The following is a 144,179-nucleotide window of genomic DNA, read 5'->3' on the forward strand; positions in this document are numbered from 1 at the left end:
TCAAACTGGTATTTTTCAAATAAGTGGACCAAAGTACCTACTGATATTAATAAAAATATTTAAAAGTGCCGAATGTACAATGAAATACTCCGTTGGGAACCGTGGTGGAAACGTTGTTCCTGTAATAGTTTTTTTTTAAAGGAGAACTGGATATGAATTTGGGGGAGCTTTTGCTATTAGAAAATTGTCTCAAAAACATAAGCTTTTTAAAAGTGCTCGAAACCCCTGATGTCAGAATTTTGTGTAATCTTCTGATCCGTTATGTAATCATTTTGCTCCGAATCCGAGCTATAACTGGCTGGTAGACACAAAATGCTGGAGTAACTCAGCGGGACGGGCAGCATCTCTGGAGAGAAGGGATGGGTGACGTTTCGGGTCGAGACCCTTCTTCAGACTGGTGTCAGGGAAGTCTTGTCTATAACTGAATGCATTTGTGTCTTTTCCACCCCGTTTTATGGGCGAGTGCTGACCAAATTATTCGCAGGATTTCTGTGATCTCTCTACTTCTGCGCCTGCAATATTTGTGACTTGTGTCTGTTGCACTTCACTGCGTAATTTCATTCTTATAACGATTTTCTAAAATAATTAAGTTCAAAATCGGTTGTGTGAATATCCCAGGCGCGGGTGCCCAATTGATGCTTGAGATCAAGGCAGTCTCAAAATGCTGGAGTAATTCAGCGGGCCAGGCAGCATCTCTGGTGAAGAGGAACAGGCGACGTTTCGGGTCGAGACCCCTCTTCAGCCTCAAAGAAAGGTCTGTTTGAAGAAGGGTCTGTCTCTTCCCCTCTCAAGAAAAGTCGCAACCCGAAACGTCTCCCATTCCTTTTCTCCAGAGATGCTGCCTGACCCGCTGAGTTACTCCAGCTTTGTGTGTCTATCTTCGGTGTAAACCAGCATCTGCAGTTCCTTCCTACACACGGATCAGAAGTTTACACAAAACTCTGTCATCAGGAGTTTTGAGCACTTCCTAAAAGCTTATGTGTTTGTGACACAATTTTCTACACGCTCGTTGAGTTTCTTGCCTTGACATTGACACACTTCGGATGACCAGGTCCTGCCTATTTCTTCTCATCCCAAGCGCCCACTTGCTCCGGTCTGTCTCCTTCATCCTTTGACTCATCCTGTTCTATCTGCCCGAAGATGTCTCAGCACCGACCCGTCAGTGCCCCTGCCTGCCTGTGCCCCGAATGTCTGCTCTTCCCAAGGGTGTTGGACTCATGCACTTGCCCATCTCTGGCCCCTCAGTGTGACGCCGCCCCCTCGCTATATTACTCAGCACTCACCTTCCCATCCTTGTCAACGCGGAGCTGTTAGAGCCGAGGCTGCTTAGTGCCGGGGATGAGGTTATCGGGGAGCAGCAGCAGCCACGTGTGAACTAACGTCAGTGAGCAGGGACCACGGGCAGGCTGCGGGCGGCCAGTCACGGGCTGGGCTGGGCTGGGCTCTGCTTGCTCCGCTGCCGTGAGGTAAGAGCAAAGGCTCGCTGTCTTTCTCCACAGTCCAGGGGCAGTAACGCCAGCCGCCGATCCCGCCCGCCAGACACTTGCAGAGCCAGTGCAGGCATGGGCATCTGCCACATATGTCATTATGTTTGCAGAGTGATTCTTGCAATGAAACTGTCTGTAAAGCTTTGACAGAAGTTGGGATAAGGGCTGCGGCATGTAAGTTTTTTTTTAGAGACTGCTCCCGTGTACTTTCGGAGAGAGCTGTATTAGTAGGGAGCGAGTGGACGGAATCTGCAATACCATTTACCGGTGCATGAAGGGGAGGCGAAATCGGAAAGTTTACTTGTTGCGAAACGAGCTGGGATTACATTTAACTGATTCTAGTTTAGATACAAAATGCTGGAGTAACTCAGCGGGCCAGGCAGCATCTCTGGAGAGAAGGAATGGGTGACGTTTCGAAGAATCCAGTTTGGTCTTCCAAAATTATAAAAAAAGTCGGCGTGGCTTTCTACCTGTTAATGCCAAATTAAGTACGTGCGGTGTTTGGCGAAGTTAAATTTCGAGGAACACTAATTGCAGGGAAATGGATGGCACAAACCGCTTGTTTCTCTGCCCGCGGGGAAAGGGCCAAGACATCTGCTCTCCACTGCGAGCTGGCCAGCGGCACAGTGCCTCTTCCACCCTCCCATGCCTGTCCCGCTAGTGTGTGTTCGCAGACTGAAGTTTAGCCGAGTACTTTGCCTAAAAGATCCCGCCCGCTTTAAATTGAAACATTAGCAGGGCACAAGCGGTCAAAAACAAACTCGAGACCAAACCAAAGATCCTATGATCTTTGCTCGAGACTAAAGCGTGGTTTTAATTTATTTGCAGTAGTTGAAAGTCAGTTTTAGTGCATTTTAGCGGTAGATGACCGAATGCAATTCGGGATCCTGAAGGAGACCAAACGAATGACTGGAAGTGTTGCAGAAGATAGCACGTACATGCCAACTCCCAACGCTGGAAAAAGTTGAGCAAATATTTCCAAGCAAGTTGATAACTCGGCCTGCCTTCACAATGAACAAAGAATGACCCCGAGAGTGGTGGGGAGAGGAGTGCTAGTGTAGAGTGTGCTTTTAGTTTGAAGTTTGGATATATTTATGCGAGATAAATTGATTCTTATCAGTTCCACCCTTTTGTTGAGGGTGTCTCATTGGTATTAACGTATAAAGCCATTGTCATATTGAAAGTCAATGAATTCCAAATGTTCAGGATCCCAATGGAAATAGTTCTCGGGTAATTTAGATTGGAAAATCATGGCCTGAATGCCGGCTTTATGCCGCTGCTTTAAATTTGGCATTGGTCGGGCTAATCATTCTCTCTGTCTCCTGCAGTTAGACTGAAACGGAAGAAGTAGTCCTTGGACTGATCCTTGGAGTCTTTTATATATTAATCCCTGTGCTCCTGGCCACTGTTGGCCCTCACCTCATCCCATCACTCTCCCAAAGACCTCCCTGGTTCGGGCTGGGTTCAACTGGATTTTCCAATGGGAATGGCCGTGAATAGCTTATTGATGTTATGTTAATGAGGTCTAAGGCTCGATGTTCAGTAAACCATGGGCTGGCTGAAATCTTGAGGATTGCAATCCAGCCCCTTTACTACTTTTCATTTTTGCATTAATTTCTTACCATGTCCTTCCCATCTTTCTTCGCTGGATAAACTGCGAGAGGTTGAAGATAGAGTTTATCTACTAAATGATGTGGTAGGTGAGGGGGTTACATTTAATACAGATTTTGATACGTGTTGTAATTTTCAACTGCTTGAAATCTATTATGAAGATATTTTCCCACCTGTAACATGAGATGATTAGTTGCTGGGGCAGGTAAGAGTGGGTTCAAACAATCCATCTAGGTGTGTAATTTAAAGTTCTTAATTGTTGACTCATTCCAATTTTCAATTTTACCCACAGCTTCTATACAACTCTACTCCCTTGTCAAATCATGATATGCTTGTCCTTAATTTCCATTTGAACGCACAAAAAAATGTTACATCTGTTTCTACTTGATTTTCAATTTCATTGGAAATGTTTACATTGAATGAGATTTGGTTTTCAGACACCACAAGATCGTTGCTTCCCTAAAATACATTAGAACAGTTGCTCCCAGTTTTTAACCTTTCTTTCTTTCTGGTAGTACTTCATTTCTTCCACATTCTGCCAGTAATGGCATGGAACCTCTCCAGTTCTCCACACAATTAACATCTGTCTGTCTCTCTCCTCAAATGCCTATCCCCTTCTTAAAACATCTCTCTGCTCACAACCTCTCTCTTTACTCTCCCAAAAAACCATTCCATCCTCAAAACTTATTTCTCTCCTCTCTATCCTCAAAACAATTCTCTCATAACATTCTTGCTTTGCTCTCTCACTTCTCTTTGATAAAGCTACCAATACTTTCCCTGAAATCCAGACACTCGTTCCTTCATATATCCCTCTTTTTCAGTTTTGTTACTATCCAACTTTTCAACTAAATGAGTTTCACTTGCTGAAGATCTAGCTGGGGCACACCACAGTTCTTCCTTTTATTTCTGCTTTTGGGGGAAGTCTATCTGAAGTTTTACACAGCGTATCTTCTCTTGCATTCTGATTAATGTGCCTACCTAATTTTGAAACCTTTATCGCTGGTATTGTCCCATAATCTTGTGAATATGGGATATACTGCACCGAACATCATGTATGTGCTGTGTATGAGTATGTTTTGTAAATGTAGAAATGGATTGGAAGTAATGTTTTATAAAGCCTGAAAAACAATAATAATTTTTAAATACTTAGAGACTGAAATCACGAGCTAGAAAATTAAAGTTTGCTTGGACATTTATTTGCTTCAAAATCCTAGTCATCAGGTTCCAGTGATTTCAGCATTAGCAGCAATGTATAGTGTGAGCTGTATAATGTAAAACTTTGAATAAATACTTGACAATGCAATAATAATTCAATTGTTACTGAATGTGACACAACATCTGGTTCAGCAAAGATGTTGTTCACGATCGTACCTTTGTTTGCAGGAGAAACAAAAGACTGTTGGTCTTGACCTTGTTTTCCTTTTCACATAAAACATGGTGTTTAGGGAAGTTATGTAGTTATAAGAGATTTTATAAGAATAGAATGTCAATGAGTCATGATGATTGCACTGTTTGGACTTGAGAAATGACAGTAGACTTCAGGTTCTGCCCTTTCACCGCCTACTGGTTCTTCGGTGAGATTGCCTTGTAACTGGCTACATGCAAATTTATTTGCATTGAGGCAGTAAAAAGGTACTGACCCACAAGAGTTGAAACAAATACATATCACAGACCCTACAGTGCGCACTCTCAAATATACCCTGACCCCGAACTTCTTTCAGAAAAATCGTAACATCTGGTTCCTTAAGGCACATAGGGCGGATAGTTTAAAATGAGAGAATATATAATGTATTGGACACAGACTGCTTCAAAATAGCCACGTTGGAATGTTTAAAGTTGATTCAACAGCCAAGCAATGTGTGCTTAAAAATAATTTGTTGAAGGTATTAAATATTGTAAATGATGTTACTTTGCGAGCAATTCAAATGGTGCAACTGTGCAATTACTTTCAGCTGGTAATTTCTGTGCCGTGTGATATAGGACCAAAATGTTTGTTACAAAATAGTACTGCCAAAATTTGACAGGTAGACAGCCAACATTATTAATTTCATATTTATCGAATAGTGGTACACATTTTTTTGTGTTATTTTTCTCGGTTGCTTGCAGTCTCTAATCATACTCTACACGCATGAACCAGGGATAATTGCAGTAAAAACAGATAAGGGTTTCAAACCAGAAAAATAGCTTGTGTCCAATTACTATTTGCAAATTCTCCTGTAAAATATTATAGTGAATGTCGTAAAAAGATGTTAGGACATTTCAAAGCTCTTTAGCTTACAACTGTGGCTCAAGACCATCGGTGGTGATGGTTCAATGCAAAACATTAAACCTCGGAAAGGCACACCTGTGAGGAAGAATTCTTTGAGATGACTATTGATTCCAGCTCTATAATGCAGCATCAGGGGGTGATGTAGTTAGGTGGGATCTTGTTTGTCATCTTCTGATTATAGACAGCAGACCTCCTCAGTAATCACTTGTTTTACACTGCACTTGCAGAGATCTTGCACGAACGTGTCAACCCTCACAAAACTGATGTTTTTAGAATTACCATAGATAATTAGAGGAAATGATGCATGTCTTTGCTCTCTGCTTCAGTTGTCAACAGACAGAGATCGCATCAACACCTATGGAGCAAATTGGAATTTTGTTTGTTAAATAACTAAGGCATAAAGAATTGCATGGAATACTGGGTCCTCTGCAATTTAAATCTCTCTTTAGTATTTCTGGCCGAATTGTCCTATCTATTTTACACCGAGGCAATTCCTGGAGACATAATTAAATTTCCCTAGGATTATTTTGAAGCTGGTAAGAATAATAAGGTGACAGGTTGTCCCCAGCTTACGAATGGTCAACTTGTGTCCAGCCTGTACGTTTGAGCGAATGTTTGATAAGCTGCTGGATGGATTTACCGACTGCTGCAGGGCTGCAGGCAACATCTCTTGACACTTGCTGGAATGTTGCCACATTAAATCCAGGAAGAATACATTCTTGTTAACATGTTAATGTCCATCCTGCAAATCCTATCCAGAATCCAGACCAGCAGCAGTGTATTTTTTTAAAGCAGTCACTAGTATTTAAAACCTCGTCTGCGGTAACATCCTTCAAAGGAATATCATTTTTTAGCGCAAGAGAGGCTCGGGCTAAATTTATTTACATTAGCTTTATTATTAAGAAGGGCGAAACAAGATTTAAAATGTTTCTCCAGGGTACCTATTCCTTTGCAACAACCGATCTCTACAGACATCTTCTGCCATGGGGTAACTCGGTTTGTGGCTACATTTCCAACATGTAAACTGTTCTGGGGGGAATGAGGAAAGGAATTGTTGGTTTCGGGTCGATACCCTGCATCAGGGCTCATTGTCGGCTTATTGACATAGTGCAGAAAATGAAACCGCTTTGCAGATTGGTCAAAGACCAATGGAGAAAGATACATGAAGCTTTGAGTGAATCTTCACCATGTTTGCTGAAGTTTCACAGTTTTTTTTAATCTAAGTTTTCGAGAATTTTTTTTCTCTTGATACATATTATTCCCCCTTCCAGTACTTATTATTCTGCTGAATATTACTGAAAGCTATTTTGTAATTAATAGCAGCATGCAACTGAATGGTCTTTTTTTGTGTGCCCATTTTAGGTTCCCTACAGCTAAGAAATGATGTTACTCCAACTTGTGACTGCAGCCTTGTGCCTGGGTAAGTCAAAGGTTAAAGTACTTGCAGTAGCCCTGTCAACACATGGGAGATTATAGTCTACAAATAGTCCACGAATATTTCTATTCTTGGCTGCTATGTCAACAAAATAAGCAGCTGTGGTAGCAAGGAAACAAGTCTGGCCTGTGATGATATCCACGCTAGTTTGGTATTCATGTGGTCTGCTACAGAACATAGAATTTTATTTTTAGGTGAGTATTTCAAAGTAAATTGTTCATCTTCTCCTTCATTGAAAGGAAAATTGTTCATTTATTTTTCCTCACTACTTTTGGAAGATTACACAAACTTGCTGCACTGTGTAGCAGTGTGATCAATTTATATAATGTGCACCCATTTCAAGAATCAAGAATGTTTTATTGTCATATGTCCCAGATAGAACAATGAAATTGTAACTTGCAGCAGCACCGCTGAATATGTGCACATAGTACACTGCAAACAATATGATAAACAAGAAAAACACTTCAGTGTGGATATATACACACTCACACCTCACACGCACATGTGCACATATACATATTCTCCCATGCTCCCATCCCCTTCTCCCATTCCCCCTTCCCCCATCCTCTTCCACCTATATCCCTTTATCTGTCCTCACATTTCACCTATTTTCTCCTTATCTGCCCCCCCCCCCACCCACCCCCAATCACCTGTATCCACCTATTACTTGCCAGGTTTTGTCTCAGCCTGACCTATTTTCCTTTATCCTTCTTCTACAATCATACCAGATTCCTCTCCAATCCTGAAATAGGGTTCCAACCCAAAAATTACCTTTCCATATCCTACAGAGATACTGCCTGACCTGCTGAGTGACGTTGGCCCTTTGTGCTTTTTCTTTTGTAAACCAGCATGGTTGTTGTGGCGTCAATGGTAGAGTCGAGAGGTCCGCTGACAGCAGGAAGGCCTTGGGTTGTGTTGGTGACCCAAACACAAATACACAAAGGTTATTGATAAATAGAAACATCAGTAAAGCTGCAGGGAAACAGGGCTTGGAGCTACCTACTGTACTGCATCTGGTCACACACCAGGTGGACATTGAAGGAATGGATTTGGTCAGCTAGATGAACATGTGCCACAGAGTGACATGCAGCCATTTAGAAGCATAATGCAGAAGCCTTAACTCCTCACAAAGGACTGTATGTGTGGTTCGAGACACAAGAGACGAGATGCTGGAACCTTGAGCAAAAACCTGTTAAAGGAACTCTGCAGGTCGGGCAGCATCTATGGAAGAAAGTAGGCAGCCAAGGTTAATAATAATAATAATCTTTATTGTCATTGTACAAGACAACAAAATGTTGTTGGAGCAGTCCTCCAGCTGCACAGGAATATCAGTATAAAAATACGTTTAAAAAAGAACGATTAAAAAATTAGACTATAAACATATAGGAGTATGGGCGGGTGTGTGAGAGAGAGAGGGGGGGGGGGAAATCAGTGTGGGAGGGAGATAGAGTTCAGTAGTGTCACAGCTCTATGGTAGAAGCTGTTTTTTAGTCTTGTCGTGCGGGCGCTCAGTGTCCTGTATCGTCTTCCTGAGGGCAGGAGGGTGAAGAGGCAGTGTCCAGGGTGTGTGCTGTCTCTAATGATGCCCTTGACCCTCCGGATGCAGCGGGTCCGGTAGATGTCCTCCAGTCTGGGGAGCTGGGTGCCAGTGATCCTCTCAGCAGTCTTAATGACGCGTTGGGTCAGGACCCTTCTACAGCAGTCCAGAGATGCTTCCTGACCCCCTCTGCTCCTCCAGCAGTTTGGGTTCTGCAGTGTGTGATGGGCCTCTCTCAATAGGGGGAATCATCAACCACATCTTTGAAATAGTCAATGGCAAACTGCCAGATACAGCAAATGTCTGCAGCTCCAGCCTGCTGGATGCCAGATGCATGGAAGGTAATGGCCAACATCTCATTGAGAGCAAATGGCACTGTTGGCCTCATCCTGCACCTGAGGTTGTGACTGGAGCAGATGTTAGATTTTAATGAGAAGCAGTTTCCATGCTGTACCTCATTGAACTGCAATCCTTACTGAGGTACAGCATGAAAACTGCTTCTTGAGCAACTCTGGTGGATGCGGCCTAACACTGGAAACTTTGCCACCTCCCTTTACTCCCCTCACTCCCTCCTCCTCCCCCTCCCCCTTCCTCCTCCTCACAACATCCCCTACCCTGCTTGGTATCTGCACATTCTCCCATTTACACTGCACTGGGAATCTTTACTAATGAACTACTGTCTTGGATAAATTAGCTGTGCAGAAGGCTTTAAGTCAACTCTAAAGCCTCCAGCACTTGGCACACAAGCCGTTGTATACCTTGGCAGCTGTAAAACAATTTTAGCACAATTTAAATACTTCTGGAATCAGAATAGCAACTGGTAACTATCAATCAGCAACCATCTGCAATTAAGTTTGCTACTTTAAACAGCATTGGCAGGATTGGGGTGGGGGAGGGGAGATCCTTTCTGTGCATAAACAAGTTTTGAGCAGTGTCAGGTCAAGAGAGGTCATTAGCGGAAGCACGGAACTCCAATTTGACATTGTTGGCATCGAGTCAGCATTGCATGCTGATTTATTTGATGATCTGCCATTCTGGATACCTCTGGCAGGCATTGACTGCCCTGAACAACATAGCACCAGGTGTGACTTGTGCCACAAGTATGCATGGTTACATTGATCAGCATATTGAAATTCATTTGACACCCATAGCCACCCAAAGCAGGGGCTAGGGAGCCACATGTTGCAGTAATGAAATTCTTTAAATATTTTCCTTTTGAATAAATGCACATTGTAAATTTTGATGTGAAAGGAAGAAAAATATTTTTAAATTCCTGTGTTAGTTGAACACCACCGTTCTAAAATATACACTTTCAGTGATACAACAAGTTTAAAGTAAGATGATGTACAATCTTATGTAAAAAGAAATAAGCAAAAGATTGTGCTTTGATAAGATAATGGCAGGGACGTGCCAGCTTCTGTGGCGTACTGTCATCTCAATTCCCCAACATCTCTCTGTGTGAAGTTGTTGACATGTGGTTAGTCACTTTTCACTTAAGAATTGGCACATGTCAATACAATACAATACAATACAATACCTTTTATTTGTCATTTGAACCTCACATGAGGTTCAAACGAAATTTGGTTTCTGCAGCCATACAAAAAAAGAACCAAGACACACACCAACACAATTCAATTCACATAAACATCCATCACAGTGAGTCTCCTCCTCACTGTGATGGAAGGCAAAACTTAAACATATCTCTCCCCTGCACTCCCCTCTCCCCCCCATGTCAGAGTCAAAGACAGAGTCAAATCCCCCGGCGGGCGATGTTAAATGTCCTGCAGCCATTAAAGCCACGCCAGGCGATGCAAGGCCACGCATCGGGTCTTGGTGTTGGAGCCCCGGCGGGCTCTTGGTGTTGGAGCCCCGGCGGGCGCTCACAAAGTCCCGCGGCCATTCCAAGCCGCGCGGGGCGGTGATGTAGACCCCGCTCCAGGTAATCTTCAACCCCGCAACTCGGGTGGGAGAAGTCGCCGTTGCGGAAGCCCCGAAAAGCGGTCTCCCACCAGGGACCCGCGGGCTCCCGGTATTACTGTCCACAGACCTGCGGTAGGAGCTTCCGAATCTCCGGGTGTTGGGTCACAGCAGCGTTCCACCACAGCTCCACCCGCTCCGGACTCGGTCAGCTCCGTGATGGTGAGTAAATCCGCAGCTCCGCGACTGGAGCCCCAGGTCATTCCTGTTGGAGGCCGCTCCACGTTGCAGCCCCAAAGACAACGGAGACCCGACAAAGAAAAGGTCGGGTCTCCCGTGCAGGGGAAAGACCTTAAAGTTCCCCCACCCCACCCTGAGACTTGTGTCGTGCACGAGACCACAAACTTTGGCAAAGGAGGAAAAATAAAAATGACTTTTTAGTTTTGTCCTACTGCAAACCAAATTTTCTTTCTTTACCTTATCGGTTGCTTGGAGTTTTTTGGATTTAGGCTAATGTTCCCCTTTACAATCTTTCTCTTCTCGAACCTCTTTTATTCTCTTCAACCCTTTTTCCTCTCCTTAATAGTGATTGCATTTCTGAGTTTTATACTCGTATTCTCTTCATTCTGGCATTTTCCCCCATGTATTAGGGTTATCTGCCTGTTAAAGCATTAGGCATTTTGAGTAAGGGCCAAAGTGTAGCTGCTGCATTCTATCCAGACATGCTGCTGGATTGTTTTTCCAATATTTTTTAATTTGTGGTGCCTTTTGCTTTATCCAGGGATTCTATTTTGAAAGGTTTCAGTTATTTCTGACATGTTGAGAGAAAAATAAATGTGCGGCCTTCTCTTTACAATTAATTGCTTGAATCTTCAACACATTGAGCTGAAAAGGTTAGAATGTCTTGTTAAAAAATGGCAACTGGGAAGATCTATGCAGAAGCGCTTGTTAGAGAAAAGTCATGCTGACATTATTGAGCTTGACTTCTCGAGAATATAACGGTAATCAAATTGGCTTTCTCTAATACAATGAGAGCTAAATTTAAAAAAAAAAAGGGCCATTTGTCAATATTGTCAATGTATAGAGATGGTTCCTACAAGGATGGTTTCACAAGAACAAAGGGAGTTAATCTTATTCATTAGCAAGCATGCTCAGTAGAGAAATGGGCTTTTGCATGCCAAATTGGGCAAGTATGGTGCAATTCAATAGGTGATGTCTTCATGGGATATGGGTTTACACCAATTATATAATTGTCCAGCATCAAACAATGTAGAGTTTGGCACAAATCTAATTGGCAGAGTAAAATGGAGCAAACGTTCATTTTAATTTAGAGATACAGCTGGGAAACAGGCCCTTCGGCCCACCGAGTCCGCACCGACCAATCCCTGCACATTAACACCACCCTACACACACTAGGGACAATTTACACATACACCAATCCAAATAACCTACAAACCTGTACGTCTTTGGAATGTGGGAGGAAACCGAAGATCTCAGAAAAAGTCCACGAGGTCACGGGGAGAACATACAAACTCTGTACAGACAGCACTCGTAGTCGGGATCGAACCCGGGATTATGTTAAATATGTTAAATCAGGCATGGAAATCGCTATCAAAACATGGAGGGGACCGGGGGACACTGGCCGTCGTTGGCATGAGATGAGCTGGGTTTAGCGCCGTGGGACGGGGATGGTCCAGTGGTGGTTCGGCAGTGATTACGGCATCGGAGACCCGGGATCGATCCTGGCCACGGATGATACGCAGGTCTCTGGCCAGGGTTGCCGAGATTTTTTCGCTTGACCCGGGCATGCAAATCAAGTTCTGCTCTGATCTTTGCCCCATGGATGTCTCCCTCCTCCTATCCTCAGTCCCACCCCCCTACTTCCGCCTCTGACCGACACTTCCCTCCTCCAATCATCGCGCTGAATTATCATTGGGTCGCCCCGATTGCCTGCTGACCGACGTCTCTCTTGTCCAATCGGTGCCCTCGATTAACAGTCCCACCCCCACTGTCTCGCAGAAAGCAGAGATTTCACCGAGTTTTTAAATCCGGATTACAAAAATGGGGGGGGGGGGGGGGGAGTCGTCCCCCACCTCTCAAAACAGGGGGGAGAAGTGTGTCCCCCCCCTAGCCCCCCGGGATTTCCGCCCCTGTGTTAAACGACTGATCGTTGTATTTTGCTACATGATGCAGGACTGGATTGATTAGAGAAACTCTAAAGTTACACCATTCATTAAAAGGGCAAAATATAATTTAAATGTTAATAGGAGGAGTGTGGCCATTTATTTAAGGTATGTTGGATTACAATGGATGGAAAGTGCACAAGATTCTGGTTAGTCCTCATCTAAACGTCTGCTTTTAACTCTGGGTGTTCTGCCCTGGGAAAGATATATTAGCTTAGATGGAATAGAGCACAGAAGAACTCGAGTGATACCAGGCTAATAAGATTAAGTTACAGGCAGTTGGAATTGCTATGTTTTACTGGGAGAGGTGATTTTATTGAGGAAGGGTTTAGGCTGATGATGTGGGACGATAATATAGATAAAAAGATCTTTCCATCTGACAGTGTAGTCGAGAACAAGCGGATCTGAACTTAGAAACATAGAAACATAGAAAATAGGTGCAGGAGGAAGCCATTCTGCCCTTCGAACCAGCACCGCCATTCATTGTGACCATGGCCGATCGTTCCCTATCAATAACCGTGCCTGCCTTCTCCCCATATCCCTTGACTCCACTAGCCCCTGGAGCTCTATCTAACTTAAAAGTAAAACTTGCTGTTCAGACATGTGGCTAGAGGAAACATACTTTTTAATATTGCCTTTCCCAGAAAAAGTGGTTGTAGCTGGCAAACTTAAAGCAAACCCACTACGGATATTGATTTTGGAGGGCTTTTATATTCACAGAAGTAAGGCAGATAGATGTTAAAAAACATTGATATGTCTTTTTCAAAAAGATGAATGAAATAAAGGTTTAAATGGCTGAACAAACTAATCTTGTTACTTTTAAGAAGAACTGAATGATTCAGTCTATCGGCGATTTAGGTGTTTCATAGTAAGTGTATTTCTTATATTATTGCATAGATGACGGTAGTTTTTGATGAAATGTTTGTTCATTTACTTCATAAAATGATTAGTCAAAGTCTGCAGTTTTCCAAATGGCCTTTGAAATAATGGGAGATTTCCTCAGACCTTCAAGTTGGCAGTGGGTGGGAAGTGTTTATGAAGGAACTGCAGATGCTGGGAAATCGAAGGTAGACAAAAGTGCTGGAGAAACTCAGCCGTTGAGTTTCTCCAGCACTTTTGTCTACAGTGGGTGGGAAGTGTTCACAATCAAGGACAGTCCATGTTTTTGTTTTTGTTGAGTTTTCTTTGCAGGCTTCTGTCAATCTCCTTCTGAGGGTGTGGCAGTTGGTCGGTACATTTTCCCTGAAAGTTTTACATGGCTGTTGTGTGAATGACTATATAAAATATTGATTGATTCTTTTCAATGCATTCACTGGAACACTCACTTGGAATTGATGAAGAAGAAGCAGTAGAAATAAACGCATGACTAACACCCAGGGTTTGTGGTGCGAAATCCAAGGTTTTTGTTATTGAACACTGAAATCTTCGCATTGGAATAACTTGATTCTTTGAGACAACTGGAAGAGTGTTTCTAGTTCAAGCAGCAAAGTAAAACATTTTGACATATTGTGTTCAAGAGTAAGAAAGAAACTTAACAACTCAATTTCCACCACGTTAATCTTGAAAGTTTCAATTGATTGTTTCAAAGATTTATTATCCAAAGAAATATCAAATTATTTTGTAGTGATCCAGAGATTAATAAATTGAATCTATCAGCAAGGCTTTTATCCCCCCATAATGTAAATTCCTGTAATCTAGAATTTAGGGCTAAGGAGATCAAGGGATATGGGGAAAAAGCCGGAATAGGGTACTGATTTTGGATGATCAGCCATGATCATATTGAATGGCAGTGCTGGCTCGAAGGGCCGAAGGGCCTACTCCTGCACCTATTTTCTATGTTTCTATGTTTATTTACTTTGAGGTAAGATTTTGGAACTCGTTTTATAGATGGATAAGTTCGATATATGTTGCACTTTTCTCACTTTTTGTTTTCCTGCATAGATTTCAGTGGATTTTTGGAGAAGGATAAAGAGAGATCTTGTGGTTGAATGAGTGCATGGTTTTGCTCATTTGTTAAATGGGTTGTTGTGAATGGCCAGTGGTGTTTAAGACGTGTTTCTTCCAGAAGGTGCAGTAGTAAAAGAGATTAAATGTGATGAGTTACACAAAGCCACAGGATCAGCATAATGTGTCAATGATGTAAGGATGCTATGAAGCCTATGTTTATGAATTACTGTTCTTATTAACTTATGCCAGTTCAGAAGTTAGAAGTAATTTGGCACTTGGATTAATTTGGTATCTTTGGCTTTTTGGATGGGATGATTCAGACCTAGTGTGTGTCAGAGTTGGTGAAGCAGAGCAGTGCTGTATTTATTGACGTCATTGACATGGTACAATGCAGTAAATGACGCGAATGACCGTTACCTAATGGCATTTGCAGCCAGATGCAATCTGGTGGAAAGGCAACAAATATCCAATGAGAAAACCATTCCTGGAAGGCACTTTGAATATTCATGGTATGCTCCCTGACAGCCACAAATCTTTTGGATTACGTACATTGCACAATGCGTGGCAGTTAAGGACACATAGGGTGTCTAACTGCAACAGTAGTTTCTGCTTTTGAGTGGAGTGTTTCTGGGCATTTCAGAATGATCCAATCTATTGAGTGCACAAAGTCACGTAACTGTTTAAAGTCGTAAGATCAATGGAATGGAATAGTTTATTGTCACATGTGACAAGGCACAGTGAAATTCTTTGCTTGCATACCCAAGGTACAAAAATAACGGCCATCTACGGCGCTGACAAAGTTACAAAGTATGCCGGCTCCTCCTTTGTTCTACCCCACCTTCCCCCCCCCCCCCAACACTACTACATGGGTCCACTCACGCTGGATTCTCCATTGTTATTCCCTCTCCCTCACGGCGGTCCCCACACTCTCATCGACCGCCAACTGCGGGTCGACCCGTGAGGTTTCACCGCCATCGCTGAGATCCCATCACCGCTGCCGAGGTCCTACATCACGTGTCCGCCTCGTCCATCGGTCGGCGTCATCATGGTCCACCGCACCAACCTCTCCACAATGCTGCCGAATCCTCTCCTGAAGCCGACCTAGGCCCTAACAGAAGGCTCCGTCGGACGCTCCGCTGACCTGGGCTCCGACCCGCGAGACGAGGCCCCTCCGACCCGCAAGGCCCCGGCGCCTCGATAAAGGCCTCCAGTCACGTAACCAGTCTGCAGCCGCGGCCCGGCAGGAAGCCTTCAAATGAAGTGGCTGGGAGTGATAACAAAATGGAAACTGAGAGCTGATGTTAACAATTGGGTAAAAACTCAATCAGGATTCTGAATCTTCGGTTTTGCATCAAGTTTAAACTCAGTTCAATCCCAGCAATTTACCACTGCCACTTATTTTCTCCAAGAAATTTGCCTTAGTGTTTCTTCCTTCCACAGATTTTTTCCCTCAATATATTTGCACTGGAACAATAATTTAAATTTCAGTATTGAATGCTATGTCATTCAACATTAATCATGTAATCTCTATTGATTTGTAGTTTACTGAAATCCATGCATATCATAGTAAAGGAAATCGTGCTTCTATATCCAGTGAGATTTAATTAAATTATGTTTCTATGGAGAAAGTATTGCTTGCTTGCTTTGTCTGGTGAATGCTGGCTAGGTTCCAAGTCATTTGATTGCCAAAATGCAGGAGGGAAAAAATGTTAAATCAGAGCTACATTCCACATTCAGATTGGTTCCAAGTTGATGTCATTAATAATGCAGTGATGAGATTCACGTGGACACTGAGATTAGTGCCTGAAGATGCAAACGTCCGAAATATGTAACTCTCTTGTAAAGATAAAAGTTGACATTAGAATGAAATGAGTGTGTCACTTGATGCAGTGGATCGAGTGTGCCACTTTATATTTATGCATCGACTGTAGTCGCGAAGGCGATGGATCAAATGCCCTGGGGAACATGGACTGAGAGGGCCAGGCATCGGATCGTGGGATGAACAAAATTGAGGCAACGACTGCAACGATCCTTTGTTACAGCTGCAGCTGTGACTGTAAAATTGTGCTAAAATGGTGCCTCTTGCATATGGACTCAAGTGGGCAGTTCTGTACTGACCGGGGTATTTATCCATATGCACGAGGATAGTCTTGCTGAGCTGTATGCAAAAAAAATGTATTTCACTTTACCTGGTACGTGACATAAAGAAACCATTGAACGGAGAAAACTTTATCTGACGACTTTTGACTGAAGCCTATCCATTAAACTTATTTATTATAAACATCCATTTTACCTTTTCTGAGAATTAATTCACGTCATATGAAAGAAAGTTGAGGATAAAGTTCAAAGGATAACTCTTCTGACTTGGTGATGACATTTTATATGTAAGCTCATATTTTATTTCTGACGTAAGTGACATTATTTTAAACATGTATTTGGTCATGTGCAATAGCACAGTTACACTCCAATTTATGTTCGTGCCTCACAAAAGTCAATAGCTTAATAGACTAACCAATTCAGGACATTATGGGCTAAAGGGCCTGTTCCTGTGCTGTATTGTTTTGTGTTTAATATGAGCCATGATGCCACATTTGAAAATCAAACATTCATCATTTATCTTAGCCTACTGCACTCAACTCTCACCACCTGTCATAAAGGATCTGTGTGTTCAATGTCAGCTTTACAGTGGATTAGTTACTAATTTACCAGCCATCAGGGACCTTAATGTAAGGAATTGTGTATAGTAAGACACATCTACTGGCATTTAGAAGGCCATTTATATCATCCAACAAAGGACACGGAGTGATGGAATAACTCAGTGGGTCAGGCAGCATCTCTGGAGAACAGGGATAGGTGATGTTTCGAGTTGGGATCCTTTTTCAGAAGAAGGATCCTGACCGGAAATGCCACCTATCCATGTTCCCCAGAGATGCTGCCTGACCCACTGAGTTACTCCACCGCTTTGTATCCATTTTTGTATACCGACATCTCCATTCATCAATTAGGGGGCGCACACGAAAAGGAGGGAAGTTCGGGGAAACAATGAGCACAATACGATTGGCAAAGTTATATTGTTAACGGTTGGGGAAATAAATGCTGATGAGTTTTTCTAACGCTTTCTGTTTTTATTGTAATGGGGGTGGGATTGGGTGAGGACACGACTTTTGTTTGGGTTGGTATTTTGACTGTGTATAGTTCACAATTAACAATTCAAACTTCAGTTCTCTCCTTTCTTTCTTTGCAGGAGTGTCTGTTTCAGTTTCTGCACCTGGTCCAGAAAAAGCCTTTGAGATTCCACCATGGAATTTTACGATGTTTTGCACACTGCAAAAGCAGGGAGCTATTGAAAAACACAGAAGCTGGCAGCCTCGGGAGCACAGGAATTCAAGCAGCCTCCACTCTTCACTTAGCGAGCATATGAGAAATGCAAATATATCATGTTCAAAGGACCAAGATGGCTTTGGTTGCTGCCTCTGGAAAGAACAATGGCCTGTTCAGCTCATCAATGAAGAGAACAGTAAGAATCAATTTCTTGGATTGTTTTGTCATTCGTGGTGCTTTGTGCTCTTAAAGAACCTTAAAAGCGTACAGCTTGTGTAAATACATTAAAATACGTGTACAAAAGTCACTGAGGATTAAGCCAATTGCAGTAAAATTAACTGATAACAGATGTGTATAGCCTTGGATTTATAATATATAATATACTTGAAATTTTAATACACTTGATGGCATCGTTATTAACTGGTGGATTTTGTAAAAGGATAAGTAAATGCTAACAGAGATCGTGAGATAATGATGTTTGCACAGAATTAATTTAAGACAACAAAGCTCGTACTTTTTTATTAAATTAATTTATGGCACTGTACTTTCATTCTCAGAGTGTAAATCGATTCCATTGTAGTTGATAGGAACGTTTTGATCTCTGGCACTCTGTGACCTTTCATAAATATAGACTGCCACCAAATGCTAAAGTTTGCTTGGACAGCCCAATTCTTGTAGACACAGTAGGAATACGGGAGAAAGAGGGGATTGTCAAGGGATAACTCTTAGCATTGGTAATATTCCTTTATCTGAGTGGTGAGATCTTTAGAAACAAGGGGCTGCAGATGCTGGCTTGCAGTAATGAACACAAAGTGCTGGAGTAACTCAACAGGTCCAACAACATCTCTAGAGAACATGGTTGGTGATGTTTTGTGACAAAACTATTCCTCAGTCTTCTGGTTTGAAGAAGGATCCCGACCTGAAATGTCACCTATCCATGTTCTCCAGCGATGCTGCCTGATCTGCTGAGTTACTCCAGCACTTTTTTTGGGTCTTCTTTTGGTGATATCTTTATATTAGTATGATTAGAAATGCATGTCCAACATTAAATATGCTCCTTTTTTCCAGCACCCACGTCCCTAGCTGAATGTAACATAGAAAAATGTAACCTTAAATCTTTGGGTCTGAGTTTAAAATCTGAGATATGTTGGATTATTGTGCTATTTGATTTCATATCATTCTAACTGGAGAGTATGTTTCACGCCTGGCAGCATGGTGTTCTATGACAGGAAAGTAGTATAGAGATTGGCATTGTGGTGGAGGAGGGTTGGGGCTTATGTCACAGAATGGTGTGTAAGGTAGTGGCCAGGTTTGTAGGATTGGGGACATGGGAATGAGGAGACGATAGGGATGGCATGTGCGGAGGATGATGGTGGCACACACCGGGAATAATTGGTGGTGTTGCCTAGCTAAAATGTTGGTGATGTACACAGTGTATGGAAATCTATGTCCATGGACGGGGGGGAGAGAGATGTGGGAGTGCGATTTTCTGAATGAAGTTTTGTTGGGGGATGGATGAGTGTACAGGGTCAGTGACAGGAATTAAACCCCGATGTCCGGCAGAAGCATGAACCATTTTTTCATGGGTTTTGCTTTACTTTTGGACAAGTACACTTTAATACAATGTTATAAACAATTTGTAAAATGGTCTTTAAAAACCTCTCGTTAGGTAGCATGCAGGTCTTGGGGATAGCCAGGTTTGTGATAAGGGCATCAAAATGGATCTGGGCATCTTTGTCATGTAATTACCTGTGTCAGGCATGGCCTCTACTCACTTTGATGAACAGCGCACCTATGAATCAAAATGAGAATGTGTTTCCTGTCTTCCTTATTACATTCAGAAGGGGCTATTGTGTAACTCCAAACTCTGAGGAATGTTGGGATTTAACTTTCTTCCAATTTCCTCAAAGTCCTCTGATCTCCAGGGATACAGCAGATAATCTGACCATACCCCACAAAATCAGGACATGTCCAAAATTGCTGATGCACCAGTCAACAAAGAAACTTACATTTGACACAGGTGTTTAAATTTGACCTTAATCTGGAGATGATAGTGTTGTGTACATTTTATTTTGGACATGCAGTAGAAGTCTCAAGTTTAAGAATGTCCAGCATCCAGCAAATGCTTTGAGTTGCTGAGAAGTAAATTTGCTGCCTGTAACTGTTGTTCAGTGTCTTGCAACCTGATCACCTCCCTTTCAGACTCGGCACCTCTCTTACTGACTTCCATCTCTGGGCCCTGCACTGGGCATTCTGGTCCCTCACTGACATTTTGTAAAATTGTAACTTGTGCCTTTGGGCATGGAGCTTGAGACATATTTGATTTAAGGCCATTGTATGAAAATGTTGACAATCTGTAAGTTACAGCCAAGTGTCATTTACCCAGTGGGTAATGTTTCTCGGAGAAAATGTACAGCTCCTTACCTGCAGACACGCAAGCACGATACGGACGTAGAATGGCATTCAGTGGGTGGCTTTGTGGGTGGCCAACCTGTCCATGTCCTTCTGCAGAGCCCCTGCTTTCCCCCCACTACCTGCCCTGCCATCTATTTTCGTACATCATCGGCAAACCTGGCCACAAAGCCTTTAATCCCCTCATCCAAATCATCAATATACAACGTGAAGAGTAGCGGCCCCAGCACCGACCACTGCGGAACTGCGCTAGCCATGGGCAGCCAACAAGCAAAAGCCACTCTTGGCCTTCTGCCATCCAGCCAACTTGGCAGCCTCATATGTGACACCGTATCAAAGGCTTTCTGAAATTCTAGGTAAACAACATCCACTGCCTTTCGTTTGTCTGTCCTACTACTTAAGGGCCTGTCCCACGAGCATGCAACTGCATGCGGAAGCGCGACCTAACGTGGTCGCTTGAGCCATACGGCCTCGCGGGGCCGGTCCCACTTCGATTGCCGGAGCCCTATGAAGTTGTGCGGAGCTGGTCCCGACATTGCACGGGGCTCCGAAAAGCTGATACTGTCCAAAAATTCCGCGCGGCAACGGCCTGTCGGCCAGCAGCCACATTGAGGCCGTACGCACCACCTAGACGGGCGTGCGCAGCGTCTCGATGCCGTACGCAGCGTCTTGACGCCGTACGCCTAGCACAAACTTCCCGCGGACTTCTCTCGAACTTCACGTCAACTCTTACGGGATCGCTCGACCTCCGCGCGGCCCCCGCTTCCGGTTTGGTCGTGCTCGCCGCATGCAGTCGCATGCTGGCGAGACAGGCCCTGTACGGGGATCACTCAACCTCCGCGCGGCCCCTGCCTCTGGTTTGGTCGCGCTTGCCGCATGCAGTCGCATGCTCGTGGGACAGGCCCTTAACTTCTTCAAAGAACATTGAGCTATTCACATCTATAATTGCCAGTTATTATATATCTGAAACTGTGGGCAAAGCTAAACCCAGTGCTCCAGGTGGGATACAACCAGAGCCCTGTGCAGGTGTACACCTTCCAGTTTTAGAGGTTTACTTTCCATTAGCTTTTTTTGGTCTCTTTCCACTAGCTTTCAGTTATTTCAGTGCATGAACTTCTAAATGTAGATTTCTCTAAAATGAATGCTGCAGTGTCTAAATAGTCTTTGAAGGATTGTAAACCCAGAACTATAACTACTTCAACCCAGCTAAGTTGCAGCTTGGCCCAAGTCTGAAGCAAGTTAATTGTCCAAAATATCTGGTTAGTATTTGAGTAGTACCTTAGTTGTAAAGTTGCTGCTCATTTATTAGAAATGAGAAAATCTTCCTTTAAAAAAAAAAAAGTGCACATATTTAAGGATTAAGCAAACCATTTTCTCATGATACGTGCTGAGCCTCCAGAAATGTGTGGTGCTTTAGATGTTTCCATCTAGTATGTGTTTTGTGGTGAAATTAAGATGATCAATGCAAAATGGATCTATTTGGAATGGAATTATTCAGTTTATTTCCATTTAGTATATTTTATTGTCACGTGTAGCGAGGTACAGTGAAAAGCTTTTTGTTGTGCGCTAGCCACTCAGCGGAAAACTTATACATGATTACAATTGAGCCGACTACAGTGTACAGATGCATGATGAAGGGAATAATGTTTAGTGCAAGGTAAAGTCCAATTAAAGATCAAGTTTGTCTGTCTCCATTAAGGTGGGTAGTAGATCAGGACTGCTGTCTATTTGTTGATAGGATGGTTCAGTTGCCTGATAACAGCTGTGAAGAAGTAGTCCCTGAATCTGGAGGTATGTATTTTCAGACTTCTGAGCCTCTTGCCTGGTGGGACAGGAGAGAAGGCGCAGTGACCAGGGTGAGACTCATTTTTGATTATGCTGGTGGGATGCCGCGTGTGTGAAGTGTAGATGGAGTCAATGGAAGGAGATTTGGTTTGTGTGATAGTCTGGGCAGCATCCACAATTCCCTGCAATTTCCTGAGGTCTTGGATGGAACTATTAATGAGGGAAGCATGTTGCACCATCTCTCAATACTTGAAAGTACTGGACTAATCTGCAAGCTATTTGGAACAAAGCTTTGCTCACGAAAACAGATGGGCACGATTTTTAATGTTTTCTTGCTTTTGACCTGTTCCACATGTGAATTGGTGTTACCAGAAATGAATTCATAGTTGTTCAAAGCGCAAATTACTCAAAGGCAAGAATGACTTCAATCTGGCTAGATGTGTACTGAAGTGGAAAATTAATTTTCATCCTTCTGGCTGATCTATCTCTCCCGTCAAATCCCATTCTCCTGCCTTCTCCCCAACACCTCTAATACCTCTACTAAATCAGAATCTACTTATCTCTGCCATAAAAATATCCACTGACCTGTCCTCCACAGCCTTCTGTGGCAGAATTCCACAGATTCACCACCCTCTGACTAAAGAAATTTCTTCTCATCTCCTTCCTAAAAGACCCGTCCTTTAATTCTGAGGCTATGACCTCTAGTCCTAGACTCTCCCACTAGTGGAAACATCCTCTCCACATCCACTCTATCCAAGCTTTTCACTATTCTGTATGTTTCAGAGGTACCCCCTCATTCTTCTAAACTCCAGCGAGTACAGGCACACTGTACTCATCATAGGTTAACTTACTCTTCTGTGGCTCCACATATGAGATGACCACATTAATCCTTAACCTCTTAGTTACCCTTTTGCTCTTAATATTCTTGTAGGGTCACTTAGGATTCTCGTTTACTTCATCTATAAAAACCTATATCATCTCTTTTTGCACGCCTTTTTGCAATGTCTATTCATCATTATTTTTCATATTTTTAAGGCCATATATTTTTAAATCAAAGATGCCTGCTTTTCATTCTACCATGAAATGTGAAATGAGTTCTAGAATGTAAAACATTCAAGAGCGTTGCAAATACTTTAATTGACATGGGATAATAGGTAGACTCGCTATCATTTTATTCAAACTACAAAACCAACCTTTAATTTAAAAAAGCTGTTTATAACAATAAAAATATTTATTGATTCCTTATAACACCTACTTTAATAAATAGATTAGGAGGAAGAATTGACAAAAATGTCCAGAACATTCTCATTTCTACAACTTGAACTACTGATCAGATTTTTAATTGAAAAAATAACTCGTGTTTATACAGCTGCTTTCATTTCTCATTACATTACAAATCCCTTAAGTAATGAAAAACAGTTGCATTATAGTTATTACGTAGTATAACATATTATATCAATAAATAGTGCATAATATGTTTTGTGATATTGAATGAAGAATAAATGTTAGCAAGGAGAGTGGAAGAACTCTCCCGTTCTTAACATTTTGCCAAGGTGTCTTCTACATCCACTTTAAAGTACCATCTGAAATTATACACTAGATTACGTGTCTATTTCCCTATACTGGTAGTCCTGCTATAACTTCTGAAGAAGGGTCTCAACCCAAATCGTCACCCATTCCTTCTCTCCAGAAATGCTGCCCTGAGTTACTCCAGCATTTTATGTTCTGCTATAACTACCAGTTGTGTTCCTAAGAAGATAGATAGATAGATATAATTTATTTGCCACACAACCAGGGTTGGTGGAAATTTGGGTTGTCAGCAGCAGTACAATAATAAAGAACACACAATAAAACTGTAACACAAACATCCACCACAGCATTCATCACTGTGGTGGAAGGCACAAAAAATTTGGCCAGTCCTCCTCCATTTCCCCCCCGTGTACAGGACCAGAGTCCAGTCAGTCCAGGATCGGCTCTTCCTCACCGGAGACCGCGGCTTTAGATTGTTGTAGGCCGCAGGCCGGCGGTCGAGATTTAAAGTTCCCGCCGCAGCCAGAAGCACCGTAGACTGCAGGGCCGGCGGTCGAAGCTCCCCTCCAGGGGTGATGGTAAGTCCATGCCGCACCCGCGGTAGAAGTTGGCTGCGGGCCGGCAGTGATGGCTTCTTCTTCCCCCGGGTCCCCAACGTGAGATCCCGGGCTGTAGACGCTGCACCAGCTGGAGCTCTGCAGACCGCGGCTTCAAGCTGCGACTTCAGGCTGCCGGCTGCCCCGGGCCAGCGAAACGGAGCGCTCCCCTCCAGCGAGCCCCAGCGAGGGCTCACCCGCTCCACGCCGAGAGTCCACGCTGCGCCCGCCGCTGAAGCCCCGGGCGCGTCTCCGGGAAAGGCCGCGTCGATCCTTGATGTTAGGCCACGGGGGAGGCGACCTGGATAAAGTCGCCTCTCCATGGAGGAGGCGACCAAAGCGGTTTCCCCCTTACCCCCCCCACACCACCCCCCACACAAAACACACGAAGAAACACAAAATACACACTTTAAAACATACTAAAAAATTAAAAAAAGCTGGAAAAACTGACGCGCTGCTGACATGGCTGCACACAGAGGAGCGCCCCCTACAGGACAAGAAGCCTTGTGTTATATAAAATGGTGTTATAAAACTATTGTGCCAATGGGGGAAAGTGGGTTAGGGGCTGGGGAGTTTCAGGCTTGCAATAATAAAGTTATTTTTTTCTGCGGGGTTTTTAAAATCTAAAGGTCTTTTAATAGCTATGTTATTTTTGTGCCGGCAAAGTAAAATACTAATGGTTGCATGTTACATTGTTTAATAGAGTATCATTGCACAAGTGTCCATAGAAGTGATTGTTATCAGTTTCAATGGCCACCTGTGGTTGTAGTAGCAGCAGTGTTCTAAAGAGACAAAGGTGTCTGATTGCTGCTGGGAGGTTATATGAAAAAAAGTTGTTTTCCCCTATATTGGTTAAATCCAAGACACCTATATTTCCGCTTGCCAATTTCCAAAATTATTTTGAAGTGCTTCCCTAGTTCCCAATCAAAACTGTGTTATAACCAATTTGGTCTGTGTAATGCAAATAGTGTTCCCTAATTCATCACTCATGTTATATCCAATCTGTGCATGGAAACACAAGTTATAGCAGAACTAGCTGCAATAGGTTTGAATCTGCAACCTACTCGCTTTAAGATGAGTGCTGCTACAAATGCAAAATGTATACATTGAATTAGGTGTAACCACCAACCATGAAAACACCTAAATATGTGATTCTGATTGTGATCTTGTTTCAACATCTCTGTCTCATTGCCTTTCGGTATTGAACATGTCCAAAGTTTGTGAATATATTAAGTACCAGAACTGAAATGGTTCATTGTAGTAAAGGTTAATTACAGACCGACAAAAATCAGCAAGTGCTTTGGAAATGTTTTCGTGCTCTAAACAGTGGATCAGACTTTAACTATAGATGGCACCATTGCTGCTTTATAACAGATTATTTGCTGCTCAGTGTAACTTGACAATTTAATGTGGCTTGTCGGCAAATATCACCATCTATCTCTAGAACAATCTTAGGCAGGAGGATAATAGTTTATCTGGTTTTAATTTTGGAATGCTAACTTTGCTGAAGTTCTTTCTAATTGAAATATATATATATAAATAAAATGAATCTACTTCAGAATTTGGATCGTTTATCAGTTGAAATGCTGTGAAATTGGGGAAATGTTGAACGATTTATGATTAAAATAACATTTAAACATTTGGAACTTCAATTTTAAGAATGGAACACAATATCGTTAGAGCCATAATTTAAGTGTTACTATTTTGCTACTATGTGGATTTTATCTTGCATTACATTATATTTAATACAATTCTGAATTAATCTTTTTATGTTTTTGGTTAGTATATTGCAGGGTGATTTTTATCTTAAGATTGAAGAGCTGTGTAATACTGTCACTTCATTATGGAAATTCATGGTTGTACCTGTAGTAACATGGTAATGATAATTGTTATGAAACAAAATGTATACAGTTTAATCCTGAGATTATATTTGTATAGCTTAATGTCTACTTCACTACAGAATACTTCTGGGAAAATACTTACTATTCAGTGGGATTGCTCATAAACTCATTAAAATTCCAAAATTCTTTTCAGAATCTCACTCCAAATTTGACTAACAGTAAATTTCTTTGAGACCGCACAACTGTTTATATAAATGCTGGTTGTTTCAACCACGGTAAAAATCAACACCAGAAATGCAACATGCATATCAAAGAAAATGCAACTGAGCTTTTCCTCAATTCCAATGGGTTCACCACTGTTTTTCAGGAAACATAAATCACTGTCGCTCCAGGTAAAACTCCAATCTCACCAGCTAGAACGTCTCATGGACTCCAACAGTTCAAGGCGCTGGGTCATCCACATTACTGCTCTATTGAATCGATCCAGCCTCATAAACGTTTTTTACATAAATGACATTTTGAAATGCGAGTGAACCCCTCAGGTGGGCATTTACTATTAATCCCGAGAGAGACCCCAAGAGGTTGCTTATAGAAACGTACAAAATTCTTAAGGGGTTGGACGGGCTAGATGCAGGAAGATTGTTCCCAATGTTGGGGAAGTCCAGGACAAGGGGTCACAGTTTAAGGATAAATGGGAAATCCTTTAGGACCGAGATGAGAAAAACATTTTTCACACAGAGAGTGGTGAATCTCTGGAATTCTCTGCCACAGAGGGTAGTTGAGGCCAGTTCATTGGCTATATTTAAGAGGGAGTTAGATGTGGCCCTTGTGGCTAAAAGGATCAGGGGGTATGGAGAGAAGGCAGGTACAAGATACTGAGTTGGATGATCAGCCATGATCCTATTGAATGGCGGTGCAGGCTCGAAGGGCCGAATGGCCTACTCCTGCACCTATTTTTTATGTTTCTATGTTCCAAATTGGTGATCCGACTATACACATAACATGTATACAGTATGTATGAGAGGGAGCCCCTGGTGGTGACAGTTGCGAGGAGTGGGTTGATAGGAGGATGACCAGGGTATTGCCTCCAGTGCCTTCAAAGTTGGCTGCAGGAGGTGCCCCCGTGACATAAAAGCGGTCGACAGAGGAGAGGGACGTAAGGTCGTGGGGCTGCAGCAGCCTATGGCTTACCTGGGCATACCTGGATCGGGGGCACTCTGGTACTTCCAACACATGAAGCCGACTGTGGACTGTTTTTCTTCTCTTGTAAAAAGTGCCAAAATATGGCGATGCATTTGTGGTTGTGCAAAAGAATTTCACTGTGTTGTGCATACATGACAATAAAGAACTATTGAACCATATTGATGGCACCATTGCAACTTCATAATAGTTTCTTTGTTGCTCAGAGTAACTTGACTAATGTAGCATGTTGGTAAATTTTAACATCTACGGTACTTCAAGAACCATCTTTGGGAGGAAGAAGGTAGTTTATCTGTTTTGAATTTTGGGGTTTTAACTTAAGAGTCCAGGTTCTTGAAGTGCTGTAGTGCATGAGAGATTCTAGTGGGTGAGATGGGAGCTTTACTTTGAGGGACAATGATTTTCTTTTCCTGAAGAACAGTGGTGAACCAGTTGGAATTTTAATAACATTTTGAGTTGTGTACAGTGGAGTTTATCGTCATATGAACAAATAAGTGAGGGAGACGTACCATGAAAAATCTTGCTTGCATTCTGGTGCAAACTGATGATGCTATCACACACCCAGATACCATGCTGCATCATATGAATTTGACTTCACTTGATCAGCAAACACAAGGTCTTAAAACAAACAAATATCAATCTGTAAACACTCAGTGGCTAAGGAATTATCTGCAGTTAACATTTCAGGCATGGGCTCATTTTCAAACCTGACAGTTTATTTGTGGTTAAAGTGATTTCAGGCCATCTCTGGGAAATGAACACCAGACTTACGCACACCCCTATATATGAACAAGCTCCCATTATATCAATAAATTCAAAATTCTGACAAACATGCATGTGTTTGTTCCTACTAACTGCAGAACTAGTTTACCCTCTCCACTTTTAGCAATTATTCTTTCTAATCAGTCTTGTGTGTTTTTGATGCCATTCATTACAATGTGGTAGAGGTATTGTTACCTTATTGAGTGTATTTTATGGATAATATGGACAAAACTGATGAAGCATGTCTGTAAAAACTGGGACGACCTGTATATTCCTGAGATGATTCTGATAGTTACAGCAGGGGTGAGTAGCACATTAATGAGAGCTGTTTTTTAATGGCCCTATTAATTGAAGGAGGACTGGGTCAATATACAGTATGTCCAGTACTTCCTAAGCCAAGGCCATTAGTGATGAAAGTTGGGATGCTTTGGCTCAACATGAATGATTTTCGATTACTGGGTACTTTTGTACACAAGACCATTGTAGTGTATTAGTTAAATCATCTTGCAAACTCTTTAACATTATTCTTTCATGAACTTGTTTGGTTCTTGGATTTTGTAAGATTTTTATCAATCGTTTATTCTTTTCAGGTATCAGAATGGACATCAGGTGTTGGGCACATGAAGACCTGACACTGTTTATCTGTACATTGAACCCACAAGATTGGAAGATGCACACATTTGCAAAGTACAGAATGAAGCATCGGGACCTGCTGTAAGTAAAAGTACATTCTCGCCGTGACTGCGAGGGTTTCCTCTCACACTCCAAAAACATACAGGTTTTTAGGTTAATTGACTTGGTATAATTGTAAAGTTGTCCCTAGTGCGTGTAGATAGTGTTAATGTGCGGGAATTGTTGGTCGGAGCAGGCTCGGTGGGCCGAAGGGCCTGTTTCCGCGCTGTATCTCTAAAACTAAAAACTAAAACATATTCTTAGTTTTAAAAGTCATCAAGGATCATGTTGTTTGCATATTGAGGTGAGGGTAGATTGGAGTCAGTTGATTGTGATTTTTAATGGAGGTAGTTATAATATTTCTACTAACAATCCACAAAACACTTCTGAGGAAAGAATCTGCTAAATTTTAAATAACATCAACTTTAAAAAAATGAATCTTCCTGGAGGTTTATTTTAGTTAGCGTTGTGCTTCTTTGAAAATCTTTCAGAATGGGTCTGAACACCCTCCCCTCAAGAGGCATTCATGCTTTATTGACCCATCGTCCTATTCCTGTTTTGTTTTTCTAAGAGTGCTGCTTCAGGATGGAGAACAGTTCCACAGCTTCCGACCATCTGCTCGTACATCAGCCAACCATTATTGTTGATCCATGAATGTAACTTCAGAATTGTCTGAGTACAATGAGCTTACAAAAATAAATGATTAGGTTTCAAATAAGAGCCCATGCCAGGACCGTTAACTGCAGCTATTACCCCGTGTGCTGAGTGTTTATGGCTTGGTCTTTGTTTTAAGATGCTGTGTTTGCTGATCTTGAAGAATAAAGGCCTTCTTTGACTTCCCCATTCTGTCCAGGGTTGGGCCTTGAGTTGTACTTTGCTTCTGTTATTTACAGGTATTTTGACCAGAAGGAAAGCAATGTTTCGACTTGCGTTAGTAACTGTCTACAGCAGCATGTAATTAAATGCACCATATCTGCCCTTGATCTGAATCGCAAGTATCTCATTTGGATAGAGCTGATAACCGATTCAGGATCCTTACAGTCACCTATGATGTTAGTAACTCCAATAAATGTAGGTGAGTCTGGAGACAATTATGCTCTCGCAATGTTAAAAGTTATAAACATCTTTGTATTTAATTTCATGAAGCCTGAAATGGAATGCAGAGATAAAATGATACATCCTTTTAAAGACAGTTGATTGTGGGGGAAAAAAGAGTAAGTGAATCAGTTCAAGGAAAGTAACTTGCTTTTTGATTCTGTCTGTTCATTTCTTTTGCATGATTGAACATTTTGGAAGTTGTGAGGTAACTATGAATTTGGATGGAGCACACTTAGGGCAGTAAATGTTTGGGGATTTCACTTAAAATGAGGAGAATAAAATCAATAACTGTTTTTGCAAAAAATACAGTACCTTTGAAAAATATTTAAAGTCAGCCATTCCATATTGCAGCCCAATTATGTGGCATTTCTGGTTAACCAATATAGGGAATATTACACTTCGCTAGATTATTCATGGATCTCCTGCAAGGTAGAGGGAAATTGATGAGGTAAACTCAGTAACATTTTTCCAGTATTATTGTTGGTTGCCGACTGCCACAGCCAACTTCCAGTTCAACTCAAGACGCTTGGTTTAGTGTAGAGTTTGAGATTTCGTAAATTTTTTGGACTTCTATGGATCCAAACACTTTTTCAGTGAATTCATATTCCCAGCTTCCAGGCTCTCGCACATCCCAAGAATTTACAGACGGGAGGTTTGTGTGGAATCAATATTTTAAATATACTGCTGTTGGGCACCTCATAATATTGTTCTTGGGAAGTCGGAGGTTATCCAGCAAAGGTAGGAAAGAACGTATTTTTTGGAGAGTTGTATTTTTTTTTTTTACAAATATTCATATGCCACTGTTTGAACAAACCTTTCAACGGATGAATTGCAGCCTGCAGATGTAACTGGATATTCTTCCCTTGCCCATTCCTTTTCACTCATGGGGCTGGTGGATTGCAAGCAAATCACTAGGTAAACTGGGATCTGGTTGGGAGAGTTGACATTGGCGGCATGGCAACTATAGCTGGAGGAACCCCAGCTTTCCCAAAACAGGGATTTATTCTCCTAGCATGTTGCAGCTGTGCCCACATTAGATAAAGAACATAGAACAGGCCTTTTGGCAAACATAATGCCAAGTTAAACTAATCTCATCTGCCTGCAGGTAATTCAGACCCTTTAATTCACTGGAAATTTATGTTCCAATCTAAAGGCCTCTTCAGGCAGTGGAGGCCAATTCACTGGATGTTTTCAAGAGAGAGTTAGATTTGGCTCTTGGGGCTAATGGTATCAAGGGATATGGGAAAAAAGTAGGAATGGCGTACTAATTTTGGATGATCAGCTATGAACATATTGAATGGCGGTGCTGGCTCGAAGGGCTGAATGGCCCTTCCTGCAACTATTTTCTATGTTAAATGCCACTATCATGCCTGCCTTTACCACCATCCCTGGCAGCACGTTCCTGGTACCTGTGTGTACAAAAAAAGCTTGCCCTGCACATCTTGTTTAAACATTGTCCATTGTTTGACCCAACGGGCTGGCTTCTCATTGCCCCTTCCTTCAAAGCAGCTCTTTCATAATTTTGGCATTTTCTGTCCTCACTCCCATTGCTTCCTTCTACTTCTCGCCAAATGCAGCATTGTCCTTTTTATTGACCAGATATATATTTGCAATCTAAAACTCTGGAATGACTGTTTTCTGATTTTACCTTATGTAACCGAATGAGCTGCCAGCATCACACGGGGAATTAATAAAAAAAAGAGGAAATTAAACTTTAATTTAATCTTGGAACCTCTCAGTCGCACAAAGTGGACTGCAATTGACAAAGTGCTCAGGAAATGCTACAGCTGGCAGGCAGCATACGAAGGAAAATCAAGTCTACCCCAAAATAAATAAATAAATGGATCTGCCTGATGATCCAGTGTTAATGTCTATGACAGCTGTGGTACGCCACAACTACAGAATATTGTGATTTATTGACTTTTTTTCTAATAAAGGTAAAGTTAAGATTTCACAGCATAATGTGGGCCATATATTCCTACTGTTTCTCATTTTCGACTAACCTTAGTATTTGGATTAGTGGAACCTCGGAACCGAGCTCCCTCTGTGTGAGAAAATGTTTCATTAGTGGTGGGGGAACGGAAATACTGAAAGTAGCTAATTTTTTTAATTTGATCTGTGCGCTGGCTCTCTGTGTAATGACAGCTTAATTGTACCAGTGTTTTTTTAACTTTTTATTTTGCAGTTAAGGTAAATCCTCCCATTAATCTACGGACGGAAATGACAGTTGAAGGAATTTTCAACCTTAGCTGGTCAAGCCCAAGTTCTGAACCATACCTGCTCCAGTATGAAGTAAAATACTGCACAGGCATCCCAGAGAGAGTCTGGAAGGTATGGTAGCTTGTTTTGAGAAAAATTAATTTCCCTTTTTCTCTCCCTTCCTGCCGCATGGCATAAATCAAATGGAAGTGGACAAGTTAGCAATTACCCCAAAACCTTTGTGTGCCCAGCTTTGAACAGAGTCTGCTGTTGTCTCATATGTAGTAGCGGACTTCAGCTAAAGGAGTGTGATGTTATTTACAGGTGGAATGATCTCATACTGGTTACTACTGGGAAGCCCAAAGTAGTAGCTCTTGTTGGTCATCCCACTTTGCCCATATCACTGTTGATCTCCTCAGGCCCCATGATCATCCCTACGGCCGATAGCCCCTGACCTAGGTCTGATTGTCTCTCCAATTTTTTACCACATTCTGACCAGAATAATTTACACCTTACTCCAGCCCCAACCCAATCTCCGCCACGACTATTACCCAACACACCCCAATCCCCATCCATTGACCTAATCCCCACACCCCATGCTGACATTGTCCTCACATTCCTATTCTGTGTACAATATGTAAATACTTCTTCTTTTTTTTTTCTTTCCAATCCTTTGACATGTTTCTTCTACATCACTTCAGTGCTCTCTATATATATATATATTTTTAGAGGAAATGAGAAAGGGGAAGATTATCTTAAAATGAACATATTTTAGAGTATTTAAGAAGGAACTGCAGATGCTGGAAAATCGAAGGTACGCAAAACTGCTGGAGAAACTCAGAGGGTGCAACAGCATCTATGGAGCAAAGGAAATAGGCAACGTTTCGGGCTGAAACCCTTCTTCAGACTCAGAGTATATTTAGAGTATATTTGGCATCCAATTCCAGCATCTTTCTGAGTGGGTCTTTAAAAGAAGTTTTGACAAACGGGTATTGGTGCCATGCAGGATTTAACTCCTGCAGAAGCACATATGTAGTCTCGGTTTATTAGTCTGGATGATTTTTATATTATTTGATTAATCATAGATTTTCCACAAAATAAAATGCTCAAATATTATCATTGTTGTAAACACACATGAATATATTAAAGCAGTTTCCGAATGTTTTCTTTTATTCAAATAAATTATTTAATAGCATTATGAAGCTATTTGTAAGCTGTGGTGAGGAACCTATCACGATTAATATCACTGGGAAAATGTATTGGGCTAGTTAATGGGCTGAGGGTGGACTAATTCCATAGATCTGATGGCTTCTTTCTCAAGATGTTAAATAGATGGCTACAACATTAGTGGATCAATTGGTTATCATTGTGCAACGTTCACTAGATTCCTAAAAGGTTTCACCGGACTGGAAAATAGTAGATGCAGCACTCCTGGTGTGGGAAGCAGAGCTAGAGAAGATGGGGTACAAGATACATTTATTTGTCACGTGTACCAATTGGTACAGTGAAATGTGTGGTCGCCATACAGCCATACAATTAATAAAGAGCACATAACACGATAGTCTTAAGGGCCTGTCCCACTAGCATGAGACTGCATGCGGTAAGCACAACCTAATGTGGTCGCTTGAGCCGAACGACCTCACGGGGCCGGTCCCACTTCGATCGCCGGAGCCGTATGGAGTTGTGCGGAGCTGGTCCCGACATCGCGCGGGGCTCCAAAAAACTGACACTGTCCAAAAATTCTGCGCGGCAACGGCCTACCGGCCCTCAGCCGCATTGAGGCCTTACGCACCGCCTCGACGGGCGTGCGCAGAGTCTCGACGCCATACGCAGCGTCTCGATGCCGTACACAGCGTCTTGACGGGGTATGCCTTCGCTCGAACTTCACGTCAACTCGTACGGGATCACTCGACCTCCGCGCGGCCCCCGCTTCCGGTTTGGTCGCGCTTGCCGCATGCAGTCGCATGCTCGTGGGACAGGCCCTTTAACACAGACATCCCTACACAGCGGGATCAAAGTTTCCCACTGTGAGGGAAGGCTCCAAAATTCAGTCATCCTCCTCTATGTCATCCCGTGGAACCACAATATCATTGGTGAAAATACTAAAATCCATTGTAAAGGAAGTGATAACTGCCTCCTTAAAAAAGTGTAATGTAATTAAACAGAGTTACTGTGGTTTTATGAACAGAAATGGTATATGTTAAATTTATTTGAATTTTTTGAATTTATGAACAGCAGGGTAGGTAAAAGAGAACCAACAGATGCAATGTATTAGCATTTTCAAACTTCCCTCAATAGGGCATTGGAAAAACAATACTCCACAAGTAAAGGGCTTGTCGAGTTGGAGATAATGTCTCAAGATAGACATGTTTGGTTAACAAGTAAAAAATGAAGGGTAAGGATAAGGATCCAATTTAAGGTTTTTAAGGTAGTGGGTTGGTTTGGGGATCTCAGCTGATTCCAATCCATGTGAATGATGTAGATGAACTAACTGAGCATAGTCTATTCAAGTCTGCAGTTGAGTCAAAGATGGGAAGGTAAGTTGTGAGGTTATGCAATGTGTCTGCAGAGGGATATAGAAATGTTTAGTGAATGTGCAAAATAGTGGCAGATATAGTACAACGTGGAGAAATGTTTTGTCCACTTTAGTAGGAAGAATAGTTTAATTCGCCCATTGTTTAAGTGCGAGAATATTAAATGTTAGTGTTAATAAAGATTTAGTTGCCTCATACAAGAAACACACAGCATGCAAGTACTCCAACTAATTAAGAAGGCCTTTGGAACAACAGCCTTAATTGCATGTAATTTAGTAACAAGTATAGTTGCATGGAGTTCTGTTTAGATTGCAACTGGAGTACTGCACACAATGTGAAACTCTTCATTCATGCAAGTGGATACTTTCTTTCTGAGTGATACAGTGGCGAATCACAATAGATCCTTGGATGACTGGGGTATCTGATGAGGAAAAATGAAGAGAATGAGTATATCTGGGTTGGGCTCAAAGGAGCAAGATGATGCTAAAATATATGGAATTGGCGCGATGTTTACCCAGGGAAAATGGCTTAAACCATTGTAGGTTGGCCATTTAAAGCTGAAATAAGGAGCAATTTCTTCGGAGGGTTGTGAATCGTAGGACTGCTCAACACGTGAGAACCGTGGATGTTCATGTTCATAAGTTCTAGGGGCAGAATTAGGCCATTCAGCCCATCAAGGCTACTCTGCCGTTCAATCATGGCTGATCTATCTTTCTCTCTCAACCCCATTCTCCTGCCTTCTCCTCATAATCCCTGACACCCGTACTAATCAAGAATCTGTCAATCTTCATCTTAAAAATATCCCTTGACCTGGCCTTCACAGTTGAGTCACTAAGGATGCTTGAGTGTAAGATAGACAATTGAACTGTAAGGGATCCATGGAAATCGAGACCAGGTAGGGGAGTGGGGTGAGATCTGAGATAATTAATTGTGACCATGTTAAAGACTTAGCAGGCTTGATCGTCTCTCTCACCTATCCCTGCTCCTAAATCTAATGTTTTTCTGTTATTAATCCTACGCAATAGATTAAGGATGTCTGGCAAAACTCTTTGATGCTTCACAATTTGGAGAGTGACCTTTCTTATCTTATTGTCATTCGCTGTAAACGTCGCGATGGCCCGGGGTTTTGGAGTGATTGGAGTGAACCTCTGCATGTGAACGTACAGGGTAAGTATCAATTTTCTGCAGCAAATACATAGAAGGCCACATCGGCAGGGAAGCAAGTAGAAGATTTTTTTAAAGTGTTTGGTTCATATGAAATTGTGGAATTGAACTCGAACAAAGATGTGACTGTTCAGATTGCAGTATAAAGTAACTGTTAATATATTACCTGCCTGCTGGTAATATTCTTTTCCTTGAGGACTCAACTCTCTCTTAGTGAAGAATGTCACGTTCATTCCTTGGCCTTGTGATAGTAACAACTTATTCCATGTTGAGGGTTTATCATCTCAAGGGGAACGGAGCTGAGAAAAATATACCTGGATGCTGACAATTGTATTTCTCATGGATGTGCAAAAGTTCATCAGCATCACTGATTACCAAATAGTACAAAGAGACAAAAGGAAGACCTTATTCAATGAATATTTTAATTTATAAACCATATTGCCGGGTTCCTGGCTAAGGAAGGGACACTGGGCACCCTTATATGGGCTTGGTAGGAGGCAAAGTTGGACTCAAAATGAAGTCTCACTAGCTTCCTCTGCTACCACCCAGTAGTGCATTTCACAACTGATACTCACTGGTTTTTAAAAAAAAAAGGCTTTCCTCATGTAACGTTTTGTTCTTTTATCAATCTCCTTCGATCTGGTAAAAAATAGATTTCCCTTAAGTAATTTTTAGTTCCTTTATATCACTCACTTTTTTTTTGCACCTGGAATACTTCCACCCTCAACATATTCACTCTATCTGTTCTGCTGAAACCAAGCTTAGTTTTAAATACCTTCTTCAGATACACTCACATCCTTCCACGCTTCCAAGGAGAGCCTCTCCAGTTTCTCCTGCCTGTCCTCATGATTGAAGTCAATCATCCATGTATTCATTTTAGAAAATCTCAGTGCACTCTCTCACGGTTTTTCATCTTTCCTGTGATTTGGTGGTGCTACAATGTTTAATTGTGGCGGTACAAAAAAACAAATTGTAAAATGGAAGAACCATAACCGTGTTACACAGCCACTTTAGAATTGAAACAGATAGATCCTGAACTGACTGTGCAAAGGTGGAAGGTGCCACCGTTTTAACTTGTGTCAAAAGTTGTGCAATTGTGCTGCAAAACCAAGACACGTCTGCAAAAAATAAACATGTATTTGAGCCAGGATTTCTTTTTGCAGCCTGCTGCTGCCTGACTGATTTAATGTATTCCATAGTTAAAGCCTGACTCTATGAATAACAAGGTTTGTCAACACTTCTACTGCTGTGTATCTTCCTGTGGAAATGGACACATGTGACCTTTATAGTCTTTGATCAGCTGGAAGCTGCTAAGCAACCCTCATTTAATATTCCTGCCACCTGTGTCAGCCGGGGTACAGCCTGGCATGAGGCTGCCTTGAACGCTTAACACTGCTCTGCTATTTTTGGTTGTCTATTAATGCTTGTCAATAGGTAAGCGTTATGAGATCATGAAGCAATAGTGAAAATAATGCAAGTCGAGCAGCTCCTTTAAAGAACGGAATGACTAGTGTCTAGTTTGTAGCTCTAGTCAGATAAAGAGCAACGTACAAAGTGCGAGAGGAACACCAGCATCTGTGGAGGTAAATGGACAAACAACGTTGGGACTCTTCTTCAAATGTCATCTGTTCATTTCCCTCCATAGATGCTGCCTGGCCTGCTGACTTCTTCCAGCACTTTTGTTTTGCTCCAGATTCCAGCATCAGCAGCCTCTGGTGTTTCCAGCTAAATTGCAAGCTGAGTTGGTCGTCTTGCTTCACCCCTGATTCCTCTGACTTTTTCCTGGTATTGGTTCTCCTTTCTGTTGTTTTCCCACTTGGCATTCCCAGTCAGCCCTCGACGCACAATGCACTTTCTTTCAGGAAACCTATGGCTCCTTTTCACAAGATTTGAGGCTCTTGTTTTTGGGCCAACCTGGAAGCTCTCCATGAAAATAGGTAGGTTGAGACTCAGAGAGAAAGAAATCTTAAATGTGATTTAAACCAATTGTGAACAATGGAGATGTAGGCCATTGTAAAATGCCACGTGGAGTAATTTTGAAGCAATTTCAGATCAAATTGTCTGCAAACAGAGTAGTATGATGATAATTATCATTCACTGCCAATTCTCTATCAGAATTTACCAATCCTCTACTAAAGGACCAAACCATGAAAAGTTACAGTGCTTATTGCAGCCTGAATTAGGAGATGAGGAAGTTATGATCCAGTTTGGATTTGTAAGGTTGCTGTACGTTAGTTGTGGTGAAGCGCACTTGCTTCATTAATCCAGGATAATTTGGCTCCTCATATAAACTGCAAAAGTGTCCACACTCCAGTAGACCAGTAAATAAATAATCTTTACAGGATATAAACTAATAATAACTGTAAAATTATCAATACAATTCTAATTCATTAAGTGGTGGTATTTATATCTCCCAGCTAGAAATGCACTAATTCAATTCCTATTATGGGACCTTGAACAGGTAGCGAGGTACCTTCACAATGGGAATGCTGTTCCATCATAGGTGTTGCTTTTAAGGTGAGATGCTAAATCAAGGCCTTGTCTGTCATGAATCTTGAAATAATTAATCTGAAGAAAAGTTGAGGAGCTTCACCTGTTCTGGTCAAAATTCATCCTTTAACCAATACATGATCTGATCAATAAATTCCTTGTTGTGCACATATTTACTGCCATGACAATTTCTGCTTTTTTTTGTAAACTGAAATAATTATTCATTAACTGATGTACAATGTATGTAGACTTTGCAATTGTTATGTGGAGCTGAATGTACTCATTCAAAACATGAGAGATGGTGTAGGATGTTCTAAAAGGGCATACTTGTTACTATCCATGAATGTTTATAATGTGTTTTCCTCTATTTTCTGGAAGTCACGGCAAGTGGAACTTTCTGCCTCTACCCACAGATCTCATCCCTGCCCACACTGAACGCCATCACATTAGGTACTGGAGTGGAAAACCTCTCTCCCTGCCCTCCAATTTACATAGAACTCAACCTGGCACAGGCTGATCTATGCCATGAAAAGGGCTTCCCTGGTAAATCCATAGTTTTCATCCAGTCCTTGCCCCACTGTACTTCCTCTCTTGCATCTGCTCTTTCTCTCCTTGTGTTACCTTTTTCCATCTCTGTCTGCAATTCATTTTGATTCTCTGCCACTCTTTCCAGCTTCTTTGCACTTATGGTTTCACTTTGACACTAGGTGCCTAAACCCCCTGCATCTCCATGCTTAAGGTGGATGTGGATGCACGGAGTCTGGGCATCCATGGTCCATGTGTAGATGGTTCAGGCATCTGTCACCCGCCTCTACTACTTAAAATTCTTCTCCTGTTGTAAAAGCTTTGGTGTTGACACAATTCAATTCTCTGAACAAGAAATGTTGTTGTGGGATCTCATAATGGTCTTAGCAACATTTAAATCTAAAACTTTCCATCGATATTCTGATGATTCTACATTATTGAAGGAATAGAACAGAGAAAGATTACCAGGCTCTGCGTTTAAGTCTATGTTTACTTTAATGGCGAGTGAATTAAATGCTTGTTGTCTATTCTTGCCTTCAATTCAAGTCAATTGGCAGAGGATATCTTTTTTTCCCCATCAGTATTTAATGATGTTATCCCTCAACAAAACCAATGCCTCTGACATGGATGAATCCCTGGTTTATTTTGCAAGGTGCACATGATATCCCAGTTTAAATGAAAAACAAGAGCAATGCGAGCTGCGAACCTGGGCGGCACAGTGCCGCCCGCAGCTTGTAGAGTTGCTCCCTCACAGATGCAGTGACTTGGTTTTATTTCTCTCTGCCAATGCTGTCTGTCTGTAGTTTGCAAGTTGTCACTGTGACTATGTGACTTCCGTGTGTGTGTGTGTGTTGATATGTTAATTTGCCACTGTAAATTACCCCCCTATAAATTACCCCCTGTGATAGAATCTGGGGTGGAACTGAGAGAATAAACTGGGATTAGTGTAAATGGGGCTTGATGGATGGTGTGGACTCAGAACCAAAGTCTCTGTTTCTGTGCTGTATGTGACTCTGATAATTTTCACCAAGATGAAATAACTGCAATCGGTAGGATGGATTTTGCATTTTTATTGAAGCGTGTTGATCTAATTCAATGCAGCTGCTACTTGTCTCAAGGTTCACTTACAGTGATTTTGAAAGTCTTTACATCAATGATGTCAATGTTTTACACGCTCGAACTCCATTGTATCTCTGTCTTCACCAGTGAAGGGAGCTATTTGAGAACAGGATGGATTAATTTAGAATGGGTTACAAGCCTTATGATTGAAGCGGGTGCCACAGTGGAATTCTCAGCAGGGAAGGGAGAGGAGTTACTTCCTTGTATAAATTGAATTTAAATGATTACAAAAATAATGTGTGTGTGTGTATATATGTAGTTTAGTGTAGTTGGGAGATCCAGCGCAGATAGAGGCCATTAGGCCCGCCGAGTCCATGCCGACCAGAGATCCCCGCACACTAACACTATCCTACACAGGAGGGACAATTTACAATTTTACCAAAGCCAAACCTGTACATCTTTGGAGTGTGGGATGAAACCAGAGCTCCCGGAAAAAAACCATGTGGTCACGGAGAGAACGTACAAACTCCGTACGGGCAGCACCCATAGTCACGATCGAACCCGAGTCTCTGGCGCTGCAAGGCAGGAACTCAATCGCTGCGCCACCGTGCCACCGTTTAATATGCAAATATTAAGTAAAATATTTATTTAACTAATTTTGTTTTGGCAGCAATTACATATTACCCATCTCAAGTGCTGGCAACTATTGGCTCGGATGTTACTGTACGGTGCGTTTTCTACAATCAACCCTGACCAATTATAATGTTGTCTGGTGGTTAAACATGAATGAGAAAATTCCCGAAGATCATTATTCTTTAATCAATAATCATGAAACCAGTGTTACTCTCTTCAATGTAACATCAAATGGACAGTCTCAATTCAACATATTGCAGTGTTGCCTTCAAAATGAAGAAAGAAGTATTTGTAACTTTCGCTATGCAGAAATAGTTATATTGGGTAAGATTTTTTTTTAAATCAAGGAGCATGCTATCAGATGGTATAAAATAAATGTTCAGTCTCTTAGATTGTTTTCAATCGACCAATATCATTTTGAGTCCGAAGTACAGTCTGACGAAGGGTCCTGATCCAAAACATCATCTATCCATTTTCTCTAGGGATATGGCCTGACCCGCTTAGTTAGGCCTGCACTTTGTGTCATTTTTTGTAAACAAGCATCTGAATTTCTCTGTTTCTACAGTAATTTTATTCCTCCTTTAAAGAAACAATGCTCCTCCTTGGTAGAATAGAATAAAATGCCTTTTATTGTCATTCAAACAGCTTGGTTTGAACAAAATTGCTTTTTTACTTTCTTAACATTAGAAAAAATCCCAAGACCCACACTTAACACAATTTACACAAACATCCATCACAGTGAATCTCCAACACCTCCTCACTGTGATGGAAGGAAAAGTCTTATCTCCTCCCTTTGTTCTTCTCCCGCGGTCCAGCAGTCCAACTGCAACATTGAGGCGACTGGGGCTCACGATGTTAAAGCCCCTGGAGGGCGATGGTAAGTCCCGCGGCTGTTAAGCCGTGCCGGGCGATGTTACGCCCCGTTCCAAGTCATTTAACCCGCGATTCCAGCGGGAGAAGTAGCCGTTACGGGAGCTCCGAAAAGCGGTCTCCCACCAGGGACCTGCGAGCTCCTGATGTTACCATCCACAGGGCCTGCAGCCGGAGCCTCCGAAGCTCCTAAGTCGGGTCACAGCCGCGTACCACCACAGCTCCTCCCGTTACGACGTCGGCCTGCTCCGTGATGGCAGGTCCGCAGGCTTCGCGACTGGAACCCTCGGGTTGGTCCCGGCCGGAGTCCGTCGCCGGCTCCACGATGTTGAATTGATTGAATTGAATTGAATGCCTTTATTGTCATTCAGACCTTACGGTCTGAACGAAATTTTGTGCCTGCAGTCATACATACAATCATACAATAATAACAACAATAAACACAAATTAACACCACCACAGTGAGTCCTCCAAGCACCTCACTGTGGTGGAGGCAAAAATCTTAGGGCTGCAGTCTCTTCCCTCCTCTTCTCCCTCTGCGCTGAGGCGATTCCCCACCGGGCGATGGTAAATCAGTCCCGCGGCTCACCGAACCCCGCAACGGGCCGGCTCAAACACCGCGGCCCGGGGTGGTCGAAGCTGCCGCCCTCCAGTCCAGCGGACGCAGCCACTGGCCCGCAGCTGAACCCAGGACTCGGGTCAACGCCGTCCCAGCCACCGGAGCACCGTTCCAGCCCCGAGCCGGATCGCCCTCACCTGAGTGCCGTTCCTCCCTCGGGCTGGGCCACTCCGACGGGAGTGCCGTTCCTCCTTCGGGCTGGGCCACTCCGACGGGAGTGCCATTCCTCCCTCGGGCTGGGCCACTCCGACAGGAGTGCCGTTCCACCCTCGAGCTGGGCCACTCCGACGGGAGTGCCGTTCCACCCTCGAGCTGGGCCACTCCGACGGGAGTGCCGTTCCACCCTCGAGCTGGGCCACTCCGACGGGAGTGCCGTTCCTCCCTCGGGCTGGGCCACTCCGACGGGAGTGCCACAGCCCCTCACGGGAGAGTCTCGGCCCCTCGCCAGGCCATCCTCACGGGAGCGCAGTTCCAGCCCCGAGCTGGGCCGCCCTCACGGGAGCGAACCCAGGGCGAGTCCTGACTGGCTCTGCCTCCGGAGTCCCGAGGTCGCCAGCTCCGCCATTAGGCCTCAGCGCACACGGAGGCAGAGAGGGGGGATACGACATAAAAGTCGTATTCCCCCCAAGGGAGAGACAGCAAACCCCGTTTCAACCCCCCAACCCCCCCCCCCCCCACATAAACACAACCTAAAAACCAAAAACACAACTAGACAAAACGGAAAAAAACAACACAAAAAAGTAAAAACAAACGGACTGCAGGCGAGCCGCAGCCGTTCCCAGCGCCGCCACTTCCGGTTAGGCCCAACGACACCGGAGACCCGACAGGGAAAATGTCGGGTTCCCTGTACATGGAATAGATTAAACAGTTTCCCCCACCACCTCCCACATGTACACAGCTGAAAAGATAATTAAGACTAGAATCAAAACACATTTAACGAGGCAAAAATTGAAAAAAAGGCAGACGGACTGCAGTCGAGCCGCTGTCGTTAGGCGCCGCCACACCACTTCTGCTGTGTTACACGTCTAACAATATAAAAAATCATCAGGGCTAATGGGTTGTCTCTACCCAAAATCTCGATCATCCGTTTGCCTCCATCGATGCCACTAGATTTGCTAAGTTCCTCCAGCAGTTTGGTTTTGATCCAGATTCTGCAGTCTCTTGTGCTGTGGAAGGTTGCTCATGGCTGCTGCTCCCCTCCCCAGTCGGGCCTCAGTTATCAGAGGCGGATCTTCTAGTGACAAATTCCGGGAGAAAGTCCCAATGCCAGCCAAGCGCTGGTGAGGTGTGAGAAAGAGGTGCTTCGCCAGTTGATTAAGCCGTGCACAAAAGCTCACATTTGCAAACATTCAACAGCTATAAAAACATTAATCATTAAAACACATAAAAATCTTCAAAATTACAAAGTGTTCAGTTGAAAAAGTTGGATAAAATATTCCGTGAACAGGGGATAGCATGATTAATCAGCATCACTGTTGTTGAGCTGGAAATGGTTGAGAGTTAAAAGTTCCTAAGAGTAAATATTACTAACATTCTGCCGTGGACAAACGACATTGAAGTGACAGCCAAGAAGGTACATCAACACTTTATTTCCTGAGGAAACTGAGTACATTCAGCATGTCTACTACAACTCTTGCAAACATAGAAACAGACAATTGGTGCAGGAATGGGCAATTTGGCCCTTCGAGCCAGCACCGCCATTCAATATGAAAATGGCTGATCACCCAAACTCAGTACCCCGTTCCTGCTTCCTCACCATATTCCTTGATTCCATTAGCCCTAAGAGCAACAGTGTTTCTAACTCTCTCTTGAAAACATCCAGTGAATTGGCCACCACTGCCTTCTGTGGCAGAGAATTCCACTGATTCATAACTCTGGGTGAAAAAGTTTTTCCTCATCTCAGTCCTAAATGGCCTCCCCCTTGTTCTTAAACTGTGACCAACATCGGGAATATTTTTCCTGCATCAAGCCGGTCCAATCCCATAAGAATCCCTTAAGAACTGCTACAGATGCACCATAGATGCACTGGGTAGCATCACAGCTTGGTTTGGGAACAGCTCTGCCCAAGACTGCAAGAAATTCCAGAGAGTTTTGAATCCAGTTCATCACACAAATTAGACTCCCCACCATTGACTAGATCTACATTTCATGGTGCATTGGGAAAGCAGCTAAAATAATTTAACGCCTTCCCCATCTCAGTCATTCTTCTCCTCACTCCCGTCGAACAGAAGGCACAGAAACTTGAAAGTAGATAGTTATGTAAGTGATTTAAAAAAAAGAAATGCGGGAAATATTCAGCAGGTCAGGCAGCATCTGTGGAAAGAGATGTAGGTTCATCATTTTAGCCAAAGACCCATATGAAGGTGCTAATAATTTTTTTTACCCTAAAGCACTAACCCAGTTTCTCACATAAAATATTTCTAAGATTTTCTGTTTTATTACATATTTTCAACATTTTCAATTAAATGAACTGTCATTTAGTGCCGTTTATTGTATACAATTTTAAAATTATTTTCATCCTTAATCCTTTATTTATTTAATTTAATTAATTTTGCTGATTTAATTATGCATAGGATGCAAAATATCATCTTCCCACATCTTTATTAAAATAATGATTTATATCGTTCCTCTACATTTATATTTTTACAGATACAAAAATTAATATTTCATGCGAGACCGATGGTGCATTGGAAAGAATGATCTGCAGATGGCACTCAAGTCTCTGGAAACCAGAAGCAGCCAGCAATTACAAGTTAAAATATTACATGCAAGTATAATGTCTTTATTGTTACTTATGAGCTAGGGTTAGGAATAGGGGGAATAACCTCTGGCTACTCATTGGTGAAGGTGCTATACTGTCAGAATGTGCTTCAAACTTGAATGTGGCATCACAGGTGGATTCCTTTGAAGTACTGTCAGTGGTAGATAGGGCGGTCAAGAAGGCTTTCGGCACATTGCTCTTCATCGGTCAGAGTCTTTTTTTTAAATTTTTATTTATTTATTAGAAGTAGACATATTATAAAATGTAGTTACATATTATAGTAAAAAAACTTTTCATATACATCAGTCATACATTATTAAAATTTTCCATTATCAATTACTTCTGCTTCTAGTGTTTTTATTTTTTATAGAAAGAGGGAAAAAGAGAGGGTAGAAAGTTACAAATAAAAAAGAAAGCAAAAAAAAACACAACAGAAAAACAAGGGAGGTGGAATGGGTTACCTGTAATACATCAATGGAGATAGGTTTGTAGGTTATAAAGTATAGCTTTTCATCTATTCCTGAGTTCAAGTTTTAGTTGGGTCCTCGTGCTGTGCCAATCTATCCCTTCAGATAGTTAATGAATGGAGCCCAAATTTTATGGAAAAGATCTTGTTTGTCCATTAAGACAAGTCTAATTCTTTCTAAGTATAGGGTCTCCGACATTTCCGTAATCCACATTTTAATTGTGGGGGTTGTAGGGCCTTTCCAAAATTGTAATATTAATTTTTTTCCGGTTATTATACTGTAATTGAGGAAATTTCTTTGGTTTGTTGTGAGTGTTAAGCTTTGTTCTGATATTCCAAGTATTATTAATTTTGTGTCTGGGTCCAGTTTTGTATTAATAACTTCTGAAGTTATTTCAAAAATATCAGTCCAGAAATGTTTAAGTTTTATACAGTTTATCGGTCAGAGTCTTGAGTATAGAAGGGAACTGCAGATGCTGGAATATCGAAGGTACACAAAATTGCTGGGGAAACTCAGCGGGTGCAGCAGCATCTATGGAGCAAAGGAAATAGGCGACGTTTCGGGCCGAAACCCTTCTTCAGCTGCAGCAGCATCTATGGAGCGAAGGAAATAGGCGACGTTTCGGGCCGAAACCCTTCTTCAGCTGCAGCAGCATCTATGGAGCGAAGGAAATAGGTGACGTTTCGGGCCGAAACCCTTCTTCAACCTGAAGAAGGGTTTCGGCCCGAAACGTCGCCTATTTCCTTCGCTCCATAGATGCTGCTGCACCCGCTGAGTTTCCCCAGCAATTTTGTGTACCCTCTTGAGTATAGAAGTTGGGAGGTTATGTTGCAGTTGTACGAGACTTGGTGAGGCTACATTTAGAGTATTGTGTTCAGCTTTGGTCACCTTGTTATAGGAAATATGTTGTTCAGCTGGAAAGGGTGCAGAGAAGATTTACGAGGACGTTTCCAGCACTTGAGGCACTGAGCTATATGGAGAGATTGAGCAGGCTAGGACTTTATTCCCCACAACACAGGAGGATTAGGGGTGATCTTATAGAGGTGTAAAAAATCATGAGAGGAATAGATAGGGTAAATGCACAGTCTTTTACCCAGAGTAGGGGAATCAAGAACCAGAGGACATGGGCTTAGGTGAGGGGGAGGGGAAAGATGTAATAAGAACCTAAGGATCAACTTTTTATATGGGACGAACTGCTGAAGGAGGTAGTTTAGGCAGGTACTATCTCAATGTTTAAGAAACATTTAGACAGGTGTTTGGATAGGTTTAGATGGATATGGGTCAAACACAGGCAGGTGGGACTAGTGTAGATGGGACATGTTGGTCAGTATGGACAAATTGGGCCGAAGGACTTGTTTCCACACTATATGACTATGAGACTTGTTCAATATCTTCCATCCACATCCCCTATCAGTTCCACAGCAGGTTCACTCACACAGCAGTCAGTTACATATTTTAAGTTCCCTTTGGTAAACGATTACATTGAGAATGCTTTATGAAAATACAAATTGATGCTCAGTATATTTCATCCCAACATTACTTCCAAAGTAAAAAGTTAATTCCTTATAGTTTTGCCCCATTTCCAGGTTTTGCCATTTAAATGAGTGTCTGAGTGATAGACAATTTGTCATGACATCAGATCTATAAGACCACATACAAAATTGGCTGAATTTGTTCCTGACTTATTTTATATATAAAATATAAAATGGTGTATATATACTATTTCTTAAGACCCAACAGGGAGACTTTAACCGGTCAAATTAGATATCGGTAATGAAAGGATAAAGTAATAACTCCCAGTGTCGTCAGATTTTCTAGCATGTAATATTTATAGATAATAGACAATAGACAATAGGTGCCCTTCGAGCCAGCACTGCCATGCAATGTGATCATGGCTTATCACCCCCAATCAGTACCCCATTCCTGCCATCTCCCCAGTATAAATTTGATTTAGTTATACTTTATGTTTTGTCTTTGATTTTCTTTCCTTTAAAAGTGAAGAGTTTTGGTGTGATAACCTGGAAATTGAAAACAATAGCGTTGATATTCAAGAATGCCGTGTGCTGAGGAATGAATTTGGCCAATGTCACATCAAGCCCATTAACCTCACTTTTGGCCATATCATGTGGATGGAATTCCAATTTCGTGAGACAACATTCAAATCTGCACCAATCTGTGTGATTCCCATGGAAGTAGGTAAGTTCACCTTTACTGATGTCACCAAGGTCTCAGTCCAGGTGATTTAATTTACATTTCTGCTCTGCACAATGATAAAAAAATATGGAAATTCAGCTCCCTCGTCGTGTTTTCAAAAAGCAATCTTTAACTTGTTTGCGAATCTATTGAATATCATTTGAATGCGATGCCAAAGTGCAAGAGGTTCATTTAGAGCAGTGCTTTGTAAACTGGTGAATGGTTCACCCAAGGGTGAATGAAATTATTTTGGAGTGAATGAAGAGTTTATTCAGATATTTATATATTTTTTTCTATACCTAAAAAAGGCATTACCATTAAAGTCTAGTAAGCTCTTATCGGTTTTAATAGCAGTAGAGATGGAAATTTGTTTTGTTTTTCCCTCTCTACCTATGTTTTTCGAATTTCAAAGTAGCAGGATATTTCCCAAATTTACTGTAACATAACATTTTAAGGAAGACCGGACAAGCTAGTGTGATCATAAATTTATAAATGGCAACACTGGAGGATCGCCGGAGGCAACTGTTGAACTGTAACTTTATTTTGTGTAGCAATTTAGCTACCAAAGTTGATATTTGGTGGTTTTGTGAGCATTCGTCGGGGAGAGATTACTGCAGTAATGAAAGCCCGAAAGGGTAGGATGGGGCTGAAGCCCAGTGTTTAGACACTGTAATGGTTTTTTTTATTATCATTCTAATAGAATGATTTTCCAACTCCAGTGGTAATTAAACTTTTTTTTTTCACTGAATTTTCTTTACATTTTTAGGTTGTTCACAAAGTTGAATAAAATAAACACTTAAGAAATGGGTTAATTTATGTTTTTTGCTCATGTGACAGAATTAATTTAAATAAAATATATATAATATATATAAAATTATACACAAGGGAGAATAAGTTGAAAATTTCCACAAAAAAAAAGAAAATTTAGTCGCGGGTGAATTAAATTTTGTGATAAAACACAAGGGTGAATGACACTGAAATAGTTTAAGAAGCACTGATTTAGAGAATGCATTCTTCTGAATAATCACTGTGCCATAGAGTAATATAGCAGGGAAACAGGCATTTTGGCTGAACTTGTTTGTGTTGGCCAATATGCCCCCATCTAAGCTAATCCTATTTACCCATGTTTGACCCATATTCCTCTAAACTTTTCCGATCCATTAAAGTAACTTTTAAATGTTGTTACTGTACTTGCATCAACTTCTTCCTCTGGCAGCTCATTTCATATACCCACCGCCCTCTGGGCAAAAAGAGTTGTCCCTCATGTTCCTATTAAATCTTTCCCCTCTCATCGTAATGTTCTGCTCTCTGATTCTTGAATCCCCTACCCTGGGCAAAAGATTCAGTGCATTCATCCTATTTTTTTTCCCCTCATGATTTTATACACCTCCATAATTTCATAAGATGTAACTGACATGCCAGTATGTACTTGAATTCCTAGATTATTCATCTTTGCAACTCTCTCCAGGCCCATCCTGCCCACTGTGAAGATTCTGTTCTGGTTTGACTTCCCAAAATACATTAAACACCATTAGTCATTTCTCAGTCCACTGGCCCAGCTGATCATGATACTGCCGTAAATCATGATAACTATCATCGCTGTCTACAATTCCACCAATTTTACTACCTAGGATACCATACCCATTAGATTAAACGGGAAATTCCTATCCAGGTAAAAGTCCCTTTCATTGAAGGGGTTCTACATTATTTTGAGCCTGCATGTGATGAAATGGGAGAATTTTTCACCACACAAACATTCTCCCTTTTAATAGTGAATTAATGGACCTAAATGTCACATTCACGTTCATCAGGCTGTTAGCTATAAGGAGTAATTGGGCAAACGGGTTGTTTTCTCTGGAGCGTTGGAGGCTGAAGGTCGACCGGATAGAAGTACAGGTACATAAAGTTATTAGATGCTCAGAGATTTTTGTTTTGCAGGATAGAAATGCCAAATACTGAAGAGCATAGATTTAAAGCGAAGGGGGAAAGTTTAGAAGAGATTTCCAAGGCAAATCTTTTACAGAGAGTGATTGGTGCTTGGAAAGCATTGTCAGGGAAAGTGGTGGAAACAGATATGATAGCAACATTTAAGTCATTTAGACAGATACAAGAAAATGCAGAAATGGGACTGATATGGACAATGGGCAGGTAGGTGGGTTTAGTTTAAATTGGTATAATGGTTAGCACAGACATCGTGGGCCGAAGGGCCTGCTCATTTGCTGTATTGTTCTGTGTTCTATATTCTATCACACCAGCCTGTCCAAAGCGATTGCCAGAGATGTTTCCTTGTAGCTCATTTCATCTCTGACTTATCCACTTGCACAAAGAAACATTTTATTCCAAAAATAAACTTTAATCAGAATAAAAAATGTGCAAAAAAAAACTCCTCAAACACTCTCAGCATCTATGCATTCATTAGTGTCATGCACAGTAATGCTCGCAACTATCCTTAAACAAAACAAAATGTCCTTCCCACTCACATGTGGTTCCCCGGGGTGATATCCCTTCCCTTGTTTGTGGGGTGTCTCCACTGACCTCTGGCCCTCAATGTCCAGCAGCGGAAGGACCTTGAACAATCAAACTTTTTTTTTCAAAAATAAATTTTATTCAGAATAATAAAAGATATATACAAACCAAGACCAGTGCAAAAACTCTTCCAACATTCTCAGCGAGTATACATACATTCATTAGCTTTACTTTCAATAATATTCACAAACTATCCTTATATCCAGCACCCTTGCCATTCATGTGGCCCTCAGAGTGGATATCCTTTTTCGTGTTTGAGGGAACATGATAGCCAGAAATGAACCGGACATCCGCTGTGCTGAGTTCAGCGATAAACCACAAACTTCATGAGCTGGGGGCTGCCAGCTTTGGGTCAGAAATGGCTGGCTTAACAAGTACAGCCCATTCATAATTTATTGTTTATCTTTCTTATTAGCTGAGGAATTTAAAATAGTTACAAGCCTTTGTCAATAGTGAGCCTTCATAAGACTGTCAGGGTCTTGTGGAGCAGGACTTCAAGGATCACCTACTTGTCCCTTGTGACCTGTTTTGCTTCACTAGGGGATTGTGGCTTCAGGAGCTTGTTCCACTCCAGCTCGAGTGGAACTGTAAGTGTGACTGTGAGAATATCACGGGGATTGGTGTGGGTGTGTGATGGCAATGGAAAGATTGTAGCTGGATGCAAGCCACATCAAGCACTGTCTGATCCAATGAATCAGGAAATCTGTACACAACCCACTACACCCATTCATCATGTGACAAGAGAGAAATCCCAGCGTATTTCTCCCCATTTTAAACAGATTATAAGCCATTTTAGATTATAAGAAAAGGTTTCTTATCCTTTCTCCTCTCTCGGCTTCAGTCTTCCTTACTGTTTTCAAAAAAGTGCTACTTCATTTTAATTTGACTGTGTAACCTTAGATATGGAACATAAACTCCATATTATCTAAACACTTAAATAACCATCAGTGTTTCTTTTTCTTTTTCATATTTTTAGTGAAACCTTTGGCACCCTCCAATGTCGAGGCAGAAATCATCTTAAATGGACGTTATTTAAATATCAGCTGGGAAAAGCCATTTCTTCCACCCTATGCACATCTGTTTGAAATTCAGTACTCTGAGGATGGAATCAAGAGTAACTGGAAGGTAGGTTGATCTGCTAAAACTTTGCAAAACTTGCACTAATATAGCGATGACAGCAAGGTGTACTGATTTACATGTGCATACACCAAATTATTGCAATATCTCCTTGTTGTCATATTGTGTCAAGTGAGCAGAATTATAATAGTCATTGAGTCATAGAGTCTTATAGCGTGGAAACAGACCCTTTGACCCAACTTGCGACAGCAGACAAGATGTCCCATCTACACTAGTCCAACCTGCCTGTTTTTGGCCCATATCCTTCTAAACCTGCCCTATCCATGTACCTGTCTAAATGTTTCTTAAACATTGTGATAGCACCTGCCTCAACTACCTTCACTGGCAGCTAGTTCCATACAGCCACCACTCTTTGTGTGAAAAAAGTTACCCCTCAGGTTCCAATTAAATCTTTCCCCTCTCACCTTAAACCTATGTCTTTTGGTTCTCGATTCCACTCCTATGGGCAAGAAGCTCTGTGCATCTACCTGATCTAATGGAAGAGTATTGTACCTTGCCTGCCTTCTACCAACTCATTTCAGAATATCATTATGATATTACATAAGGACGTATAGTGACATGAATAAACCTTCCAGCAGCTTATTGTGCACCTTTGTGTCACACTTTCTCTCTCTGCAGAAAAAATTGATTGGCTCTAATTCACTGCTGATAGATAAATTAGGTGCCAAATTCTGCAAGACACTCACCTGCATTTCTTCACCCTGGCATATCGTCACATACCTATGTTTGCTTTGATCTCTTTTTTAAACATGATTAAATTGAGGTGACGACAAATATAGCTCAGATTTAGTTTTCACAGTTTGGGAAAAGAAGATTGCAGGAAAAAATCTCACTGAGGCACTTGGAGGTTGTGACTCAAAGGTTGATGCAGATTGGAAAGCACAGTTTGCATGGTTGGAAGAACTTGGAACTGCCGTAGAGATACCCTCATTAACATAAACTTTTTTTCAAATAAACACAAGAAAAATAATGATTGCCGGAAAGAAAGAAAAATAGAAAAAAAGACGATCCGTCAGCAACGATATTTGAACTTGTTCAGCTTTCCAACTATATTCAACTAGACCAAGTGGGGGGGGGGGGGGGGGGGGGAAGGATTTTATTAAAAATGTGTACATAAACACGACGAAATTTAATGAGGAGTGGATACTTGGAATGAAAAGTGAAATCTTTACCGAAATGGAAAAAAACTCGGCGTTTCTGGGTCTGACGTTGGCGTAGCAACGAATCAAAGACTGGCAGCCACAAGTCAGGCAGAAACACACACAGTCAGCCAGCCACAGAGTTTTAATATTATATAGCTATAGATACCATGTACAATATTGTGTCATTCTGCAAGCACCTGATTTGACCTGGTTGATGTATGTTTAATACAGTGCTAACAGTGTTTTTGGTTTATAACCATTATTTTGCAACGTGATGGTAAACGTGAACAGGCCTTCTCGCAGTATTTTGAATCTCAGCATGAAATACGATACGATACGATAGAACTTTATTTATCTCAGGAGGGAAATTGATCTGCCAACAGTCATTAAACACAAGATACATGAAACATGAAATTAAAGTGATGAGTGGAAAGGATTGTGGATGTGCAAAGATTGGGGAGGGAGGGAGTCAGTATGATAGTATATGATAGTATACTAAGCACATTGTTTATAAATGCAAATATTTACTTTCTGGAGGGCTGCATAACATATCACAGGAAGTAGTTTTGAGTTTATGTAATAATGTAATTAAAATTCAATTTTCTGCGACAAAATTCCATTTACTTTCCCCCCCCCCCCCCCCCCCCCCGGTTCCTCCTCTGCTGACTCATCGCGGATACTGATTTGTATTCATCAGCTGCCTACTAGTACCGCCTCTGCAGCCCTTGTAAAGACAGAGAGGGTCATTTCAATCTGACCTCACAGGTAGAAAATGCATTACAACTGAAGCCCGTTCTTTTTTTTTCATAGAAGATTTGCAAGATGTAAAGCAAAGGCACTTAAAAGATGTGCTGCTGTTTCCCCCTCAGCCTTGACTATAAGAGCAGCCTCCATTGTACAGTGGTGCTGTGAGGTTAAATGTTGGAGACATTTAGTGGATAACCATACAACGGGGCGAGCCATCATCAGCATTAAAATTAGACGCTACCATGACCAGCATCAACTTGTTCTGTTGTGTACTTTTCCTCATTCCATTAAGCCCTGAGATGGCTCTGACTCAAGCGGGAGGTCAAAGTGTGCATCTAGATTATCAGACATGCATTATATTAAAAGATAGACACAAAAAGCTGGAGTAACTCAGTGGGTCAGCAGCATCCCTGGAGAAAAGGAATAGGTGACGTTTCAGGTCGAGACCCGAAGAGTCAGGGCAAAGGAAGAGAGATATAGACAGTAAATAGAACAAATGAATGAAGGATATGCAAAAAACAATGATTAATCAAGGAAATTGGAGCCCATAGTGGTCCATTGTTAACTGTGGGGCAGGTGATAACGAGTTATACAGACTGTGAAACTCAACAGGACGATAGTGAAAGTAGTGCAACAACTAGGGTGGGGGAGGGACAGAGAGAGAGAGGGGATGCAAAGGCTACTTGGTTAGAGTGATCAATAAACATACTGCTGAATTGTGAGCTGCCCAAGCGAATTATTTTTATTTATTTATTTATTTTAATTTTATTAAAAGCAATGTACATACATCTTAATCATAATATGCAACATATTACATTTCTTGTACAACTTTAAAAAAAAACTTTAACCTATAATAGAAAAAGAGAAAAGGAAAAGAGAAAGGAGAAAAGAGTGAGGATAGTAGTGGAGTGTAGTCCGCAGTAGTTAGCGTTAAGTGAATGATAATGGCTAAGTAGACTGCGTGCTTGAAAATGTGAAAAGAAAAGAAGAAAAAAAGGCCCCACAGAAAAGGGGGGCCTTAAGAAAATAAAAATAAAATATGTAAAGAATCTAAAAAGGTAAGGCTAAGCAAAAAGGAAAGGGAATGTGCCTAAGTCCTGGCGATTCACACCCATCATCACCTAAAATAATTATTTTCCAGGGTTGTGTTGCACCATATTACACCCGTAACAAATCAATGAAAGGTGACCATATTCTTAGGAATTGCTCTTGTTTTCCTGCATACAGCTGCATACAGCGCGTCAATGAAAAAAACCACCATCCTGTACTCGAAATTACTTAGTATAGGCATGTCTCCAAATGAGCCGATTCAACCAAGGGAGGATATATATAGTGTGTGAAAAAAAAAGTTACATCATTTGTGTCACGTGTAGTTCACGATGTTCATTCAAGATTTAACGCGAAAGCTCGGGAGACGGACAAGTCACTCGCACAAATAACAGAAATGCCGAGTACCGTGGGAACTATTTATCTACCCCCGTTATATCGTGCGAGACTCGTGCTGGACCACGACCACTTCACTCTGGTGACATCTTGCGTCAACTCGCCCCGTGAAAAAGCCCCATAAGTCTCATTTCCTCAAGATGTAGTATTTCCGACATATTTGTAATCCACATTTTAAACGTTGGGATTGGAGCGTCTTTCCAGAATTTAAGTATGTCTTTTGCCCAAGCGAATTATGAGGTGCTGTTCCTCCAATTTGCATTTGGCCTCACTCTGACAGTGGAGAAGGCCCAGGACAGAAAGGTTAGTAAGGTCACAACAGAGATCGATAGATCTTTAAATATTAAAACATGCAAGGGAAATGGAACTCGTGCAGTGGTACTGAGGTAAAAGCTCAAGCATTTGCTTGTTGAATGATGGAGCAGACAAAAGGGATACACTCATGCTTGATTTTATTTTACGTGTGCCATGCGCACGTCCATCAATCTTGGACAAGGACTCTCTTATGGCTCTGAGTGGTAACGACTTCAGCATGGGACAATATCATTGATGGGTCCTAGCTGCAGAAAGTACAACCTTTGCGGCTGAATTAGTTTCCTCCCCGTGAAGTGAAGCAGTAACTGTCATTAATGCCATGTACACATTAATAACATGTTTGCTGCTATTCATTTTGGGCTAGAACCACTTAGGTTAGAGATGTGGAAAGAGTGTGGAAACAGGCCCTTCGCCCCACACACTAACACTATCCTTCACACACTAGGGGCAATTTACAATTCTACCAAGCCAATTAACCTACAAACCTGCACGTCTTTGGAGTGTGGTAGGAAACCGGAGATCCCGGCAAAAACCCACGCAGGCCACGGGGAGAACGTACAAACTCCATACAGACAGCACCCGCAGTCAGGATCCAGCCCAGGTCTCTGGCATTGTAAGGCAGCAGCTCTACCCTCTGTGCCACTATGCCGTTTAGAGTGCATCATTGTCTTTATTGGGGCATGGACCCAGGAGGTAAGAACAATTGCCATTCAATGTGGGATCTTATGCTCCAATTAGGCACACACCAACCCAAGCAAAATTGCTGTTTATTGGCATCAAGAACAAACTGTTCAGTAGGTAATGATATATACCATGTAGATCGTCACCGTAGAGAGACATTCCTGAAGAGAAGTGCCTTGGACCAACTATATAAGCAGCTTCTCAGTCAACAATTGTTCAAGCCAAGAATGCAACGGAAGTTGCCAAGAATTCCAAGGTTGCATCACTCACAAGAATGAGTGCAGCTGTATAATGTCCAAACAGCTCTCTTAATGTGTTCAAGAAGGAACTGCAGATGCTGGAAAATCGAAGGTACACAAAAATGCTGGAGAAACAGCAGCAGCATCTATGGAGCGAAGGAAATAGGTGACGTTTCGGGCCAAAACCCTTTTTCAGACTGATAGGGGGTGGGGGAGGGGGAAGGAATGAAAAAGGGGAGGAGGAGGAGCCCGAGGGCGGGGGGATGGGAGGAGACAGCTCGAGGGTTAAGGAAGGGGAGGAGACAGCAAGGGCTAGCAAAATTGGGAGAATTCAATGTTCATGCCCGCAGGGTACCCAGGCGGAATATGAGGTGCTGTTCCTCCAATTTCCGGTGTTGCTCACTCTGGCAATGGAGGAGACCCAGGATAGAGAGGTCGGATTGGGAATGGGCATTTGGGAATGGGAATTTACCATCTCTTAATGTGTCTGGATTCCATACCCACACCCTCAATCTCTGCTACAGATACATTGTGGCTGCAAAAAAAAAATGTTTATATGATGCATGGAAGCAAAATTGTTCCAGCTCCACACCCTGTAATCATTGCCACAAAGAGCAGGACATTCATTGGAGCAATATCCCCTTCAGGAAGGAACTGCAGATGCTGGTTTACGCCGAAGATAAACACAATATGCTGGAGTAACTCATTGGGACAGGCAGCCTCTCTGGATAGTTCAAGTTCAAGTTGCATTTATTGTCAAATGCAACAATTGGTGCAGTGAGATTTGAGTTACCGTACAACCATCCAAATAAAAAGAACACAATACACGATAGAATTTAACATGAACATCCCCCACAGAAAGAATGGGGGACATTTTGGGTCGAGACCCTTCATATCAACCATATTCCTCCCATGTTATATGAGTTTGCACATCAGTTGCTGTTTCTTCATCATTCTGAATAGAAACCCCGGATTTCTTTTAGTTGCATGAGGCTTGTAAATCTTCAGATTTTAGTCTTCAATTCACCATCCAAAAATACATTGAAACGTTGCAGTTGCGCATATGTCTTGTGTTGACAACCTTTTTAAAAAAACATTGTAATTTTCCAGCTAAGTGATTTATGGAGAGCATTTGGATAGATTTCCATCAGTGATATGAAAGAAAATGATTGAGTGGGAGTGAGAACAACAAAATAATCCCATTGAAGAGTTCCTATGATGATATAAACAGAAATAGCAAAGCTTGAGTGGGTTATTTTTATCTGAATCTCTGAGACAACTACTTCTATTGCATTTATTACTACCCACACATTGTGTTTCATAAGATTGGAAATGAAACTATTATGCTGTAGCTAACCCCTGGCTGGAGTGCAAATGATAATGGGTTGGAAAGATATCTTTGTTCAATTTTGCCAACAGTGTGAGTTTGGATGGGGTTACAGCAAATGCAATGCTCGACACACTCTGTTTTAGTTCGGAAGGAGTAGAGGCTTCACATTTCAGTTTCTAAAGCTTATTGATTAAAGCTAACAGGTTCCCGGCAGGTCTTCTAAAGGGTTGTATTGTACAGGCCCTCTCCAGATTACAACAGGGTTCCGTTTCTAACTGTTCATAACCTCAGCAGTTTGTAAGTCAGATATGAACAAAAACATCGTGTGGGAGAGGCTCACAAAAACAGCTATGAGGGGAGGATGGGCAGGCATAGGAAGAGAGGCTTCCAGTGGCCTCACTGGCTCAGTGATCGAGTTGGTGGGATTGGTCAGCGCTACTGTGCCTGCTTGGCTTGCTTGTTGCCACTAGAGGTGGGTGAAGATGTGGGGGAGGTGGGTGAAGAAGGCGCTCGGATATGCCCCATTTCCAGCTGGCGGAAGATGTCTGTGGCTCTGCATGGAAATCTATACAGTTGGTCGCCCAGTCATTCATTTGTACAGGCTGTCCATAAGATGTTGTTAGTAACCTGGGGTGGGCCTGTACAGTCCCTGAGTGTAGCCAGCACCAATTGACCAAAGAATAATCCAATTTTGCAGTGAGCTTGATCAATCGTTCCATCCCCTGATGTAAATCCAAACAAACTCGTGACATGGGCTCTGCATTCATTTTTAACACTGTTCTGAGTCGCTTTTCTCCGTTTTAGATGAGACATTTTGACAAAATGATGGAGAAGGGAGCATGTTGTGGTGGTTGCAGAGTGAAGAACATATCCAGCCAAGGATGTGAAGAATTAGGAAAAGAGGGAGGACAAGAACATGGTGTTTGGATTGAAGGCAGTCAGGAGCTGGGTTCTCACAGTAAGGACCCAGGTTTAATGCTTGAAGCTAGTTGACATATTCAAAACATGGCGTGAATAGATTGAAGATGGTAAAGATCAGATTACCAAGGAAGCGCATGAACGGATTCTCGTCACGCTGCCTCAGCAAGGCCAGCAGCATAATCAAGGACCGGTCTCATCCTGGACACCCCCTCTTCTCCCCTCACCCATCAGGCAAAAGGTACAGAAGTGTGAGAGAGTATGCCTCCAGATTCAGGAACAGTTTATTCCCAGCTGTTAACAGGCAACTGAACCATCCTATCACCAACTAGAGAGCAGTACTGAGATACCATCTTGGTTCTTGGTTTCTTGGTCCTCCAAAATATTCCAAATGGAATTTAAACTGGAGGTGGTGGAGGGAGGACTTAAGCCAGAAAAGGTTATTGGGGAGAAAGAGCTACTTTAAATTTAGTTGCATCTGGTTGGGTAACTATAGTAGGGTGGAGATTATTCCATGCTTTAATTGTGCGGGGGAAGAACGAATTGCTGTACACATCTGTCTTTGTAGCTGGGATCACAAATTGGATCAAATGCCCTCGTCTGCTCCTAATTGGTTTGGGTTTGGTGTAGGTCTTGTAATCTATGTCGAGCTGACCATTTTGTAAAAACAGGTCAAACGGTGAGCTTCACGTCTGTCTTGGAGAGGGTTCCACCCCAGAGAATTCAGAAGTTTGGTGACACTCGCTTCTCTCTCATAGGTGTTAGTAACAAATCGAGCTGCCTGTCTTTGGACACGTTCGATGGAAGAAATGTTTTTATTTGTGTATGGGTCCCATGCTGCAACTGCGTAGTCCAAATGATGTCTAACGAGGGTGAAGTATAGCTTCTCCTTGACAGAAGTTGAACAATGATGAAAGTTGCGCCTCAGAAAATTTAGGACACCTGTTGCTTTCACCGTTGCATGATGAGTCAGACCATTCCAACGCAGATCATTCTGCATTTTGATGCCAAGATACTTGGTTTGTTTCGATTCTTCAAGGGTGGCACCAAGTATATTGTAAGATGTTTCACCTGGTTTCCTCTTTCTGGTGACACACATGGTTTCACATTTGGAAGGGTTGAACTGCATGCCCCATTGTTGTGACCACTCAACCATAGTATCAAGATCCTTTTGGAGAGCATCTTCATCATCAGCTGACTTAATTGGACGGTACAGCAAACAATCATCAGCGAATAGTCTGGTCGTACTTGCGACTTTTTCATGGATGTCATTTATGTAAAGCAAAAATAGATGTGGGCCAAGTACTGTGCCCTGAGGTGTACCACTCAACACTGGATGCCAATTGGAGCTCTTTACGTTCACACACACACGCTGATGACGTTTTGTCAGGAAACTGGAAATCCATGTTTCGTGTTGGAACGAATACCATAGAAGTCAAGCTTCCGAAGCAGTCTCTGGTGTGGGATGACATCAAATGCTTTAGAAAAGTCCAGCACAACTAAATCCGTGATGACGTTACTATCAAGGTGCTTGGCCAGGTCATTTGTCGTCAGGATAAGCTGAGACTCACATGACCTATGTCTCCTAAATGCATGTTGGTTGTCAGCAAGAATGTTATGTTTGCTCACGTGTCGCATCAGATTACTATCAATTAAATGCTCCAGCAGTTTGCAGCAAGTACTTGTTAATGAAACAAGACAGATAATTCGCTGGGTTGGTGGTTGAACCCTTCTTAAATAGAGGAGTGATGTTAACCTTCCTCCAATCCAGCGGAACATCACCTGAGTCAAGCGATTGTTGGAAAATGAACTGCAAAACTGGGGCCAGTTCTTCGGCTGCGATCTTGAGGGCTTGATTCTGTATCTGATCTGGTCCAATTGCTTTTGTGGTATTGATGTTGAGCAATAATTTCTTGACACCTTCAACCTCAATTTTAATAGCAGGCCTATCAGCATATCAGAATATCATCTACCTTAGTGGAGACACTTGGACTATCTTTAACTGGACATTACTGGACTTTATCTTGCACTAAACATTATTCCCGTTATCCTGTATCTGTACACGGTGGATGGCATGATTGTAATCACGAATAGTCTTTCTGCTGACTGGATAGCATGCAACAAAAAAACGTTTTCACTGTACCTCAGTACACGAGACAATGAACCAAATAACAGAAAAAACTAAAACTAAATAGTTACCGGGAAGCTGTACAGCTGAAGTCTGGAGTAGGATCCCGACCCGAAATGTCACCTATCCATGATCTCCAGAGATGCTGCCTGATCCGCTGAGTTACTCCAGCAGTTTGTGTCCTTGTGTGTTGGTGTTACATCTGTTTTATTTAACGTGGAATGTACTGAATTGGTCGGAGACTGGCTTCTGTGATGGTGACAATCTTGTGAGGAGGCTGAAATAGGTCATCCACTCCGCACCTGTGTCTGAGCGTGTTTGTGAATGATTTAGCCTTGCTGTTGGCACTGGCCTGCTGTCCCTTCACCAGTGAAGATCGGATATTATTGGAGCAACCTCCTCCTGATAACTGTCAATATTTCTACCGTAATGTCTGCTATGAACACTATGTAAAAAATAAAATTTATCATTATTATTATGTACCTTTTTTCTTCATCTTGCCTATTAGAGCAAATAGTGTGAGATTTGTATTTCTGATTGTTTTTTGCAATGCTCAAAATACCTCTTTCTCTTTGCAGACTTTATTTTCTGTCAATGAAACATTCGTCACCACTGAAGTAGCTGACCCTTGTGTGATATATATAGCCCGCGTACGTTGTATGAGGTTTGAAGGGCCAGGATACAAAAGCGAATGGAGCAGTTTGATCAATACAAATGTCACAGACGTCCAGGGTATTTTTTTTTTAATCTAATTTTTTAGACAGAAACCAATAACCTCATATAATTCAGTGAAAAAATAGATAAATATCATAAGGTTATATTTGGTACATCAAAATTATTTAAGTTCAAAAAAATATTTTATTTTTCCAAATAAGAAATGTTCAGTTTAATTATCCATTTAATGAGTTCCATGTTGTTTCCTCCATTTATGTTCTCCCCTCTTCCGCCGGCCGTTGCGTCTCATTGGGCATAATTGCAGACCTGTTAAGTAACCCTGCAGATCAGTGGCAGAAATTTGTTTTGTGTCAACTGTTATTTATGGACGAGAAAGACAATTGTAAAAGTGTCATCTTTTTAATTAGAAATGATTCAATGTGCAGGGCAAGTGACTTCAATGTGGGGTGATTAATGATTTCAATGTTTTTTTCCCAAAGTGACTCACTTCACATAGTGGTAACTTTTGCAGCAGCTTATAACTTGATTCAAGCCTTGTTACACTAAGCAGATACGTGGTTGTTAAGGTGGGAAATTCTTGGGCAGTGACTTGGAGGTCAATCCTCATATATCCCTGATGTTAACATCAAAGTTTTTTTTAATGCAGCCAGACCAAAGCAACTGCAGTTAACCCACAATCTCAAGTGAGGACTTATTTAAAACTTAATTTTACATGACGTCCTTCAATGTGACAGTGAATTACTGCTGAAATATTTAGTGCTGTGGCAGGATTCTTGATGCTGCATGTAATGTCTCTGGCTTAACAATAGTAATCAGTGCCATAAAATGGAAAATGGTTTCAGTTGTGGCATTGGTGTAAACCCCTCAAGGCTAAATAATTTGTTTTATTAAATTTGCCCATGATTCATATTGTGCCACAGGCATTCTTTGGAATGGGTAATAAAAAGGCTATGTCTGTGATCTCTGGAGTACATACTTTGGCTTTTGGTCATAAATATAACATAAACTTGTATTTATGAGTGTTGCTGCAACAATGTACCTGAGGTAATATTCTATCTGTCTCTTTAATTTTGCAGATGTCGGCTGCTTAGTGCTTTCTTTGTTTGTTTCTCTTCCTCTTTTTATTTTTTAAATTTCCACACAGAATATTTCAGATTTAATCACTTTGAGTCTTCTACCTTGACATTTCTTTCTGCAGCACCGACCATGGGGCCAGACTGTTGGCGATATATTGACAATGATCCCTTGACCAAGAAGTCAATTATCACTCTGGTGTGGAAGGTAATGAAATTAACTTTAAAAAAAAATATATATATTTTTTTGACAAACAAAATATTTGGTGGTGGTACAGAGAGGTGGAGTCGCACCAGGTAGTGCCATGGTTAGTTAATTCTATTCATTCCATCTCACTAAACGGTTTGTCTTAATCAGTTTGTTTAGAAGGTCATCGTGTGTGCTTCAGGCAGTTCAGATAAAGCGGATAAACTGACCTGGGTCATTGCTTTGAATGTTACAAGGAATCTTACTGTTTTTTAATACCTTTTCTTCATCTGCCCTGGAACATTACCTAAATATGCGCTCTTGGCTGAGAGAGATGGAAGGGAACAGGCAAAAATTGTGAAATAAATGACGATGAACATGCATTGAAACCAACATTTCATCCTTATTTTGCCAATGTTATGATGGCTGATCAGGAGAATTTCCAGAAGATTCCTGGTATCTGTCTGGGAAATCCAGAAACTGTTTTTGTTGCGTTACTCAGTATGTAGGTTTAAAAAAAAATAAAAAAATTAGGCGTTTCATCTGAGTTGCTTTTAAAATGGGTTGATTATCAAATGGTCATTAATTTAGAAAGCTGACTCTGTGAACCTGCCAAAAATGGAGCAATGACAGATGATAAATGTCTCTCAGTAGCGGGGGAGCAGGCACGGTGGCATAGCTAGTAGATCTGCTGCTTCACACCTCCTGCGACCTGGGTTCAATGCTGAGCTCAGCTGCTATCAATGTGTATTTGCACGTTCTCCCTGTGACTGTAATTTCCTCCAACATAAGGTTGGAAGGAGGTGACAAAAAATGTGAAATGGTAGAAGAATTAAAAAATAATGATTAAAAAAATTAAAATCGAAGCCCTGTTTAACCAGAAGCCACAGTGAGCCAGTGTAGGGGAGTGTACACAGTGGTGATGTGTGGAAAGAAACTTGTAAGACAGCACGTGACCTGATTTTGAATATTCTCAAGTTTATGAAGTAGAAAAGGAGATCAAAGACCAATCAGGAGATATATCAAAATTAGGCAACTAAAGCCAGTGTCTTGATGGCAGGTGGACCAAGGCAGAATTGCTTCAGGTGAGGTGGAAATAAGCAAACTTGTGATTTTATGAATGTGGAACCGAAACACTTCTCAGTGTCAGAGAAGACCAAGGTTGCAAATGATCTGATTCCTATTCAGATATTTAGCATTGGGGAGGATGGGACTGATAGTTAAGGAACAGAATTTGTGACAGACCAAATTACTTCTTTCATAGCAAGAAGTTGTCACAGATAAGTAAATAGTGATGCATTATGAAGAAAAGATTTGATCAATTTCCACAAATGAACTATCTTGTTAGCTTTAAGTAGTGTTCTAGTATTGTAATGGTAATTATAAAGAGAATTAATACAATATGAATCTGAACTAATTATGACATATGTTTAAGGTGAAGGGGAAAGGATTTAATAGGAATCTGAGGGTTAACTTTTTCACATAAAGGCTGGTGGATGTATGGAACAAGCTGCCAGAGGAGGTAGTTGAGGCAAGTACTATCCCAACATTTAAGAAACATTTAGACAGGTATATGGATAGGACAGGTTAGGAGGGTATATGGACCAAACGCGGGCAGGTTGGACTAGTGTAGCTGGGACATGTTGGTCGATGTGGGCAAGTTGGGCCGAAGGGCCTGTTTCCACACTGTATCATTCAATGACTATGACTCTCTGACCTATGTTTGTGTTTGCTTTTAATACAGCCTCTGACAAAACGTGAAGCCATGTGCACCGTGAAGGGTTTTACTTTGAAGTATCAATCAAAAGAAAACATTACCTGGCTGGAACATGTTGGAGATGTTACAAGTTACAGCTTTCCTCTGACTAATGAAATTAAAAGTGTCTCTGTGATTGCTTTCAATTCCATTGGTTCTTCTGAAAGGAATTTTAAACTAATCCTATCAAAGGACAGCAGCAAAGGTTGGTGAACTGCAGTTCACTCTATGCTTATTATCTTTATTTACAGGGCTTAATAAGGATTCTGCATAAAATGAAACTCCATGAAACTTATGAATGGATTTATTAACCCTCATCATGAATAACTTTATTAATTGAGTTATGAGAGCTTTGCAATCGTTGTCCATATCATATGTAATTTCAAATCATTTTTTTTATTACAGCAGAACCTGTTCTTGAATCCCTTCATGCCTCCGTAATAAACTCCAGTTGTGTGCTTCTTTCCTGGAGAGTGCTTCCTCTTAACTGCCAGCCAACATCTTTTGTGATCGAATGGAAAAGCCTAGCAAATAAACATGCTGAAGACTTGAAATGGACAAGGGCTTCTGAAAACACCACCAGCGACTGTATTCATGGTAGGTTTTGTTTTTAAATTTGCATTGTTAGAATGGTGGGCCTTGTTCATGCGGTATGGATAACTGAATGTGTAGGAAAGAACTGCAGATGATGGTTTAAATCGAAGGTAGACACAAAATACTGGAGTAACTCAGCGGGACAGGCAGCATCTCTGGAGAGAAGGAATGGGTGACGTTTCGGGTCGAGACCCTTCTTCAGACTGAATCATTGTTACTGTTAAGCACCTTGGCATTTTTATAATTTTTATTAAAGGTACTATATAAATGTCTGCTATTGTAGATAAGGAATTGTATTTTCTATCAGTAATGCTATCAGTAATCGAATGGTCACAAGTTTAGTCAGTTTATTCCATTTGAAGGAGATTCAGAACTGATATTGAACACAATCAGTGCCTTTTTGTCTCATGCTGTTGTGGTTTGGGGAACTCTTGTCGTTCATTGAATCATTGAAGTTTATAGCACAACAGTAGGCCGGTTTGGACAATAAAGGAGCTATTTGGAGCAGTTCCTCTTCTCAGCTCCTGGTTTGTAGACCAGCAGTCTCCAGCATTTTAAGTGATCATCTGAGTCCATTTTAAATGCACTGACTGCTTCCTGCCTCTGCCCCCCCCCCCCCCCCTCCCCCCCCCCCCCCCCCCACTTATCAGCAGGAACTTCCAGAACTCTGTTGTTTTCTGAATGAAAAAAACATATTTCCTCAATCGTCTTCTAGTCCGTCCCTTGTGCAATGTCATAGTGAAGTCTGATCTGGTGTTGTACCAAAGGTGAGGGAAGCAAGAACCTTGTACCAGGGTTGGGGCTTTTTATCCATGGAAGAAAAATTAAGTTTGGAAGAAGATAGCAAGAATGACGAGGAATTGACTGCTTGACTGCAATGATTGAAAATTCAAGGGAACAGATGGAGAGAATGGGATGAAGATTTACCTACAGTGTCATCAGGGAATGATGATCTAGGGAAATTTAAGATTAGTTTCTAAAAGATGTGTCATTTTGCAGAGGCTGAGGCAATTGCTTCTTTATGTCCAACTGGTTCCGAAATTTGCAATTGTCATGACACTATTCTCATTAACCTATGACTCGTGGACATTATCCTCGCAAATGGTTGCATGATGTCAAACATTTTACCTGTAATTTCAAGTCAAGTCAAGTTTATTCGTCACATACACATACGAGATGTGCAGTGAAATGAAAAGTGGCAATGCTCACGGACTTTGTGCAAAAGACAAACAAACAAACAACCAAACAAACTACAAACAGAATCACATATTCTTTTACATATTAAATATTGTGGGCGGAAGGAAAAAGGTTCAGTAAAGTTAGTCCCTGGTGAGATAGGCGTTTACAGTCCGAATGGCCTCTGGGAAGAAACTCCTTCTCAACCTCTCCGTTCTCACAACATGGCAACGGAGGCGTTTGCCCGACCGTAGCAGCTGGAACAGTCCGTTGCAGGAGTGGAAGTGGTCTCCCATGATTTTATTGGCTCTGGAGTTACACCTCCTGATGTATAGTTCCTGCAGGGGGGCGAGTGAAGTTCCCATGGTGCGTTCGGCAGAACGCACTACTGTCTGCAGAGCCTTCTTGTCCTAGCCAGAGCAATTCCCAAACCAGATGGTAATATTGTCGGACAAGATTTCCACAGCCCCTGAGTAGAAGCACTGAAGGATCCTCAGAGACACTCAATTTCCTCAATTGCCTGAGGTGGTAAAGGCGCTGCCTTGCCTTACTCACCAGTGTGGCAGTGTGTGTTGTCCATGTCAGATCCTCTGTGATGTGGACTCCCAGGTATTTAAAACAGCTCACCCTATCCACAGTATCCCCATTTATCCTCAATGGTGTGTACGTCCTCGGATGATGTGCCCTCCTAAAGTCCACGATCAGCTCCTTCGTTTTTTTGATGTCAAGAGGAGGCTGTTGTCCTGACACCAGAGTGCCAGATCAGCCACCTCCTCCCGGTAGGCCTTCTCATCGTTGTCTGAGATCAGGCCCACCACCACAGTGTCATCAGCAAACTTAATTATTGAGTTGGAGCTGAACCTAGCCACACAGTCAGGTGTGAACAGGGAGTATAATAGGGGGCTGAGGACGCAACCCTGGGGCGATCCTGTGCTCAGGGTGATGGACTTCGATGTTTTCCCTCCCATCTTGACTACCTGGGGCCTGGCGGTGAGAAAGTCCAGGGCCCAGGCACACAAGGGGGTGTTGAGCCCTAATTCCAGTAGCTTCCCGGCCAGTCTGGTGGGGACTATCGTGTTGAAGGCTGAACTGAAGTCTATGAACAGCATCCTCACGTAGCCCCCCCCTTCTGGCTGTCCAGATGAGAGAGAGCGGTGTGCAAGACCTGGGAGACCGCATCGTCCGTGGATCTGTTCGGACGGTATGCGAACTGCAACGGGTCCATGTTCCGAGGGAGGAAGGCGCAGATGTGTTTCTTCACGAGCCTCTCAAAGCATTTCATGACTACCGAGGTAAGGGCCATCGGACGGCAGTCATTCAGACAGGCTGGGGAGGCATTTTTTGGTACCGGTACAATGATGGATTTTTTGAAGCAGGCAGGGACCACGGACTTGTCCCGGGAGAGGTTGAATATTGTAGTGAGCACCGGAGCTAGCTGCGTAGCACAGGACTTGAGTACTCGCCCCGAGATGCCATCGGGGCCTGCAGCTTTTCTCGTGTTCACCCGTGTCAGAGCCCTCCTCACGTCATGCTCGGACAGCGAGAATGTGTGCACATTCCTCCCTTCAGCTTCGGCAGCCAGCCCGCTGGCGGTATTGTCGATAGTCGGCAGACCTGGGGTGGTGTTGCCCATCTCGAAACGAGCATAAAAGGAGTTCAGGTCATCAGCTAGGGAGGTGCCGGCACTTGCGGATGAGGGAGGGGTGCTCCGGTAGTTGGTTACAGTCCGTAGCACCTGCCACAGGCATCTGGTGTCCTGCTCCATCTGTAACTCCATCTTGTCTCTGTACCTTCTCTTTGCGTCCTTCACCGCCCTTCGCAGTCGGTAGGACTCTACCTTGTAGACGTCCATGTTTCCTGATGCCAGGCCTGTGTTGTAGGCAGCGGTGCGAGCATTCAAGGCAACACGAACGGACCTGTCTACCCAGGGTTTTTGGTTCGGAAAGGTGCTTACCCTTACCATGGGGACGATATTGTCGGTTATTGTTGCGATGAAGTCCGTGACTGCTTCCGCGAACTCACTGACGTCACTGGAACTTGCTTTGAACATATTCCAGTCAACATCACTCAGTGCATCTTGCAGCATGGCCTCTGACTGGTCGGACCACCGCTTTACGTCCCTCGTCTCTACCGCTTCCCGAACTATCCTCTGTTTATACTCATAGAAAAATGGCAGCGTGGTCCTAGTGGAGGGAGCGAAACGGCCTTGTAGCCCTTCCTGAACGGCGTATAGCAGTGGTCCAATGTTCTCTCCCCCCTGGTGGCACACGTGATGTGTTGGTAGAAGTTAGGCATGACCTTCTTGAGATTTGATTTATTAAAATCTCCAGCCACCACCATAGCCGCATCCGGGTACTTGTTTTGATGTCGACATAGCACATCGTGTAGGGCCGATAGTGCCAAGTCGGTGTCCGCATGCGGTGGAATGTAGACGGCTGTGACGATCATTGAGCCGAACTCCCGGGGAAGGTAGAATGGGCGGCATGAGATCGTCAGGTGCTCCAGGTCCGGCGAGCAGGAACGGGAAAGTATCGTGATATTTCCAGGGTTGCACCAGTTGTTATTGGTCATGAAGCAGACTCCTCCGCCCTTGGATTTCCCAGATGCTTCTGTTCTGTCAGCACGGTGGACAGTGAAGGACTCGGTTGGGCACCAGTTAGAACCATTGCTCACAGCATTCACTGTAAAAATCTGTACCAGTCCCATTGATTAAATCAACCCAGAGATGAAAAGCAGGTTTTATCCCAGCCTCGGGGCAAATGGCTGTTTGCAATCTTATCTGGCTATCTATCTGGCTGCATGCTATGCTCCTGATTAAGGATCTTCTTGCGAGCAGAATCAACTGTGCGACTGTGTGTCTTTTACATAGGCTCGTGGATATACAGGAAATGGAGGGATATAGATCATGTACAGGCGGAGATGATTAACTTGGCTTCATATTCCCCAAGGACAATATGCGCCATGGGACCTGTTCCTATGTTGTAGTGTTCTATGTTCTATATTCTATGTATCTCACAAATGCCATCTACTGATCCCTTTATAACATGGCCCATCTTTAACTTGACCTCAACCCATCAGCTACTCAAACCCTCAACAATATCTTAGTCCTCTCTCGATGTAACTTCTCTCTTTTGGTCCTGTCAGCCAACTCTCCTACCTCCATAAACGTCAGCTCATCCAAAACTATGCTACATATGTCCTAACTTTACGGGCGGCATGATGGTACAGCGGTAGAGCTGCTGCCTTACAGCGCTTGTAGCGCCGGAGAGCCGGGTTCGATCCTGACTACTGGTGCTGTCTTTACGGAGTTTGTACGTTCACCTCGTGACCTGTGTGGGTTTCCTCTCATACTCCAAAGGCGTACAGGTTTGTAGGTTAATTGGCTTGCTATAAAATTGTAAATTGTCCCGAGTGTCTGCAGGATAATGTTAGTGTGCGGGGACAGCTGATCGGTGCGGACTCGGTGGGCCAAAAAAACTAAACTAAACTAAACTTGCAAAGCCTCCAAACTAAAGTTCTGATCTTCATGTTAAAATCTCTTATTGGCTTCTCTGTATGTCTGTACCTGCCGTATCTGTAACTTTCTTCTGCACAACAATATATCGTTCTAGCTCCATCATTTTGTGCTTTCCTCATTCCATTTGTCCAGCATTCGAGCTTCATGCTATGGCATTTTCCCCAGAATCCATCCACCTTCCTCTCCTCCTCCAAAATCTTAATATTTGACCTGTGACTAAGCTTTTGGCAACTTCTCTTTTTTCCCTGAAATTACCTTAGTTAATGTTTCTCGTAGTCGCAATGGAATGAAGCTGTTCTACTTGCCACCATTAGTAACATGTAGGTGGAAAGAATAAATGGTCTGTGAAGACCCTCTGTGGGGGTAAAAGGCCCCTTTTAAATATAAAGCCATTATTTTGTATGATCCGCACTCCCGACAGGTTACGTTCAAATTGATGACAACTTATTGTCCCTATAGCTTTGTGTTCCCCTCAATTCCATTCCCAACCTGATATGGATCGTTATTATTTACAATCACACAGTTTAGCATAGTTAACTACATCTGAAAGAAACACATTTTTTCAACAACAGAATTTACTTGATGCTCTGTAATTGTAGATTCTGTTAAATACCCTTAGCTGTTATGTTAGAAACTGCCAAAAATCATTATCATGACATGGCCCTAATTGAATTCCCCACCATCAATATCCCAGGGATATCTATTGACCAGAAAAGAGATTGGACCTGCCATACACAGCATTGACTCCGAGAGTGGGTCTGTAGCAAGCAACCCACTTCCCCACCATACCACTCCTTCCTACCATCTACAAGTTACTAATCTACAGTAAGAATACATTTTACTTTTTTAGCCAGTGTAGTTTTTGTTGCACACGAGAAACTTGACACCATCTAGAAGAAAGCAGCCCAATTGATAAACATCACATTCTCAACCTACATACGTTCATCCTCTTTGCATCTCTTTACATACTCTTTACATCTACGCTGTCAAAACTACTTGGGTCCTTGTGATTCAATTAACCCCTCTCTTTCTTCTGAACTCCAGTGGGTACAAACCAGGCCTGTTCACCTTTTCTAGGCATTAGTCTGGTAAACTTTCTCTGACCAGCTTCCAAGACATTTAGGGCCATCCTAAATAGTGAGATCAATACTGTTCAGAGCAGTCCATATGTGGTCTCAACTCATATGTGGACTCTATAACTGAAGCATAACCTCATTAGTTTTGTATTCAGTTGCCATTGCAATAAACAATAACATTCTGATAGGTTTCCTGAAAACTTCTAGTACCTACATACAGTCCTTCCCTTTTTTAAACTTTCATGCAGTTGGACACCTATATCCTTCTGCATTCCAGAGTTCTGCAATATTTCAACATTTGGATGAGTTTTTAAAAAAAATTTCCTCGCAAAATGCACAATTGCAACCGTCCCATATTATCTGGGACATCCCGTATATTGGGCTAAATTGGTTTGTCCCATACGGGACTGCCATTATCCCGTATTTAACTGCTCCTACTCTGGTCGAGGGGACTGTCGGGTCAGAGCGTCACGTCCGGCCCCACCTCACCCATCCCGACGTAGTGCAGCAGCAGCGCCGGTCAGCAGTCCGGCCAGCTGTCCAACCTTCGTTTACCGCCGACACCACCATCATGGCCGATCATCGCACGCAAAGTCTGGCGCCCGGGCCAAAACATGGCCCGCCAGCTGGCCCGCCGGCTGGGCTTTCCAACACCCAGGCCAACTCATCATTTACCCAGCCATGGCCGAGTCGGTCAACTCATTGCCGTCGGGAATTTGTCCCTTATTTTGACCTTGTCCCTTATTTGGGAGTGAGAAAGTTGGCAACCCTAGTCCCAACCCGAAACATTGCCTGGCCATTCCCTCCACAGACGCTGCCTGACCAGCATTCCTCCAGCATTTTGTTTTATGCTCAAGTTTCCAGCATCTGCAGTCTCTTCGGTCTCTCTTGCAAAACCCTGGTAGCTTTGTAAGGATATAATGCTAGAAATGCTGACTCATTGAAATTAAATATTATGAAACAGAACTGATTCAAGCCTAATATTGCTTTTTTTTTTTCATTTCACAGACCACTTTTATTTATCTGTTGAGTACCAGCTGACAGTATATCCAATCTTCTCTGAAACGGAAGGACAACCATACAGGATTTATATGACAATTAACAATGAAGGTATTATTTATTATTTTAGTGCAAAGCATTTGATTGATAACACATACTTACAAAGGTGATAATGTAATAAATGTGAATTCCTTCATAAGGTCGGGTACTGTCTGATTCACCACTACTTAAGGGACAGAAGTTTAGGGGTAACATGAGGGGAAACTTCTTTACTCAGAGAGTGGTAGCGGTGTGGAATGAGCTTCCAGTGGAAGTGGTGACGGCAGGTTCGTTGGTATCATTTAAAAATAAATTGGATAGGCATATGGATGAGAAGGGAATGGAGGGTTATGGTATGAGTGCAGGCAGGTGGGACTAAGAGAAAAAAGTTGTTCGGCACGGACTTGTAGGGCCGAGATGGCCTGTTTCCGTGCTGTAATTGTTATATGGTTATATGGTTACCCCATTGAGGACATTGAACTTTGTCCAAGGAACTGATGCACTATAATGCTTTGCAATGCTGAGAACTATGTTCTGCAATCTGTGTCTTCCCCTTTGCTCTATCTATTGTAATTGAGTTTGAACTGATTGTATCTATGCATGGTATATCTGATCTGAAGCTTTTCACTGTACCTTGGTACATGTGACAATAATAAGCCTAAACCAAAATCTTGTGCAAAATAATACAAATTTACTCCATTGGATTCCTTTGCTGTCAGAAAACATTCAAAAAAGAGACAAGAGCCCTTGGGTCTTTTCCTGTTTTTGTGTTATTTTCCAGAACAGCCACGTAATAGCCTAATTTCATCTCCCCCCCCCCCCCCCCCCCCCCTCCGATTCTTCATCATATTTTTCAGTGTGTCATTTCCTCAGGCACATTTCATCTGTGTTGTCAAACTATAATTGTTGAACTTTATAGTACAGACTTTATTTCTGTTAGTCGTTGGTACGTATCTGGTATGATAAATTACACCTTAAGGTGCGGTGTGAGCTGGATACTGGTAGAGTTTCTATCTATTTAAATAGTCATTAAATTGCCTGTGGCAGATTGTGCTTCCTCAGCTGCCGCAGGAAGTACATCCTCTGTTGTGCCTTTTTGACTGTGGAGTCCATGGTAGCCCCCCACTTAAGGTCCTTGGAGATAATGGTTCCCAGGAACTTAAAAGACTCCTCAGATGTGACTGTGGTGTTGTTGATGGTGAGTGGGGTGAGGGGAGGGGGAGCTCTCCTAAAGTCTACAATCAATTCCACTGTCTTAAGAGCATTGAGCTCCAGGTTGTTGCGATGGCACCAGGACGCCAGCTGTGACACTTCTTGTCTGTAGGCCGATTCCTCCCCATCCTGGGTCAGTCCAATCAGGGTTGTGTCGTCCGCAAACTTGAGAAACTTGACAGAGGAGTCAGTGTAGGTACAGTCGTTGGTGTAGAGAGAGTAGAGGAGAGGGGAGAGTACGCAGCCTTGCGGTGCTGCTATGCTGAGAGTTGGTTCTATGCTGAATGGTTTGGTTTCCAGCTGCCCCTCCGCTTCCATCTCTCCCATACACTCTCTATACTCCATTCTTGGGCTGTACATTTATTTATTCTTTATTTTTATTTTCATCCAAGATTTTAATGCTGAGAAACAATATCAATTTGTGACTGGATCTTTATCATGAATTTGCATAGGAAGCTGCTCTGGAAGGTTAGATCACATGGGATCCAAGTAAAGCTAGCTGACTGGGTAGAAAATTGACTTCATGGAAGGAAGCGAAGGGTGATGGTGGAAGGTTGTTTTTCAGATTGGAGGCCTTTGACTAGTGGTGTGCATCAGTGTTCGGTGCTGGGCCAATTGATGTTTGTCATCTATATCATTGATTTATGTCAGGGCCTACAAGGCATGATTAGTAAAATGACACTAAAGTGAGTGGTATAGTAGATAGCGAAGATGGTTATCAAAAATTGCAGCAGGATCTTGATTGGTTGGGCAGGTAGGCTGAGGAATGGTTAATGCAGTTTAATACAGATCAGTGCGAGTAGTTGCATTTTGGGAAGTCAAACCAGGGCAGGATCTACACAGTAAGAAGCCGGGCTCTGGGGAGTGTTGTAGACTGGCGGGTCCTAGGAATGCAGATACATAATTCCTTGAAAGTAGCATCAATGGACAGGTACATGGATAGGATAAGTTTAGAGGGATATGGGCCAAACACAGGCTGTTGGGACAAATGTAGATGGGGCATGTTGGTCGGCCCATGGGCAAGTTGGGCCGAAGGGCCTGTTTCCATGCTGTGTGACTGTGACTCTAATCATTGCCTGAACATTGTCTAGATCTTGCTGCATAAGAAGCAAACATGCTACACAGCTCTGCACATTCACGTCTCACAGTATGTTCTTTCCAGGACCATGTGGGTTTTCTCCGAGATCTTTGGTTTCCTCCCACACTCCAAAGACACACAGGTTTGTTGGTTAATTGGCTTGGTATAAATGTAAATCGTTCCTAGTGTGTGTAGGATAATGTTAATGTGCAGGGATCGCTGGTCGGTGCGGACTAGGTGGGCCGATGGGCCTGTTTCCATGCTGTATCTCTAAACTAAACTAAACTCAGAGCAGCATATTCCAGACAACATTCAGGGAAATAACATTCAGGGACATAAAGTGATAAACAATGATATTCTTCAAAAAAGAGAGAGAGAGAGAGAGAATTGTGGATTAAGCTTTGAATACCAGGAGTGGGTTATTAGTAATGACGATATTCAAAGCTTAATCCGCAATTGACTAGAAATTCAACTGGACCAACTAGACAAATACTGTACTAAAGCTATATGAACAGTGCAGAGGCTATGTATTCTGAGTGTCTCAACCCGTTACACCACAAAGCCTGTCCACCATGTGGAAAGCATAATAAGAGTGTGATGGGAACCTCTGCACTGGTTTGGATAAGCATAGGCATAGCGATAACAACACTCTTAAGTTTGATTTCATCTCGGACTGAATGATGTAGAAAAGCTTTGCTCAGGACATTTTTCTGAGGTGCAGGCAAGGAGCAAGTCTACAGTGATGGTATTTGAGAGAATTGCAGTGTTAGATAGTGAAGAGGTGCAAAGATCATTCATGAACTGGCCGAATGTAAACAGACCACTGGTCAAGATGTGTTTGAGAAGCACGAAAGCTCCTCGGATTCATAAACTGTGCTGGACCAGGAGGGCACTGCCAGCAGATGTAACAACGAAGGATTGATGGCCATTCTTACACAAGCTGAGAAAGCAAAAGGAATGATTTACAAGAATGATTCCTGGAATGAGTGGGTTAGCATATGATGAGCGTTTGACAGCACAGGGCCGCTACTCGCTGGACTTTAGAAAGTTAAGGGGGAACTTCATTGAAACTTACAGAATAATGAAAGACATAGATAGAGTGGATGTGGAAAGGATGTTTCCACGGGTGGGAGAGTCTGGGACCAGAGGTCATAGCCTCAGAGTTTAAGGGCGCTCTTTTAGAAAGGTGAGGAGGAACTTCTTTAGTCAGTGTGTGCAGGATAGTGTTAAAGTGCAGGGATCGCGGGTCGGCAAAGACTCGGTTTGTTTCCACGCTATATCTCTAAACTAAACCCGGTGGTGGCTTCAGTAGTTTGCAATGCCTATTTTCTCATCCATCTATTACAAGGCAGTTCAAACAATCATGGCCCCAGCTACGTCTACATTTATTCATTTATTTCTGTTTGTTTATTTAATTGCTTTTATTTAATTCTCAAATCATCTCTTCTCAGTAGATGGTTGATGTCTGCAGTGTTCTAATCACAAAGAGTTCAGCTTTGGCGTGCAAAGCACCTTAAAAAGGCACCCAACAAAGGCCTATTTTTATTTACAATGTCGTAGCAGCACCAAACGTGGTGAATAAACAGTTGCTTTATTCAGACATTACATGGTTGGTGTACATGCAAGTTTGGTCCACTAACATACCGAGTCATTGCTGCTGCTGCTGCTGCTGAGCGAGGGTGTTGCCTCGAGCTCAGCTACCTGTAAACTCCTGATCTCCAGGTGAGATCTGCTTATGTAACAGGACACTCCCCTTAACCCATGACGTCACGTGACAGCCCTCGTAACCACTGTCAAGGGTTCGACCGCAAGTGGGCTGACTATCAGCTGACGCCTCAGGAACCTCCCCCCCAGAACCGGAGGAAGGATAACGATCAGGCCAACGAAACGTGGCAGCCAAAACTCGTAAATGCACAGGCGAAAAGGATGGAACGCGTAAGCCTTCTACAAGAAGTTGTGCAAGCATGGTCGAGGGCGGCTCCTGCTGTGGGTCGGGGGCATCCCGGCCGTGGGTCGGGACGGTGGGGCCCGCGGGTGCAGTCCACGCTCTGGCTGTGGGCCATCTAGGCCGTATGCCGAGGGGTGCGAGGAGACCAATACAAAAGCCGCAGGATGGACGAGACACAGTCGCATCTCATCGACCAGGAGGGGATCGTGTCCTGAGAAATACGCACCCAGCAATGGCTGTGAGATGTCGGCAACAATGCAAACCAAATAAAATACATCCAAGAAATTAGAATAAACTAATAGCTAAACCCGGCGAGGTCATTACAGTGTAAAAAAAAATGAAAAGAAAAAAAAACTACAGTGAGCAAAGAAGTCCAATAGTGGAAGGAAACTAAAAGTGCAAATTGTGCAATGTCCATGGTGCAGGATGGCTCAGGAATCCAATGTCAGATGAGAAGCTGTGCTGGAAAACTGGAGGTTGCAGTGACACCATCCGACTTAAAGTGTCTCTGTTGCCGGCGGTCAGGCTGCAGTGGCGGCATCCGGCCGGAAGGTGGCACTCTTGACGGCGGTCAGAGAAGGTCGAGCGTTGCTTCCGGCCTGCCGCGGTGGCCATTTTTGCAGTCGCTGCGGCGGCCATGTGGCAGTAGGCAACGGCGGCCATTTTGGAGGCCAGCTGAGGTGGCCAACCGAGGCGATTCCCGGATGCGTGCGGGGCGGCGGGCATCGACGGGCCTCACCCCACTGCTGCAGGTAGGGACTCCACCCACCGTCGCCCCTGTCGTTGGAGACCGGCTGCGCTGACACGCCCTTGGCGGAGGCTGGAAGCTGCTGAGGAATCCGTCGCAGGACCACTGGCTCACGACTGGCCGAGGCTCCACCCCACTGTTGGGCCAACTGCAGCCCGACCGGACAGGTAGCCAATGCCCGGGGATCTTCGGGTCCGCGCTGGTGAGGTGCAAAAGGATGTCTTCGGGCAGCCGCCCCAGGTAGGCCTGCTCTATCGGGAGGCTAGGCCTTGAGCAGCGGCCTGCGGGGTAATGGGCGGGTCTGCTCTCTCCCCGCTCCTGCGGCGGGCGGCAGTGATGCTGGGGGCTGCTAAACTCGCAGCTCCTGCAGCAGCTGGTGGGGGAGCGGCGGCTGGTGGGGGAGCGATGGCTGGTGGGAGAGCGACAGCAGCCACAGCCTCACAGCTCTGGTGGGCAGCAGCTTGTGGGGGAGCGGCGGCAGCCGCGGCTCTCAGCCGTGCGGGAGAGATTAGCAGCCGTCAAACAAGGCCCGGACCGTTCCCATCGACCCGGGTGCCCTGCGGCATACCTTACGGTAGGGCCAGGTTGGCGGCAGCGTCGTTCAGCAGGGCTGGGCTGTCGGCTGCAGACATCAGGTCTCCCGAGGCTGGTGTGTCGGGAGAAATCCCTAATTTGGATCGTCACGTGTCACCAATGTAGCGGCACCAAATGTGGTGAAAAAACAGTTGCTTTATTCAGACATTACATGGTTGGTGTACATGCAAGTTTGGTCCTCTAACATACTAAGTCATTGCTGCTGCTGCTGCTGCTGCTGCTGCTGCTGCTGCTGCTGAGCGAGGGTGTTGCCTCGAGCTCAACTACCTGTAAACTCCTGATCTCCAGGTGAGATCTGCTTATGTAGCAGGACACTCCCCTTAACCCATATATTGACATATATTTACAGAGGAAAGCAAGAGATTTTGGGAGGACCGAATGGTTGAGAAATCAGAGGCGGAAATGATCAGGATGAGTTGAGATGGATCATGTTGATGCAGGGAGGTGATTTCATTTCTTACCTGGATTGAAATTGGTTGTTAAATTCATCTGCTTATATATTGCTTTTCTCATCATTAATGCCTCAAACTGCTTGACTGCCTTAAAATTACTTCTAAAATATCATCAAGAATGTCTGACCTTCCAATTGCTTCATGCCTTAGTCTGAATGTCTACAATAACATCAATATCGTTTTAACTTAATGAATACAAAAGTTCACAATAAGCATATCTAGGATTCACTGGTCCCTGCAATTGCAGAGTGCAGTTAGTGTGTTGCAGGGATTTAAATATATCTTTATAAATATGAAAACATAGAAAATGACGTATGAATACCTTACTGATTTCATCTAGCATTTAAATCACAGTATTGGAATATACAATTTTGTCAATGGTGGTGTGGACCACTGTTCTGAATGTTCTTCACTAATATGCTCAGAAGCATTTGGGAAATAGAAGGAGGCATCAACAAAATTGAAAATTAACAAAAGATCGGAAGAATTGTAGTGTGGGACAAAATTGCCCATTTAGTCACAACATTGTAACCATAGTGACATGATTCATCTCATGGTAAATGAGCAATATTTTCTTTTCTGTGTCAAATCCTTAAAGCGACGAGTCCTTGTAGCAATGTTACAAAATTTTGAGATTTAAAAAATCAAGTCTGTAATTTATCCCATCAGATAAAGCATAAAAAGAAGTTTAATTTGACACCTAATTCACTTTCATATCTCAAGTATTTAAAAAGTTATGGCCATTTTCATACTCGGAAATTAGCATCTTGTTCCCTATTGATTTTCTATGGACATAACAAAAAAGCTGTGATCGTGTGCAGTCAAAAGCCCATAACCTTCTTAAAAATTAAGAGAACTGAATGAAATTTTCAGTTATCGTAGATTGAACCATTCTGAAACAAATATAAAATAATCTTACTTGGATGACCTGAAATTAAAGCATATAATTAGTTAGTTACCCAAGTGTAGCTAATTCCAAACTTCAATTACTAGATCTAAACATCTATCCATTTCTTAATAAATGATTAACATTTTTAAATAGCCTAAGTGTCCAAATAATATTCATAAATAATTCACAATAAAACATGATTTTAAAATCTCATTTACATTAATTTATAGGCCAAATGGAAGGAATTTAGTGTTTAATTGCTGTAAATTAAAGTCCATTTTAAATCAGCTTTCTAGTGGGATCCTGTGAACGCGCTGGTTTAGAACGTTCACATTGCGGTAGATTTGTGCCTCAAATGCCCAGAAAAATACTGCGGAATATAATGGGCCCAAAATGAGCTACTCGCAATATTAAACTTTGTATAAAGGGATCTTAAGAAGCCCTTTTTAATGTAAAAATAAGCAGCCTACCTTCAGTTGTTTGCTCTATGGGAACCTGACGGCTGTCGGTGGTCGCGGGTTTAGAGATTGATTTTTAAACTACTCTAACTATTACACGAGGCCTTTAAAACTAATAATAGCTTTTGCGACGGGGTCTTCCAGCGATTTTTCGTTAATAATTAACTAGGCTGAACATCTTCGATTGGAACAGCCTAGAGAAAATCGCGTTTTAAGCCCGCCCCCCTCTAAACGGCGCCAAAATCGCGCACACGGGCTGGGACAGATTTTCAACGACGCTTCAGGTACGCTTTGCAACATACCTAGTCCTTGTGATTCGTGGAATGGCATTGTGCATTTTATAGTTTTGCATTGCCTGCTTCTATCTTTCTAAATGTTGCTTTTATCAATGTGTGCTCTGCAATAATTCAGACTGCATTCAGTAACAATGTGAGTATTTACTAAAACAACTGTCCTCTTTATTTTTTGTCTCTGAAGTAGCTGACTTATGTTGGGGTCCACTGATCTTAGCAATCTTCTGATACTTCTCTTCATTCATGTGTGGGACTTGTAATGTTATATTGGGTGACACCACAATGCAGGCTTTTCCTTGGAGCCAGAAGTGGATCATTGGTGCTCCACTCACTTTCCGGTTGGAGATCTATCAGAAGCGCAGCATCCGAAGAGTCTTCTCCGTTATTAAGGACCCTTATCACCCATCATACCACATCTTCTCCATTCTGCCATCAGGGAAGAGGTACAGGAGCATCAGCTGCAGAACCAGCAGGATGCTACACAGCTTCTTTCCACAGGCAATAAGACTGGTTAATGGACTGTGTTCCCTCCCCATACATCATACACCAACAACATCTAACCTCGCCCATAATTTGACAGCTAGGCACCTGTCAAAGCAAAGCCACTGTTCGGTCTCAATGTCTATTTTTAGTTCAATTTTTAGGCCTGTTTTAGATATGTTAATTTTAATTTTAAAGCTGTATGTATTTATTCTGTTTTTATTAACTGCACTGACGGGAACTGATTGAGAAACAATTTTTTGTTTCTTCTGTGTATGTAAGTATTCAGTTAAAATGACATTAAAGTAAATACTGAGAAAGTGACTGTAGGTTCTGGAGACTTGAGCAAAAGGTAATCTGCAGGAGGAACTCTGTGTCAGGCAGCATCAGTGAAGGGAAACAGACAGTCTGTGGTTCGGTTCGAGACACTACCTCTGGACTGAGGGACACTCTCGACCCAAAATGTCAATTGTCCTTTTCCCTCCATTGAGTTCCTCCAGCAGAAACTAATTTCATCACCCACCTTGATTAATAAACACTGATGTCAGATGGGGCACTTAGCTGCCACCTTTAGTTAATCATTTAGCTTCAATGTATGCATTAGATTGATCCATAAACCTCTGTGCTGTAAAGGTCAATAATACACTTAGCCAGCCAAACATTAAAGGAACATTTATGCTGATTTTTATGTCATATTAACAACCTACTGTCTTCATTACTCTGAGATAGTGCAGTTTCATAGACTTTTCCCTGTAATTATAAAGAATGACATCCAAATGCTATTTATCTTTCAGGGGAGGTGACAAGAGCCAATAACACTGGAATGCAGAACATTATTTTACCACTTGTATTTTTATCCTCCGTTTTATTGATTGGAACCTTTTTGATATCCAAGCAAAGGTATGTTTGTACATCCTTGTTAAATCATATCAGATTAACATTGAAATGGTTCATTTTCTAATAGTGCTATACAACGTGCTTCAGAGATCACTGTCGCATCCTTGGTTTTTTTTTTCAAAATATCAACTTGAAATGAAATCGTTTTGGAAATTGGAGATTTGTAGCAATCAAAATGAAATGATTATTTATAAGCGCTAGTTTAACTTTAACATAATCTGTGTGGAGTTTGCATGTTCTCCCTGTGACTGCGTGGGTTTTCTTCAGGTGCTCTGGCTTCCTCCCACATCCCAAAGATGTGCAAGTTTGTAGGTTCATTAGTTCCTGTCATCCAGTGTGTAGGATGCAAAAGTTGGATAACATTGAACTAGTGTGAACGAATGATCGATGGTCGGCATGGACTCGGTGAGCTGAAGGGCCTGTTTCCACACTATATCTCTAAACTAAACATATCATGAGGTTCATGCCAGAACTCGTGGCACACTTTGAATTTACACTTTGTGTTGTGTGGCAAGCACAAGAAGATGGTGGAATGAATAGTTCAAGATCAATGCCTACCCTGAAGGGCACAGGCAAATGTGAGTCCGTATTCCTGTCTGTATAACTAGCTTTATTTCTGCACCCTCTCTTGGAATATTATATTGTTCTTTTGACTTGGTGATCAGAACTGTATACTTTACTTTCTCTGTTGCTTATTTAATGATTCAATGTGACCACCATGCTCTTGCATTCTAAACATCAGATACTAAAGGCAAGTTTATCTAATGTCTCCTTAACTGCCTGATCTACCTGACCTATTATTTCATGAATCCCCCCCCCCCCAAATCCTCAACACGTACCACCATACGGTATAACATGTGCACTCGGACCTAGCTTGCCTTCCCAGACATATTATCTCAAAGTGCTCTGGATTCAACTACATTTGCTATTTTTTTTGCCCGTGTTACCTATCTATTCAATATCTTCCTGCAGTCTACAGCTCTTTTCCTCACTGTCTATCTCTCTACTAATGTTGATATTATCACACCATCTCAATCATGATTCAACGTTTAAGGCTGAATCATTGTTAGGAAAACAGACCTGGCCTGAGTTCTGCGATATCGCAACACTACTATATTTCCCTCTTGGTTAAGTTCTTGCCGACCTTTACACTTTGATCTTCACCAGTTGTGTCCACTTCCTTTCCTTCCACTTTCCTTGGAATCCTAAGTTCTAAACTTGCTCATTGTTACCACTTTACTAAATTCAAGTGTTAATCAGACATGGTCTTCAATCAATGATGACTGTTTTTGATCAACCTGCATCTTTGTAAATAAAGTACAAGGGAGGTGATGAGCAGCAGTGAGTGCAGACACTGGCTGAGTCAGATCATATCCCAGTCATGTAAATAAGTCATTCTAATGATGGTTCGGTGGAGTGTTTAAAGTTTGTTTTGAGGTCAAATGTGACACGCGTTATGAACAATTTGACCTACCGATTTCTTCCAATGATGTTCCTTCCACGAATGTCAGGCTGACTGGCCATAACTTCACTATCCCTTTTATTTTTGAACGGCTGTATAACATTAACAGTTTCCCAGTCAAACGACCAGAGGTTTATTAAATAGCAGGAATTTAAGCTATTTGCTTCATTTTAAGAGCCTGGATATGTCTGGATAAAGACATCTTGGTCAAAGAGATAGGTGCAAAGAGGCTTCTTAATGGAGGAAAGGACAATGCCTGGGAAATTTGTGATGTGCATGAGATGAATTGGAGAATGCTGATTTCTCCAAAGTGTTGTGGATCCGGGAGGAAATTATAGATGGAGATGCATGAAGTCATTTAAAATCAAGTTGAGAGATATAGAGTCATACAGCATGGAACGGGACCATCAGCCCAATTTGCCCACAGTGACCAACATACCCCATCTTCACTAGTTCCACCAGCTTGCATTTAGCCCATATCCATTCAAACCTATCGTAACCATGTCCCTCTCCAAATGTTTCTCAAACATTGTGATAGTACCTCAATTACCTTCAAGTTATTATGTCCAATGTACTACTTAAGCAGTTAATCCAGCTCAGCGTGGGTTAGAAGTTAAAATGGTAACAGAGAGGTTGACCACAGACGTGTTAGAAAAGAACAGAGGCACAGATGAGAATTTCAGCAGCAGGTGGCCACTGCAACTTGACCCTCATATGTAGGTGAGTGGTAGAATCGTGGGAGAGCTAATGGGCCTGTCGCACTTAAGCGATTTTTCAAGGTGATAAAGACACACACCGCGATGAACAGGAAGGTTAAGACAGCTAGCACAGTGTACGGTAAGTCCTTTAAAAGTCTGGAGAAGGGGGGAGAATGGGGGAGAAGTACATAGCTGTGAAGTTCGGCGGGCATTTAACTTTACCGGTCGGTTATCCTTGGTTCAGAGAACTCGTGCTTACGTTTTTTCCCCTAATGAGCTAATGAAAGTCAGCAAAGGCGATTAACTAAAACTACCTCGACTACCTATTACTACATGGCGACTACACTACAACTGCACCTACGACTACAGGATTATTGATTTTCTTCATGGCGACCAATTTTTGGTCGCAGACATTTTTTCAACATGTTGAAAAATTTGCGGCGACCATACTGAGGCCGCGACTAGTTCCCAGAATGTGGGAACTCCTCGCGACCATGAAGGAGACTCACCTGAAACCACCAACGAACATGTGGCGATCATGTGGCAAGCGCAGGGTCTCCTGCACTCACCTAAAAAGTTGCTTAAGTGGGCCAGGCCCGTAAGGAAAATGTGCGGAGAATAAAATAAATTTAGTTGATAGTCAACATAGACTTAAGTTGGTTTAAAGGCCTGTTTCTGCACTGCATAACTGTCAATGCTTTAAATATTGAAATAATTGTGATAATTATCAAAAAAAATCAAAATAAGTATTCAGATTGCAATGTACAAGTACATGCAATAATTCTTATGGTTACTTAAAACATTAAAGGTTATTACCAGCCATATAAAGAACACAATTTGATATATCAAAGAATTTTATTACTAATAAAACTATTATTCAGTTGCATATAGCAATTTCTATTCCAGTCATTATTTTGGAACTAATAACCAAGAAAAAAAACTGGATTATCTTCTTTACTGAATTACAAGTATTGATATATAATGATACTGTACCTGTGTACAACCAAATACAGCAAATTAATTTGCATCAATCAAACTTAATATTCAAAAAATGCATTGACTGTGAACGTGTAAAATCAATGTCAAGTACTAAATACCTATATGCTATAATGGTGAAACAATCGATATCTGAAAGGATGTTTTGGCGTTTCCACTGTTCAGAATGATATTCATGCTCTTCAGCAAACTATTTCCTTGCTATTCCAGCATAACTCATAACTATATTTTTGCATTTGTGTGTTTGTTAATGTATAGATTGTTTAAATTAAACAAAGTAATATCACATTAATGGTTAATCTTTTGATGAATCATTTCAATAAATCCCTTCTGATAGAAATTTTCTACCAAATTGAATTGTGAATTTAGTTTCTATGCTTTTTTTTACTGCTGTAGATCCTGAATTTCATCCTAATTAATGAAAGTTTTGCAGCAGAGAGGTAAAAGTGTCCTCCAGTAATTTTGCTGCACTCTTTAAAGTGTCTCTATCAGTGTTGCAGCTTTATTTAATACTTTCAATAACATTAGAATATTTCAAGTTATTAAAGTAATGGATCATCAGCTCCCTTTGCTTTCTATGTTCAGTTTTTTTCTCTAGTTATAGTTAGATGTAAAGCCCTGTCTGTTTTTGCATTTTCTGTGCCTATAATCCAGCTGCTCCCATTTGTTTCTTTGAATGATCTCCAAGTTCATTCTGTCACCACCCCACCATGAGAAGGTCCAAATGGCTTCAAGGCAGGCTTTAGCTGGATATTTTAAGGCACATTTCTGCCACTGCTGGCTAAGTTGTATTAAGACTTGTTATCATTGAAGCATCTTGCTTTCACATTAATAGTTGACATCCAGCATTTTTCTGAAGGTTAGGCTAACAGTCACCACATCATCTGTAAGTAAAGATCCACTGAGGTGCTCAATTCAACAGAAATATTCAATTTCCTGTGCTTGCTCACGTTGGACAAATTGAACAGTTGCATTTGACATGTAATGTTGGACTTTAGTTCAATACTTCTGCATTAAGTATTTAAATACGTGTGTCAGAAATGTGGTGAATTAATAGTTAACATTCTTTACAATTAGAATAAGAAGTCTTGTCTGGAGAGATGTCCCTAACCCTAACAAATGCTCATGGGCTCAAGGAATTAACTTTAAAAAGGTGGGTTTTTAAAGCATTATATTCTTTCATTAATTGTGTGTTTATGAATAATGAATATGAGTATTTAATGAATATGTAAGTCGGAATGCAAAGATTAATGGGTGATCAAATCGAGTGATGGATATTTGAGGGTTGTGCAGTAATTAGTAAGCGTGAAGGTTAAAAGGGAATAAGGGGGGAAGATTGAGGGGGGACCTCATTGAAGTGTACCGAATAGTGAAAGGCTTGGATAGAGTAGATGTGGGGAGGAAGTTCCTACTAGTGGGAGAGCTTTGGACTAGAGGTCATAACCTCAGAATTAAAGGATGTTCCTTTAGGAAGAGGAATTTCTTTAGTCTGTGGAATTCTTTGCCACAGAGGCTATGGAAGCCAAGTCAATGGATATTTTTAAGGCAGAGATAGATAGATTCTTGATTAGTACGGGTATCAAGGAGAAGGCAGGGGAACGGGGTTAGGAGGGAGAGATAGCATAGTAGACTTGATGGGCCAAATGGCCTATTTCTTCTCCTATCACTTACTAATATTGCTAAAAGAAATGCGTTGATGGTGGAGATATTAATGTACACTGGGTTGATAAAATAATTTTATAGTTGAGTTAAGGCTTTATAAATGTACGATAATCAAAACACTGAATTAATTGAAAATGAAAATCTAATGGATGGTTTTATCTAATAAACACCTTGAATATAAACTCATGTGTCACACAAATGTCAGATTAAAACAAGTTCTTGATACTCCTGACCAATTATCTTTAAGCTTTGTAATGTTCTTTCCAAGTGACAAATATCAGATAAATTGCATTTAAAAATCACCTTCCATGCTCTTTAGATGTTCTCCAGTGTTTTGGAACCAATTAATTACTTTTGAAATGCAGTCACCATGGTCAAGTGACAGCAGAAATATATTCAGCAAGGTTCCCCTCAAGATAATGTGATAATATGCTGATCATTTGCTTCACTGATGTGATTGAGGAATTATTAGCCTGGTCACTGGAAAACTCGACTTTCTTGTCAACTAGCATGATGATAAAATCTCTTGAGTCCAGCTGAGAGGACAGAGGGGTGTCCACCATTTTTAATACAGTGGTGTGATTCTCCCCCTGCATTGCTCTGGGTATCAGAGAATAATCTTTATATTAAGATTTCTGGAATAGAATCTGAAACCATAGACTTTTGATTCAGACGCAAGAGTAGTATTAAATATCTGGTGATTAAATAAAATGCCTTTTCTTCAAGCACCAACCAATGAAATCCTCCTAAATGAAAAATGAGGAGCTGTTGGGGAAATAATATTGCTCCTAAATATCTCTAGGTGTTTAGCGTTAACATGAGTGAGCAGTTGACTTCCGAGCACCACATGTTGGTCCCATTCCATAGATTTCTGCATCTCCTGCCTATTGTTGTGCTCAGGGTTTCAACCCTCCATTCTTGTTGAAACAAATACATATCGTTCAATCAAAACTGAATGGAAAAATTGCAACAAAACTGTATTTTTGTTTAAGATTCATTGTACAAGATTGAAAAGCACTCAGCATAAACTATGTTAGGCTAAAGACCACAGATAATTGCATGTCCTTTGTTTTTGTTAGTCAGCTTCTGGGAACACTGGAGAGAGTCGGAAGGAAGCTTGTGGTTTGTTGCAACATTGATGGTACCTCTTTGGACTTGCACAAACTGGAATATCAATGGGACATCCCTCAATATGCCTTCTGAAAAATTGTTTAGTTATTTCTCAGTGCTACATTAACAATGTAAAATAATGATAAAAATAATTTCTAAATGAAGTGCCTGACTGCCGGTGTTAGTATCATTGTTATTATTTTGTTCAATTACACAACACATTTAAAATTTCTTGCTTACTTTATTATTGTCATTCTGTGTCAAATTAACATAAGAGCAGAAAGTGATACTGAAAGATTAATAAAGTATAATACAGCTAATTCTGCTATAATATAGCTAGTTCTGCTATATTCTTTCCATAACACAAATTGGTTATAACATGAGTGATGAATTAAGGAACGCCATTTGCATTATGCAGGTTGAATTGGTTGTAACATGATTTTGATCGTGAACTAGAGAATCACTTAAAAGTTACTTTGGAAATTGAGCAAAGAAAAAGACAAAAAAAATGCTGGAGTAACTCAGTGGGTCAGGCAGCATCTCTGGACGACATGTATAGGTGACATTTCAGGTCAGGACCCTTCTTCATACAGCCTTCAGCAAAAAAAAAAAGCTGCCTTAGATTTAATGTAACCTCCCCACAGTAATTAGATCCCACTGTCTCTTGAGAACACAGTTACTATTTAATGTGGGTGGTCATTGAAATTGACAAGCAATTGCCTCTATTGCCTCTATTGACACTTGTACAACGTACTCCATTAAACAATGTAACACTTACTCTTTAGTATTTTCAGCATGCAATAACAAAAATAAACGTATTACTATTCATAAGTACTTTTGAAAATCTTGCATAAAATAACTTTTTTATTATGGGTCTGAAATTCCCTAGTCCCTAATCCCTTTTACCCGTTGTCTTTAGAACACAATTTTCTATAACACAAGATTTCTTAGGAATGCACTAATTCCATTATAGCAGAATGACTGGTATCTAACCCTACTTGTCACAACTGAATATAATTATCAGTGATGTCATTAGTTGCTATTGAGCTGCTATTTGTAAAACCACTAATATTTGCTATGGATGTCAGGAAAGGTTGTTTTGGATGTATCCCTATCTTACACTTGTGAGCGATCCTAAGACTATATTAAATGTTGTCTTTCTTATTGCAGTCTGATGCTATTGCAAACTTATTTGGGAAACACAATAAAGGTGTTCTGCCTGTTGCCTCACATCTCACGGAATCAGAAATATTTGCTGTGGCGATCATAGAAGAGATTGTACAACTTAATGAAGACAAAAGTATAATTGCCATACATTCTGAAAATGAAGGAGTAACAAAGCAAAATTCAGACACATCTAATATTCAGGTTCTTTGTGAAAGTCATAACTTGAAAACGAAAATGGAATGCGATGTGGAAACCATTTGTGCGCAGTCAAACTCTGATTATTCAAAGGTTGTGATAGATGTGGAGATGGATCTACTTTGCAAAAAACACAAGTGCTCCAGCAACTATTCCGATGAAGGTGTATATTCAGGCAATGAAACTGACACCTCTGGTAATGAAGTTAATAATCTGTGGGAATGTCAAAAACATAGACTCACAGAGCTAATCCAATTTGATGAAACCCAGTCAAGTTCTATTACTTCTTCAGAAGGTTTCTTTGAATCTCTGGAAGAAGAAACCAAAGACTTTTTCAATGGGATTGATGAAGGAGTAGACTTTTGCTATTTGGAACAGAATTCACTTAAGAACACTGAAAAATGTGACACAGGAGGACCCGCTGTCCAAGAGCTGCCACCCCTGGAAAAATGTTTATCTCTCAAGTTTCAGAATCCATCTGAAACGTATTCAATATCTTACCTGGAATCATTGCTGAAATTCAGCCTGAATTCAGATTACCCTCCTCAAAAGCTGCTCAGGTCATATGTGCCTCAGTTTCAAACAAAAACTTCTAAACACTTAAAAACAAGCAATACAGATGACCAAATATCATCTAACCATCTGAAAGGTTTGCCTGCGATTGACTAAGGGTTTGTGTTAGTCATTACTTTCTATGGTTTTGTGTGCTTTAAATCCATTCCAAACCCAGGATGGGTGTGTTCCTGAGTTGCGGCCTCGTGTGTACTGAACACTTCATTCTTGCATCCTTTTATTTCTGTGGCCTAATAACACGGGAAAGATTAGTAAGACAGTGCAATTAATTCATCGAAAGTCACAGAAGAATAAATAAATCAAAAATTATTGCTGGGATATAGGAATGGGCACTACTGGAATTAAGTTCCGCTCTATTGCTTGAAAATCACTAACTGAGGTGCTACAATTTGAAAGCAGTCTGGATTTCAATATGATTACAATGCAGAAGAGAGATGGAAGATGCAAGACGACTACATTTCAGAAGAGGCATTACATCGATGATCAATCAACAGAGAGTAACATTTGTTCAGGAGTTGGAATCTTCAGCTTAAAATCTGTCATAATGTGCTTTGATGATTTATATGGTTGGGCATTACATTGAAACAATCGAGTACAAATCTTGTAAGATTCCATAAGTGCATTTGAATGTACAGAACTCTGAGCTGGCATTGTCAATATACCCTGACACCACTTCTGCCTTAACAATGTGCTATACAAATGGAGGCTCACTATTGATACACCATTACCTTTTCCTTCAATGGATAAATACATTCAAAATATTCATATTACGAATAAATGTTAAGTACTATTAATTGTATTTAATGCCAAATTCAACATTTTTGCTTCAAGGACATTTTTTTTAAATGGCAATGTGAATTTTTTTCTCAGCCTTGATTATACGTGATGGGAACCTTGAGGGCCTTACCCAGCGTCAGCCTGGGCATGGGCTACTTTCCGTGCAGGGGCATATATATTGCCAATAAGATGGTACAAGAGTTGATCAGGAACCTTGAAATGTTAGATGATTTCTACACTTGTTGAATCTGGGCTATCAGAATAAAATCAGCAGGAATTCCTGTAAATATTTCAATGACTTGATAGACAATGTATTTGCAGAAAATAAAGACAGGATTTTTTTGTAAGGTAATTCGAAGAATAGTCGGGCATGAAAATAATCTTTAAATTGCTAACAGTATGTGAAATTGTAGTTCACCAATTGCCAGTGTCCTTAGGAGAGAAGAGAATAGAACATATAAGACAAAAAATGCTGAGTAACTCAGCGGGACAGGCAGCATCTCTGGAGAAGGAATGGGTCTTTTCAGACTGAAGAAGGGTCTTCACCCGAAACGTCACCCATTCCTTCTCTCCAGAGATGCTGCCTGTCCTGCTGAGTTACTCCAGCAATTTTTATGTCTATCTTCGGTGTAAACCAGCATCTGCAGTTCCTTCCTACACATAGGAGAACATATATATGTACTGTATGTACGATAAACAAATACCAGTCAATTGTAGCAAACAAAAAATACAGAAAGAGGGTTCTGTTCTTGTTCATCCTCACACCTCATTTATGCTGCTGCTAGCGAAGTCGTATTCTGCCCACCTGGAACACCCCATGCAGTTTATTTTGGAGATTGTGCATATATTTGTTTGCCTAAATTGTACAGCTCTGGTGCAAGGTGCTATTACAACAGCTGATATAATGACCATTATTTTTCCTCTAATATTAGTTGGGATTGTAACTTGCTTGCACGTGGAAACAGTGTGTTCATCAATGGACTCATGGCAAATTTGCACGGGAGCCATCAGGACATTCTTAAATTCCTAATTCTTACACAATTCTTAAGAAATTCCTAAACATGAGCAGTCAGGAAATTCTTTGCTGAGGTCTGGGATAAGGCCTGGGATATTTTATCAGTTTTCTAATAACTTGATTTTCCTGCAATAATATCTGTTCATTTTAATTTCCTTCTGATTATTAGTAAAATGTTGCTGCTGAAACTGGAGTTACAAATGCCAGATAGATTGGTCCATTATTACTGGTGCAACAGCTTTACAGATCACTGCCAAATACTGCCAAATGACAAACTGCGTGCAATGTTTCTGATTGATGCAGTGAAATAGACCCTCCCTGGTATTTTATCTTCCTCTTCCCTTAGTCAAATACAAGCCACTCGTCCATAACATAGATTAAATAATGTTTTATAAAAAAATATAGGAAATTAGTATTTCCCATTTAAATATACATGGAATTATATTGTTATTAATGTGCCTTTTGCAAAATTATACCATATGAAACAAATATTTACATATGAAATGTTCATGCATTCTTAAAGCTTAAAACATTTATGCGCTAAAGTGTTTACTTTTTTCACTAAATGAGGCTTGCATTTGTTGAAACATAGTAGAGTTTCACTAACATAAAATGCTCTCAGGTATTTTATTTGGAAATGTAAAGATGTCCCTTATATCATGGATTCGAGTGTATTGCATCTTGCAGCTATTTTTATTATATTCAGTGAAAAACATCTTTGTTATGTGTGTGGTGCTAATTGTAATACCTTTCAGCAAATGTGTGTTTATTTGTATTTAATAACCTGTTTGATTCATTGGAACATAAGAAATAAAACCAGAGCTGGGTCATTTGGCCCATTGTGCCCAGTCCACTGTTCAATAAGAAAATGGCTACAGTGATTGAATGAAAAGATTGCAACATTCCTGCATGAACCTCGTGTCCCTTGAATCTCTTACAATCCATTACATTTTTTATAAATGTCAGTTTAAAAAAAAATCAAGTATTTCATCTTTTTCTATTTAGGTGCATGTCACAAGTTAAACTTTATATAAGTTGTCTTTATCAAAATTGTTATTTTGTTTGGAAAATCAGTGAATTGTTTTTATTTTGCATAAGGTGGATAGAGTGGCTTTCTGACCCACATTTAAATAACCAACGTGCCACCATTGTGCTTTTTGTGGAATATGAATTTTTTCTTCCCTGTGTCAGTTTTAATGGCTCACTCTCTGTCCAGCGATGCCTCAAATTTCCAGTAGCTACATCAATGCAAAAGCTTCTTGGCAGCAAGGCTGATGAGCAAAGTAAGGAGTTACTAGTTCCTTTTATTTCTGTTTTAATAAATATTAACAGTCATAAGTTGGAATGTGAATTTCATTATATCTCAGCAAGTTTATTGTCTTCTGGATGAAGACCATAATTATCTTACAGCATTATGTTAGTCTCAAATTATCTTACTCTGAATTGTCAACAGCTCAACTCCATATGCATTGGTCCTTCCATCCTCTCATTGCCTCATTATCTTTATACTGAACAAATGTTATTTTTACATATGAACACTGTCTGCTCAAGGATGCTACAGTGCAGTGTAAATTTTAACATTGAACCAACTTTTAATTTCTTGCAGTAGTGTTCTAGTTTATCCAACCTACCTTTGTGTGGGCCATTTATAATGAACTGTTGCAGGGAGGTTTGTTAGTGCTACTCGGGAGGGTTTAAATTGGAGAGGCAGGGTACTGGGTACGAGAGCAGTAGGTCAGAAATTGGAAGGAGTGATGGGAAAGGAGAGGTTAGGACCAGTAAATCTCAAAGGATGGACCGACTGGGAGAGGTGAAGCAATATCATGAAGCTGATGGGCTAAGGTGTGTTTATTTCAGTCCAAGTATTGCGGGGAAAGCAGATGAACTTGGAGCCTGGATCAGTGCCTGGGACTATTATGTTGCGGCTGTTGTGGAAATGTGGTTGTGAGAGGGGCACAACTGGCAGCTCAATGTTCTGGGATTTGGATGCTTCAGGCGTGATGGGGAGAGAAGGCAAAGAGGTGGAGGGGAATTGGTACCAATCGGGTAGACTGTCACGGCAGCACTCAGAGAGGACATATGGAGGGTTTGTCCTCTGAGGCAAAGTGGGTAGAGTTTGAAAATAAGAAAGGTACAATCATGGGATTGTACCCATGATTGGGTACCCCCCCCCCCCCCCCCCAATAACAAGCAGGAGATAGAGGTACAGACGTTGTCATATTACTGAAAAAATGCTAAAGCAACAGGGTTGTCTTAGTGGGTGACTTTAACTTCCCCACTATTGACTGGGACATGCTCAGTGCCGAGGGTTTAATCAGGGCAGGATTTGTGAGGAGTATCCAAGAGGATTTCTAGATGCAGTCTGTGGATAGTTCAACCCGACGAGGGTACATAATGGATCTTGTGTTGGGAAATGAGCCTGGCCAGGTTACTGGTGTATCAATGGAAAAGCATTTTGGGGATAGTGATCACAGCTCCATATGTTTTGAGATTGTTTTGAATCAGGATAAGGCTGGACCTTGTGGGAAGGCACTAAGTTGGAGTAAGTCAAATTACAACGTTATTAGGCAGGAGTTTGGGATGATACACATGGAGCAATTATTATTGGTTAAGTCCACATCTGACATGAAGGAGTTGTTTAAAAGCCAGTTGATCAAAGTTAAGGACCAGCATGTTCCAGTAGGTAGGAGGGATAAGGATGGTAAAGTAAAGGGAACCTTAGATGACGAAAGAGGTTGTAGATTTGGTCAAGAAAAGGAGTGAATGCAAGGAATGCATTGGGTGGAATCAGGGAAGGTCTTTGAGGAATATAAAGAAAGGAGGAAATAACTCTGGTGGGTGATTTGTTGGGCCAATAGGGGCCACAAAATGGGTTTGATGAGTTACATAGAAACATAGAAATTAGGTGCAGGAGTAGGCCATTCGGCCCTTCGAGCCTGCACCGCCATTCAATATGATCATGGCTGATCATCCAACTCAGTATCCCGTACCTGCCTTCTCTCCATACCCTCTGATCCCCTTAGCCACAAGGGCCACATCTAACTCCCTCTTAAATATAGCCAATGAACTGGCCTCGACTACCCTCTGTGGCAGGGAGTTCCAGAGATTCACCACTCTCTGTGTGAAAAAAGTTCTTCTCATCTCGGTTTTAAAGGATTTCCCCCTTATCCTTAAGCTGTGACCCCTTGTCCTGGACTTCCCCAACATCGGGAGCAATCTTCCTGCATCTAGCCTGTCCAACCCCTTAAGAATTTTGTAAGTTTCTATAAGATCCCCTCTCAATCTCCTAAATTCTAGAGAGTATAAACCAAGTCTATCCAGTCTTTCTTCATAAGACAGTCCTGACATCCCAGGGATCAGTCTGGTGAACCTTCTCTGCACTCCCTCTATGGCAATAATGTCCTTCCTCAGATTTGGAGACCAAAACTGTACGCAATACTCCAGGTGTGGTCTCACCAAGACCCTGTACAACTGCAGTAGAACCTCCCTGCTCCTATACTCAAATCCTTTTGCTATGAAAGCTAACATACCATTCGCTTTCTTCACTGCCTGCTGCACCTGCATGCCCACTTTCAATGACTGGTGTACCATGACACCCAGGTCTCGCTGCATCACCCCTTTTCCTAGTCGGCCACCATTTAGATAATAGTCTGCTTTCCTGTTTTTGCCACCAAAATGGATAACCTCACATTTATCCACATTATACTGCATCTGCCAAACATTTGCCCACTCACCCAGCCTATCCAAGTCACCTTGCAGTCTCCTAGCATCCTCCTCACAGCTAACACTGCCCCCCAGCTTAGTGTCATCCGCAAACTTGGAGATATTGCCTTCAATTCCCTCATCCAGATCATTAATATATATTGTAAATAGCTGGGATCCCAGCACTGAGCCTTGCGGTACCCCACTAGTCACTGCCTGCCATTGTGAAAAGGACCCGTTTACTCCTACTCTTTGCTTCCTGTTTGCCAGCCAGTTCTCTATCCACATCAATACTGAACCCCCAATGCCGTGTGCTTTAAGTTTGTAAACTAATCTCTTATGTGGGACCTTGTCGAAAGCCTTCTGGAAGTCCAGATACACCACATCCACTGGTTCTCCCCTATCCACGCTACTAGTTACATCCTCGAAAAATTCTATAAGATTCGTCAGACATGATTTACCTTTTGTAAATCCATGCTGACTTTGTCCAATGATTTCACCACTTTCCAAATGTGCTGCTATCCCATCTTTAATAATTGACTCTAGCAGTTTCCCCACTACCGATGTTAGACTAACTGGTCTGTAATTCCCCGTTTTCTCTCTCCCTCACTTCTTAAAAAGTGGGGTTATGTTTGCTACCCGCCAATCCTCAGGAACTACTCCAGAATCTAAAGAGTTTTGAAAGATTATTACTAATGCATCCACTATTTCTGGAGCTACTTCCTTAAGTACTCTGGGATGCAGCCTATCTGGCCCTGGGGATTTATCGGCCTTTAATCCATTTAATTTACCCAACACCACTTCCCGGCTAACCTGGATTTCACTCAATTCCTCCAACTCCTTTGACCCGCGGTCCCCTGCTATTTCCGGCAGATTATTTATGTCTTCCTTAGTGAAGACGGAACCAAAGTAGTTATTCAATTGGTCCGCCATATCCTTGTTCCCCATGATCAACTCACCCGTTTCTGACTGCAAGGGACCTACATTTGTTTTAACTAATCTCTTTCTTTTCACATATCTATAAAAACCTTTGCAGTCAGTTTTTATGTTCCCTGCCAGTTTTCTTTCATAATCTATTTTTCCTTTCCTAATTAAGCCCTTTGTCCTCCTCTGCTGGTCTCTGAATTTCTCCCAGTCCTCCGGTATGCTGCTTTTTCTGGCTAATTTGTACGCATCATCCTTCGCTTTGATACTATCCCTGATTTCCCTTGTTATCCACGGATGCACTACCTTCCCTGATTTATTCTTTTGCCAAACTGGGATGAACAATTTTTGTAGTTCATCCATGCAGTCTTTAAATGTCTTCCATTGCATATCCACCGTCAACCCTTTTAGAATTAATTGCCAGTGAATCTTGGCCAATTCACGTCTCATACCCTCAAAGTTACCTTTTTTTAAGTTCAGAACCATTGTTTCTGAATTAACAATGTCACTCTCCATCCTAATGAAGAACTCAACCATATTATGGTCACTCTTGCCCAAGGGGGCACGTACAACAAGACTGCTAACTAACCCTTCCTCATTACTCAATACCCAGTCTAAAATAGCCTGCTCTCTCGTTGGTTCCTCTACATGTTGATTTAGATAACTATCCCGCATACATTCCAAAAAATCCTCTTCCTCAGCACCCCTGCCAATTTGATTCACCCAATCTATATGTAGATTGAAGTCACCCATTATAACGGTTTTGCCTTTGTCGCACGCATTTCTAATTTCCTGTTTGATACCATCTCCAACTTCACTACTACTGTTAGGTGGCCTGTACACAACACCCACCAGCGTTTTCTGCCCCTTAGTGTTTCGCAGCTCTACCCATACCGATTCCACATCCTGCAAACTAATGTCCTTCCTTTCCATTGCGTTTATCTCCTCTCTAATCAGCAACGCTACCCCACCTCCTTTTCCTTTCTCTCTGTCCCTCCTGAATATTGAATATCCCTGGATGTTCAGCTCCCAGCCTTGGTCACCCTGGAGCCATGTCTCCGTGATCCCAACTATATCATAGTCATTAATAGCTATCTGCACATTCAACTCATCCACCTTATTACGAATGCTCCTTGCATTGAGACACAAAGCCTTCAGGCTTGTTTTTACAACATTGCAGTCAGTTTGATGAAAGAAAGTTCTGTCTTTTTATGCTTACATTAAACACAGGAGCGTAACCAGGGAGAAGGTGGGACTGCTCAAGGATAAAGGAGGAAACATATGCCTGGAGTCGCGGGATGTAGGCGAGATTCTCAATGAGCACTTTGCATCTGTTTTCACCAAGGAGAAGAACAGTGAGATCAGTTAACTGCACTAATATGCAAATGTAGTTGGTGATCAAGAAGGAGGAGGTATTGGGGCTCTTAGAGAACATTAAGGTGGTTAAATCCCCCGAGCCTGATGGGATCTATCCCAGGTTATTGAGAGGGGCAGGATTAGAAATTATTGGTGCTTTTCATCTTCTTTAGCCACAGGCAAGGTCATGGAGGACTGGAGAGTAGTTAATGTTATCCCCTAGTTTAAGAAGGGAAGTAGAGAAATTCCAGGGAATTATAAGCTGATGAGCTTCACATCATTGGTAGGGAACCCATTGGAGAGGATTCTTCAGGATAAGATGTTGGTGGTGGTGATGAAGGCAGATATAGTGGCATTTAGGAGATTTTTGTATAGGCATCTGGAAATGCAGAGAATGAAGGGATATGGATTATGTGCAGGCAGATCAGAAGGCTGCAGTAATTCACAGATTCTGATCCCAGCTGTACTGAAATATCTCTCCATGCCTGGAGATGTTTTCCTCTCTGAGCAATTTTCTTTTTTTCCACTTAATGGATTATAGGAAAACCTCATGCTATGAAATAACCACGCTGAGTAGCTGATGATTTTTTTTTAAAGGACTTGCATGCCAACATCCAGGCTAGTACTCTTCCCAGAATATTTAAGATTGCATGTTCTCATAACCTAGCCCTTTTAAGTATCGCAAGAACTACAGTGTATCCCACTGGGCTGGCAGCCTATGTAGACATTCTCAGGCTGCAATTCTTGTATGAAATAACCTCAGCTACTGAGCCCATAATGATCAAGAGCTCCAACACTACCATGGTAGTACCCTTCTCACTATTGATAATTATCTGCTGCGATGTATTCTGATCAAGGCAAGATACACCACAACAACCATCTGAGGCATTGCATTCTACTGCATTCGTCTAAAGTTATAATCCTCAACAAAATTTGATTTTCTGTTTCTAATGATTTACCATCTGATCGGGGTGGGAGATTGCAACCTTCACGTGGTCCGCACTGTTTCAACGAATGCAATCGACCCGGCGTGCACAATCAAATAAGATCAATTAGAACAAGTTGTCCTACAACTTTAGGCTGTGCAGACCATACGGAAGAAGAAGAAGAAGAGGATCATCTGACCCCGACCCCTAGTCTTCCTTTTACTGCCCCATAATTCATTAGTGAATTAGACATAGATTTTAGAGATACAGAGCGGGAAAAGGCTCTTTAGCCTGACGAGTCCACACTGATCAGTGATCAACCCGCACGCTAACACTATCCTGCACACTAGGGACAATTTACAATGTCACTAAAGGCAATTAACCTACAAACTTGTACTTCTTTGGAGCGTGGGAGGAAACCGGAACACCCGGAGAAAACCCATGTGGTCACAGGGAGAATGTACAAACTCCGTACAGACAGCACCCGTACTCAGGATCGAACCCGGGTCTTAGGTGCTGTGAGGGAGCAGGTCTACCACTACGCCACTTGTCCCATCCCAGTGATCCCACAAGCCAAGTCGTAACTTCTTGAATAAGCAATTGTACTCTGTTAAGATCAGCAGTGGCATACTTTCACCAGGGGCGCCGTACGATTGGCAGCCTCGCCAACAGACTTGTCTGTTTTTTTGTTGTCTTTTTTTGGCTATTTTTAGTGTGTTTTAAAAGTTTGTGTAAATGTTCTCTGGTTTGTTTTATGTGGGGGGGGGGGGGGGAGGGGGTCGGGGGAAACTTTTTTTTCAGGCTCTTACCTTGCCGGAAATGTGATTGGTTTCTGGGTCGTTTCTTCGGTCACTCTGCGGCCTAACATCATGGAGCTGGAGGCTCTCCTCGGTACTGACTTTGAGCCTCACTGTGGGGCACGGACTTATCATCGGGGCTGATTCCTTGCCTGGGATCGCTCCAACTGCGGCCTGCGGATTTTACCATCAAGGATTTGCAGTCTCGGGATCACCCCGATGTGGAGGACACGATCGCCGGCTACGGGAGTCAAGATTGTCCCGTCAACGGAGGGCTCGAGGCCCCTGACCGCGGGAGAACAAAGAAGATTGAACTTTTTTTTCACCTTCCATCACAGTAAGGAATGTGGAGGAGTCACTGTGGTGGATGTTTATGTTAAAATGTATTTTGTGGTTTCTGTTGCTTTTTATTTGTATGACTGACTTGGCAAATGAAATTCCTCGTATGTTGCAAAACATACTTGACTAATAAAGTATGATTGTATTTTATTATTGTATTAATACTTAGCCAGTGAACAGAGCAATCTCTAGGTATGTTACAAAACTTACCTTCAGCGGCGCTGCAGTTCTGTCACTGCCTGTGTGCGCGACTTTGGCGTCTGAGAGGCTGGTTTAAAATGCCGTTTTCTCCAGGCTGTTTTAATCGATGTTCGTCAGGCTGTTAAGTTGCTCAAGAAAAATCGCTCCGACATTCGTTCTCTGGAGTTATTTTTAAACTGCGTTGGATAATTTAATTGCTAGAGTAAATTAAAAATCATCTTCTATAGCCGTGAATGACGACAACGGGACGGATCTCACGTAGGGGACAAGGCAAGGTACGCCTTTTATTTTTACATTAAAAAGTGCTTCTTAAGATGCCTTTAATCAAAATTTTAAGTTGCGAGAAGGTGAATTGGGGCCCATCCGAACCGGCAGTATTTGTCCTGCCGACATGGGGTTCAAATTCACTGCAACCACAACGTTCCAAACCATCGTGTTCCACAAAATCCCACTCGCTAGATGATTTAAATGGCCATTAATTTACAGCAATTAAACACTAAATTCCTTCCATTTGGCCTATAAATTCATGACAATGAGATTTTAAAATTATGTTATATTGTGAATTTGTGGGTGAATGTTATTTGGACACTTAGGCTATTTAAAAATGTTAATCTTTTCTTAAGAAATTGATAAATGTTTAGATCTAGTAATTGAATGTTGTAATTAGCTACAATTAGGTAACTAACTAATTATATGCTTTAATTTCAGGTCATCCATGTAAGTTTGTTTCATATTTGTTTCAGAATGCTTCAATCTATAATAACTGAAAATTTCATTCAGGTCTCTTAATTTTTAAGAAAGTTATGGGCTTTTGACTGTCCTTGTTCACAGCTTTTGAGTTAAGTCAATGGAAAAGCAATAGGGAACAGATGCTAATTTCCGAGTATGAAAATGGCCAACTTTTTTAATACTGAAGATATGAAAGTGAATTAGGTGTCAAATTAAACTTATTTTTATGCTTTATCTGATGGGATAAATTGCAGACTTGATTTTTTAAATCTCAAAATTTTGTAACATTGCTAGAATCTCTTCCATTCACACCACACAACCATTACTTGTGCCCACAGGCTCTTCAACTGTCTAGTATGTTACAGATCATCCACCTTCTTTATGATCTGCCTTTGCGAAAAGAAAAGGCCATCCTCTTTTTTTTTTGTGTTACTTGATGAATCGATGTTCTATATGCAAAAATACAGTTCAGTGTGAGAGGAATTTGTACACTTCTTCATTACTGAGGTAGGTTGAGTGCATCAACCATTCTCTCTCAGATGAAGATGTGTACATTTTCTACATCACATGACATACCAAAACGTTAATGATTCTAGTGTATGAAAATCACATTGTATAAGATTCTCCTGAGACCAAGAAAAACAATTCTAAGTTTCAATAAATCATGAATCTTCTCTGCAAAGGCATCAACAATTGTCCCATTTTAAGAACTGGCATGCAGTCCAGCTGATCAGCAGAGGAAGCAACAATGCCTTAGACTTCAGGAGGTTTTGTGAGGTTTACAAGTGGTGGATTCTCTGATCAGCTTCCCTTGTCTTTGTGCCCTCATCCATTTCTCCCAGGTGACATCTGAGTGGAATTACCAAACTTTCCATAAATCTAATTCTATTCAAGTCTTTATGTCTTATTATGTTCTGTTATTTCATAGAGCTGTGGATATTTAGAAGTGAGGAAATTCAAGTTTGAAAATTTACAAATATTTGGAGATTAAGCCAATCAATAGATAGAGGTTTCAAATGGTAAGTAGCAGGCTCAGTCATGAAGGATGGTGTCCAGGGTCCTCAGGCACAAAGCCAGCTTCTGCACCACAATTTATCTTCATTTATCATGTAGGAGGGCATTCAGAATTTCCTCAAGACTTCATTCAATTTACTGCTTGAATAGACACCGAGAACAAACCCTCCACTGCACATACTGTATAATTGCAGTGGCCAATAAACCTCAATTGGAAAAATTAGATAATCCAGTGCAATCTACAAATGAAACCAAAACTCCTCCTTGTCTGTATGGCTTATTTTCCCAGCAGTTTGACATTAACAAAGCCATAAAGGAAAACTAATTTTGAAAAAAGATTCAATCAAGAACAATGTTATGGGTTTTGGTTGAGATACAGTGAAAATCTACATTTTGCATGCTATCCAAACAGATCAGATGTACCATACATAACTACAATCAAGACAAACTCAAGTACAATAGATGGAGCAAAGAGGGAAGATAGAGAGGGCAGAATGTAGTACTCAGCAAAATAGCGCATCAGTTCCATAGACAAAGTTCATTGTCCCCAATGGGATAGAGATGAATCAGATAGTTCCCTAGCTAATGGAATGATCATTTAGAAGCCTGTTAGCAGGGAAATAAGCTGTTCCTGAGTCTGGTGGTGCCTGACAAGATGGAATGATTGGGGTGGGACAAGTCTGTAATTATGTTGGCTGCTTTTCCAAGGCAGTGTGAATTGCAGATGGAGTCATTGATGGGAAGTCTGGTCAATGTGGTGGTCTGGACTACATCAACAACTTGGTGCAATTACTTGCGGTCTGAGGCAGTGCTGTTCCCAAAGCAAGCTTTGAAGCAACCCAACAGTATGCTTTCTAGTGTGCATCTGTAGAAGTTTGTAGGGGTCATTGGAGACATGTTGAATGTCCTCAGTCTCCTCTGGAAGTAGTGTTCCTTTGCTTTCTTGGATGTTGCACCATTCTGTTTAATCCACAACAGATAATTGGTGATATTAATGCCAAGGAACTTGAAGCGTTCAACCATTTACACTTCATCATTGATGTTGATTGGGGCATGTACTTCACCATGCTTCCTGAAGTTGATAACTAGCTCTTTGTCTTGCTGACATTGCGGGAGAGGTTATTTTCCCTGACAGCATGTGACTAAGTTCTCTACCTCTTTCCTGTACTCTATCTTTATCTCATTGTTCATGATTCAGCCATCAACAGTGGTGTCATTTGCAAACTTATAGATGGAGTTAGTGCCGAATTTGGCCATGCAGTCGTGCGTGTATAGAGAGTACAGTAGGCGACTGAGAATGCATCACATTTTTTCTGGCAGCAGGGTTTGGATTTACAATTCTTTTCATGCATGTTGAAGGATCGATGTTTAACAAACTGGTAAAAATGTGTTTGCAGAGGCCTGTCCTGGCCATTAGATTGCTTGCAGCCGACTTGTATAAACATGTTGAAGTTTCTAATGAGAAAATGTAATGGTGTTATCAGTTTGGCTGAGTAAACAGCTAGACAAGTCATCCCATTGTGTGAGAGAAACTGATTCACCACTGAGGTTAATGATTGTTTTAACTATTTTAAAGACGAAGAAATGGAAAATACAAATTATAGCTGTAGCATACTGTTGTTGTGTTGTATTGACTATGTTGAGCTCTACAGCAAACTAAGCAAAAGGTGATTTGATCTGATAATAATTGTGAGTGTTCCAAAGATTTACTGTACATATTTTTCAAAGAAAGCAAATTCTGACCTGACAGTTTTTGAAGATATGGGTTCAAATTTCCTCTGTGGTGTCACCTGCAATAGAGATAGATTTGGAATGGACAATGGGAGCAAAATCAGGCAACTAGAAAGGCTGGTCGAAAGGCTGGTCCTCTCCCACATCAAATCCAGCATCCCTGCCTCACTGGACTCAATTTGCATACAGGGCAAATAGATCAACAGAGGATGCCATCTCTCTGGCTTTTCACACTGTCCTGACTCACCTGGATAGATAGGGCACGTACGTGAGGATGCTCTTCATAGACTATAGCTCTGCATTCAATACGGTCATCCCCACCAAGCTCACCACCAAACTCCACCAGCTAGGCCTCAGCTCGCCGATATGCGATTGGATCCTGAATTTTCTGACGGAGCGACCGCAGGCAGTGAGACTGGGCCCGCACCTGTCCTCCACTATCACCCTGAGCACCGGCACACCACAGGGCTGTGTACTAAGCCCCATGCTCTACTCCCTCTTCACACACGACTGTGTTCCTGCATTCGACACAAACACCATCGTCAAGTTTGCAGACGACACACCGGTGATTGGGCTGATCACCAACGGTGGTGACACAAAATACAGAGCGGAGGTGCGGAACCTGGCGGACTGGTGCGCACGTAACAACTTGTCACTAAACATCTCCAAGACCAAGGAGCTGATTATTGACTTCAGGAGGTCACATAATGGAGAATATGCCCCAATCTCTATCTATGGGGACAGTGTGGAGAGAGTGTCCAGCTTTAAGTTTCTGGGCACTCACATTTCAGAGGACCTCACATGGTCCACCAACACCGCTGCGCTGGTCAAGAAGGCACAGCAACGACTGTTCTTCCTGAGGACATTAAAAAAGACTGGTCTGCCCCAACCGCTGCTGACAACCTTCTACCGCTGCACCACAGAGAGCATATTAACGTATGGCATCTCTGTGTGGTATCTCAGCTGCACGGAGGCGGAGAGGAGAGCTCTTCAGCGCGTCGTCCACAGAGCGCAGAAGATCTTTGGGACACAGCTACCAGCCTTGGAGGGCATCTACCACACACGGTGCCTCAGGAAGGCCCTCAGCATCCATAAAGACTCCTCACACCCTTGTAATGGACTGTTTGAATTACTTCCCTCCGGCAGACGTTACAAGGCCTTCTACGCCCGAACCTCCAGACTCAGGAACAGCTTCATTCCCAGAGCTATAGCGGCTCTGAACCGGCCCTGCTGAGTGTCCCCCATCCCACCTGGACTGTCTCCCTCGGATGGTCACGTAACACAGACGCATCTGCACTTTAGTCAGTTTGAACTGTTTTGACTATTTTACTGTTCTTTTACAAACCATGTTCTCGGGGTATCTAAATCTAAATTTTATTAGTTATTTATGTTATGACATCGGATGGAAGCTGCATACCCAAATCTCGTTGCGCCTCTGTGCAACGACAATAAAAGATATTATTATATTATTATTAGATTTATTCTCCATGTCTGAAGGAACTGCTGATGCTGGTTTACACTGAAGACCGACACAAAATGCTGGAGTAACTCAGCAGGTCAGACTGGAGTCTGGAGAAGGGTCTTGACCAGGAACGTAGCGGTGGTAGAGTTGCTGCCTTACTGCGCCATATACCCGGGTTCGATCCTGCCTACGGGTGCTGTTTGTACAGAGTGTGTACGTTCTCCCTGTGACCGCCTGGTTTTCCCCGGGTGCTCTGGTTTTCACCCACACCATTAATTGGCTTCGGTAAAATTGTAAATTGTCCCAAGTCTGTTGGATCGTGTAAGTATACGAGGAACGCTGGTCGGTGCGGACTCAGTGGGCCGATGGGTCTGTTTTCGTGCTGTATCTCTAAAGTCTAAAGTCACCTATTCCTTTTCACCAGTGAAGCTGCCTGACCCGCTGAGTTACTCCAACATTATGTGTCTATCTTAGATTTATTCTCTCCTCCTTAAACCCCAGCTCTATTCCCAGAAACATTGAATATCTTATAGTGATGACTTGTCCATACTACTTGCTGCGGGAATTCACTCTGGCTCTCCTGACAGCAGTCTACATCCCACCCAAGGCCAACGCTAAGGTTCAATTCGAAGAAGTGCACTCTCACCAATAGCTTTGAAGTGAAGTACCCTGACCTTTACTCATCATAGCCAGGGACTTCAATCAGACCAACCTCACGAGCCTGCTACCAAAATACTGCCAAATCAAAATACACCCTCGACCTCTGCAACACAACCATCAACAATTCATGCCGCTCCATTCCCAGACTGCTCTTTAGTAAATCTGATCACAAGCAGAAACTGAAGCAGGAGGAATCAGTACAGAAAGTCAAATGGCGCTAGTCCGAGGAAACCGATGAGCCTCGTGACAGCATTGAGTCAGTGGACAGGATCGTGCTCAAGGATATGGATAGGACAAGTTTGGAGGGATATGGATCAAACACGGGCAGATGGGACTGGTGTAGCTGGGACATTGTTGGCCAGTGTGAGCAAGTTGGGTCGAAGGGCCTCTTTCCACACTGTATCACTCTATGACTTTATGACTAGGACTCTGCAGCTAACCTAGATGAATATGCCTCTGCTGTTGCAGAATTTATCAGCAAGTGTGTAGGGGACTGTGTACCAAATGAAATGACAGGTGTATTCCCCAATCAGAAGCCATGGATGAATCGTGAGGTCCACTCCCAAGTTGTCAAATGATCCTGAGTACTACAAGAAATCTATTTGCAATCTTCGTAGAGTCATTAAGGATGTCAAGAGGGAATTCCAGACTGTGCTGGCCTGAGACAATGACATGGATACTCGTAGATTGTGACAGGGCCTGCACGCTATAACAGGCCATTAGACTAAGTGGGACCCGTTGGGTCCCTGTCACATCGGAGGCCTGGTCCCCCAACGCAATCCGTTCCCCCCTGTCCTGTGGGCCAGGCTGCAGCGCTCCCTCTCTCCGTGTAACAGTGCGGTGCGTTAGGGCCGCTCCCGGTGTCCACACCCACGGGCAGGAGCTGCTGGAGAGCTGCCCGTCCCGTGACCCGCGGTGTCCCTCGACCCAGCGGGTAGACAGCGGGGCTCGGTGCTGCCCCCCCCACTCCCCATATCTCTCTACCACCCCATCTCCCTCCTCCCCATTTCCCTCATCCTCCAGCGATGCGGCGATGGTGCCAGGAAGGGTATTTAAAACGTAATAACTTTTACAATTTACCATCGATCGGAACTAAACTTGTTGCACTCGCAGCACAGGTGAACTATGAGCAAGCAGGCGAAAAATCGGAGCGCTATCACGTACCGTTTTTGAGCAAATAGAAAAACCACACAAACCGGAAGAGCTCAAGATGAGAGTTTTAGTTATGGATAGAAGATAGAAGATAGAAGGTGGATGGATGGATGGAAAGAACAAATGTGAGCAGTTTTGCTGGTGACAATGGGTCCCTCCCCAATAAATTCAATGCATTCTGTGTCCATTTTGAGCATAAAGTTGGTGGAGGAATGCCACCTGCCCTGTGTGCCAGTCACAGGTGGGCCTGTACCAATGATTAATAAAAAAAATAAGATCAGCCTTCCTGGGAGTTTATCAGTGGAATGCAACATCTGGATTAATCCCTGGCCCCATCCTCAGGACCTGAGTGGATCAGTTAGCACAGCTATTCACTGACACCTTTTTCCTTTCACTGTTCTGAGGTCGTAATGACCTTCAGCTCATAGGCCCATTCTGCAACCTGATGACCAGGACAGGCTTCTGCAAACACATTTTTGCAGTTTTCTAAACAGATCCTTCAACATACAAGAACAGAATTGTAAATTCAAATCTTGCTGCTGAAAAAAATGTGATGCAATCTCAGTCTCCTACTGTACTTGTATGCTCACAACTGCATGGCCAAATTTGGCACTATCTCCATCTATAAGTTTGCAAATGATACCACTGTGGTGGGCAAAATCACGAACAATGACAAGAGAGTACTGGAAGGAGATAGAGAAATTAGCAACAGGGTATCAGGACAATAACCTATCAGTCAATGTCAGCAAGGCGAAGGAGCTAGTTATCGACTTTAGGGAGCATGGTGGAGCACTTGCCCCAATCAGCATCAATGGTGCGGAAGTGGAAATGGTTGACAGCTTCAAGTTCCTTGGCGTTAATATTACCACCAATCTGTCGTGGACCAACCAAATTGATGTGATGGCCAAGAAGGCACAATAATGGCTCTACTCACTGAGGAGAAATCCGGCATGTCTCCAGTCAATCTCCTAAACCTCTACAGATGCATATAGAAAGCATACAGTTGGGTTGCATCACAGCTTGGTTTGAGAACACCTTTGCCCAAGACTGCAGGAGATTGCAGAAAATTGTAGATGTAGCCCAGTCCATCGCATGGACCAAGCTTCCCACATTGGCTCCATCTACACTTCATGTTGCCTTGGAAAAACTGCCAACATAGTCAAAGACTTGTCCCATCCTGGTCATTCCTTAATCTCCCTGCTCCCATACGGCAGGAGGTGTAGAAGCTTGAGAACATGCACCACCGGATTTTGGAATAACTTCTTCCTCTCTGTTATCTTACTTCTGAGTGGTCTTTCCATAAGCTAGGGTACTGTCTAATTCATCTCTACCCCATTGTGGACATTGGATTTTGTCTATGGAACTGATGCATTACAATGCTGAGAACAATATTCTGCACTCTGTATCTTCCCTTTTGTTTTATTTATTGTATTTGAATTTAACGATTGTATTTAAGTATATTATATCCGATCTGTTTGGATAGCAAGCAAATCAAGGCTTCACTGTACCTTGGTACACATGACAATAATAAGCCCAAGTCTAAACCATGCAATCTAGCCTTCCAGAGCAGCATACCATGCAGAACTTTATTCTCAAAACCCATTCTCACCATTACTCTCAGAGGCCATTTACTCTTAGCAGCCTTAATAGTCCATATCCTGCAAATGGTACTGAAGGAGATAGAGCTTCTTACCCTTTTATTCAATATCAAACTCTTGGTATATGCAAATTTCTGACAGATATTGTTTTCATCCTTCAGTAACTTTACAATCTTCCACCATTCTTTCAACGATGCAACATCACTGTGATGTTCTAACCTGTGTACTATTGGTGATGGAAATCCATCCAAGAGCCTGCCTTTAGTACTAGGCCCAGTGTTGAGGCAATCCCAGAGCTGCGGGAAGAAATCCGTTTGACAGGAATACTCCCACAAAGAACAAAATCTTGAATGTTAATTTGTATTAAGTCTGGAATGATTTTACATTGTAGCAAAGTATTTTAAGAAGTTATTCTGATGAGGAAATGAACAGTGAAAATTGATACCATTGCCCGTTATCTGCATCTTGTACTTTGAGGTTAGATTAGCAACACCATCACCCCGTGATTTGGGACCATTCCTGGTAAACTTCCAGGTGGTGCTGTAGTGATACTTTCATTTCCTTCTGATCTTGGAATGAGATTGCACAGGTGTATTCAACTGAGATGATTTTTGCAAACAGTTGTGATTAATAGAAACAATTTTTTGATTATAATTGGTATTTCACACAAAAACTCTCATGCCTGAATGAAGATTTTTTTTTTTTACTGCATTTAAACGTGTTTAAGATAAATGCAGGATCAGATGTCTTATCAACTGCAATGTGTAGTCCTCAATCATGTTGATAATGAATTTGAGAGTTCTTAGACGTAATTAGGCTTTTTTTCCCTTCACTTCAGCCGTAGTTAGATGCATTTTAATTTGTTGCTTCTCGCTGGAATCCCTGGAGTTTATTGCCCACAATGCTGTGAATAAAAATTAGATCTAAAGGAGTCCAGAAATCAGAGAAGGTTTATTTATAATACATACACATTCAGGCACACGATTACAAGATGACAAGTATCAATTTGCATTTAATTACACTGCTAGATAACACATTTCAAGGGCATCAAGAAACTTGAGCAGGAAGATATGAAAATTACTAGGAAGACCAAGCATACTGCAAATGGGATGGGGTAAGAGGATGGGGTTTTGAAACTGGAGCTGAGGAATTTAGTGAGGTGGTTAAGCTATTGGGCCTGTCCCACTTACGCGATTTTTTTCGGCTACTTGCCAGCACCCGTCATAGTCGCAGGTCGTAGAAATTTTTCAACATTGAAAATCCAGCGGCGACCAGAACAAGGTACGATTCTTTGAGCAACTCCGCACGACATGGCGCCAGGGTGTCGCCTGTACAGTCGTGAGTAGTCTCCTCAGTCGCCCAAAGAGTTGTAGCGTCTTTCTGGTCGCCGCTGAATTTTTAACATGTTGAAAATTTTCGGCGACCTGCAACGACCTATGACGGGTGCCGGCAGTCGCCGAAAAAGTTGCATAAGTGGGACAGGCCCATAAGGTACCAATAGAGGAAATAAGTGGAGAGGAACCTAACAGACTGAAGCAGATGATCTGCAGTGGGGTATAGGATCTTTGAAGATCACAGGATAGTAAAATAATTAAAGTTTAAGAATATTTTAAACACAGCTTGTGGATTTAAAACATTGTATGGAGAGGAAGTGGAAATCCATGGGTACAGGTGAGTAGGTTTTGCATAGGTGAGGGAGGAACTACTTGGGAAAAGAAATCAACGTAGACAGGCAGACATTCTGTGAAAATCTAATTCTAGTGACCAAGATCACGATTATTATTCCATCTGCTTAGCCATGATACAAACGCTGGCAGAGAATAAACAGTCCAAGCCAAATTTATGATTTTTACTATCTTGTATTCCATACAAAAGTCATTAATTATGTATGCATTCCTTAAACGCTTATCATCTGTCTCATTATCATAGACCTCCTGTCCCTGTTCTACCTCAGTGGCTGAAGCAGAGTCAGTGAGTCAGGTCGCCGTCTTTAAGTAGAGGAGACTGTCGGTGATTATCGAGTAGGATCCTGAACACTCAGTTCCTACCGAGGTGGCAGGTGGCATTGGCCAACATTTCCACGCAAGGTCAGGCTGGTGAGGGATTGGTGGGTGAGTGAGGAGCGGTGGGTTGCGTAGGAGATGGGATGATGAGGATGAAATAAAAGAGGCTTGGTTGTACTGTGTGCAGTTTGTAAACCAAAAATTGTGGGGAAAGTGGAATGTGGTTTTCTGAAAGATACAATGTGGACCTCTGCCTGTTCCTTTTCAGTTAGTTGTGTTCAATTATGCTCCAGCTAATCCTATAAATGAGTGGGAACAGTGTTGGTAAATTTCAACCAACATGTATGTGTGGTGTTTTGTTATATTTTAATAGCTGACAATGTGTGCTGGCTTTAAGTTGTGGATTTGAGGCTTGCAGCAGGGTTAAATGAGGAATTTACTGCATAAATTTCTCCCAACCTCATATTAGAGATTATTTCTCAGTGAGTGATGGGAGTGTGATGCAGTTGTTAGCGAATAGATTTTTTAAAGCATTCATTGAACCTGACCACCACTGAATTTATAGAGACTCTTATGAAATTCTATGTAGTTTATCAGGGGACTGATGTCCTGACTGATCTCTAGGCCCAGCTCTCCCTTGGCCTTCATACATGTCTAAGCGTGGCAGGAGGCCATGTCCTCTTATACATATAAGACTTCTCCTTTCCACTTCCCCTGCCAAGAATGCCAATGTATGCCAGATGGTGGAGGGCTCTACCCGAGCCGGCTGCCTGCCCCTTTTCCGGGGATACTTCCGTGCCCGGGTGCGGATAGAAAGGGAACACGCCCTGTCTACGGGCACCCTGAGGGAGTTCCGCGACCGCTGGGCACCGAGGGGGGTTGAATGTATCCTGAACAAGGATTGCAATATAGTTGTTTAGCAGTTGCTTAGCATATTTGTTCGTCTTGTATTATGGTGGTGTTTTGCTTTATTGTATTGTAAATACTATTTTAATATTTGAATAAATATTTTTGATTAAAAAAAAAAAATTTTTTAAAAAAGAATGCCAATGTAGCGTGCATTAACATGCTTTGTCATTCTTCAATGTCCCAAGTCAGCATCATTTTTAAAACTATTCAACCTATCTCAGATATAAAGCACTCCCCTCTCATGCGAAACATTCTAGTTTTAAGCAGTGCAGACTACTTCTAAATGACTACCATGCCACTGCTACCTCTCCACCCTGACTTAAGCATCATAACGATAAATAGTCATTATGTTGCTTTCTGATCATCCCTGCATTTGAATGAACAGGAATAGTTTATTCACGCAGGAGTGCCACATCTGCTTTTGAGGTGCATTGAGAATAGGCACTTTAATTTCTATTGCTTTTATTTTTGTATACCTTGTTTCCTAGTGCAGCAAATTGTGTCTCAGTAGAATTGAACAGACTTGAATTTGCATTGTTATCTCATTCAGCGAAATTCTGAAGAAAATAGGTTTCCAGTTGAACAATAATTTAAAGTTAATTGATCAGGTTCTAAACAGGATAAAATAAGCTGAATGATGGCATGAGCTTAATGTAAGTAGACATAGGAGCTGGGGAGAAGGGAATAGATTATATTTTGCATTCCTTGGTTCTTGCGCTTTCACTTCTAAGCCTCTGAAGTAAAGAAAACCAGGAGGTAAAAATTTAATATTTGAGATTAAGCCAATTCAAGAGTTGTATTTATCGAAATTCACAAAAGCCTTAAAAGGCTGAATCAACTAATGCTGGGAGATTCTGGATCAGTACTGCGATTTATTATTAAAACAGTATGTGCAAAGGATTTATAACTTGTTTACCAATCTGGCTCAGATGACATTAAACTCACTCTTAAAAAAAACATAATGTTATACACAGTAAATTTGAACAATATGCAAGCAATGGAAAAGCTGGCACTATAAAACCATATATAAATTATTGTTGCATGTTTTTGCTTGTGATCGCATAAACAAAAAGACATGAAGTGAGGTGATAAAATTACAGCTTTACGTCAGGGAAACTGCCTGAAAGATGGAAAAATGTTGGAACAAACTAAAATTTGAAAAGCTACCAATAATACCAGTGCACAAAAAGAGGGAACAAGATGTAACACAACATACAAAATGAAGAAGAATTTAAGCAAGTGGGGAACATGCTTATCTGCAGGTGCCTTGACACATGCAGTGATATCTGAATCGAAACTGCAATGTAATATAAATAGTATCCAACAAAGGAATGAATGTGCTTCATTTGTATTTTGGGATGTGGACATCCACAAGCATTTATTTTCCTTGAGCATATGGTGGTGAACCACTGCAGCCTTTCTGGTGCAGGCAGTAAAGTGCTGCCACAGGGGAAGTTGCAGGATTTAAACCCTGTGCCGATGAAGGAAGAGTGATATATATTTGCAAGTTAGGATGGTCAGTGACTTGTACTGTTCCCATGGTCCATAACAATAGCCCTTCTTAAGTGCAGGAGATTGCTATCTTACAAAGTGCTGTAGGAATAGGGTGGGTGAGTGACTACAGTGCTGTTTATCAATGTCATAGCCTGCAACCACAGTGTACCAGTGATCAAGATAATGAATGTTTAAACGAGTGAATGCTTCTTCGTTAGTTTTTCTTTTTTCTTTTTCATGTCTTTTTCGAAATTCTTTCTTTTCTTCTTTTTTTCCCTTTTTTCCTTTTTCCTTTTTTCCGATTTAGTTATTAGTTTATAAAATGTTAAAATTGAAGCAGTACGAAAATTGTATAATTGTTATGTCGATTACTTTCTCCTTGTACAATTGCTTCTAATAAAATTAATATTAAAAAAAAAATTTAAAACGAGTGAATGTAATGTCAAATAAGTTACTTTGTTCCGCATTACTTCTCGATTGCAGATTCAGGCAGGCAAGCAGAAAATATTCCATCACTCTCCCAATCTGTGCCATAGAGATGGTAGAAAAAGCTCCCATGTGTCAGGAGGTGAGTCATTCCCTACAGAGTACCCAGCTTCTGACCTGCTCTTGTGGCCACTGTACACATCTGGTTGTTTCAGTAGTTTTTAGTCAATGGTGCTCCAGGATGTTGATAATGGGGGACAGGTTGTATATTTTCAACCTTGCATCCAGGAATGAAACTGGCATTATAGATCACTCGCCCATCAGGAAATCCCTTTTAGAACTCAGGAACATTCCCCATTTTATGCCTGTACACCAAGCTGAAAAGCTGTTTGGTTCCTGGAAACATCGCGTACAATTTTAGTTACTGTTTAGTTTAGTTTAGTTTGGAGATACAGGGTGCAAACAGGCCCTTCAGCCCACCAAGTCCGCGCCGACCAGCGATCCCCGGATGCTAACACTATCCTACACACGAGGGACAATTTATAATCTTTTTTTACCAAAGCCAATTAACCTACAAATCTGTACATCTTCGGTGTGTGGGAGGAAACCAGAGCATCCCAGGAAAAAATCCACATGATCACGGGGAGAATGTACAAACTCAGTACAGACAGCACCCTAGTCAGGATCGCATCTGGGTCTGTGATGCTGTAAGACAACAATTCTACTGCTACGCCAATGTGTTGCCCTGCAGCCATAATGCATTCAGCTTTTGCCCCCTTATCACAAAAAACATAGTAACAATGGAGGCAGGAGAAATATGATTCACTGGACATTCATCCTGGAATGAGCAGGGTGGCCTACCAAGGGAAAGTAAATAGATTGGGCCTATATTCCTTGAAGTTTAGAAGAATTGCAATTGATCTCATACAAACATCAAATATCCTAAGTTGGTTTGACAGGATAGATTTTGTTTTCACTAGTGGGAGGATTTCAAACAAGGAGACATAACTGCAAGATAAAAGGTTGGCCATTTTAAACTAAGATATGTAGAAGTTGGACTGAGACAGGTGAGATGCTGGAAGTCAGTGTGGATTGTGATGAAACACAGGACAGAGGATAGTGTAGGCAGGAGCATGACAAGGAGCGAGGAAGGACTGTTGTATTGAAACTTATTTTAATGCGAGAGGCCTGACGGGTAAGGCGAATGAAGTCATATCATAGATATATGCGACTGGGATGTCGTAGCCACTACGGAAACCTGACAGAGTGAAGGGCAATGCAGGTGGGAGTAAGGATGTTTGGATGACGAGAAAAATTGAGACTCTGGTCAGGAAAAAGAAGGAGGCATGGGACAGATATAGGAAGCTGGGATCAAATATATCCATGAGGAGTTTCGGGAACTGCGGAGTATACTTAAAAAGGAAATCAGAAGGATAAAATGGGGAGCAGGAGATAGCTGTGGCAGATAATATTAAGGGAGATCCAGAGAGATTTTATAAGTACATTATGGAAAAGAGGGTGACAGAGAGAGAATAGGGCCCCTTAGAAACCAAAAAGGTCATTTGTATGGAGCCACAGGAGATGGGCAGGATCCTCAATGAGTATTTCTCCTCTGTATTTACTGTGCAGAAAGATGCGAAGATTGGTGAGCTTGGGACGGTTAATGGAAGTGGCTTCAGGACAGTCAGTATTAGAGTTGAGGAGGTGATGAACATCTTAAGGCATATGAAAGTGGATACATCTCCCAGGGCTGATCAAACATATCCAAGGACACTTTGGGAAGCTAGAGGAGAAATTGCAGGCGCCTAGCTGAGATATACGAATCATCATTAGATATGGTACCAGAAGATGGGAGGGTGGCTATTCCCCAGAGTAGGGGAATCGAGAACCAGAGGACATAGGTTTAAGGTGAGAGGGGAAAGAAATAATAAGAACCTGTGGGATAACTTATTCACACAGAATTGTAGGTATAAGGAATGAGCTGCCAGAGATAATTGAGGTAGTTACTATCACAAAATTGAAAAGACATTTGGACATGGATATGAAAAGTTTAGAAGGATATGAGCCAAATATAGGTAGGTGGGACTGGTCTAGATGGGGAATCTCGGTCGGCATGAGCAATTTGGGCCTATTTCCATGCTGGATGACTATATGACTTCAAATGTTTTCTCATAAAGGGTGTTGAATCTCTGGAATTTTCCACCAGGTGAGCGGTGGAAGTTGGATCATCGGAATCAGCATCGATCACCCTGATGGCGTGTCCTATTTTCTTGTGTTGTAATTCTTGTGCTTTTGACTTCAAAGTCATTTTGAGATGTGGAGAATGTTTTTGATTTATGCTATTCTAAGTTATCAGGCAATATATGACACATCCTTGCAACCTTTGCAGATGATTGCCTACCGTTCATTGCAGATGAATATATATGTAGAAAATGATAGTACTTACTGATGAAATTACTTTAGCAAATAAAGCAAGCAGAATAGAAAAAAATGATTGAGGAAGATTGAGGGAATGGAGAATAGGCATCAATTTATGCATTGAACACAGAACTGTACAGCAGGGTCAACAATCTTCATACTGAACATGATGTCAAGTTAAACTAATCCTTGCTGACTGCACGTCATCCATATCCATTAATTCCCTGCATATTTGTGTGCATATTTATATGTCGAAAATGCTACTATCATATCTGCCTCCACCACCATCCCTGGCAGTGTGATCCAGGCACCACCACTCTCTTTGTAAAAGCTTGCTCTGCACATCTCCTTATGTCTTTGACAATTCCACCTTGGGAAAAAGACTCTGGCTGTCTGCTCTATCTATTCCCCTCATAATTTTATATACCACTATCAGGTCTTCCTTTAGCCTCCGTTGTTCAGGAGGAAATCATCCACGTTTGTCAAACGTCTCCTTATAGCTGATTCCCTCTGATCCAGAGTGATTTCTGGTAAAGCTTATCCGCAACCTCTCTAGAGCTTCCACATTCTTCCTGTATGGGTGACCAGAACTGCACACTGTACTCCCGAAGTAGTCGAACCAAAGTCCTATAAAGTTGCAACATGACTTCCTGACTCTTATATTCATTGCCCTGACTGATGAAGGCAGGGATATAATAAACCTTCTTTACCACGCTATCTACTTCCGTTGCTACTTTCAGGGACCTATGGACTTGGACCGCACAATCCCTCTGTAAAGCAATACTGTTAAGGGTCTTGCCATTAACTGTATACTTTTCCCTGCTGTTTGACCTCCCAAAATGTAGCACCTCACCTGTGCTCAGATTAAACTCTATCTACCATTTCACCCACTATTTCTGTAAACTGAACTATACCATGATGTATAGCTTTGCTCACTGAACACAACTCCACCAGTTTTGGTTATATATCACAAACAACACAGCACAGATAAATGTGTAACTACACTGGTCACAGACTTCCAGCAAGAATGACACCTCTCCTCCACAACCCTCTGTCTTCTATGAGTAAACCAGGTCTGATTCCAAATGACCAATTCACCATGAATCCCATGCATCTTAATCTCCTGGTTCAGCATAACTTGAGAGACTTCAACAGCTGCCTCATTAAAATCCACATAGACAACATGCACTGTCCTTTTCGATCACCTTGGTCACCTCCTCAAGAAACTCATTCAAGTTTGAAAGATACAACCTGCGGCAGCCAGAGCAGGGTGACTGTTCCTAATTATTGAATTCTCTTCAAAAGGCCCAAAGATGTAATTGTGAATTTCAAGAGTTATCCCTATATATACAGTGGCTAAATTGTACAAACTGCACACTTTTGTTTTCCAATGAAAAATAAACTATTCTTCAGATAACAATATGCAGCAACTAGTGAAATAAATATCTAGAATCAACAGAAGGTCTTGCAGTTACTGATAATTTTGACATGTGACAGTCTGCAATTCTTATCCAAGAAATGTTCACCCAATAAATGTCACAGCAGAATTAGCATCCTGTTTAAACTCTTATCTTTCTCAGTTTTGTCCCAGTTGAATACTACAATGCTGTATATCAGAGATTATATATTATTATAATTTCTGTAAAAATAAATATTGGCCATTTCCATTTTTTTCTTATTTTGAATTTGTTTTCATGAATTGTGTCTTTTTGCCTTATTTGGTCACCACGATAGTTGAATATGAAATGGTATAATTTGGAGAGATAATAATGAAAACAAGTTTTAAATGGATGGCAGACCGGAGAGACCCCAATGATTCATGTGTATGTATTTTCGGGCATTGATATGGCTATTTACAAAAGAATACTGGACCCCTGAATGTTATAAATAGAGAACAAAAGCAAGTAAGTTCTAGTAAACCTCAAGGTTTTTACAATGGAAAATTCATTAAAATTATTATTAGGGATTTAGGGCATCAGATAAGTGATGGCAAGTGTTTAATTGACCTATTCAGTAATCTGCTTCTTTTGAAAGAAAGTCAGTCAGCAGAAAGTACACACTTAAAACGACTGGCCAATAATGATGGCGGCGCTGGCTTAACAGCTGCGGCCCACCTGCAGTCCGTCTGGTTTTTTTCTTTCGTTTTGTTCCTTGTCATGTTTTAGTTAATTTTGTTTTATTAAATTGTGTATGTGTGTGGGTGGGGTGGGAGAAACATGCTTTGGTCTCTTCCTTCGGGGGATGCGACTTTTTCTTCGGTCGTATTCCCCGTCCCCGTCCCCGTCTGCGCCGAGGCCTAATGGCGGAGCTGGCGGCATCGGAGCTGTAGCAGTGGCAGCAGCAGCGGAGACCCGACTCGGTCCTGGAGCTGTGGCGGCGGCAGCAGCAGCGGAGATCCGACTCGGCCCCAAAGCTGTAGCGGCGGCTGCAGCAGTGGAGACCCGACTCGGTCCTGGAGCTGTGGCGGCGGCAGCGGCAGCGAAGACCCGACTCAGCCCTGGAGCCGTGGCGGCGGCAGCAGCAGCGGAGACCCGACTCGGTCCTGGAGCTGTGGCGGCAGTAGCGTCAGCAGCAGCGGTAGCGGAGACCCGACTCGGCTCCGAAGCTGTGGCGGAGGCAGCGGCAGCGGAGACCTGACTCGGCCCTGGAGCCGTGGCGGCGGCAGCGGCTGCAGCAGCGGCGGCAGCGGTAACGGAGACCCGACTCGGCCCCGAAGTTGTGGCAGAGGTAGCGGCAGCGGAGACCCGACTCGGCCTCGGAGCTGTGGCGGAGGCAGCGACCACCCGCGGAGTTTGAACCGTCGCCTCGGCGCAGAGGGAGAACAAAGAGGGAAGAGACAGAGACTTTTAGATTTTGCCTTCCACCACAGTGAGGAGGTGTTTGGTGAACTCACTGTGGTGGATGTTAAATTTGTGTTGATTGTGTGTTTTTGTCATTTTTTAATTATATGTATGACTGCAGGGAAACAAAATTTCGTTCAGACCGAAAGGTCTGAATGACAATAAACGAATCTAATCTAATCTAATCTAATAATATAGAAAGGAAATGAGAAAATTTGTTTTTAGTTCATTGAGTAGTCATGATCTAAGCTGCGCTGCCTCAAACCGTTTGAAATGTATTTGAAAACAAGCTTCTAAAATGATGGGAATGTGCAGGGGACAAAATGGTTAGCTCTTTCAAAGAATTGTCATGGATTTTATAAAATATTACAATTGCAGATCATGGTTTATCACTGCACCTTTCAGCTGACGCATATTATTTTTTCACCTCTTCCCGCATATGGTTACTCAGCCACCTAGCAAAATTATGGCTCTATATTTAGCCCCCTCTAGTCAAGTCAAGTCAAGTCAAGTAAATTTTTTTTCTATAGCACATTTAAAAACAACTCTCGTTGACCAAAGTGCTTTACATCAGTGCAGGTACTAACGTGCTACATACAGTGGTACATAGATCCAACAACACATACATAAATACATACATACAGCGCTCCCTCAGAGGACCTCAGGACCTTTAGCACATTGGATTCAAACCCATCCTACAATTAAACTAGGAATATCTAGCCTTGATACCTTGAGAGCGTACATAGTAAATGCATTACTTGTTTAGACATTGTTGACATTAAATGAATCAAAGTGAAAATGCGAAGCATTACCAATAATATCATTCAGACCTGCTCACCACTGTAATGCTGAATTAAAGAATAGATGCTGATATGGGAATTTTTGTTGCAATGAATTACGAAGATAAAACTGTGCATTTTAAAAATAATATTGAAAACAATTTATAATTTATGAAACATCCAAAGCCTAAAAATATGCACTCTGAATAAATGCCTGAAATTTGTTAAATTAAATACCCAGAAATAAATACAAGGAGTCATTCAATCCTTCTAACCTTCCTCAATTAGGCCGCCTCTGAAACCTGTAGACCATGACCCCAAAGATAAATGACCCCAATGAGTGCTCAGGCCACCATCTTCTAAATCATTACAGATCCTATTGCCTCCAGCGATCTCTCCTCCACAGCATCCAACTCACTGAAAGTATTGGGTCAAACCATAAGTCAATACTGCTGGGATAAAGCTTGCTGTTTCAACGGTGTTCGGCTGCACCTCAGCAACTGCTAATAGCTCAAAGCTTCGCTGCTGCATCTGTGGAGGAAATGAACATCCATGTACTCCAGAGATGCTGCCTGACCTGCTGAGTTACTCCGGGAAATTTGAGTATTGCACAAATTACTTGTAAACTTGATATCTGATTTCATACAGATCTGAAATACAGACTTCATAAAGAAATGTGTGGAGGACTGCATCCCTACAAAAACCTTCCGAGTGTTTCCCAATCAGAAACCTTGGATGAACTTTGAGATCCGCACTCTCCTGAAGTCCAGACACAGGGCATTCACTTCCAACGATACAGTGGCCTACATGAAGACCAGATACGACCTTGGTAAGGCCATCAAAAAGGCCAAAAGGGACTTCTGCTCCAAACTGGAGGACGAGACAGATGTTCGGCAGCTGTGGCAGGGTCTGAATGCAATCACCTCCTACAAGGCAAAACCAGGAGGCAGCTCGAATGCCGGTGTAACATCACTCCCTGACGAGCTCAATGCGTTTTACGCACGCTTTGACAGGGAGAATACTGATGTGCCTTCCCGATCCCCCATTCGCTGTGATGGCATTTCAGTCTCAGTCACAGAGGCCGATGTCAGGAAATCCTTCAGAGGGGTGAACCCCCGAAAAGCACCTGGACCTGATGGTATACCGGGCCGTGTTCTAAAAACCTGTGTGGACCAACTGGCGGGAGTTTTTACGGACATTTTCAACCTCTCACTTCTGAGGTCTGAGGTCCCCACCTGCTTTAAAAGGGCATCAATTATACCGGTGCCCAAGAAGAGTAAGGTGACGTGCCTCAATGACTATCGACCAGTAGCACTAACGCCGGTGGTGATGAAGTGCTTTGAGAGGCTGATCATGGAGCAAATCAACTCCTACATCGACAAAAACCTGGACCCACTGCAGTTCGCATACCGCTACAACAGATCAACGGTGGATGCGATCTCGCTGGCCCTCCACTCCGCACTGGACCACTTGGACAACAAAAACTCATATGTCAGGCTGTTATTCATTGATTACAGCTCGACATTTAACACAATCATCCCCTCCAAACTGGTTACCAAACTCGCAGAACTGGGTGTCTGCGCATCCCTCTGCAACTGGATCCTCGACTTCCTCGTCCACAGACCACAGTCTGTTCGTATTGGTGGAAATGTGTCAGCCTCAATAACAATCAGCACGGGAGCACCTCAAGGCTGCGTGCTCAGCCCCCTGCTGTACTCACTCTATACCCATGACTGCGTAGCGAACCACAGTGCGAACTCCATCATCAAGTTCGCTGACGACACCACTATTGTGGGGCGTATCACTGATGGGGATGAGTCAGAGTACAGAAGAGAGATCGAGCAACTGTCCATATGGTGCCAGCGCAATAACCTGGCCCTCAACACCAGCAAAACCAAGGAACTGATTGTGGACTTTGGAAGGAGTAGGAGGGGGACCCACATCCCCATTTATATCAACGGGTCGATGGTTGAAAGGGTCAAGAACTTCAAATTCCTGGGGGTGCACATCTCTGAAGATCTTTCCTGGTCCGAGAACACTAACGCAATTATCAAAAAAGCTCATCAGCGCCTCTACTTCCTGAGAAGATTACGGAGAGTCGGATTGTCCAGGAAGACTCTCTCTAACTTCTACAGGTGCACAGTCGAGAGCATGCTGACCGGTTGCATCGTGGCTTGGTTCGGAAATTTGAGCGCCCTGGAGAGGAAAAGACTACAAAAAGTCGTAAACACTGCCCAGTCCATCATCGGCTCTGACCTTCCTTCCATCGAGGGGATTTATCGCAGTCGCTGCCTCAAAAAGGCTGGCAGTATCATCAAAGACCCTCACCATCCTGGCCACACACTCATCTCCCTGCTACCTTCAGGTAGAAGGTACAGGAGCCTGAAGACTGCAACAACCAGGTTCAGGAATAGCTACTTCCCCTCAGCCGTCAGGCTATTAAACCTGGCTCGGACAAAACTCTGATTATTAGCAACCACTTTCTGTTATTTGCACTACCAGTTTATTTATTCATGTGTGTATATATTTATATCATGGTATATGGACACATTTATCTGTTTTGTAGTAAATGCCTACTATTTTCTGTGTGCTTAAGCAAAGCAAGAATTTCATTGTCCTATACAGGGACACATGACAATAAACTCACTTGAACTCACTTGAACTTGAACTTGAACTAGATACAAAGAACTGCAGGATCTGGCAGTTGAGCCACTCTGAGCACATGGCCTTCTGTGTAAGCAGCACCGCCATTGTTGGCGAGTGCCGTTGCACCTTTAGGGAACTTTCTGTGGCACGTTGCCTTCTGGGTAAGCACTGCCACCATTGTCGACTTGTTACTGATGTAAACTTGAGTGATTGTACAATGTTGTGGCTATAACAAATTGCCTTGATTGCCCGAGGGACTGAGCACAGACCTATTTACGTATAGCCATTAATGATTGACCACGGTTGATAGAAACATAGAAACTAGGTGCAGGAGGAGGCCATTTGGCCCTTTGAGCCAGCAGCACTATTCATTGTGATCATGGCTGATCATCCACAATCTGTAACCCGTGCCTGCCTTCTCCCCATATCCCTTGATTCCGCTCGCCACTAGAGCTCTATCAAACTCTCTTTTAAATTCATCCAGTGAATTGGCCTCTACTGCCTTCTGTTGCTGAGAATTCCACAAATTCACAACTATCTGGGTGAAAATGTTTTTTCTCATCTCTGTTTGAAATGGCCTTCCCTTTATTCTTACACAGTGGCCCCTGGTTCTGGACTCCCCCATCATTGGGAACATTTTTCCTGCATTTAGCTTGTCCAGTCCTTTTATAATTTTATATGTTTCTATAAGATACCCTCTCATCCTTCTAAATTCCAGTGGATACAAGCCCAGTCTTTCCAATCTTTCCTCATATGACCGACCCGCCATCCCGTGGATTAACCTCGTGAACTTAAGCTGCACTGCCTCAATAGCAAGGATGTCCTTCCTCAAATTAGGAGACCAAAACGGCACACAATACTCCAGATGTGGTCTCACTAGGGCCCTGTACAACTGCAGAAGGACCTCTTTGCTCCTATCTGATCAATGGAGCAGTCAGTGTTTGTAATTAAATTGCTCCAATTATTGAAGAGAAATTGTTATTTATTTTTTACTTCAGGATTTCAGAACTATTTTTCAAAATACTTTTGCTGATTCCTATTGATATTAATATACTATTTTTCTCTCGCACTTACATTATGCTTTTTTTTTTACACCACTGACAACTGAAATGAGCAATTTTGTTGTAATACATTAGACTTCTTGTGAATGTTTCTGCTAAGATGTACTGGGACCTATTAATTTGATCCCCTCAGCACCCATAATTGCATTACTGGAAGCAGTGAGATATGAGGTTGACCTTTCCCAGTGGCATGTAGTAAAAATGATCTTGTGTTAGTGTTTTTTTAATACTGCTAATTTGTGTTATTTAAGAAATTATATTAAAAGCAAAGGCAGATTGTTCAGGTTCACAAATAACAAATGTGTTACGTTCGGAATTTGCATAAATGATCTTTGAATAATTAATATGAATCATATTTTGCATAGTATTTCATTTAATTTAGGTGGATTTGACAGCCCTTTGTGTGGCTGACAGGTAGCTCGATTCGTGAAATGTTTTCTCGTCCTTATCTCCATTCTGCCATGACTTAAATGTGACAGTAGCTGCCAATACTCCTTAAAGAAAATTACAATTAAGCATATATCACTTACTTGTCATAAAACCGATAAATTACACATGGCATTAATAAAGAAACATCAATGTACTCATGAACAAGAGTCAAGAGTGCTTAAGTTTTCAGCTTTGTTTATGCTGCTATAGAAACGATGCCATTAAGCTGGAAAGAGTGCAGAGAAGAATTACAATGATTTTGCCAGGACTGAAGGCCCTGCGCTATAGAACTATATTGGGCTAGAACTATATTTCTAAGAGTGCAGGAGCCTGAGGGATGATCTTAGAAAGATATGGAGACATATAAAATCATAGATGGGGTGAAAATTCATAGATAGATAGAGTGGTGTGTTTATGGAATGAGCTGTTAGATGAATTAGTTGACAATAACAACATTTGAAAGACATATGAACAGGTACATGGATAGGAAAGGTTTAACGGGATATAGGCCAAATGGGATTAGTTCAAGTAGAGCAATTTGGTCCGCATGGACAAGGCGGACCAAAAGTCATGTTTCATGCTGTGTGGCTCTCTGACTCTGTGTACATGTGTTGATTTTCTTTCAATTCAACCAGCTTATCCCTTTGGCAGGATATGGGAATTTGGGAACTTCCCCAAATAACATGGGACTACATGTTTCCATAGTAACAAGTTGAAGATCATTCCAAGTATCTTTCCAGGAAAATGTTTCTTCACATTTGACCTGAAGCAATAATGCTTTCTTGCTCCATTTCTAATTTAATTTGATTAATTTGATCCCCTGAGAAATATTCTATTATGATTAGTATTATCAAAGGAAAGACTCATGGTAAAATGATACTAGATAAAGGGGTTAATGAGCCAGTTAAAGGGTGGCTGCATACAATACTGGCAAAGATGCATAATGCCCCTCTAACTGCCCCCTTTTAATCATATGAGCAGATCTCATTATAGTAAGAATTATATTATTCCCTTAGTCTTATTTGTTCCTTCATTTGTCTGTAACTTAAATTCATCCTTTCATTTCCTTTCCCTGTTTTTATGAAGTGTTTGGCGCCTTTGTTAACTGTTTCTCTTTCCGCAGATGCTACTTGATCCGTTGTTTGTTTCAAAAGTCAAGAGTGTTTTATTATCATATGTCCCAGATAGGACAATTAAATTCTTACTTGCTGCAGCACAAGAGACTATGTAAGCATAGTACATAACGGGAGAAAAAAAAGTTCAGTGTGTATTTATACACATTCACACATACTCAAAAAATAAACAAATATAGTGCAATAATGATAATAGTCTGTTATGGTTCAGAGATATTTGCTGTTGTGTTTAATAGCCTGATGGTTGTAGGGAAGAAGCTGTTTTTGAACCTGGTCGTTACAGTTTTCAGGCTCCTGTACCATCTTCCATATGGCAACGGTGAAGTGGCAAGTGTGTGGCCAGGATGGTGTGGGTCTTTGATGATGTTGGCCGCTTTTTGAGGCAACGCCTTCAATAGATCCCTTCGATGGTGGGGAGGTCAGAGCTGGTGATGGACTGGGCAGTGGTCACAACTTTTTGCATTCTTTTCCACTCCTAGACATTCAAGTTGCCGAACCAAGCCTCAATGCAGCCAGCCAGTATGCTCTCTACTGTGCACCTGTAGAAGTTCAAGAGAATCCTCCTTGACGTACCGACTCTCTGTAATCTTCTCAGGAAGTACAGGTGCTTATGTGCCTTCTTTCTGGTTGCATCAGTGTACTGGGTCCAGGAAAGATCTTCGGAAATATGCACGCCCAGGAATTTGAAGTTATTGACCGGCTCCACCATCATCCCATTGATATAAACAGGGTTATGGGTCCTCATCCTTCCCCTTCCAAATTCTACAATCAGTTCCTTGTTTTTACTGGTGTTGAGAGCCAGGTTGTTGTGCTGGCACCATTTGGTCAGAGGGTTGATCTCACTTCTATACTCATCATCATCTGTAATTCGTTATGATGGAGTTCGCCCTATATCCGGCTACACAGTCATGAGTATAGAGTGAGTAAAGCAGGGGGCTGAGCACGCCACCTTGAGGTGCTCCCTTACTGATTGTTACTGAGGATGAGGTTTTTCCGTCAATTCGGACAGACTGTGGTTGTGGATGAGAAAGTTGAGGGTCCAATTGCAGAGGGATGCGCAGAGACCCAGTTCCGTGAGCTTGGTAACCAGCTTTTTAAAAAAAAATCAAAAATATTTATTCAAATATTAAAATAGTATTTACAATATAATAAAACAAAATAGAACCCACCACCATAATACTAGCCAAACAAATATACTAAATAAACTACTAAACAAGTATATTGCAATCCTTGTCCAGGATACATTCAACCCCTCTCGATGCTCAACGGTCCTGGATATCCCCCAGGGTGCCCGTGGACAGGCGTATTGGTAACCAGCTGGGAGGGGATGATGATATTGAACGCCGAGCTGTAGACTATAAACAGCAGCCTGACGTAAGTGTTTTTATTGTCCAAGTGGTCCAATGCGGAGTGGAGAGCCAGTGAGATTGCATCCTCCGTTGACCTGTTGTGGCGGTTAGCAAACTTCAGTGGTTCGAGGTTCTTGTCAAGGAAGGAGTTGATATGCGCCATAACCAACCTCTCAAAGCACTTCATCACCACCGACGTCAGTGCCACTGGTCGGTAGTCGTTGAGGCACGTCATCAGAAGATGCAGGAAGATTGTTCCCGATGTTGGGGAAGTCCAGAACGAGGGGTCACAGTTTAAGGATAAGGGGGAAATCTTTTAGGACCGAGATGAGGAAAACTTTTTTCACACAGAGAGTGGTGAATCTCTGGAATTCTCTGCCGCAGAAGGTAGTTGAGGCCAGTTCATTGGCTATATTTAAGAGTGAGTTAGATGTGGCCCTTGTGGCTAAAGGGATCAGGGGGTATGGAGAGAAGGCAGGTACAGGATACTGAGTTGGGTGATCAGCCATGATCATATTGAATGGCGGTGCAGGCTCGAAGGGCCGAATGGCCTACTCCTGCACCTATTTTCTATGTTGCTATGTTTCTATCTAACTTTTCTTGGGCACCGGTATTATTGACACCCTCTTAAGGCAGGTGGGAACCTCAGACCTCAGAAGTGAGAGGTTGAAAATGTCCGCAAAAACTCCAGCGAGTTGATCTGCACAAGTTCTGAGAATAGACAATAGACTATAGGTGCAGGAGTAGGCCATTCGGCCCTTCGAGCCAGCACCGCCATTTAATGTGATCATGGCCGGGTATTCCATCGGGTCCAGGCACTTTCCGAGGATACACCCCCCTGATTTCCAGCGTCTGTAGTTTAAAACAATTCTATTTTCACCAGGCAGAATCCCTCCAATTAAAATAACAATTGTGTGTAATTAAAGTAGGATACTACACCATGTAACACGTATGGAATTTTAGGTAGGAATAAAGACACAGAAATAAGTTGTTAATTTCTAGCTGAAAGTAAATTGCATTTCCAGCACCTTCAGTTCCATTATATTTCATTTCCAGGGAGGCAACCTGTATCAGGAATTGGAAATGGGAAAAGAAAACTTTATATATTGACATGACAAGGTAATTTGAAAAGATCAAATGAATGTACAAATGCTATTGGCCCTCATTAGCTACTGGGGTTGTAACGTATGCAGACCATAATGGCCTGAATGAAACCCCAGAGAATGCGTTTACACTTGATAGTTCTTGTCTGTTAATAACTCAAATTATGGTTTATAATATGATTTCATGTCCTCACCTGGGCACAGATCTGGTTCATTCATCATTTAAAATACTTTTATTTGCTCATTTTTTAGAGCATTATTATAGTTTGTATACATGACTATTTAAATCGACTTGACCAGAAAAATCATCCTCCACATGTTGTATGGTGTAGATTGTGCCTTTCCTCCCTGTATCTGAATGTCCATTATGCTAATTTGACTGCACCTTTGGAAAAGCATTTTGGTTCAAATTTTTACATTTGATTGTATCATTATACTTAGATAGAAAATCATAAGACATTGGAGTAGAATTAGTCCATTTGATCGATCGAGTCTACTCCTCCATTCAATCATGGCTGACCTATTTTTCCTCAACCCCATTCTCCTGCTTTCCCCTCATAATCTTTGACACTCTTACTAATCAAGAACCTATCAATCTCTGCTTTATAAATACCCAACATCTTGGCCTCCAGAACCGTCTGTGGCAATGAATTCTACAGATTCACCACCCTCTGGCGAAAGCAATTCCTCCTTATCCCCATTCTAAAGGTACATCCTTTTTACTTTTGAGCTGTGCCCTCGGGTTCTAGACTCTCCCATTACTGGACACATTCTTTCCATGTCCACTCTCTATGCATAAGGATGCATGTGAGGCCCAGATATTGTCAATATTAGCAACATAGAACCGAAAGTTGCTGACAAAGACTAATGATCTGCTACCAAGGTCTAACGTCTATCCACCAAGATTCAAAAGTACTTAATAGTTATGTGTAGCAGCAAAGAAATAATGATGTTTTACTGGCTGTTGCTTTATAAGCACATTAATGCAACAGCACAACAGGTAAATATGTAATAAAAAATAAAATAATAAATTATGCCAGGTAACCAGACTATAATAGTGCAGACTACAATACACTGTGCAATTTGTAAAGTCCGCAGTAATTAATTGCTGAGGTAAGGATTTTTGTTGCAAGATCTCTTCTTACCTCTATCTCAATATTATGCATTATTTCTTTAATTTGCTTTTTTTTTGGCCCATCATCCATTACTAGAATAAATACAGATGCTAATTTATAATTTGGAACACAGTGAACTAACAAAGCCTCAGTTCCCAGATTCTGCTTGAAGATTTGCCATTTGTTGTTCTTTCCCCCAATTCCATTATTGTTCCTTCTTCGTTCTTCTGTAATCAATGTAACGTGTCAGCTCGGTAGAAATATCTGGCAAAACATAATCATGTATCGGGCCAGAGAATGACCTTAAGTGCTGCAATGCTTTCAGATTTGTTCGCCTTCAAAATTGTTAATATGTCTTCTTTAACTGGTTGGGTCTATTTGCATCTACTTTCATCTGACAATTAATTCATACAATTTGTATGATAGCACATATACTTTTTCTGAGTTTGATATTGGATTCAGGTGGCTATCTAGACATGTAAGATCATAAGAGCATAAGACAAAGGAGCAGAATTAGGGCATTTAGCCCATCGAGTCTGCTCTGCTATTCGATCATGGCTGATCTATTGTTCCCTCTCAATACCATTCTACTGCCTTATCTCCTTGTGAACCTTTGACACCTTTATTAATCGAGAACCTATCAATCTCCACTTTAAAAATATTAATTGACTTGGTCTCCACAACCATAGGTGACAAAGTATTCCACAGATTTCCCATCCTCTGGTTGAAGAAATTCCTCCTCATCTCCATTCTAATAGATCGTCCTTTTATTCTAAGGCTGTCCCTTCTGGTCCTAGAGTTTCCCACTACTGGAAATCCTTTCCACATCCGCTCAATCTAGGCCTTTCAATGTTTGGTAGATTTCAATACGATCTCCCTCCCCCCCCGCCAAATTCTTCTAAACTCCAGTGAGTACAGACCCAGAGTCATCAAATGCTCCTCATACATGAACCAAAACATCCCCAGGATCATTCTTGTAAACCTCCTCTGGATCCCTTGCAATACCAACACATCCATTCTCAGCCTCCCCATACCCCTGACACCTGTACTAATCACAAATGTATCTATCTCTGTATTCAAAATATACAGCCATCTGTGCCAAAGAATCCCACAGTTTCATCGCCCTCTGACCAAAGAAATTCCCCCTCATCTCTTTCCTAAAAGAACGTCCTTTAATTCTGAGGCTATGAACTCTAGTCCTGGACTCTCCCACTAGTGGAAACATCCTCTCCACATCAACTCCCTCCAAGCCTATCACTATTCTGTAAGTTTCAATTAGGTCCTACCTCATCCTTCTAAACTCCAGCGAGTACAGGCCCAGTGCCGTCAAATGCTCATCATATGTTAACCCACTAATTCCTGGGATTATTCTTGTTAACCTCCTCTGGACCTTCTTCAGAGTCAGTACATCCTTCCTCAGATACGGTGCCCAAAATTGTTCACAATACTCCAAATGCGGCCTGACCAGTGCCTTAGAGAACCTCGGCATTACATCTGTGTTTTTGTATTCCAGCATCTTGAAATAAATGCTGGCCATTTAGACAATAGTCTATGCTTTTGTTCCTTCTACCAAAGTGTATAACTGTACATTTTGCTATGCTGCATTCCATTTGCAACTTCCTTGCCTACTCTCCCAACCTGTCCAAGTCCTTCTGCAGACACCCTGCTTCCTGAATTCTACCTGCCCCTCATCTATCATTATCTGCAAACTTGGCCATGAAGCCATTAATTTCATCATCCAGGTCATTAACACATAACATGAAAAGTAGCAGACCTACCACTGACCCCTCTGGAACAGCATTAGTCACTGGCTGCCAACCAGAAAAGGTGCCCTTTATTCTCACACTTTGCCTTCTGCCAGTCAGTGAACCCACCACCCTTTGTGTGGAAAAAGTTACCCCCTAAAAAGTTACCTCTTAAAACTACTTCAAACAAAAAACATTGAAATCATACTTCTACAATGTACTAAAACATGATTGTAATACATTAAATTTCAAAAAGTCTCTATCGTGGGAGGGGGACATCCCCCTCGCACACCCTCCCCCCACTCGGTTGCTCCCCTCCCTCGCCGGGTACCCCCAAGACCAATGGTTACTGATCACTTATACAGCTGAGTGAGTATAATTTTATGGATGAGAAATTGTGTTCAACTAATTGATAACTTCTTTGACAAAGAAACGATCATGTTTGATAACTAGGAAGCCAATGGATGTAGCAAATTTTGTTATACAAAATTTGGTCCGTGAAGTGTTCCATAAAAGATTACCGCATTAGATAAGTACCTGTGGACTTGAACGTAATAGGTTAAGTCCAGGGGGCCAGATATAGGGCAGATATATTGTCAGTGCAGAAGGGCTAGGAGCAAGGCCAAGTGTGCATCCAGAGTCATGGTCTGGAATAGTAATAGGTGTGCAGTCAAAGCTGGGACAATGGGAATGTTCAGCACTGGGAACCCAAGCAGGTAAGCAGTTATGATCAAGGTAGAATAGGGGGGCAGGTGTAAGACTGGACTCGGGGTCAGAAATGAGAGAAGGTATGCAACTGGCATCAGGATCAGGAGTAGAACCAGGTGTGCAGTGAGACCCAGGTTGGTCAACATGGGCCAAGTGTTTGATTATAATCTGATTTCCATACATGAATATACTAAGATCATTCATGTGCTGCACCTGTTGATCAGAGCCTGGCTCTACTGTGGAATGTAATTAGGAATGTAATTTAGCCTAACCTTATTCATAGCTAATCCAATTTAAAGCATAAATATTGCATTCAAGTGCAAGTTAAAAGACTTGCTATATTATGCACCAGTTGCACAATTTTAAGCTGAAAAATGCAAAAGCTCCATACCAATGGGAAGGTGATAAAACTATTAAATAGTTTTGTACATGAACAAAGACCCTTGTCAAATATTATTCACTCATCTTTCCACTTTCAGCTGAGTGATTGCTTGCGACAAATTTGCTTTGGTAAAAATGTTATCTTCTTGCCAACTTTGCACATCAGTCCTGTAAAGTAGTAAAATGTATTGCTCATTATCACATGCTAATTTTAATGTCATCTTGTAGTCACTGTACAAGTAAAGTTTTGACTTTTAGTTACTGCTACAGTTGATGTTATCTCATCACTCTGGCTTGTCTTCACTTAAACTTTGTTCCTTTCTAAATTTTCAAACCCGTCCTGCTCCTGGTATTACAATGCAGATTAGATAGGCTGATGATAACAGTGATTTAGTGCTGTACCTGGCTTTTACATTTATTTTAAAATTATTCTGCTCTCTGCAATAGCTTTTGGTAGCGTGAAAACTTTATACTAAAATACTTCACCATTGTCCACATTATACGTACAGGTATGGCCTTTTCTCAAACCTTAAATTTTTAAAATCATCTTTAACTGATCTGTGGGGTGAATGGTGCCCATTGGTTTATCACACCAGTTTATGATAATCTCATCCATGTGCTTCAGATTCACTATTCAAACTCTCAGCTTCACTATTACTCTTTTGTTGTAAATTGCAAATGTATCTGTATCCTGCATTAAATAAAGTTATTTTGCATTCAACATTGTCATCCCTGGAGGTGTTACAATTTTGCATGTGAGCTCTAATGTCAGATTCTGTGTGTTTAATAATTTTGAATGAATTTGTTCATCAATTAAACCACAAACTGGCCATACAGCACTGTAACTAAATGTTCCATAAATGAGGCAGGTCCTTCAATAGGACAACACACTCTGACAGTTTGCCTGACTCCTGATTCCTAGATAGATGCAAAAACCTGGAGTAACTCAGCAGGACAGGCAGCATCTCTGGAGAGAAAGAATGGGTGACGTTTTGGGTCGAGACCCTTCTTCAGACTGAATCTGAAGCATTTTGAGTCTATCTTCGGTGTAAACCAGCATCCGCAGTTCCTTTTCACACATCCTGATGCTGAGATTCAGGCTTTTAGTTCTGCAGTATTTCTGACAGCTTGGAATTGAAGAGATTCTTTAACCTTTGTATTTGCTAATGTAACCCATGTTTTAGAACCCATTTCAATTCAAAGAATGTTTTTTGGACTCGCGTAGAGCATCACTTTGTTGTCACATATGTTTTATGTAATTTCTGCTCTAAAACTACTATACATTATTTCATACACGTTTTTCAATTTTCTTACGCGATTACCTTTAGAATTTATATTGAAACTTGCATGACAATCACATATATGGTTCTGGATAGTATTCAGTGTGCCCAAACCCAAGCCTGTCTGAAAAATGTCCCTTTATTTCTCACTTCTTGGATACCTTTCTATCTTCCAGCATTTGTTGGCCAAAAAATATGCTGTGTTGAGAATTTAGCTTGAATGTGCACAGTGATGCGTTTTACGCACGCTTTGATAGGGAGAATACTGATGTGCCTTCCCGAGCCCCCATTCGCTGTGATGGTATTTCAGTCTCAGTCACAGAGGTCGATGTCAGGAAATCCTTCAGAGGGGTGAACCCTCGAAAAACGCCTGGACCTGATGGTATACCTGGTCGTGTTCTAAAAACCTGTGCGGCCCAACTGGCTGGAGTTTTTACGGACATTTTCAACCTCTCACTTCTGAGGTCTGAGGTTCCCACCTGCTTCAAAAGGGCATCAATTATACCAGTGCCCAAGAAGAGTAAGGTGACGTGCCTCAATGACTATCGACCAGTGGCACTAACGCCTGTGGTGATGAAGTGTTTTGAGAGGTTGATCATGGCGCAAATTAACTCCTACCTCGACAAAAACCTGGACCCACTGCAGTTCGCTTACCGCCACAACAGATCAACGGTGGATGCGATCTCGCTGGCCCTCCACTCCGCTCTGGACCACTTGGACAACAAAAACTCATATGTCAGGCTGTTATTCATTGATTACAGCTCGGCATTTAATACAATCATCCTCCCCAAGCTGGTTACCAAACTCGCAGAACTGGGTCTCTGCGCATCCCTCTGCAATTGGATCCTCGACTTCCTCATTCTCAGACCTCGGTCTGTTCGTATTGGTGGAAATGTGTCAGACTCGATAACAATCAGCACGGGAGCACCTCAAGGCTGCGTGCTCAGCCTCCTGCTGTACTCACTCTATACTCATGACTGCGTAGCCGGTCATAGTGCGAACTCCATCATCAAGTTCGCTGACGACACCACTGTTGTGGGACGTATCACTGATGGGGATGAGTCAGAGTATAGAAGAGAGATCGAGCAACTGTCCATATGGTGCCAGCACAATAACCTGGCCCTTAACACCAGCAAAACCAAGGAACTGATTGTGGACTTTGGAAGGAATATCATGGGGACCCACAGTCCCGTTTTATCAACGGGTCGATGGTTGAAAGGGTAAAGAGCTTCAAATTCCTGGGCGTACACATCTCTGAAGATCTTTCCTGCTCCAAGAACACTGATGCAATTATTAAGAAAGCACAACAGCGCCTCTACTTCCTGAGAAGATTACGGAGAGTCGGTTTGTCAAGGAGGACTCTCTCTAACTTCTACAGGTGCACAGTAGAGAGCATGCTGACCAGTTGCATCATGGCTTGGTTCGGCAACTTGAGCGCCCTGGAGAGGAAAAGACTACAAAAAGTAGTCCATCATCGGCTCTGACCTCCATTCCATCGAGGGGATCTATGGCAGTCGCTGCCTCAAAAAGGCTGGCAGTATCATTAAGGACCCACACCATCCTGGCCACACACTCATCTCCCTGCTACCTTCAGGTAGAAGATACAGGAGCTTGAAGACTGCAATGACCAGGTTCAAGAATAGCTACTTCCCCACTGCCATCAGGCTATTAAACTTGGCTCGGGCAAAACTCTGAACATTAATAGCCCATTATCTGTTATTTGCACTTCATCAGTTTATTTATTCATGTGTGTATCTATATTACTAAAAGTCTGATCTTGACCACTTCCTGTTGTTCTGTATATTGATTTTAGAAAAACACTGCCACTTACGACTGTGATTTTTGGCCATCTTACTCAGAGCCCCCCTCCGCTGCGCAGGACAAGAGGATTTTTCCCATCGATGAAAAATGCTAAGGCTGTGTTGCCTAATTAAAGTTGCCTTGCAATTTGGAAATTCTAAAGCTGTGTTGCCTAATTAAAGTTGCATTGCCTAATTAAAGTTGCCTTGCCTTCTATATAATTAAAAGTCTAATCTTGACTACTTCCTGTTTGCGCTTTATATTGATTTTAGAAAACACGCTAACACGTACGGCTGTGATTTTTGGCCATCTTACTCAGAGTCCCCCTCCGCTCATCAGGTGCCGAGGGTTTTTCCCATCGATGAAAAATAAAAGAGTTATTAGGGTTTTAAAAATGTTGAGATTCTCCCTCCTGTCAATCACAGCGAGAAGGCCACGCCTCTTCTGGTGGGAGGTGGGAGGGACTATAAAACCCAAAAGTGTGGGCGTGGCTCAGTCTCTGCAAGAAGGAGGAAGGAGAGGTCATGACTCGCTGTCTTTAGTGGTCTTGCACCCTGCTTGAAACGGTATTAAACTGCATTTGAATTTGGTGGCCTTGCACCCTGCTGGAAGTGGTAAGAAATTGCACTTGAATTTGGTGGGCTTGCACCCGGCTTGAAATGGAATTTCAAGGAATAGAGTGAGTGAGCTGCCAGCGCAACAGGCTTGAGTGACTGAGCCTCCAGCCCAAGGATCCATTCGGCCCACAATGTCCATACTAGCCCTCTGGAAACCTGTCCCTTCAGCCCACAACACCCACACTAGCCCCCCCCACTGGCCACCAATATTGGAATTGGTGGAGAGGTGGAATATTGCGTTGGGGGACTAGCCCTCCCGTGTGATGCTGGGACCCGATGGGTCCCACTTAGTCTAGTATATTTATATAATGGTATATGGTCTGTTTTTGTAGTCAATGCCTACTATGTTATGTTGTGCTGAAGCAAAGCAAGAATTTCATTGTCCTATCAGGGACACATGACAATAAACTCATTTGAGCTTGAACTACTGCAGTTTGATGGACTTGGTTTTCAAATTCTATTAAATGGCAACACGGTTTAGCATTCTATCTGCTTTATTGCTTGTCATTGTGTATTGCTTGAACACATTTGGTGCAGAGATGACTAACACCCTTAGCTCTCCTATTACTTCCCCTTTCAGCTGGTCCAACATCTTTTTTAAGTTAGAATAATTGCTTTCCTTCTTCTATACAAATACCATGTGATATTGTTCTGTCCACTTGAAAATATTGCCTTTTCCCTTCAGAGAGTTTTGAGGTGTGGATCCAGGTATTTGTCTGCTCTATCTTCTGGTCTTTGTCTGCATGATGAGTAAGAGACATTGTGTTGAGCACTGATTTAACGGTAAAAGAACAGGAGGTAAGCTGGGAAATCTGGAGCAACAAAAGAAGCAAGGGAAATAATTAAAGCCATCTTTATTTATTTCTTTGTTGCCAAATCCTAAGAGTGAAATATATTTCTGTTGAAGCTTAGGACTATCTGGTCGTCTAGTTTTTTAAGGCAGCACTGAAATAAAATAAATATTTGCCTTGTTTGCTTTGTATTCCCAAGGGACACATTTTCAGTGATAGAAATTGCTTTTTATGGCAAGAGGCGAGCTGAGAAAATTAAAACTCATGCAAATGGAGAAATTGTCTTTGTGCATTTGTAGGATGAGTTTTGAATGAACAAATTATAATATATGCTCAGAATGTAAATAACTATAAGCACTGCAATTAAAGTCATATGGAGACATCACCACCTCCAATGGACTGCATTCATTACATTTTGTCTGTTTCAAATACTTGAACCTGTCCCTGAAAGGAGTGGCCAAAGAGATCCAAAAGTGTTGATGGACTTTACTTCACCAAGTCCAGTACGATGACGAGTTGTCAGAATTATATGAATGGATAGAATTCTTCATAAATGCTTGTATAATCTCAAATTGCAATAGTAGTTTGGCGGTATTGCAATAAGATAATTTTAGGTACCTAATTCAACATATATGTTCATAGCTTTCACAACAGTAATCTTCCACAGATTACTGTTTTGCACTGTATCCTAGCAACACTCTAATTTGCTTGCGCTTCTTTATGTTTATGCAAGCGTGGTAAGCCTGACTTTGATAGAAATGATCTTTTCATGACATAGATGGTCTTCATAAGTATTTTTCTATCAGCCCTTGTTTTTTCTGTTTGAGTATACAATAAATCAACAGGTAAGAGCTGGCAAAGTAGGAAACTTACCATTATTAATGATATCTTGAGTGATAGAATCAATTTAGATATTTAATGCAACTATAAAGCTAAAGTGGGCCTTCCTTGTGCTACTGTCATCACCCATGGAATTTATGAAGATATCATATCAGTTCTATCTGACATTGGTTGTTGGGTTAGTGAAGCAGAGAAATACTTAGTCTTAATAATGAATAACAATCTGAGTGTGTTATCTTAATAATATTCCTTTACGGTTTAAATATCATTGATATGGCTACAAATATATACTAGGGACCAAATGTTCTTGAGAGGAGGTGAGCAAGAGTTTGGGTCAATGCATGTGAAAGTTCCATACACAAGTTTGCAGAAATTCTAATAAAATGGAACCAAACGCTAATGTGGATCGTTCAGGTAAAGATGATACTCCAAAACATGAGGTTGTGGTGTGAAATGGAAATATACCTTCTGTGGGACATTAAAGAAATTGGAAGAGAATTTTTCAAAATCCAAGTGTTTGCAGCTTTGAATAGTTTTGTGTTCTCAAGCAGCATATGTTTACTTTGCTGAGGAGAGGCTTATAAAACAAATACCGTATTGCAAAGGCAGTGTAATACTTGTGCGGAGGAAGGTCAGATTATAATCAGATGCTCTAAAGTGAGTGAACATACGAATGCTTGAGTGCCATAGTAGCATAGAATCATTCAGCAAGGAAACACATCCTCTGGCCCACCAAATCTGTGCCAAACATTAAGCATCCGTTTATACTAATCCCACACTAATCCCACTTTGTAATTTTTATTTATTCGAGGGATATGATCTTTTCAGGCTGAATCAGTACTTAATTGCCCATCTCCAATTGCCCTGGAGAAGGTAGTGGTAAACTGCCCTCACTGAAATTTACAGTCCATGAGGTGTCAGTAAACCCACAACGTTGTATGGGAGGGATTTCCATTATTTTGATCCATCGAGGGTGAAGGAACGGTAATATATTTCTAAGTCAGCATGGCGTGTGGGTTGGAGAACAACTTGCAGGTAGTGGTGTTCCTATGATTTTGCTGCTGTTGGCCTTCTGGCTGGTAGAGATAGAGTTTTGAAAGTGTCATGGTGAGTTTAGTTTAGAGATACAGCATGGAAACTGGCCCTACTGCCCACTGAGTCCAAGCCAATCATCGATCACACATACACTAATTCTCCTTATGCATCCTACACATTAGGGGCAATTTACTGAAGCCAATTAACCTACAAACTTGCACAAATTTGGAATGTGGGAGGAAGTCGGAGCACCTGGAGATAACCCATCTGGTCAGAAGGAGAACGGACAAACTCTGCATAGACGGCACTCGTGGTCAGGATTGAACCCGGGTCTCTGGTGCTGTGAGGAACAGCTTTATTGCGGCACCATTGTGCTTACAATGCATCTAGGTATGAACTGCTGCAATTGTGTGTCATGAGAGTGAATGGTTGTGGACGGGGTGCTTATCAAACTGACTGCTATGTTCTGTGTAAGGTTGAGCCTCTTGAACTTTGTTGAAGCTGCACTCATCCAGGTGAATATTCCTCTACGCTCCTGATTTGAGCTTTATAGATTGTGGACAGGCCTTAGGCAGTTAGAAGGTGAGTTAATCAGCACAGAATTCTGAGCCTCTGATCTGCTTTTATAGCCACATTGTGTACCTGGCTATTACATGTCATTTCTGGTCATTGGCAGTCTCCAGAATATAGATGAAGCGGGATTCAATGATGGTAATGCTGCTGAATGTCAAGGCGTGAAAGCTGAATTTTCTCTTATTTGATATTGTCATTGCCTTTGCATTCTCTCAACATTCCCAATTACTCCCCCAGTATAAGAGTCAAGAATTTATGATGCAGCTTCAGTCAATTGTTGTTAGGCTGCATTTGGAGCCTATCGTGTGCTGTTCTGGTTGCCCCATTACAGGAAGGTTCCTAGAGTTCCTCCAGCAATTTGTGTTTTTGCTCATGTACTAAAAAGGAATAGCAGGTGTTGATTGATACCAAAGATAGACTTAAAATGCTGGGGTAACTCAGTGGGTCAGACAGCTTCTCTGGATAGGTGATATTTCGGGTGGGGGCCCTTCTTCAGAATGATTATTATGCGGGGGGTGGAAACAAGAAAAAACAGGACAAATCAGGGACAGCAACAGATCATCTCAAGCATGCTCCCCCGCCCCCTTGTTGCAACAGATAGAGAGTCCCCTAGTCCTTAACTTCCACCCCATCAGCCATTGCATGCAGCACATAATCCTCCAAAATTTCTGCCACCTCCAACGGAATCCCACCACTAGCCACATTTTCCCATCTCCACCCCTTCCCACCCAAACCTCCCCTCCCCTCCCCAGCGACCTTCCCCTGCAACTGCAGAAGATGCAACACCTATCGCTATACTTCCTCCCTCGACTCTGTCCAGGGACCCCAATCATCCTTTCAGGTTAGGCAGAGGTTCACTTGTACCTCCTGCAACCTCATCTACTGTATCCATTGTTCAAGATGTGGACTCTTGTACATCGGCGAGACCAAATGCAGACTGGGCCATCATTTCGCGTAACACCTTCGCTCAGCCCGCCTGAACCAACCTGATCTTCCGGTTGCTGGACACTTTAATTCTCCATCCCATTCCTACACAGACCTTTCTGTCCTCGGTCTCCTTCATTGTCAGAGCGAGGCTAAATGCAAATTGGAAGAACAGCATCTCATATTTTACTTGGGCAGCTTACAGTGGTGTGATTTCTCTCATTTCAGGTAGCCCCGGCATTCCCTCCCTCTCTATCCCTCCCCCACCAAGGTTGCACTAGCTTCTCATTTTCACCCTACAAACAGCTTCCAATGGCTTGTTTCCTTTATCATCATTACTTTTTTGCATATCTTTCATTCATTGTTCTTTATCTCTCCACATCTCTTGTTTCCCTTATCCATAACCAGTCTGAAGAAACGTCACCCATTCCTTCTCTCCAGAGATGCTGCCTGTCCCGCTGAGTTACTCCAGCATTTTGTGTCATTCTAAGGTTCCCTGATAGGCCAATTGTTGACTAGAGACGGTGTGAGCCCAAGAGGGATACATCATTGTGAACAGTGCAACCGGTTAATTGAGTCTTAGTGGAGAAAGGGGGAAAGGAGCGGTGGGAGGAGGGAGGGGAAGGGGAAGGAGCTGTTTGTAGAAGTTACCTAAAATTGGAGAATTCAACATTCACACCACTAGGTTGCAATGCCCCTGTCCCACTTAGGAAACCTAAACGGAAACCATGGAGACTTTGCGCCCCACCCAAGGTTTCCGTGCGGTTCCCGGAGGTTCCCGGAGGTCTTTGTCAGTCTCCCTACCTGCTTCCACTACCTGCAACCTCCATGCAACCACCTGCAACCTCCGGGAACCGCACGGAAACCTTGGGTGGGGCGCAAAGTCTCCAGAGGTTTCCGTTCAGGTTTCCTAAGTGGGACAGGGGCATAAGGCTCCTAAGCAAAATATGATTCCACCCAAGGTAACAAACAAAGATTTTGTTCACATCATTTTTCCCAGATAATAGGCTTTTAGAACAAAAGTGGATGAGCTCACATTTCTGCGCATTACATGCATCTGCCAAATAAAGAGTGCTTACAAAGTTACAAAGTATCCCGCGCCAGGACTATCTTTGTTCTACCCTCCTCCCCCTCCCTCATAGCGATACCCCCACACCGGTTCCTCCATTGTCCATGATTTCACTAGGGACAATTCATAATTAAACCAAGTCAATTAACCTACAAACCTGTACATCTTTGGAGTGTGGGAGGAAACCGGAGATCCTGGAGAAAGCTCACTGCCAGCACTTTGTGTCTATCTTTGGTATAAACCAGCATCTGCAGTTCCTTCCTTCACACTGAAGGAAATGCATTAGTTTAGTTTAGTTTCATGATACAGCACGGAGGCAGGCCCACCGAGTCCGTACCGCCCAACGATCCCTGCACACTTGCACTATCCTACACGCACTCCAATTTGACCAAGCCAATTAGCCTACAAACCTGTACGTCTTTGGAGTGTGAAGTGTTGGAGCACCTGCAGAAAACCCATGCAGGAGAGAATGTACAAACTCCGTACAGACAGCACCCGTAGTCAGGATCGAACCCGGGTCTCTGGCGCTGTAAGACACCAACTGTACCACTACACCACCGTGCCATCCTTGCTGTTCAAAACCTGTTCATTCCAACTTTCTGTTTCATATCAGCCAAACATATCTCAGTCTGTGCTAATATATTAGCCTCCACACTTTACTATTGCACACCAATCTCTTATAAATAATGTTATCAAAGACTTCATATCCGCTGGTTCTCCTTACCTATTCTGCTAATTACATCCTCAGAAATCTCCAGTAGATTTATTTAACACAATTTGCCTTTCATAAATCATGCTAATTTTTCCAGTCCTATGAATGCTTTCCAGTTAGTCTGTTGCTACATCTTTGGTGATATACTCAAGCAATTTTCTCTAGTTCTTCTCTGGAAAAAAATCTATTTTTTCTCTCCCTCCTTAATTAAATGGTAGGTTTACATTTGCAATCCTCCAATCTGCTCCAGAATTGTAGAAGATGACCACCAATATGTCCACTATTTCCAGGGCTCCTTCTTTTAGAGCATTGGGATATAGGTTTTCAAGTTCTGGGAATATATCAGCCTGCGCTGCCATCTGAGCAATTTGGCAGATTTAATGGTGCATGGCTACAATTCATGCAAGACATTTGAAACAATAGGCTCCTGCAGTAGCAAATCAGTGGGTGCCTTAGTAATATTTCCAAAACCTCACAACCATTTTAATGCAGCTGATTCCTGCTATAAAACTGAAATTCATTTGTAAATTGTAACCAGTCTGCTGCAGATAAATATTGAAAATATTGTATTTAGTTTTCAGGGCAAAATTAATTTTAAATTTCTACTTTCTGTATTTTGGCATCCTTGGTTCCATGAACCAATCAAACATTTATTACTCTCCTCTTTCTATTTGTTTTATATCCTATGTGATCTTAAAGACCTCTGGCATTGAAAATGCAGAGAAAATATTTACTTCAACAAATTATAAATATCTAAAGTAACCATCAATTATATAACCAGATACCTGATTACTAATCAATATCTGTTTAGAAATCATGTATAACTAAAGCTATTGAATTATAGTCAATATATCTTTGCACCTCACATGTCGCTGCTGCGTAGCAATTAACAAACATTTCATACGTCATGGAATTATAGAATACATGTGCTGTTTAGCCTATTCTGGAGTTTGGTAAGGACAACAGTTATTACCATTATGATACTTTGTCTCCATTTCCCCTGGAATCTCTTCCCTTTGAAATGTTATTTGAATCTGTTCCAAACATTAAATCAGATCACTCTTTTTCAATGTTTTGCTTATCCTGCAGTTTGACCAATCCTCTTACCGTGACAAAGGCACAATCTTTTTCCATGCCAATCTCAGATAAATAAATATCCATTTATTACCTCTGCCATCCCTCTGCTTCCATGTGAAGATCTCCTTTCTGATCAGTTATTGCCCCCACCCTTCCTCTTGCCGTACATTTGCTAATTATATGGCAATGCAAAATTTCTAACATTCTGTTTTCTGTTGACTCTTCTCAAGCTCTCTGTTTGCCATGCTAATTCTCACTTGCATTATCAGCCTGACATCTGTCATACGAACACTGTTTCTGCTTCATGTTACTCTGTATCTTTTTCATCAACCATGATTGCTCTACGTTTCCCCCTTGTGGGAATATACCAGGGCCTTGCTCGAAGCATCCCCTCTTCAGTGGCCACCCGTTACTAAATCACAGATTAGTCTGCAAATATTCAACGCCTATTTATCTCGGCAAACCTATGTTCAACCTATTGAATTTGTTCCTTCTCCTATTAATGATATTTGTTGTTCGTTGTTCTTTCCTATATTCTTTCCTATGACTAAGCCATGAAAATTACTATTTCCTTAACATTCCCCCATTGATGCTTGCTTGACTTTTCCTCTATCTATTCCTTGAACAAAATTTCACTGTGTTTTCTGAAAGCAATACAAACAGAAAATGCTGGAAAAAAACAAGCTCAGCAGATCAAGCAATATCTGTGGAAACAGAGACAGAGATATTTCTGTTTCCCTCTGAACATGAGCTGTCTTGCATGCTGAGTATTTCCAGCATATTGCTTTTTTATACCAATTGGAACGGAAAATGAGATGATTAAGAATGTTCCCCTAAATATATTGCAGAAATTATTTTCCCTTATTGTCTGTTAGATTATCATATTCCAGTCTATATTAAGACAGTTGAAATCCCTCCAGGTTTTCAATGTTTTTTAGTTTTTGCATTCTGTTTAATTATGGAACGACTGCCCCGGCCGTGGGAGAATAAAGAAAAAGATTGGACTTTATTGCGTTTCATTACAGTGAGGAATGTGTGGAATTCACTGTGGTGGATGTTTATGTTAACTTTTATGTAGTTGTGTGTCTTGTTGCTTGTTTTTGGTATGGCTGTATGATAATTCGAATTTCACTGTACCTTAATTGTTACATTTGACCTTGAAACGAATTACCCTGTAATTTGCTTCCTTTATTCCGTCTCCTACTCCTGACTTTCCACCATTCTGGTTGATGGCCCACTGAATAAATAATTACACCTGTACTATTGTTATCTTTCAATGAATGGGCAGAAATCCCGCGGGGGACAGAGGGGACATGTCCCCCTCATGTTTTGAGAGGTAGGGGGACAATCTCCCCCATGTTTTGTAATCCGGATTTTGAAATTCGGTGAACAAAGAACTATTAAAAATCTCCGCTTTCCGCGAGACAGTGGCGGTGGGATTGATGATCGAGCGCGCCGATTGGACAAGAGATATGTCGGTTAGCAGGCGGTGGGGAGCGGGACATGATGATTCAGCACAATGATTGGAGGAGGAGGGAGGTGTCAGTCAGAGGCGGAAGTAGGGGGGTGGGACTGAGGATAGAGCGCGGAGATTGGAGGAGGGAGACATCCTGGTGGAACAAAGAGCGTAGAGCGGAGCTTGGAGCCACAACACATAATCCTCCGCCATTTCCGCCACCTCCAACGTGACCCCACCACTCGCCACATCTTCCCATCTCCCCCCATGTCTGCCTTCCGCAAAGACCGCTCCCTCCGCAACTCCCTCGTCAATTCTTCCCTTCCCTCCCGCACCACCCCCTCCCCGGGCACTTTCCGTTGCAACCGCAAGAAATGCAACACCTGTCCCTTCACCTCCCCCCTCGACTCCATTCAAGGTCCCAAGCAGTCGTTCCAGGTGCGACAAAGGTTCACCTGTATCTCCTCCAACCTCATCTACTGCATCCGCTGCTCTAGATGTCAGCTAATTTACATCGGTGAGACCAAGCGTAGGTTGGGCGACCGTTTCGCCGAACACCTCCGCTCAGCCCGCCTTAACCTACCTGACCTCCCGGTGGCTCAGCACTTCAACTCCCCCTCCCATTCCCAATCTGACCTCTCTGTCCTGGGTCTCCTCCATTGCCAGAGTGAGCAACAGCGGAAATTGGAGGAACAGCACCTCATATTCCGTCTGGGGTCCTTGCGCCCTTATGGCATCAACATTGAATTCCCCCAATTTGGCTAGCCTGTGCTGTCCCCTCCCCTTCCTTCACCCTCTAGCTGTCTCCGCCCACCCTCCCATCCGCCCGCCCTCGGGCTCCTCCTCCTCCCTTTTTCCTTCTTTCTTTCCCCACCCCCCATCAGTCTGAAGAAGGGTTTCGGCCCGAAACGTCGCCTATTTCCTTCGCTCCATAGATGCTGCTGCACCCGCTGAGTTCCTCCAGCAATTTTGTGTACCTTTGAATTGGCCCATTCGCGCGGCCTTTCATCGCCCGGCCCGGCCGACTTAAATTCAGCCGCGGGGTCTTCCATCGCCCCGCGGTCAAATTGCTGCATCGAGGCGATCGAGGTGATCGAGGCTCCCGATGCTGAAGCCCAGCCGGGCGATGGAAGATCCCGCGTCCGGTTTTAAGCTGTAACAGGCGATGAAAGGCCCCGCGAACGTGCCAGATTGAAGCCCCATGATTCTGCGCGGACGAAGCTGCTGTTGCTGGAGTTCGGAGTCGGTCACCAATCAGGTCAGCTCCCAATGTTATCTTCCACAGGGCCCATGGCCGAAGCCTCGTGTGTGTGTGTGTGTGAGCGGCCACCAAGAAATGTGTCCCATCTCATGTTTTGTTAGCAATTTCCGCCCCTTTATGAATGAGTTACGAATGAATTGGAGTTCTGTACATGCTCTGGCAAATTAAGAGAGAGTACACTTTCTGGTGAGGGCAGACTGAGAGACAAAGAGAAGGTTTACTGTGTGTAAACAAACAAATTACTATTGAGCTGCAGGCACAAATAAATGAGTAGGGAAATTATGTTCCTGCCACTGTGAGGAAGGTTAGGTTAGGTTGGGAGAAGTTGACAAAATGTCTTTTCTGAAGCACTTAGGATGTGGTGATCGCGGAAGTATTCAGTTTGAACAGGTAATGGAAAAGGTCAGGAAGCAAAAATTACTACTTCAGTGGTCATGTTTAAGGTGAGTCAACATTGGCAGGCAAAGTTGACATAGAACAAAGGGGTGGACTTTAAAGAGAAAATGGTCTGGAAATATACTCCCCCGAATGATGAGCAGAGGTCTCCAAATGATAGTCAACGAGTCATACAGTAATATAGCTTGGAAACAGGCCCTTCAGCCCAATTTGTTTATGCCGACCAAGATGCCCCATCTAAGTTAGTCCCATTTCCCCATATTTAGACCTTTCCCTCTAAACCTTTCCTATGAATGTAGATATCAAAATGATTTTTAAATGTTGTTATAGTACCTGCCTCAACTGCTTCCTCTGGCAACTCCTTCCATAGACCCACCACCATCGTGTGGGAAAGAGTTTAAGGAACGGTCCTGACCCAAAACATTGCCTATCCATGTCTTTCCAGAGATGCTGCCTGACCTGCTGAGTTACTCCAGCACTTTGTGTCTTTATGCCTTCTAGTTCTTGGTTCCACTACCCTGGGAAAAGTCTATCTATTCACCTCATGATTGTATACACCTTTCAAGATCACACTGCAGTAGTCTGTTCTCCAAGGAATAAACTTCTAGACTGCCCAACCTCTCCCTGTAGCTCAGGCCCTCGAGTCCTGATAACAACCTCATAAATCTTCTCTTCATTCTTTCCAGATTAATAACATCCTTCTTATAGAAGGATGACCAAAACTAAACACAATACTCCAGGGTGCAGCCTCAACAACCATCTTCTATAAGTCTGACAGAGTGTCCCAACTTCTTTACACAATTCTCTGACTAATGAAGACCAACAAGCCGAAAACCTTCTTCACCACCCTACCTGCCTACAATGCCACTTTCAGGGAACCAATGCTACTTTCAGGGAACATAAAAGCACTATTGAGTAGGATGGTACAGAAAAAAAGAGATAGTGACATGTTAGCTCGCTCAGGAAATGAGAAAGGAAATTAGGATATAAATCTTTGATCGTGATCAGGCAGGTTTGGAAACAACTCAATGAAGCATAATGGCATACAAATCAAGGAAAAAATACTGGACATTAAAAAAAAAAGTTTTGCATCCAATTCTGATTATTTTGAACCACAGCAGTGTTAAAAAGGTGCTCCCACATCACTATTAGGTAGAATTATTATCCAGTAACAACTAATATGCTTATAGGATCCTCTCCATGGTGACACTCACAGTTAACTGGAGGATATGATGCCTTTTTAGTGATGGGGGTGAGAGTCTTAAAAAGGCTGCAATTGTTGATTTGCCTCTTGAGATCTTTGATGAGGCAGATACTAGACATTAGCTTTAGAATGGTATTGCTGACTGCTACCTCTTTCCATTACTCAATAGTCCAAGATCTTCAAAATAAAACTGAGGTAGAAAGTGTTAAAGTGGCAGTGATGATAACTGCCCAAAAACATGGTACAGAAGCCAATTAACCTACAGACTTGTATGTCTTTGGAGTGTGGGAGGAAACTGGAGCAACCGGAGAAAACCCATGTGGTCACAGGGAGAACGGGCAAACTCCGTGCAGACAGCATCCGTAATCAGGATCGAACAAGGATCTCTGGTTCTCTAAGCTAGCAGCTTTACTGTTGCACCACAGTGCTGCTCTATTGCCTGTTACCTGTTGCCTGTTCTCAATCAGTTAATGTAAACCTCTGATGAGTTAATTT

General features: G+C 42.1%; 1 protein-coding gene across 1 annotated transcript; it reads left to right on the top strand.

Moving 5' to 3' along the window:
* The first annotated feature begins 1,472 nt into the window (after positions 1–1,472).
* lepr (leptin receptor) lies at positions 1,473–88,481 on the top strand. Its single transcript, XM_033029136.1, is given in 20 exon segments — positions 1,473–1,661; positions 6,730–6,787; positions 17,631–17,903; positions 28,424–28,547; positions 29,399–29,580; positions 31,789–31,934; positions 35,362–35,503; positions 40,245–40,319; positions 40,322–40,531; positions 44,346–44,463; positions 46,921–47,120; positions 50,620–50,768; positions 60,302–60,455; positions 61,597–61,679; positions 63,403–63,619; positions 63,820–64,011; positions 70,786–70,887; positions 79,762–79,867; positions 84,098–84,173; positions 86,963–88,481. Coding segments are annotated over 19 exon segments (3,450 nt in total). The 5' UTR covers positions 1,473–1,661; positions 6,730–6,747; the 3' UTR covers positions 87,824–88,481.
* Positions 88,482–144,179: the final 55,698 nt, after the last annotated feature.

Source organism: Amblyraja radiata, chromosome 10 (genome assembly GCF_010909765.2).
Source record: "Amblyraja radiata isolate CabotCenter1 chromosome 10, sAmbRad1.1.pri, whole genome shotgun sequence".
Lineage (NCBI taxonomy): Eukaryota > Metazoa > Chordata > Chondrichthyes > Rajiformes > Rajidae > Amblyraja > Amblyraja radiata.